The following is a 136360-nucleotide window of genomic DNA, read 5'->3' as shown; positions in this document are numbered from 1 at the left end:
CAGTCGCGGTCGCGCTAGCCCACTTGCCACGCCACCTCTCCCCGACAGCCGCCGTGCCTCCCTGTGAGGCCCCGTGGCCGTCGACGATCACCGGCGACGTGAGATCAAGCACAAGCCATCGGATTCGGCACGGGGAGGGCGGCGACCCTGACCCCGGTTCTCTATCTCAGAGTTCAAAACGGAAATGATCGCTGTCTTACACGACTCGACCGGCTCAACTTAAAGCGCTGGCCTTAGATGGACATGCAGGTCCCACTCCTCACGCTACTCACGCATTCCTAAGTACGTAATCGCGATACATAAAACGGAATACACCTTCTACGCCACCATCATCCTGACATTTGCCCCGGGTCCCACTCCTCACGCTACTCACGCATTCCTAAGTACGTAATCGCGATACATAAAATGGAATACACCTTCTACGCCACCATCATCCTGACATTTGCCCCCGTCGGAACACTTGCTTGTCCCCAAGCAAGAGCAGCTGGGAACCTGGTCTTGATCACGTAGTAGTCCTTCCAAGTAGTTGAGGCAGCTGGTACATTGGTCCACTTGATCAACACCGGAGGAACAGCACGATTACCCTTCTTAACGAGGCGATGATCCAGAATTTCCTCCGGTTGCACCTCCTCGGTGTCCAACTGAACTTGGTGGGGTAGCTCCGAGAACACCAAAGTGTGATCTGGTACAAAGGCCTTCAACCGCGAAACATGATAAGTTGGGTGAATCAACGATGAAGCTGGTAAATCGAGTTTGTAAGCAGTAGGGCCGATCCGTTCCAGCACTGTGTAGGGACCAAAGTATTTCATGGCAAGCTTCGGATATGGGCGATTGACCAAGGACGACTGAGCATACAGTTGCAGCTTCAAGAGAACTGTATCCCTCACCTGAAACACCACTTTAGATCTGTGGCGATCAGCAGCCTGTTTCATATGATTTTGCGCACGATGAAGTTGTTCTTTCAGGATGTCCAAATGAGTAGCTCTGTCTTGCATGAATTCGGACACTGATGGTTGGGTGGAAGAAGACATGGAAAGGAGGGACCCCCAAGTCAGGATCATAGCCATACAAAAGCTTTGAATTAGATGATCCCTTGGTGCAATGAGTATCCTTGCTCATCAGGGCTATGGACAGCCAGTCGAGCCAATAAATTTTGTGCTTGACTTTCAGTGGCATAGGAATTTGCCACCTCTTGCGCCCAAACCGGTTGAGCCACAGAAACTGCTTGAATGGCTACTAGATGGCCTACTCTTGAAAGAGCATCTGCAGTTATATTATCCTTGCCCTTTTTGTAAACCACTTTGAATTGCAAACCCATCAATCTGGTCATAGCCTTTCTTAAAGCTCTGAATGCAAATTCTGTTCCATCAGAAAAGACAAACTCTTGTGGTCATTCTTGATAACAAATTCAGTCATTTGCAAATATGGCCTCCACTTGTCCACAACCATAATGAGGGCTAAGAACTCTTTTTCATAAATGGAGAGATGTTTATGAGCTTCTCCCAGAGCCTTACTCAGAAAAGCTATAGGCTGTCCTTGCTGCATAAGAACAGCACCAATGCCCCACATCTGAAGCATCAGTTTCAACTTCAAATACTTCCTGAAAATTGGGCAAAGCCAGGACTGGTGTGGAAGACATAACATGCTTCAGAGTATCAAAAGCTTGCTGAACAGCTGAGGATCATACAAACTGATTTTTCTGAAGTAACCTGGTTAATGGCTTAGCAATTAATCCATAGTGCTTCACAAAACTCCTATAATATCTAGTGAGTCCCAAAAAACCTCTAAGCTCAGTAACAGAAGTTGGAGTGGGCCAATGGATCATTGCCTCAGTCTTACTAGGATCAGTTGCAACTCCTTCTTGTGAAATGATATGGCCCAAGTACTCAATCTGATGTTGGGTAAAAGAACATTCGCTGAGTTTCATGTAGAGTTGATGCTCCCTTAGTTTGGCCAATACTTGCTGTAAGTGGCTGACATGAGTCTCAAAGGAAGGACTGTAAATCAATATGTCATCCAAAAAGACCATCACAAATTTCCTCATAAACGGGGCCAGGACATCATTCATGATGCATTGAAAGGTGGTAGGGGCATTGGTCAACTCAAATGGCGTGACCTTAAAGTGATATAGCCCTTGATGTGTTTTGAAAGAAATCTTGTGTTCATCCTCAGGTGTCATTCTTATTTGATGATAACCAGATTTCATGTCCAACTTTGTAAAATATTTACTGCCAGCCAATTCCTCCAAGATCTCTTCAATGATAGGCAGAGGAAATTTGTTCTTGATGGTCAAGGCATTCAACCTCCTAAAATCCACACAAAATCGCCAGCACCATCCTTTTTCTGAATAAGCAAGACTGCAGAAGCAAAGGGACTGGTACTTGGAACAAAGAGTACACTGGCCAACATCTCTTGAACATGTCTTTAAGTTTCATCTTTGTGCTGGGGTGAATACCTTATGGTTTGGAGTTTACTGGCACAGGCCTAGGGATAAGAAGTATAGTATGCTCATAAGTCCTGGAAGGAGGGAGTGTTTTGGGGTCTGAAAAGACATCCCTGTAGGTGTCCAATAAAGTCTAAATTTCAAGTCTTGTGGAAGAAAGCTGGTCCTCTTTGTCCTTGAAAATTAGCACACAAGCCCATATGTCATTTCCTTTGTGCCATTTAAGCAATTGTGATGCAGAAAGAGACTGGACACCCTGAGTAGGTGGAGTGATCCCTTGAAGTTGGACCAACTGCTCATGATGCATAAATTCCATAGTTTTGTTATGCCAATGGCAAGTCATGGGACTGTGGCTGGCCGGCCAATCATAGCCAAGTATAGCATCAAAGGCCCCCAAATTCAAAACCCTCATATCAGTCTGGATAGTGTGCCCATCACACCACCATGTCAATTGTGGTACATATGAATCTGAAATCATAATCTCTCCATTTGCTACTCTAACTTGCTTGGGCACTGTGGGAACAGGTATAATGCCCACCCAGTCTAAAAAATCAGCACTCACAAAACTGTGACTACTACCACTATCAACCAATGTTAACATCACCTGATTCTTGACCAAGACTCTCACCTTTAAAGCTTCCCCAGAGTCAGTGCCTGAAATGGCATTGAGAGATAACTGACCAAAATCATCTGAAAATAGAGTCTTCCATGGCTAAATGAGTTAGAATCTCCTCTGATAAGGGCATGTCCAAATCATTCACCACCAATGCATTAGCCTGAGCTTTAGGTTTCTTAGTGCACACTGCAACATGAGCTGAATTGTAAGGTTCACCACATTGAAAACACAAATTATTGGCCTTTCGGTAATTCATCACTTACCGCTCCTTCCACAAAGAAGAGCCTGCAACTGAAGATTTAGCATCCCCTTTGGGCTGAAAACCAAAGCTCTTGCCAAAACCCTGCTGCTTGCTGGACTTCAGTTTACCCTTGTCAAAGTGGTGCTGCTGAATTCAAGCCAACATAATGGCTCGCTGCATGGTGTCAGACACTTGAGAAAGCACGTCAACACTAATCTCAGGCAACAATCCTTTGATAAACTGAGTGACAAAAAACATTTCTCCAAGGTGACGATTATGCATGGTCAACTGATATCATAAATCCTCAAAAGCAGAGATATACTCATCAACTATTGCAGTTTGGTCAGACATAGCACTCAAAGCGTCCCTATAATCCACAGACCCAAATTTCTGCTCAACAGTCTCTATAAAAACATTCCAGGAATCCAATCCATGCTCCTGCTTATATACTTGGACCCACTTAGCAGCATTGTCATCCATGTGTAAAGTAGCAGTAGTAGTCCAAAATGTTTCAGGGATGTTGCACAAAGTAAAGTAATCTACACATTTATCCTTCCAAATTGCAGGATTCGAGCCATCTGTTGACACCCAAAATTGGCACGATTCAGGTTTTCTGGACAATCTGGACAGACCGGTCAGACCTCTCTTCTAAACCGGTCAGACCGGTCTAGATAAGTTTGTCAAATTGCCAAATGGACTACACCATTGCGTAGATCTCGTCGAGACGATCGAAATTCATATATAGAACGTCCAATTTGGAGTCCGGATGAGGGAGTTATGCCTCCCGGAAGACCTGCACCCCGGTCTGACCGGTCAGACCGGTCCGAAACGACCAATCCGAGTTAGGAGTTGTATTTTGACACGGGATTTGATAGGGTTCCGACTTCTAACGGGTACAGACCACCCCACCCTATATATTTGAAGGGCCACGGCCAATTGAGGGTAATCCCAATCGATTCACACATTTATCCTTTACTTTTTACCTCCAAACCCTAACTTTTCCAATCTCATCTGCTATTCTTCACTCGTCTCTACGGCATTCGAGGATGTTCTGAGTGGCCTGCCAACATCAGAGCAACCCTAGATCCACGAGCTCCGACGGGGTCCCTCCCGAGCTCGAGGTTTTAGGTTTTCGCGGCGTTCTCTGTAGAACCGGTCTGACCGGTCGCCGTGACCGGTCGGCGCGGGGAGCCCGTTGGTGAAGATCGTGTCGACGATCTGCGCGTTCTAGCGCTTTCGAGTGTGTTGGCGTAAATTAGTGTCAACACACTTTTTGGCGACTCCGCTGGGGAACAGATTAATCTGGTTTTTAAGCCGATCTAATCTAGTTCTCAAAGAAGATGGGCGTCATCACCGACCTCGACGAAGGCAACATCTCCACATCTATCGAGGAACTCAGCGAGGAGGAGCGCCAAGAGTACTTGGTGGTCAGGGAGCACTTCAAAGCACAATTCTTGAAGGGATTCAAGAAAAATCAGCAAGGCCAGGTCACGAGGGTTAAGACTTTGTGATGCCCTCCTTCACGCTCAAGAATAAGCAAGTCGAGGTAATAAGCAATGTAAGCACTTCATCTTCCGACTTGTTTAGCCAATTATCATCTATTATAGATAAGAAAATTGCTGATATATATAAGCCCATGAATGATTTAAAAGATCAAATAGATATCATGAAAAAAAGCAAATCCGTAGATGATAATTGTGCTTTCCAAACTGTTAATTCATCAGCTACGCCAGGATCTGTTCAAGAACCACTATATGGCATGCCGACGAACTATTCTGCAGGGCAAACATCACCATTGCAGCTGGTATAGCCGAATGCGGCTGGACCGGTCAGACCGATGCGATGGTGGTCAGCCCAGTAACATCTACACCGAACACGTCTACTCTTTGCTCGGCAATCCTTAGCCGAACTAATGAGATGACAAATTGTGTGCAGCCTTCTCCTTCACAAGAATCTGGTTCTCCACATGAACCTATTCTTGTTAATGTACATGGAAATTCTACGGGGCATGCACCGATAAGTTCGGTTCAGATGATGGTACAAGATAATTCTATAGAACATCATCTTACTTCTGTAGCACAAGCATCCACGAGTGGTAGATGCAAAGCCGATCCCGCTAGGTTAAAAGAGGATTCGGCTAGTGCGATGAAAACTAAATTCGGGGTGGATATAGGTAATTTTACATTATACCAAAAGCCATATCCTCCTGAATTTGATTTAGTTTCTTTTCCTGCTGGTTGGTGTGTTCCTGATTTTGTGAAATTTAGTGGTGATGATAATAAAGCACCTTGGGAGCACATTGACCAATATATCTTACAACTGGGAAAAGCTGGTTTTCATGAGGCTTTGCGCATTCGCTTATTTTCATTATCTTTGACTGGAACCGCTTTTTCTTGGTTTTCTTCATTGGCCCCGAATTCTATTCAATCTTGGAATCAGTTGGAACGTAGGTTTCATGATCGTTTTTATAATGGGCACAATGAAGCTAAACTGTCAGATTTGGCATCGGTTAGGCAAGACCAAGATGAGCTTGCTTCAGATTACTTCCGAAGGTTTAAAGATATCAAAAACCGATGTTTAAATTTAACAGTTTCTGAAAAGGAATTGGCTGATTTGGCTTTTGATGGTTTGCGTTCTTATTTGAAAAAAGAACTCGAAGGCTTTGAGTACCACACTGTTAATTATTTGCACAAGAAAGTCTTGGGTTTAGAATTTAGACTCCAGAACACAAAAGATGCCCATAATACTCATCGGTCCATACATGTTGATTGTAAATCTGATTCGGACGATGAGAAAAAGGAATTTGCTCAATTCATATGGCCATCAGAAGCTAAGCCATGTTCTTGTTCATCGCTTAAGCCGATTCCGAAGAATCGGCAAGAACAAGTTCGTTTTCACATTTGATGTTTCGAAGTGTGATCGCATATTTGATGAATTGTTTAGAAGCGGAAACATCAAGTTGTCTCATGTCATACCGCCGCTTGAGGAGCTGAAGCGGCATGCATATTGCAAGTGGCATAATACTTTTTCTCATGCAATTAATGATTGCAATATCTTTCGTCGAAAAATCCAATCGGCCGTTAATGAATGACGATTGGTAATGCATGAGGTAAAAGATGACAAGGCGTCATTCCCTGTCCATACGATTGATTTGGATAATGTCAAGGTACTCATTCGGCCGGAACAAGCCGAAGGAGCAAAAGGAAAAAATGTTACCATTGGTGAGCCAAGGCCGAAAAATATCAATGACAAGATTCAGGCTAGGGAAGTGACGATGGAGAAAACTCCTGATGGAAAGGAGTCATTGAAGATCACTGTCAAAACTTCTAGACCCGGGGGGCAAGAAAGTTCCTCTCAAAAGACGAGTCGGCTTGCAACTCAGGCACGACCGGTCAGACCGGTCGCCTCAACCGGTCAGACCGGTCAGACAAAAGGCCGGCCTAGAACTTTCAAGGCTAAGCGGCCAGAAGGAGGTACTCAGAAGGTTAATGAGTCAAAGGTGCAGGGGAGTTTTACAAAGCAGAAGCTCACCTTCGCTCAACTACTGCACAAGTACACAAAGGCCATTCCAAAAGATCGGCCACTAAAAAAAGAACCAAGTTCACCTCCGCATCAAGGAAAGCGTTCTTCTCCTAGGGGAGAATCCAGCAAGCGTAGGGGTGACAGCACTACATCGTTCCCTCCTCAGAAGATGTGTACTACCACGCCATGGGCGTCGCCGGCATCGGGTTTTTCTTGTCCTACATGGGGGCATGAAGGAATTTGGATGTATTGTTATTCGATGCTATACCCACCATCTCACCACAGGGAGGAGGATCACAGAAGCCCTGTGTTCGGCAAGGTTGCATGACTAGTGCATGACCGATTGAGATCTAACCAATCAGGTCAGAGGCGGCAGCCTACACCGGTCAGACCGGTCGCCACTGACCGGTCAGACCGATCTCATCAGAGGCCGGACAAAGCTCATTCTCCGAGACAGGTTTACCGAAGAAAGAAAAGGTACAACCCACTATTGATCCAAAGAAAGCTAAAGCCGATGATGTTGTGCAAATCGGCAATATCAAAGTGGTTGTCAATGATGCGGGTACAAGGCCGATGGTTTTTGGTAAATCGGTCAATCTTTCTATCCAAAGGCCGATCATGGCTAATGATCATGAGGCCAGCAGCAGTAACTCGACATCAAAGTACTTTCAACCAAGATGGTGTCCTTCAGGGTTGACTCGTACTCAAAGAAGGAAGCTGCAATGTCTACGTGCTCAGGAGAAGAAGGAAAAAGAGTTCAAGAGGCTGAGGGACAAACAATCCAACCACTACAGACCAATGGTCCCTCAAGGCAAGGTATGGAGGGTCAAAGCAGTTGACCAGCCAGCACAACCGGTCGAACCGCCTCAGGAGACCGGTCTAACCGGTACAAGCGACCGGTCTGACTGCCCAGAGCAACCGGTCAGACCGGTTGAGGTTGCAGCAGAACAGAAAGCCGAATCGGCAATACCTGTTTCGGTTCCTTGCAATGGAGAAACACCGCTAACATTCTCGGTACGAGGCAATGAGGAGCTAGTGGATCATGAGGCTACACCAAAAGAGCAGCAATATGGAGCTCGACGACATTTAAGTGCTAGGGGGGCAAAATATTGGCAAATGATAATTTACCTCATGAAGTTTCTATGCAACAGATCAGTTTGCAAGGGGCTCTCAAGACTTTGATCATGTATTTGAGGTCTTGAGCTAGTTGAAAATTGCAACATCAACAGATAAAAGCCGAATTAGAAGTTTTTCAATTCGAGCTAGAAAATTGGCAAACTATTTGTAATAAGGCATATTGATGCTCTTACTTCTATTCTTCGGTTAAAGAATGAAACCGAATTTACTTGGGGGGGGCAGAATAGCAAGAGGTCTTTGAAAAGATCAAGGTTTATTTGTCTTCACCACCTGTGCTCAAGGCGCCTAGGAGAGGGGTTCCTTTCAGGCTTTATGTGGCTATTGAAGATAATGTCATTGGGGCTGTTTTGACTCAAGAACCGAAGACAAGGAGTATGTCATCACTTATATAAGCCGACGACTTATTGATGCGGAGACAAGGTATACTCTTACTGAGAAGTTATGTTTGTCTCTATTATGCTTATACCAAATTGAAGCATTATCTACTATCTAGTACTTGCATAGTAGTATGTCAAACCGATGTGCTCAAGCGCATGTTACAAAAGCCGATTTTAAATGATTGAATCAGCGAGTGGGCTTATGCTTTAGTTGAATATGATTTTGCTTGTGAATCCTTGGAATCTATGAGAGGCCAAATTATAGCGGATTTCATTGTTGAGCATCGGATTAATGATAAGCATGCTTTGGGAATCGGCTATGTTACTTGCACACCATGGAATTATATTTCGATAGATCGGTTTGTGATGATGGTCAAAGAATTGGTGTTGTCTTGATTTCTCCAAGTGGTGGTATTCTGAGTTCTCAAACCGATCAAAGGAGGATTGCATAAATAATCAAGTTGAGTATGAAGCCCTCTTATTTGGCTTGGAATTTTTGCAATCTACGGGCGTGAAACGTGTTGAAGCCTTTGGTGATTCATTTCTGATGGTGCAGCAAGTATTCGAGGTATGCTAATGATATAATGGATATTTAAATGCATATATTGACAAATACCTCGATATTATTTCTTCCTTCAATGAATTTGTTATAAGATATATACTAAGGGAATAGAATGGATAGGCTATTGCTATGGCTAAGCAAGCATCTGGCTAATAAATTATGAAGAAATATTTTCATATTCGAAAGCCGATGCAAGCAAAAGCCAAGTTGCAGGATCTGGACGAAACTGGTCTGACCGGTCGATGCAACCGGTCTGACCGCCTAGACCGGTCTGACCGGTCATGAGACCGGTCTGACCGTCCAGACTGCTGGGGACATCAATTCGGATATGAAAGGTGATTCATCACTAAAGCCGAAGATCAGGACTGGAGGGTTCCTGTAATATCCTATCTAAAGATCTTGGTCGCGGTGCACAAAAGGATATTTGGCGGATAACACTTAAAAATGTTTTAGTCAACGATAAGCTCTATCGTTGAATAGCCGAATATTTATTTCTTAAATGTTTGAGTTCAGATCAGGCCAAAGTTGCCATGAGGAACGTTCATGAAGATATTTGTGGTATACATCAATCGGTTCCATAGATGAAGAAGTTGTTTAAAAGAACCGATTTGTACGAGCTTGCCATGATGTCTGATTCTTTCAAGCAGTATAAGGGGTGTGAAGAATGTCAGCGGTTTGCCCACTGTGTTGATACATCCTATTATCAAATCATGGTCGTTCCGAGGTTGAGGATTTGGATTTCATTGATTAAATTAATCCTCCATCTTCAAAGAGGCATTGCTTCGTGTTAATTGCTACAGATTATTCTGCTAAATAGACCGAAGTGGTTCTTTTGAAGAACATGATTCACAGCCGAGATAATTTATACTCGGGCTTATCCTACTTGCACCAGATGACACGGTCATACACACTATCGTCATTGAAAGCAAGAGGTGATTGGTGCGTAGGTGCTTCTCATTGTTCAAGTGCGTTTTTGGGCTTTGAGAAATGTTTCTTGGCATGCAAGCTTTACCAAGAAACAGGGGGGCATATGTTGACACCCAAAATTGGCACGATTCAGGTTTTCTGGACAATCTGGACAGACCGGTCAGACCTCTCTTCTAAACCGGTCAGACCGGTCTAGATAGGTTTGTCAAATTGCCAAATGGACTACACCATTGTGTAGATCTCGTCGAGACGATCGAAATGCATATATAGAACGTCCAATTTGGAGTCCGGATGAGGGAGTTATGCCTCCCGGAAGACCTGCACCCCGGTCAGACCGGTCTAGAGCGGTCAGACTGGTCCAGAGACCGGCCAGACCGGTCCGAAACGACCAATCTGAGTTAGGAGTTGTATTTTGACACGGGATTTGATAGGGTTCCGACTTCTAACGGGTACAGACCTCCCCACCCTATATATTTGAAGGGTCACGGCCGATTGAGGGTAATCCCAATCGATTCACACATTTATCCTTCACTTTTTACCTCCAAACCCTAACTTTTCCAATCTCATCTGCTATTCTTCGCTCGTCTCTACGGCGTTCGAGGATGTTCTGAGTGGCCTGCCGACATCAGAGCAACCCTAGATCCACGAGCTCCGACGGGGTCCCTCCCGAGCTCGAGGTTTTAGGTTTTCGCGACATTCTCTGTAGAACCGGTCTGACCGGTCGCCGTAACCGGTCTGACCGGTCGGCGTGGGGAGCCCGTTGGTGAAGATCATGTCGACAATCTGCGCGTTCTAGCGCTTTCGAGTGTGTTGGCGCAAATTAGTGTCAACACCATCAAAGTGTGGAAATGACAATTTTGATAACAGCTCTAATTGGCCCCTCCCCATCATGAAAATGCCTAGCAAACCTAGCCGCATTGTGGTTCGAAGGAAAACGAGAAGTACCTGCCGCAGAACGCCAAGGGCGAGGAGAAACTGGTTCAGAAGGAGGGCTGCTTGGGCACTGACGATTCAGAGTCAAGTTGGCCACCGCTTGCACGGTAGCTTCAATCTGTTGGCTTAGCATGCGTTGATCCAGCAACAATTGTTCCACGATTTTGGTGTTGATATCAAACTGAGCGGCCATCTGTTGCTGATGGAAAGAGATATTCCTGACTTGAGCAAACAAGAGATCCAAATTTTCCATGAGATGCTCGTAACGCGCATCCTCTTGCGCTCCACGTTCATCCATCTTAGAGAGGACAAATTGAGTCTGAACAGAGGGCTTAGGGGGGCCGTGGTGATCACACCTGAAGCAGAGCAAGCACAACTCAACTTGAGATTACCTTGAGAGGTGCGAGCCGCGTCACTAAGCCGACAACTCACGCTCTGAAACCCACGAACTACAATGAATTGCTCGTTGTTGCGCCCGTAGCAGAGACTCAGAATTGGAAGATTCCGCAACGATAGAGCACGATCCCCAAACTAGACCTAAGCGGCGCGACAAAAATAGGGGCGGCGACGCTGGAGCGCTAACCGTTGAGTGGCGGTGGCCGCCACCGACTGGGAGTCGATGAGCGGGGCTGGGACGCCGAGATCGAAAGGATGATCGGCGGAGCAGGTCGAGATCGCCGGGAAAGCGGATCTGACCGGAGTGGGGATGAAGACAATAAAATGAGCAGCGGCGCCCCGAGGATAACTGAATATGATACCACTTTTGAGGCCCTATGGCCATCGGCGACCACCGGCGATGTGAGATCAAGCACAAGCCATCGGATTCGGCACGGGGAGGGCGGCGGCCCTGACCCCAATTCTCTATATCAGAGTTCAAAACGGAAATGATCGCGCTGGCCTCACACAGACACGCAGGTCTCACTCCTCACGCTACTCACGCGTTCCTCAGGACGTAATGGCGATACATAAAACGTAATACACCTTCTACACCACCATCATCCTGACACTCCCCTCCCCGACCGCACCTCCCCTCGCCGACCGCCGCCGTGCCTCCCCTCTCCGACCGCGAGTACGCGACTCCCCTCCCCAATAGCTGCCGCGCCTGCCCTTCCCTCCTCGCCCTCCTCGTGTCGGGCGAATTCATTCTGGGAAAAAAAAGGGGGAAAGGAGTCACCTGAGCTATGCGAAGGGATGGGAGTCGTGGGCTGAGCCGAAGGTCACTTTTCCCGATCCACCCCGAAGGTTTTTTCCCCTCTCTCGCCCCATCATTGTACCCAGTCCTGCTATCGTCTCAGCTCTATCTATTCATCTCTTTTTTTTACATGGATATTTTTTTCTCTCTTGTTCATAAATCTTGAAAGCGGATCAATAGAAATTTCTCAAAGGATCTATCTATAGAAAGATCTAGATCTCTATCACCATCTATCTCTATATCTAAATATGGAAGAACCCTCGAAGCCTGTCCCCGACGACGATGCCCCCTGGATGAAAGGAAAGGGGCCGCCATTCTCTTTCTTTCCTCAATCGTTCCGATCATTTCTCTCATTCCCTTTTGTTTGTTTGGGGCCCTGGGTTGGTTCGTTTCCTCCTCCTATCTACGCAATTCTCTGTCTTCATTCGTGATCATCTTAGCGAAAGGTCCCAGCTCTCGAATCAAGCTCTTCGGCGATCCTTGAAAACAGCAATTAGTCTTTCTTCCTTACTTGTGAATTCGTACATGTAATCTTCACTTCCTAGGGTAGATAGACATACTTCCTGCTAAGATGGATGGCTTTCTTTGTTGTACTTTTAGTCATCAAAAAAGCTCCTTTCCAAGGTTGGAGGCAAAGGTACATTTTGAAAAATATATTAGTTTATGTGGACAGTAAGAAATTCTTCGTTGTATAAACTTTCTAGAAAATCGAGTTTGCCCTAGAATTCCTTTTTTAGTCCCATTGGGCAGGCAAGGGTGCCAGTGAAGAAATCAAGAGAATATGCTTTGGAGTATTCATTGAAAGAAGTCTTCCTATAAGATAATCATCTTTCCTTTGTTTTGACATTCTTGATGTATTTTCCACGGACATCCTTCTATCTTTGTATCGGTAGCCTCTTCAAAGTATTGCTTTAAAGTTCCTCATGAAGACAGAGAACCAGCTGACTACTATAACTCCCCATCTCATCCTTCTGCTTAGACTGGCTTTCTCTCCCTCCTTTTCGTTGCCTTCTTCTTATCTTTATGTACCCAGGAAAAAGAGAAAATCTTCACCATTACCATCACCAGTATCACCTCCAATGGTTGGCGTCCCTTTAATTGTCATTTAGTAGTAGATAGGTTTGTTGAGGACATAATCTCCCGGCCTTATTCATGCATGATAAAGGTAACCTTTCATAGTCCAAAGCCTTTGTGTGCTTTTGTATTGAACTCTTTTCTACAACATTGAAGGATTGCCTTACGGGATTAGCAATGGCTTAATAAAAGGATTCAAAAAGGGCTTCTCTTAGGTCCCATACTAGATGACCACCCGGAACTGGATGTATTCGTACTAGAACATTTGGTGACTACCCACCGGGACTTCCTACTAAGTATTGACACTTCCATCAAGAAGAAAACTCTAAAGTACTCAATCAATGCGAATAGCGGGAATGGTACTTGCAAAAAAACATATAGGACCAGAGAAATGGGTTAGAGGGCTTCTTTCATAGTGCGTACCTCTCTTTCTCTTCTTTCTCGCTCTGTTCTGGAAACTAACTACTTCTCCGGAAGCAACGTCAACAACTTATGCACCTGGACAAAAAGACCCTATGAAGCTTTACTGTTCCCTGGGATTGGCTTTGGGCCTTTCCTGCGTAGCTTAGGTGGAAGGCGAAGAAGGCCCTCCTTGGCCACTCAAATACCTGCCAAGCATTCCCAATCTCTGTTTTTGTCACACAATAAGATCCAATTTGTTTAGACTCGTTAGGTTTGGTCACCCATTACCTTGAGTGAGGCCAAAGGTGTACACCTCTTGTCATGAAGATGTGATCATATCCACCGAAAGGTCTTGTTCTAAGCCCAATCCTCTCGTCTTAGGTTAGGATATCCATAAACCAACAATAACAGGAGCTTCTCCTTTTTGGTTGACAACCTATGTTGGTCTGACTAAGCCCACTATCCTAATGGGAGGGTCCCACCTTGTGTCGGGGTAAGGCTAGAAAAGAACCCATCCTCGGTATCAGAGCATGAAAAGGATCGTATTGAGATGTAGCCTGTTCAATTAATAGCTCGCCTAAAGCAATGAAATTCAATGCAAAGAAAAGGGGAAGGTAGGCTTTGGCCAAGAGTCGCTGCGCTGCAAACCAATTCTCTCTGAAACTCCTGGCAGTTGAGTTAGGACTATGTTAAGTACTACTTGAGGTGAGTAGGGAGCGAGTGTTTTACTTTTCTGAACCATGAGAGGAGTGAAAGTCTATAGCTCCACTGTGCTCCCCTATCGGTCTTTCTCTTTCTTTTGGAGTGAAAACAGTAATCACTTCGTGCCTACCTCTGCTTCGCGAGTGCCGATTTTCTTCATTTATTGTATTTTACGACGACTATTGCGGATAAATAGGTCTATCAAACCCAGAACCAGAGCAGGGAAGTTATAGATTTCTCCATCCATCCTCGACAGGAAGAATGTACAAGAATTCAGAACTAGCTAGGGTGAAACAAATACATTCCTAAGTAGGTGCGTGAAAGTCAGACAGGGAAGAGTCAAGGAATCCATCCTCATAACTGCCTAGTCCGTAGAAGGAAGGCTTTCTTTGAGGAAGTAGTTGGGAATTAGTCGGATCTAAGCTAAGGAACTAAACTGCTATCCTCAGCATCTCTATCACCACCACCGAACACTTCGGCACCGAAGCACCAGAGGGGGTAAAGTCAATAGTTGAGCCTTTTCTAGCCGAATTTAGTCGCAAAGGCAGGTGACCCCACTCCCTTCGATCCCTCCTAAATTCAAGATGCAGGTAGCTTTTACTTCTAGACCCAGAAAATCGGAATTTTTTTTGAAATTTTTTTCCCGATTTTATTACGACATGCTACTTTTTCCATTCATTACCTTTGAGGATGAGTCGTGGTCTTGTAGACTCTACCAAGAGTCTGGACGAATTTGTTGCTTCACCCAAATGTGTAAAAGATCATAGTCGCACTTAAAAGCCGAGTACTCTACCATTGAGTTAGCAACCCAGATAAAATATGATCTCTTAGACACGATCGAAAGATGGATAACTAGATTGGCAAGTACTTAAAAAATAAAGTAAATACTTTATTTTAGGATTCTACAACGAAATCCTTTATTTTCCAGTAATTCTCTACTACTACGAAACAAAAAAGAGCCTTCAAATTCTTTTTGAAAATGAAACTAAGTGTGCTATTCTAAATCGAACTAAAGTCAAGCTTTCTAGTGCTTATAAATTATTACGGCTTTAAAAAGTTCTTCTTCTTATCTTATCTTATCGTAAGAAGCAAATAGCATTTCCTATTGATTTGTCCCCTGGACTAGACCTATGTAGATTCGGAATTATCCGTCGCTACGCTGTTCCCAAGGACTAGTAAAATCGAAATAGCGAAATTCTTGGGTCATCTCAATGGGTTCTTTCTCTTTTGGTAGAGGAAGTCATTCCCTGTATAAATGATGATTCTTGCTTTCGTATTGTTAATGTTTTCAATTGTACACGGAAGGAGTTTGTGACCACTACCATTTTTGTAAGAGATTTATCCTCATATTGTTGGAGAAACCATTCTTTGCTAACATGGCTTATCTCTCCAGCGAATTAAATTAGCCAAAGGTGTGCCTTCATGAGCCCATGCTAAAGTCTCAATTAATTCCTGCCAATATCCACGCTAGGAAATTAAGAACATAAATCCAGTAGCCCAAACAAGATGTCCAAATAAGAACCGACTCGCCCAGGGCTCGAGGGCGAGCCATACGAGAGTGAGTCGAATTCTGTTTACGTTCTCGGTTTGGTTCGGGCCCCTCTCGATCTTTTGCGTATAAGGGAAGGGGGAAGGAGTCTAAATCTATGGACATTAATGAACCACCATTGATGGACGTTGCACATGACACGATCAATTCGACTCGACGGTCCGGTGCTAATAGAAGTCGCTTACTCTCCGTCTAGCGAAGGTGCCAGGGTAGGGCTTTTTTTAGTAATAGTGGGCGGGTCTCATGAGATTTCATCTATGCCGGCCGTCGGAATCAAACGAGGGTCGAAGGACCATTCGATTCATTAAGGGGGACGACCCCAATTGCTTCTTTTTCCCTAGCAGCGTTTTTCATTTTCTCTTAGAGAGAATGCTGTCCTTCTGAACTCGTCATGAATTGGGTTCGAACCAATATCTTACTGCGACTTCTCCATTTTGTCGATCATGACGGGGGACCCCTCACCACGGGATCCCGTCACCCCTCTGCCACCTTTAAGTGAGATATTTGCCTTCCCCCTTGCTTTCCTGGCTTGGCCACTAGCAAGAACAGCAACCGACTCTACTTAATAAACAGCTGCCACTTCCGGGGAAAAACTCTAACTCCTAACTCAAAACTAACTAAAAACATCGGCAATTTCCCCCCGCCTGCAGGCTAGAGTTATACCTTCCACCCTTGCTTCTGACTGTGAAGTAGCCGAAAACCCTCTATCACGTCTGTTTGTTTGCCGGATGAAAGAAAGTCTACAAACTGATACGTGAAAAAAAAACACTACAATCCCATCTAGAAAAAGCCTACTTTTCAAAAGCAAATCCTCCGTTTGAAGACCAACCTGCTATAATTATTCCATAAACACCTAGCGAAGATATGGCAAATAAATAAAGTAGCCCTATGTTCGGATCTGACAATACCATACCATAATCAAAAGGTACAACGGCCCAAGCGACCAGACTTAACATAAATGTAGCCACTGGAGCCATTCTAAAAAGGGAGAAATTAGCACTACTTGGTGAAATAGGTTCTTTTAGAATCAAACTGTGGACGACAATGGGTTTAGAATTAGAATAGAACGAGGACCCTATAGAACAAATAGAGGAAAGGGCGGAAAGGGGCAAAAGTAAAGTCTAAGCGACATATGGCACGAAAAGGAAATCCAATTTCGGTAAGGCTTGATCTGAATCGTAGTTCAGATCCAAGTCGGTTCAGTGAGAGCGACCGCGAAAGTCACCGAATGGGTTCGGTCCGTCTTTTCCTGATCTTTGTTTGTCCCCTCAAAAAAAGGCGTGAGAGGACGTTGCAGATGTCCGGGACGGACACGACTTCTTCTAACGCTAGAAGACCACAGGAAGAAACCCGGGACCTGCCCCGCCAGAACCATTAATACAGGGATTGATCCACTGAACACCCACACAATCTCGATTTGACACAGCAACACTTGAAACACTAGTTGTCAAGTTAAGTAGCGACCTGCATACAGACAGATAGGTTTTCTGATACCGAAAGAACATTGCATTGAAAGAGGAGAATCACATTTTCATTTTATATGTCAATTTTAGATGCATTTTGCAAGTTTGATGGGGCGCATCCGCTTTCTTGCTCGGTTAATCGAGTTTAGGATTGCCAATTTGATTGGAAATTCTCTGCCGCGGCTCAACAGAGCGGGATATGCCATAGCCGGATAAGCAACAGACGTCCGGCAACAGCCTTATCTGAAAGGCGTGCCTAACCACTCCGTTATATCGTCATTTCCAAAGGTTGTAGCTAATGGCTTTCGAGTTAAAGCGCACTAATACGATACGAACTTTCTTCCATAGGCCGATATGCTATTTTTTCATTTTCAATAACTGAGGTTAGTTTGCTGAATAAGAGAGAGCGAAAGATGGGTTTAAATCTAAGAAAAATTTTAGATAATGTTTCCTACCCCGAAATTTTCTTGTCTTTCTCGAATGCTAAGGAGAAGAAAAAGATTGAGTCAAAAGAAAAAGCTATTTTGGAGTTTTATCAACAATTTGCTTGTGTAGGTGGGGACCTGGTATTTTCGGAGTCCTTATGCGAGGAATTACAAAAGAAATTTTTTCAACAAAAATGTGAATTAGGAAGAGTTGGTCGACGAAAAGAACAACCGAGATCCAATGAGAATTCGCGCATAGTTTTTTGTCTTTGACATAAAAAAAATAAGGTTGTAATAATGAAACTGACATTTTATTTTTCCTTGCCTTGCAAGTGGAACAAGAAAGACTATATAGTGATTTTGATTCTATAAACAATCAAAGGATTTCACATGCTTTCCATGGAATGACGGAATTCCAGAATGATAATATTACTCCCCTAGGTGAAGCCTCTCTAAGCATATGTACAGATGACTGTAGAAGACGCCTAATATTGGTCAAGTTGGCATACTTCTCCAACTAATATCTTCTGAAGTGCACTGTCTTTCTCAAGCTATCAGTTTGCTCTTGTCAACCCCTATACCTTCCCTTCTGTTTTGAACAGCTTTCTTTCTTGCTTTGATATAACATCATCCTCGAGAAAGATTCGATGCATGCAGACTGTAGGGCTGATACCCTTAATATCATCTATAGAATATCGAAAGATTCGATGCATGCAGACTGTAGGGCTGATACCCTTAATATCATCTATAGAATATCCTAAGCTCGATATCGACGAAGAATTTCAAGAAGACGGTCAATCTCCATAGGAGTCAGACGAGAACTCACAATAACAGGATATGTATTATCAGATCCAAGAAACTCATATCTCAAATGTTTAGGAAGAGGTTTCAGATCTACCTTAGGAGCTGAAGATGGTATAAGATCTTACCTACTAAAATATCGTCAGTTTCTACCTAGGATCCCAACTTCACAACTCCATTTCTGTCTAAATTGCAGAGTAAATGTTTTTCTAGATGTGGTATTTCTTTAGTGATATTTTCAGCGGAGTCTTGGCTTGTCGTATCTGTCTGAATTTTATATTTTCGGATGTGAAAAGAAGTATAAATATCCTTATATAACAAACGTTCGCTAATTAGTACTGCGTCTTCTCTCGCCTCTCTCTCTCCCTCTCTCTCGGTGTCCCTCGCGCTTTCCTTCCCTCCGCCGCGCGGCTCCGGCGGGCGGTGCGGGCGGGGAGCGGGGCGCGGCGGTCTTCCGCGGCCGAGCTCCTCGTAGGGGGAGAGGCCCTGTTCCTTCCGGGGCTGTTCGCTGCATCGGGTTCTCCGAAGATCGGGGAGGATCGCGCGACGTGGGGGGGACGCGCCCGATCTGCTCCGCCGGCGAGGTGAGCTTCTGGACGATATGGGTCTGACCCGCGCCGTGTTCTTCTCTCCGGCGTGCTGAAATGTGGGTCCTGGCGCGGGGAACCGTGCGGGTAAATTCGCCTGTGGAGGTGGGAGGGGGCCGCTCCCGTTTTCCCCATTTCTTTTCTGGGTCCTTGGATGGGTTTTGGTTCGTTCGGGTGTGCTTTAGGAGGTTGAATCGCGTTTCTGTTGGGTTTTTGTCCGCCTGTGGTGTAATTTGGGCTCGGATTGCCTAGCTCGGGAGTAGGATTGGTTCAGGCGCGAAAATAGGGGAGCGGGGACGTTTGGGTTTTAGAGACGAGCTGCGGCTTCAGTTCCGGTTCCTTATCAAATGCAGCTCTGTCATGTTGTTTTCTAGGCTTTATTTCGACGAATTACTCTTTTATTCGCGCAAAAGGATGCTGGTGATGTTCATGTTTTTTATTTTGAATTGGAGTATTGAGGTGTTCGTAGCCATTGGTCAAGCAGAAGCTGTGGCACATGTTGTGGATGTCCTGAAAAGTTTGCGCTAGCTATATGGCATTCCTTAGTTTCTGAAAAGTGACCAAATGCTCGAGTTATGTGCTAATTCTAATGTGTCATTGTCCTATGATATGCTTGCTGCATGAGATGTTGTTTCTGGTTTTCCATCTCATCGAGCTTGCAATATTTTGGAGTAGGGAGCTGTAAAAATAGAAAAAAAATAAAGCTTCGTTCCAAAGCTAAATCCTCCATGCACACAGCTGACATGGTGTGGAGCGGTGGGCTTGGCTGGTTACAGCAGCTCTTGATATAAAATCCTTAATCCTGCACCAATGTTCACAACAATTGTGTGGGTGCCTATGTGTTTTAGGAATTATAAAATATATTTGGGAGAAAACAACTTATTATAAATATGTGGTTGCCTATTTTACTATTCCCTCATTAACTGTTTGAGTTAATGCAGATTGCACTGGCCCTTTGGTTATGAACAAGATCTTCACATCTTTTACCATATTGAATTGTATGTTTAGTATAGTATTGCTGTATCTTTTAAATACCAATATGCACATTTGGTTTGATGTGATAACGTTGTTCATTGTACCAAATAAAAGTTTGAAAAATGAAGGTTTCTTTCTTTTGTTCAATTCGTGTGCAACATATTTTGTTTATGTAATAAAGTAGGCTATTTATCTGACAAAATATTTACTGTCGAAATCACAGAGTTAGTCTGCTATTATTGAAAAGAATGACAGATTTGTGCTCTGACAGCTCGTAAATGTCCTGCATACTTATGAAATCAATTAAAGCTAGCCTATCTGGCTGAATGTGATAAATGGCTTCCATTCAAAACTCAAGTTACATTCACACCAAACATTTCTGATGAACAACAATCAAGATGTCCTTTTGCTTCATTTCCCTTCGACTCTCGTGGGCAAGGAATCTTTGAGGCTTTGACTGCCTGCCTTTGGCTGAGGCACACTGTGGTTTGAAGCTTAGGCAATGCCTCTCTTTTGCTTGGCTATATAGGTTCTTGACTTTTGATTTTGAGAAAAATATTCAATCCCATTTTCTAATTTGATTTTGAGTTAAGTAGTTAAGTATCATGGTTAATTTTCTGTTTGATATGTAGAATTAGATTTTGGTGGAGAAAATCTGCTTTACTTTGATATTTACCTCTGGGTTCGATAGTTTACAATTATTTCACTTGATAACCTACATGACATAAAAGCTATACTCATCTAAAAAGTAGCCCTCCACATTTTATACATTTCTTGAATAGGTCTCAAGAAACCGGTGGCAGTACCTACTGACAATTACTCAAGCACTGAGATGTTGTCAAACTGATCATGTCAACACTGGTCAGTTAGAGATTCTCAGCATGCTAATCAAACTCAAGGACATTGATATTATTTGAAGTCTCTTGCATTGATGTTTCATGTTTGTAACGAGTGCAACCGGCTCATTGTACTGTTTTCATAATATTGTAGTTAGACACTGATCTTTTGAGTATCTGTAACAGTATTGTGTCTTCATGACTTTCAGGTGAAGTCGACTGTGAGTCTTGATAGGGCTGTGGTTAATCTAACCCTGCACCTCTGGGGACGGAATGATACGACTTACCTCATGCGGATAACAATTTGACTGGTGCCATAAGTTTTGGAAATATGCAGGAGGGGCTGGAGCAAAGGGTGCATGTACCTCATGGTATCAATCTGTGTTTCTCAACTTCTCTGCCCTTTCAGATGGATTCTTCCATTGAGCTGGGCACCGGAGAGGTTACTCCCCCTGTAACATTTGAGAAGTTATCTGCTAACCCACAACTTGTTAGTGATGATGCTGGAGCGGTTGAAGTTACTGAAATGAATGGAAAATCAGTTCAAAAACCTAAGAGGAAAAAACATAGGCCAAAGGTCATTAAAGAAGGACAGTCAGCAAAGTTGCAGAAGCCTAAAACTCCAAAACCTCCCAAGGAAAAAGGGAATCAGCCTACTGGGAAGAGAAAGTATGTCCGGAGGAAGGGACTAAGTACACCAACCGAACAACCTCCATCAGGAGGTGCTGATACACATACTAGAGTTGAAACAGGAGTAGTTCAAAGATGTTTGAACTTTGATGCAGGAGACCAACATAGGCATTTGGATCTTGTACCACAAGCCCACACGGCGAACATACACACTGGTCCTGGGGACGATCAACCATCAATATCTGGAGTTGAAAGAGGTCATGTCCAGGTAGCATGCCATTGGAGTCGTACCAGCAGCACTATTTGTTCAGTTGATCCGGTGGCTGATTTGCAAGAATTACGGGTAGACAGCATGCCTAAAAGGGTTAATTTTGATCTGAACGATTCTATAGTAAATCAGATGCCAGCCGATTATTCTAATCTAATGGACAGCTCTGGTCAATTTTTTCAGTTTGGTGTAAGAGATAAAGTTCAAACAAATCAGTTACCGGATTCTCATTCTAGTCTTCCAGTTAGATGTTTCTCTCATCTCACCAGATCATTAGATCATATGCAGCGCCCATCAGCCAATTTTGATCAGTACATATGCACAACTCAAGCTTGTACAGACAAATCACCTAGAAATTATCAGATGCTTCATGGTTATAGAATGCCGGAAAGTATGACTGCAGCTTCTCAGCATACTGAAAGGGTCTCAATGAGGGGCAATTTCAATCCTGAAGCTTGTGTAGGAGAAGGTGCCATAATCAAACAAATGACCCAATGTTACAGAATCCCAGAAAGTCCACTTGTACCTCCCAAGCATAGTGAAATAAACGTGATGAATGGAGATCTGAATGAATTTCCTGTGAAGAATGATTACTTGAAGTTTGCTACCAATGATAACTACCAAACTAGGCCAGCTTTTGGTGTTCATGATGCCCCGGACTATTCAGATGTTCTCGCAATGGGTAAAAAAAGAGAACACAATGCTATCAGTGATCATCAGACTTCTTTTAAAATTGATTTCGACAACTCAAATAGAGCAAGGCAGTTCTGTAGTAATGACCCCCATTCCAGTAGCTCTCAAACATCTTATTATCCTGAAACAAACAAAAAAATGAGACCAGAAAATCACAGCAATCATCTCAATGGAGCCACAGGAAATTTTTCTTGCTCATTGACATTTTCAGATAGTCGGAATATGGATAAAATTTCATCTGTAAATCCTGGAATTTGTACCTTGGCTGACATACAAAGGTTGATGGTCCTTGAGAAATCACGAGCTTTCCAAAAAATTATTGACTTTGGGGTGTCAGGACACAACATGGTCCAGCAACAAGTTGAACCTGCTGTGCAAAATATCGTTGGTGAAGAGTTTGTTGCTTTACCTGATAAACAGTTCAGAAGCTTCAGTGCGCAGAACATACCATTATCTGGCAGTACAGTGAGCCCTCTGGGAGAAAGTAATATTCTGAGGAATGGAATGCATCAAAATCAGCCTTGGGAAATCACATCTATGCAGGATCACTGTAGCAAAATTTTTGCTTTACCAGATAAATTCTCTGGATACTTAACAGCAGGGTACACACAATTGTCTAGCAGCGTAGTGAACCCATCCATGGAGAACTATATTCAGAGTAATGCTATTCATCAGCATCAATCCTTTGAAAATGTTATGGCTAATGAGCCAATCTTGTTGTCTGAAACACACAACACATCCAGTCAAGAGGCTCATAAGTACTGCATTGCTGCTGCTACTGATGAGCATATCAGAACTGCAAGTGATGAAGTTGTGAGGGCCCTTTCTCAACCTACAAGCCAGTCAACTAGAAGTGGGAACTGCCATCTGGACCCACCTAGCTCGACTGCAGAAGAAAACTCCACTGAGAAGCCAAGAAAAAGGGGCCGCCCAAGAAAAGAAGCAAAGCCCAACGGGAAACCAAAAGAAAAAGGTACTAAAGGAAAACAAAATGTTGGTCATGCAAAAACTGCATTGTCAAAAGGTGCATGTACCGACTCCTTAAAAACTAATGGGATTACATATGCTTCTGAACTTTCCACTGGAATTACTCCTAGGATGGCAAATGTGGAGTCGAAAAGCTCTGACCATGATAAGCATAGTGGCATAACCACCAAAGCTACTTATGGAGGAATCATTCCTCAAGCTACAGCACCGACGCTTGATCCCTTAGATGGAATAATTCAAAATATTAAGCTCTTAAGCATAAACAGAACAGATGAGATTGTGGCAGACATACCCCAAAATGCTCTTATCCCTTATGGAGGTGAATTTGGTGCACTGGTTGCATTTGAGGGGAAGGCAAAGAAAAGTCGTTCTCGGGCCAAAGTGAACATCGATCCCGTCACCACTATGATGTGGAACTTATTGATGGGACCAGATATGGGTGATGGTGCTGAAGGGTTAGACAAGGATAAAGAGAAATGGCTTGATGAAGAAAGAAGAGTGTTCAAAGGACGGGTTGATTCATTCATTGCTCGTATGCATCTAGTTCAGGGTATGGAAACCATTTGAATCTTATATTTTTAGCATTATTTTTCTGTATTTAGTACTATCCACTATCTCAAGTTTTTGTTTTCATGGGGTGTGTTCAGACAGCCCTTTTCTTAGTCATTGGTCTATATTCTGTAAATATTCAGTTTGCTCCTATGAAAATCATATTATCAGGTTTACCACTAAATTGTCTGGTTATAGAAAATTGAAAATCACAATTGCATTGGTAGACCCTGAAAAGCAGAAATAATCTGTGGTTTGTGATCAATGGGATCATATGGGAGTTCACTTGAACAGTGGTTCACAATGTAACATGGGACACCGGAATAATTCATAAGACGTGAATCACAATGTGTTTTTGTTTCCACAATGAAACTTATTTTTTCTATAATCTAATTTTTTTACAGGGGACAGGCGTTTCTCTCGATGGAAAGGATCAGTCGTGGACTCAGTTGTGGGTGTATTTCTTACCCAGAATGTTTCGGATCATCTTTCTAGGTGAAATATAAACTTCTAGCCTAGTTGAAGTAAGAATACAGTGTGCAAATTAGCGTATCCATATACTAATTTATGTCTTCTTCTATTTTCAGTTCTGCTTTCATGGCAGTTGCTGCCAAATTTCCTGCAAAGACAGAAGTCCCTGAAAAACCTGTGGCTGAGATGTCTCACACCCCTGAACAGAAGGATAGTTGTTCTGGACTTTTTGGCGATTCTATCAAGTTGCAGGGGAAGTTATTCATTGAAGAGATAAGTGACATTAGATCATTAGTTACTACAGAAGATGATGAAGTAAGTAATAGTAATGACTTGATTGGAAGCTCTTCTGGATATGGAGTAAACCATACAGATACAGCTGGAGGTTGCCAGGTGTCTTATATGAAGTCCCATGAAAATGGGCCACCAGGTTCTGTTCTTGGTGCAGCCGGCTTTTCAAGTGTGGTAGAAGCTGAAGCTGGGTCATTGGAGGATGTTATTTCTTCACAAAATTCTGCCGTTTCTTCCCAAAATTCCCCAGATTACCTCTTTCACAGAACTGACCCAATAGGTTCTAGTTCATTGCAAAATTTCACAGAAGAGGGCTATATCATGAGAAATATGTCCAATGGGATTGGCGGCTCAACTGAGTATACAGGGCTTCAGCCAATGCAAGAGCCAAAAGGCATGCCCGGATCATCAGAGTATGATGGACTTAGTCTCCTTCCAGTCTCAGGTGTGGACAAGGGTTTGTTGCTTGATCTAAACAGATCATATCAGACATTACACACTTCTATGTCCTTTGTTCAGAATGGTGAGTCTGATTTCACAGGGGTGTCATGCTTCAGCCATATAGATAAATCATTCTGTGCAAGCCCTGATAGAGTGCATCCTTCCAGTGTGACGCAATCTGAGGCTAGCCTTTATCATCTTCCACCTGCTTCTGCCATGGGCAACAATAATAAAGCCAAAGTAATTGATTCCTCAAGCCATTCTTTGTACAGTGTAAATGCACCACTAAGTCAAGAGAGGAGAACTTACCTTTCTGACCCTTCACAACAAGGCAATTCATCACCAATAATTAAACAAAATTTCCATCCGCTACATAGTTCAGAGAAAGTGCCATTTCCCAAGGAGCACTCTTCCTGTGGAAACGATTTTGTGAGGGACAAAACTGATGCTCCTTTCATGGAATCGCATGTCTATACAAACCTTCAAGAAGTGTACACTAACACAATACAGCAAGTTCAATCAGGATGCAGCCAACATGATAACGGTGTTACAGTTCAGAAAACAGCATATGAGAAGCATCAATCTTCAATCTTGCATGAAAACCAGAGCTTGCATTCAGAGGTCTTGCAATTGCAAGGAGTTTCTTCAGACTCAACACAGAAGTTCAGTGATACTCAAAAGGGGCCATCAGAAATTTCTCAAGATGGATCGAAGGCTAAGAAGGTACGGGGCCGACCTAAAAAGAAAACCTATGACTGGGACAGTTTACGAAAAGAAGTGCTTTCCAATGGTGAGAATAAACAACGAAGTCATAATGCAAGGGATACTGTTGATTGGGAGGCCGTTAGACAAGCAGAAGTGCGAGAAATATCTGAAACTATCAGAGAAAGAGGAATGAACAACATGCTTGCAGAACGGATAAAGGTGAGTCTGATAGAAGGAAGCTCTACAAAAACTTCTAGTCATTCAAGCATACCCATATTTTCATTTTCCCTTGAACCATTTTAATGTTTTGACTATCTTCTGTGCAGGAATTCCTGGACCGATTGGTGACAGATCATGGAAGCATTGATCTTGAATGGTTAAGAGACGTTCAACCGGACAAAGCAAAGTAAGTCTAGTGGAATACACTGAGAAAACTATAAGAACTACTGAGTTGCTAATCTTATAAGGCACCTTGTATGCATATAGTTTAGTGATACTAATGCATTTTCACTTTGAACAAACCTGAAGAGTTTAAGTTTCTAACAAGTTTACTGAATAAAGAGTTTGGAATCATAAAAAAAGAATTTATTCAGTAAACTTCCCAAAATTTGTTGTCAATGCAATCTTTTTTGTGGTCATGTCCCAATATGAACTATAAACTGGAGAGTGAAAAACTGAAAAGTTGATGCACATCATCTTTGTAATAATCACAGTAGTTAAATATTTCATTTGAACAAGGTGTTATTGCCTTTTCATATTTCTTTTAATTCTTCCAGGGACTACCTTCTAAGCATTAGAGGGCTTGGACTCAAAAGTGTTGAGTGCGTTCGTCTACTGACTCTGCATCATATGGCTTTTCCAGTATGTTTTTAGTCCCTCAACCTCCTAAAGATTTGTTAAGTATATTCCTTATTCTGAAGCTCTGTATGCTGATTCAGGTGGACACCAATGTTGGTCGGATATGCGTGAGGCTTGGATGGGTGCCACTTCAACCCCTGCCAGAGTCTCTTCAGTTGCACCTATTGGAAATGTATTTATCTTTATTCTCTGTTGTTGATCTTTGTCTATATATGATCAGCCATCACATATAAGTCTGATCTTCTATAATGAAGGTATCCCATGCTGGAGCACATACAGAAATACCTTTGGCCTCGACTATGCAAGCTAGATCAACGGACATTGTAAGATTAGTTCAATCAATATATTTGATAATATATTTAGCTGGCCAGATTCATTGATGTCTTCCATTATGCAGGTATGAGCTTCATTACCAAATGATTACTTTTGGAAAGGTGGTGAACGTGAAACTACAAATCTACTAATCCAACATGGACTGTTTTACTGTGAACTGACTTTTTCGCTTTCCTCCACATTTAGGTTTTCTGCACAAAAAGTAAGCCAAATTGCAATTCATGTCCAATGAGAGCTGAATGCAAGCACTTTGCTAGTGCATTTGCAAGGTAATTTCTGGAAATGTAAGTTATTCAGCTAATGGACATGCTGAGTGATGTTATTTTTTATTCTACACCCACCTATATTACTAGCAAAAATAATCATCAAAATACTGAACTAAATTTACCAAGTTACTGAACAATGTTCAGTAATAACTCGCTGGTTACTAAACTACTGAAAATTTCTTCAGTAATTCTGCTCAGTTTAGCTATTAGTGTAGAATAAACTGCTACACCCAAGGTTTAGAATAGCACGAGTGTATGTATGTCTTTATATATATATATATTATTATATGGGATACTGTTCATTTTTTTTTGAAGTGAATTGATATACATAGATATCACACGATGAATCTTATGACAGAATGTACATACCGAATAATCTTTTAGCTATCAAGAAAGTTATTATATTGTTGTAGACGACTCTCAATGCACTCTGATGTAACCTCTAATCAAAGAGAGTGAACTTCCTTTTAGAGAAAGTTATTTGCTCTATTTTTGCATGTGCTATATATTCATAACATATCTAGAATGTCTTAATGTGACATTGCCACTGAGCCTTATTTTGCTCCAGTGTGAGCTCAACAAAAACTTCAGAGATATGTTGGCTTGTTGCATTTTCTGTGCTTTGAAATGTCCATTTCCACTAATTGGAGCAGTCAAAACCTTTTTTTTTCTGGTCTTGTGTCAGTTTCATGATTTTGCATGCAATCTAATACTTTGAAGAGACAATTGGTAACACTCTGTATAAATATAGTGCTAGGCTTGCTCTTCCGGCACCTGAAGAAAAGCGTTTGGCTACATCTGAAGATCCAAGTGTTGTAGAGTTTTTGCACCAAGCGTACAAAAACTCAAGGAATGTAGGCCAACTTGAGTGGAATGCAAATTATCCTAAGCATGCTGTTTCTGGTAACCATCAGCCGATCATTGAGGAACCACCAAGCCCAGAACCTGAACCTGAAAATGCAGAAACAAAGGAGGGCGTAATAGAGGATTTCTTTTGTGAAGATCCTGATGAAATTCCTACCATTAATCTTAATATTGAGGAGTTTACACAAAACTTGAAGAATTATATGGAAGCAAACAATATCGAGATTGAAGATGCTGACATGTCAAAGGCATTGGTTGCCATTACCCCTGAAGCTGCTTCCATTCCAACTCCAAAGCTCAAGAATATTAGTCGCCTGAGGACAGAACACCAAGTGTATGACAATAGCCTTGACAAAATTTAATGCCATTAAGAATAACTTAGTTCCTTCGATCATTGTACTATCTGTATCACTGATGAGATTCACACCTGTTTTTCTGACTTGTTTACTTTCATCTGCTTGCAGTTATGAACTGCCAGATTCACATCCACTTCTGGAAGGAGTAAGATCTCAGCAGATATCGACTAAACACTGCTTCTGTATTGAATATTTATTGCGAATTTAGTTTTGTTTGTATCTTTGCAGTTCGAACAGAGGGAACCAGATGATCCCTGCCCGTATCTTCTTTCTATATGGACCCCAGGTAAGACATTTACTTGAAAGCTTAGTTCGTCTACATTCTTCTAATGTTTAATTATTGAACAGGTGAAACAGCACAATCAACTGATGCACCCAAGACATTCTGCAACTCTGGGGAGACTGGTAGATTATGTGGAAGTTCAACATGCTTTAGTTGCAACAGTATACGAGAAATGCAGGCTCAGAAAGTCAGAGGAACGCTTCTGGCAAGTTTCCTTGAGTCCTATTTTTTGGGTGTTGGGTATTATTACATCGATAAAACTAGGAGTGTTCATTCTTTGATCAAATTTAAGCAGATACCATGCCGAACAGCAATGAGAGGAAGCTTCCCACTTAATGGGACATATTTTCAAGTTAATGAGGTGAATATTAGTTTCCACATGTAATTTTTTTTTTGCAATTGCAGTAGAAGAACTAACTCTTGGCCCATCAGATTTATCAGTGTATGAATGTCATTATGCAGGTATTTGCTGATCATTACTCAAGCCAAAATCCAATTGATGTTCCACGAAGTTGGATATGGGACCTCCCAAGACGAACTGTTTACTTTGGAACCTCAGTTCCTACAATATTTAGAGGTATTGCTCCTGATGATAACCAAGAGTTTGGATCTTACATAAACGTTTTATATTTTCTCGAAAATTTGTTCCTTACTGCTGGTTATGGGATTCTGTAGCATTGAACCATACAACTTAAAAATAGACAGCAATAATCAAGTTTTGTGTTCATGATTAAACCATCAACAGACCACAATCTGACAGAATACAGCAATAAGCAAGAAAATATTTGCAGTTGGATACGACTGTTTTGTGGTTTATGCATCTATCTTTGTTGGGCAAATTTTTGTTGTTTTGTGTTCACCAAGCACTAACTATATATTACACCCTTTTGCCAATAGGTTTAACGACTGAAGAGATACAACAATGCTTTTGGAGAGGTGCCCACTTGATCTCTTTGCTTTGATTATGTATGCACACAATGACGAAATCTATTGTTGACGCCTATACATTAACGTGAAGTGTACGTGGATTGGGGGCTTCTTGGCTGTGTGCTACTTTTGGTACCAGCATCATTTTCTAATGAACATGATAGTACTGTTGAATGATAAGACAGCATAATACCACTAAGGTCATTAAGTCAACTAGTCAAGTCAAGTCACCACTGGTCCAACTATTTGTCTTGGTAGACTAGTACGACTAGTCTCGACATTAGGCAGGAGGCATATTAGTATGATGGATCTCATTGCGCATAAGATCTCACTCTTGCATCCAGTTGACCACCCACGTGGCCCCATGGCCCCAACTTTGAATAACAATCACCATTGCTTTTTCAGTGTATAGACAGAAACAGAAGCTGCTGCCAGCAGGCTCTCCTTGCTGCCCTTTCCCTCACCCTCTCCCCTTCCTTCCATGTTCGCACACGTGTCTGTGCGCAAACTTAAGATATCACTAAAGGAAGCTTTGATTGTTTCATTTTTGATTCATGTTGTTTTCCTTAGTTCTTTTCAAGCATCAACCATGGCAATAATGACATCGATTGTGAACTCTTTCCTCCTTGATGCATTTCTTGCTAACAATTGCTTTATTCTTGGCATATATAAAGGTAATTAGTTTCATAGTTGACTTAATAGATCATAATAGAAGATTTGATTTTTTTTTTTCATTTGTAGACTCATGTTTTTTCCCTTGATTTTATCAAGTGTCAACCATGACACTTGTGACATCAATTGTGAACTTTATTTTCTTATTTGACTTATGTACTTATTTTCTCAATACATTTGTTTGATTTGCTGCCTAATTTTGGGAAAACTAAAAGGAGTTTTGGTCAAAAGAAATAATAATAATTGGCCAGAACAATCATCTTTTTGACCTGTGCCCATTGCTGCCTTAGTTTCTCAGGACATTGATGTCCACAAGTTGCTCAGATTGTATGACATCTCAGTAGCTAGCGGGAGAGAGGAAAAGGGTAGAGTAAGAAGAGGAGTGAATGGCTGACCGCTAAGTGAGAATATAGATTAGTTTAGCTAGCGTCAGGAGGGCGTTAGGCTGGCTGCTACTGCTGTGGGTGGCGGTCAACACTATTGTGCATGCGACCCAAGCTCACATGTCATAGGAAGGGGTAAATTTAGATAAGGTATGGTGAAGAGATTGCCTCATTGTTGCAACCATCTCATGGCAAATGGATATTACGGATAAATAAGGATAAAGTTTTGTAAAGGGAATCACTATAGAAATGAGCATTATTGAATGGAAGATCAAGGTCTAGCCCGTGTTTGGATGCAAAATCCCAAATTCCAAATTTTTTTTCCGGCATCTGCATGGAGACTTAAATCTAGACGAAATAAAAAACGCATTGCGACTGCTGTCTGTAAATGGCGAGACGAATCTAATGAACCTAATTAGGTTGTAATCAGATGCTAAATTGCTACAGTAATGCTACAGTAAATAACCTCTAATGACGAATTAATTAGGCTCATTAGATTCGTCTCGCGATTTACAGATGAGTTCTGTAATTATTTTTGTGATTAGTCTATGTTTAGTACTTCAAATGTAGAAAGATGTTTTTTCAAAATTTTTACAACGCGCAACCAAACGGGCCCCTAGGCAACAATCGGCGTGATATGAGACACTTCCAAATTTGAGAACACAAGTGCCTTTATTTTATTTTATTTTATTTTATGGCTCTCAAAGGAATACAAACAACAACAACATAGCCTTTTTTCCCAAGCAAGTTGGGGGTAGGCCTCTCAAGGGAATAACTGAATCAATTAATGTTTAACTGATCAGCCAAACTCTTCTTCCCTCATAAAATATGTCAGTTTACATTATTTTTGGTCCACTCCCAAATAAATCTGGGATGTTTATTATTTTTTGTATTTTTTAGTGCTGGTTTCTCTTTCTTGATTTAAAAGTACCAATATATAGTATGACAAAATATGCGAAAAAGAATATGATACTTTTTGGGTTCTTTTTTACCCTTCTTAGTTTAAGGAATAATATATTTTTGTAAATTGCATTCATTATTCATGTTTTATGTATATAGTGTATTTTTTGCTATATCTTTTCTGCAAAAACAACAGGTCTTGAGGAAATTGAGCAAGGTTAATGTAGCTTCTATAAACTTGCTTATGCTTAGATGCCTTCTGCCTTAAATTGTGTGCAGGATTTGTGTGTGTGAGGGGCTTTGATAGGACACTGAGGGCACCAAGGCCGCTTTATGCAAGGTTGCATTTTCCTGCCAGCAAGGTTGTTAGAGGCAAAAAACCTGGAGCAGCAAGAGAGGAAGAATAATACATTGAAGAAATATAGGGGAGCTAACCAGTATAGGGTTCTCTGTGCACATTGTACATGACCTTATCAGCCCCATTGGGCATGGCAATACAATTGAGTTGCTCATTTCTAACAAATAATACATTGAAGAAATATAAAGGAGCTAACCAGAAGATGGATATCCCATATAGATATACTGACCCAATAATGTACCCTGCGCTGTGATGCTGATGTTATGTGGTGACATGACCCGTTAAATTAGGTTCCATCTTTGGTAACAGCCTAGCTGTTCTTCTTGTCAAGCCAGATAGTGCATAGCCAGCCGTTCTAATTGTACCTGTGTAAGTGGTATCAGTTGTTGTACAACAGGATTATGAACCTTGCAGTACAATGGTCATACATGTTCTTTGATTATAGTACAAACAATGTAAGCTTCACCAGCGTTATTTGATTGTTCAAATCAATCGAAAGCCTTTTCAATTCATAATGTAAACGAACTATTTTATGTTTTACCTCTTTTCTTTGCGCTGGAAAACTATTATTTCAAGCTTTGGTGAACTGAAAGTGTGAAGAGTAGAGAATGAGGAAACACCTCACCCTAACGAGGGGGGTTGGGGTGACCATTTGTATATATATCCATTGGGTTTGGTATACATGGAAGCTAATCAAGTATACAAGGCAAGCAATTACAGCTATATCTGAAAGCAAGTATGGTTTGAGATAGTTGATTGATTACGGTGCAAAACATATGTGCAAGATATGTAGGCAAAATGCCCTAGGGTTATGGTAACAATGGCAATCAATGGAGGTCCTTCCTTTATCTAGATACTTAGGCCTTGTTCGGTAGCAAAGTCTGGAAATCAAGCTAGGAACAGTTCCAGGCAAGGAATCGGTGGATCCGGCTCTTTTCACTTATTCCCGATGTGGAATTAATTCAGTAGGAATGATTCTAGGCAAGTAATTATTATGCGTTGGGCAGTAAAGGATTGGATCCCGTCACTTTAGTCCAAAATAACTTCAGCCCTACATAAATTTCAATCTGTAAAATATGTATGATTCCAATAGCAAAAGAAAAAAACAAATAAAACAACTGAAGTTTCGCACCCAGGATTGATTTCATATCAAGAATAACACAAATAGAAATTTCTCAATTCACAAGCCTGGTACCAACCCAGACATGTAAGCATAAACCTTGGCCGCCAAAAAAAAAAAAAAAACTTGGACATTTGCATCTCAAAAAGAGCTGGCCTATCTAGTATGTTGGTAATTCGTATATCGTAACAGTGATCGGTTTCTCACTTGAACATGAGGCGAACATCAGCAGCGAAACACGCAGCATCATGTATCAGCACTCATGGCTGGTAGTGCTTCAGTTAGGCAACTTCAACCTCCAAGATCGAGGCATGACCAAAGAATTCATAGTACTAGAACACACCGCGCTTTGCGCGCCCTATCATCAACTTTCTTCATTCAAAATAAAATAAATCTATGTACCTAAGTAAATAAAGCAAGAGATAGAAATGGAAACATTAGGAATTCAACATGGCACGACACATATTACATATATGCTCTATGTAGATAATAAAATATCCAACGGTGTATAGATTGAAAAGGAGTTGAGTTTCACCGGGGCATAAATGCTAATTGAATAGTATCTGCATCCTGTAGGTTCTGTCAAACCATATGTTACATTTGTGATCAATATTAGCTACCAAGTATTTTAGTATGTAGCTCGGATATTGATCCAAATAAGAGTTGAGTACTAAAATATTAAAGAGGAGGTCAGAGATAATCGCTCTGTTCAGATAGCTTGCCAGCTAACCAGCCAGCAGTGTTTTTCTCTCATACTAAATCAGCACCAGCCACCAGCCAGTCAGCAGTACTTTTCTCTTACAACAAATCAGCACCAGTCACCAGGCACGGTCAGCCGAACAGAGTAAATACAGTTTGCAGTCATGAAGTATCAAAAGAGAGTTAAGTTATGCTAAAAGCATGAGGTAGGGTTGTACGTCAGGGAGGGTTAGTGTCTTCTCTACATATCATTTTTAAAAAAATTAAAAACTCAAAAACAACAAAAGAAAAAAAATATTTCAACCGACCGACCACCACCACAAGCCCCTGTACTACCATGGTATAATTTTTCTTTAATAAATATGCATGGTATAATTTTTCTTTAATAAATATGCATACTTACGTAAACCGAGGTTTGGAGAAGCGGGTGAGCTGAGAGGGTTAGTTTTTGGACAGCCCCTAGAAAAAAATAGAGGGCCATACAAATTATTTTTTATAGCGACGACTGCCTACCAAGCAAGCCATGACCCTATCCACCGGTCTCCTTTTTTTCATAGACACATATTCCAGAAACACCTGACTTTGGCCTGCCGTATTATACAACCTCCCTAAAAGAAATTGAGGTCCGATCAGGATTCAGGAGTGCTGGTTGCCTGGTTCTAAACAGATGAGCGGCTGAGCATCAGGTGTTGTTTAGATCCCAAAATTTTACATCTAAAAACATTACATCGAATGTTTAAACATATACATAGAGTACTAAATAAAATCTATTTGCAAAACTTTTTGCACGGATGTGTTGTAAATCGCGAGATGAATGAGCCTACTTAATTCATGATTTGCAACAGTGATGCTATAGTAATCATCTGCTATTTATGAATTAATTATAGATTAATTAGACTCATTAGATTCGTATCTCAATTTACAACCCATATGTACAAAAAGTTTTATAAATAGACTTTATTTAGTGCTATGAAATAGTAAGATTCTCTTCCAAATACGGCTTTTGCCGTGCGTTTGCTAGTGAATATTCAGGCATAAAATAGTGGATACGGCAATTGCGCTGTCCAAGTCTAATAATCAATTCTAAACGAACTAAATATATCCATTCAAGAACAGGTAAAATTCTGTCATTTTCCTGCCGCTGCTCGCTATCTCTTAACTTTCTTTTTTATGGCTACACCTTTACTTTTAGTTCCTTAAACAGAACTAAAGCGTCTTATCAATGATCTGGCATTCTGGCTTGATCAAGAAGGAACCTCGACTGTGTTTAGATCCGTAAAAAGTGGTAAAAAAGGTTCACATTAGATACTGTAGTATACTATAGTATTTTTTGTTTGTTTGTGGTAAATATTTTCCTACTATAGGCTAACTAGACTCAAAAGATTCGTCTCGCAACGTACATCAAAACTATGCAATTAGTTTTTTATTTACCTACATTTAGTAGTCCGTGCATGAGGTAAAAGATTTGGTGTGATAGGTGAATAGTGAAGTTTGGAGAGAAAGATTTTGCAACTAAGCACAGTCCTCCCAAGTTAATGTCACGTCAAATGTCAGCATGTTTACCTGCAACCTGAGAGATCTGAGCAGTACCATGAAGCAGTAGTGCTTCGAAAGGTTTCTTGCACAGGTTCTTGGCTGCTTTTTATGGAATCAGAATCAGATGGTTGCTTGACAAAGGCCGTGTTTAGTTCCAACGTAAATTTTTTTTGTGATGGAATCTTGCTAATTTAAAATATTAAATGAAGTCTATTTACAAAACCTTTTGCACAGATGGGTTGTAAATCGCGAGACGAATCTAATGATGCTAATTAATCTATGATCAATTCATAATTTGCGGATGGTTACTGTAGCATCACTGTTGCAAATCATGGATTAAATATGCTCATTAGATTCGTCTCGCGATTTACATCCCATCCATGCAAAAAGTTTTGTAAATAGACTTCATTTAGTACTCCATGCATGTGTCAAAACATTTGATGTGACGTTTTTTTGCGTTTACGGGGTTTACGAGTAAAGATCTAAACAGAGCCAAAGTCATTTCGCCAATCAGGAATAGAAACACCAAGAATTCTAATTGCAGCTGAAAGAGATCGATCAATAATTAGTGAAAATATAGACACGGTATTGAAATGTGTAGAGGTGGTAATTGGTGACTCTTAGGTGCACATTCAATCCTATTTAGTTCAAAATTTATACTACTTCTTTAAAATAAAATTTTATTTTGGAAAATTACTATAAAAAACTATGAACTAAAGAGGGTTGAAGGTGCACCTAAATGACACCAGTTAACAGCCTTAGAAATGTGAAATGACTGCCTAATCAACCATGCTACTGCCTCAAATAACGCTCAAGATAGTTCCATGGAGCAGATGGATCAATGCCGAAATTGTAACCAGTATGCAATGGCACATGAATTCTGCCTGGAAGACGAGATACAAACACTCCCCCCCCCCCCCCGCGTCGTTCTCTCGGGCGACACGGGGGGCACCCCATGCTGCCGTCCGCCTCCCCACGCCTAACCGCCTCCGGTGGTCGCCGCCGGCGACCGTCCGGGCGGCGGCGGCCCGCGGCTGAGCCGAAGTCGGCCTAGCCTGCGCCCCCTCGTCCTCTCCTCTCTCTCCTACCTCCCTCCTCCCCCCGGTCTGCATCCTCGCCGTTTCTCCGCCACCGCTGACCATCGGGGCCTGATACGCCGCCTCCTCGCCGGATCCGCCGTCAGGCCCGGGTGGGGGCGCGGCTCCGCCGCCGACTCGGTTGGAGGGGCGACCGCCCTTGCTGCGCCGCTGTCGCTCGGGGTCTGCATCCTCGCCGCTTCTCCTCCGCCACCGGGGTCGGATCCGGCCTCCTCCACTCCTGATCCGGGCCCCCTGTAGGGGCGCGGCTCCACCGCCGGCTTGGTTGGAGGGGCGCCGCCCTTGCCGCGCCGCTGCTGCTCGGGGTCTGGGGGCCCTCGGCCGCGCTGTCGCTGCCGGCTCGATGTGGCTGGGGGGCTGCTGCCGCGCCACCGCTCGCTCGGGGCGGGCCCCCTCTCCCGCCGCTGCCCCGTGGTGGCTGTGGGGCCGCGGTCGCGCCGCCGCCCTTCCTGCGGGTCTCGTTTGGTGTGGGGATGGACTGCCGGCGTCTGCCGCGGCCGGCCTCCGGCTTGGGGCGGCTGACGTCCTTTTCCCCGTCCAGTTGGTTGCCCCCGCTGCTCGGTCGGGTTGTGGTGCTGGTGTGTTCCGCTGCGCCGTGTCAACCTAGTCCTTGCGCGGCGGCGGCTGCTGTCTTCGGCTTCGGGTTGGGTTTGGGGTGAAGGCGAAAGCCTTGGTTCGCTTGCGGGCCAGTGACGGCGGCGTCTGAGGACGTCACTTACCTTGTTGAAGGCATCACTCTCTTCCCCTATACCCACATCTTTCAGTGAGATGTCCAGGTGAAAATCTAGACCATGTTGGTTGGACAATGGCGGCGCTTTTTTTTTTTGCGTCGCTCCTTTCTTGAAGGTGTCGTCTTGGAAGCTCTTACCGGTGCTGGTCGACGGCTCTTCTCGGAGACGATTCACTTCTGCGTCTGCCCTCGCTTAGCTTCCTCTGCATCGTCAAGGTCGCGTTGGTCTTCAGTTGCGGATGCTTTCTCACTGTGCTGCTCTTTAGGCGGATGCTTTGCCGCCGTCGTCATTGGTTGGAGTTCCCTTTGGGCGGATGCTTTGCCGTCGTTGTTAGTTGGTCGGTGGATGCTTTCCCACCGTGTTAGGATTGCATATCTTTACTCCTTTGGCAGTGTAGTTTTTTTTTAGCAGGTTTAGTTGTGTGGGTTTGGCTAGCTTCGCGGGTTCGGGTGTTGCTGTTCTGTGTTGCGTGGTGTTTTCTCGCTCGTGTGTGCGTTTCTTCAGTATTTCTCTGATTTTAGTCCTTTGTGCTATTGTGTTGGTCAACTTCTGTTTGGCCGCATAAGTTTGTGTTTGTAACTGTTTTCTTCTTAATGAAAAACGTGCTCAGCCACGGTCGCGAAAAAAAATTAAACCTGGAAGAATCTTTTCTAGTAAATGGTTCTCTTTATTTCAATACGAAGTACCCTTTTATATAAAAAATAGTCATTCTATTCGAAATTTATCCCACAAATTTTATCATCGTTGTCCATTTAGTATATGTTTGCAGAACTGCAGTTCATTTAGCGTAAAATAAGGCTAAAATGTAAAGAGCTCACGTGGGCCCACATGTCAGTGAGGAGAACGTCACGGTGGCGCACGTCAGAGCATGAGCATCCCGTTCCAGCCATTCTGCCCGCCACCCACACGCGCGCGAGAGAGATGAGGACAACGGCGATCAGGGTTTGAGCTTGAGCTCCTATCTCCGCGGCGGCTCCCTCTGCTATCGTCAGCCTTCTTGACCCGCACGCAATCAAAGCGGCAAACCACCGTCGCGCTGCGACCAACCTCTCCGCCACCGGATCCGCGCCGTCTTCCTGCAGGATGGCGATGATGAGCCGGACGCGAGATCTGCTGATGGAGGGGTTCGAGGGGCTGGTGCGGGAGGGGTCGTTCAAGTGGGGCCTCCCCCGCCGCGAGGACGACGACGATGAGGGCCACGACGGCTCGCTCTCCGTCAAGCGCTCCTCAATCGCTGGCCTCTCCTTCAAGGCCAACTCCGTCGTCGCTCGCTGCTCCCGGTAATGGCCAAAGCGGCGCTTGATCCGCTTCGCCCTTTATTTCAGGAAATGGAAATGCTCTAGGGGACTAGAGTGTAAATTATTTCTTTCTTAGGTTATCTCTTCAAGATAATCCCTCATTGCAAGCTTCCGTGGCTCTTCGATATGGAATTTGATCATCATTAAATTCCAACCTTTGTTCTTTTCGATTGAATTGGTTGTCGCTATTAAACCAGGCATGTTCATGGAGGTGGCAATTCTCTGAAAACCCTTACATAATAAGATCAAACCAACCTGCACACCACATATGTTGGATTAGACACTATTAGGCATTAGCTTATCAGGAACTAGTGTTATGTTGCGCGTTATGATTTGTATGTTGTAATTTAAGTGCATGTATACTGCTTAAGGAGCGAGCATAGTGATTTGCATCTGGTTTTGGCCTTTTGGGCTATGAGTTAGTGTTGGACTTCAAATGGGTTTAATTTACAATTCAGCATTAGCAATTGGCTGCAACAATGACACTCGTAATTTGGGATCTTATAAGTCATTGCACTTTGTGACTAAATGACATGTTTGAGCTGATCTGAATGCTTTTACCTTTTCTTTTATGTACTACATTGTAAAATGGCAATTTATGGCACATGTAGGTTGAAATTCCCTTAGCAGTTGAGGAAAAGTGGCATTTTGTGTATTTGAATATAGTGTACCTCAATTGATCATCTGCAGCCTGTTGTTACATATTTATTTGAAACCTGTTGATCATCTCATGCTCATGCAACCATCATGAGAGTTAGTTCTTTAGCACATTTCCTCTTTTTGTTCAGGCATAGCTATGCTCTTATGTATATTTATTTAAGCTGTTATCTTATATAGCCAGCATTTCCCTTTTTAGTACAATGTCTCCACTTCCATCAGTTGATCAATTTTGTTTTGTTCCTATTATCTTTCAGAATTCTTAATGTTTCTATCAACGATCTGCAAAAGAACTTTGATGAGCAAGCATCTGAGTCTGTAAAGAACCCAAGAAACTACGCAAGAAACTTTTTGGAGTACTGCTGCTTCATGGCACTTGCTCAGATCTCACAAGTTGCAGGGTATCTTGCTGACAAAAACTTTCGTCGCCTATCATTTGATATGATGTTAGCTTGGGATGTTCCTTCTTCTTCAAGCCAGCATAGTGTTAAGGTACTTACTTTTGTTCTGTTATAGAATTAGTTAAGACTTCTTTTTCATAACTCGCAGGTTCTATGTTATAGCAAGGATAGTGAGTCTCTTAACCATATTAAATTTCATACCCCTGCTTTGCAGGCTGAGGTGGACAGCACAGTTAGTTTAGAAGCTTTTGCAAGAATAGCACCTGCCATCCCAACCATTGCTGATGTTGTAACTTGTTCAAATCTCTTCGATGTACTTTCATGTTCAAGCGGAGGCCGTCTTCCATTTTCTGTATATGATAAGTACCTTTCAGAATTGGACAGGTTACTTTCTTTGATACTATAATGTCTTTTTGTTATTAACATACACAATAACTAGCTCAAATATTTGGCTGCTAACATGTTCAACTTTTCTTTACCTTTTGTTCTGTTGAAATACCAAAGTTTTGTCTATACCTAGCTAAGAATGCTTATTAGTTACTAACGTAAAATCTTCACGTGCTATTGAAATGCAATAAACTCTAAAACACAATGTAGTCCTAGATATTGTTATTAAACTTTAATTGAACTCATGTTTTGATTGATTTTCTGGAGTTTAAGATAGGACAAAATTCTAGTCTCCCTACACTGTCTGCATGTTGAGTACTGCAACGTCTATTTCATTAATTTGTACAGGAAAATATGCTCTTCATGGATCCTGATGTGTTGCTACATTTGTGACTGTCAATCAGTTTAAAGGAATGTAGGGATATGGTGCTGCTTAGTTTATCACAGTTGAATCCTAGTATCCTCATCATGTGCAAGGAATTTTGTATCTTGCTAGTCAGAAGGCCCATGTGTTACTATGGCAAATTTATTAACATAAGTCGTCTATTTATCGTCCAGAGAAGTTCAAAAAAAAAAAATTGTTAACAGGTTCAGGCATGTAAGCGGCAAAAGGCAACTTAGCAAGAAGTAAGAATGATTTAGAGGGAAAGAACTTCATTCAGTATGGGGCTAAATTTGAGCTAATTAGTCTATCCTTCATGCACATTGCAAGTTAGTATGCCATCTATAGTATTGGGAAATAGGTGCAAGAAGAATTTGTAATCATCATCATCATGCATCTTACGTTGTTTCTTGTTTGCTAAAGGCCACACTTGGCATATGTTTTTTTCTCTCATATAGAGCGGTGAAAAAGATGAAGACACAATCTGAGTCATCACTCCTATCAAACCTCCGGTCTCAGAGAGGAGAAAGGATACTGGAAGTTGATGGAACATTGACAACACAACCAGTACTCGAACATGTGGGTATTTCAACATGGCCAGGTATGCGTGTTTCATTGAGCTGATCAAGCTGCTGTTATGTTTATTTACTAAATATTGAAACAACATGAACTTCTCTATTCTTACATCACTTATTTTAATCTTGATGCAGGAAGATTAGTACTCACAGATCATGCTCTTTACTTTGAAGCTCTTCGAGTTGTTACTTATGATAAGCCCAAAGCTTATGAACTTGCAGAAGATGTAAAGCAGGCAGTTAAACCTGAGCTGACTGGTCCATGGGGTTCACGTCTCTTTGACAAAGCCGTTATGTACAAATCAACAACCTTGTAAGTTCTCAACACATAATAAAGCAATATCATGTAAGCTACATGTACTGTGTGTTGTTGCCATGATCTTTTCATTGCTAGTTTTAATTTACGTATCATCGCTCTATATGATCCAGAAACTTTGTCTATTAGGACATGTTGGCAATATGCTTCTGCCAGTTGGTATCCTTGTAGTTACCCTATATATTTGTTCTTCATCTTTACTTACAGCTTTGTGTATATTGCTATTGTGCATGCAGAACAGAGCCAGTTATCATTGAATTTCCAGAGTTGGCTGGCCATTCCCGTCGTGATTATTGGCTGGCCATCATATCAGAAGTTCTTTATGCCCATAGATTTGTTAGGAAGTTTGACATAAGTGGAGTTGACAAAGACGAAACAATTCTGAAGGCAGCACTTGGTATTCTACGGTTACAAGCCATTGAACAGTTAGGTTTCCCAGTGCCAAATCGATATGAATCTCTTTTGATGTTCAATCTATGTGACAAAGTTCCTGGAGGTGATTTTATACTTGAAACACTAGCCAGTGCTATATCATCAAGAACTTCGGATCGAAGTAACCAACCTGGCACGAGTAGAGGAATGCATGCTGTCTTGTCAAACTTGGGTGTGGTATCACCAGTTAATAATGGCGAGAGATTGTTTGTTGGTGAGATGGTTGTTGGGGAAATTAGTTCCTTGCAGAAGGCCGTTTTTGACTCAATGAACAACTATAAGAAGGTTGAACTGGCCCAAGCTACGGTTGATGGAGTCAAAGTTGAGGGGCTTGATACAAACTTAGCAGTAATGAAGGTAAATTCAGAACATAAACAATCCTTTTTATCTGTCAACTATTTACCTGAGATCGTGTGGCATTGCCATTTACTTTTCCCCCCCTCAAGCGGGCTCTCACTTTATTTTATTCAGTGACAATTTATACTGTTTTCGACCAGATACTTGTATCATTCTTCTGGATTAGGTACTTGTTTCAGTGACCGCTGTTTAATGTCCATTGAAAGTTGATTTTTTTGAAAGAATCCCTGTAAAATACACACATGCATCCTATGCTTATTCGTGGAAGCCTAGATGAGGGAGAAGACTTCATGCTTGCCATAATTGTCATCATCATGTTCAAAACATTTTGTTTGAGGGGGTGAATGCGGTTAGCAGATTGTCAGCAAGGGTTACGTTAAAGTCAGAGCAAGGGTTGTCTTATTCCTGTTTTTCCAGGTGATTCTTTGTCTAGCTGTCCTCAAAATTTATGTGGTGTTTAGAATTCATCAATATCCTCATTTACTAATGTCATGACACTCATGGCCTCATGGGTCAGAATCTTAGCCCATGGACCAACTGAACAGGCATGCCTGTTCACCCCATGCGAACACTCCCACACTGGGCCTGCAAAGTTACCTGCCCGTTCTGTTCCCTATCAGCATCCCATGGATCAACTCATTCGGCATGCCTGTTCACCCCATGCCAACACTCCCACACTGGGCCTGCAAAGTTACCTGCCCGCTCTGTTCCCCATCAGCATCTTGCTGCCGTGCAGTGCTTCTTCAAGGCAGACTTGCTGAGGACGACCAGGTAAAGGTCCTTCCTGTGGGAGTGGATGGAGGTATGGGCTCAAGCTTTGGGATGTTGGAGGCGGCACTGGCAGTGTAATGGTGTGAGCAGAAGCCATGCCTCTGGAAAGAAGAGGGGCAGTGGAATGTTAGGATTTGAAAAGATAGTCTGATACCATGAAATTTTGGGAATGATTAACAGAGTATCTTGATTGATTGATACATGCAAATATGTATAGCCTAGCCAGAAGGCCCTGCAGCTAATGCTAGAGCTAATCAAGGGATTACACGTTAGGAAGTTACTGTGAGCACTAACCGAGCTATTACACAGGGTTAATACCAAATATACAACAATCCCAGCAGGATAGAAATGTGATACAATTGCGAAATGAATGAGAACAATTATGTCTGAACAGATACATTTTAAGTTTTTGTTCGGTATTTCTTTTATCTAATTCCTAAATATATCCAGGAATTGTTATCCCCAGTAAGTGAGCTTTGGAGGATTTTGTTATTGCTCACATCATGGGATGAGCCTCTGAAGTCCATGGTGTTTTGCTTTCTATTCTCTTACATTATAATCAGGTATGCTACTTTCTCCATGCATATTTTTCTGCTAATTTTATGTTAGAGGTACTGGTTTGATTTGTCCATTTTATATGTAAGGGAACCAAACATTGGAATATAGTAACTAAGAGAGGATTCCCTCAAGAAAAAAAAACTAAGAGAGGAGCTCATGCAACAATGAACCTATCAATGTAAACTAGTGTGACTGGTAGCAGCTATTGTTATTTAGAGATTTAGTGGTTGGCTGTGGTTCACATAGCGCCTTTTGTTTGTACTTAGGAATTAGGATATTAATGGCACCAGCAGATTAACCAACATCAAATTAAAGCCATTATTTTATCTCTATTATGCTGCCCCTGTAATGACAAGACTCTTGGTGGTTATTGTAGATGCATTACTATCTAAAATGCAAATTAATACTTATGGTTGGTGAAAAGGAACTAGGTTGATCATTGTCCTGTGATTTTGAGGCCCTCCGAGTCACGCGAAAGAACTAACATCTAGATACGCATGTGCATCGCACACTCTTCTCAATTGTCTGTTGGGTCCTGGACTGATCTATTTCCTTGTAGATAAATTAGGGACAAATTGTGCAATAGTTGTAGTAATGTGTCCCAGAGCCAATGTATGTGAAGGATGTAGCTGCTATTACTGAGCCAGCGATAGTGCAAGGGTGTTCGAAAAAGAACTAAATCCTTAACTTTTCGAGGAATCCTTCATCAGTGGTGAATGAGTGACTTTTTCAATCCTTTCGGCTTTGGTTCCATAGGAGCAAGTCAGAAAGGTTGATAAATAGAAATTTAATCAGGACCAATACAATTTTAAAACATTTTGGCAAATTTGACGGTTCACCATTGATACTAATCGTTCTAGGTTGATGAGTTTTGGATACTACAGAAGGTTAAGATTGTCGGCTTCCTCTCCTTAATTACCAACCCTCACTCCCTTAGTCAAAGTAACTTTGTTTCAGTTTCTTTCTTAGCACTCTTTTCTTTACCCCAAAAAAATCTTTTAACAAGACATCACGACAAAGCGAGCATGGCAACAGTGCTTGACTAACAGTAACTGAACTTATCAGCTGGTGAGCACTCATACATTTCATATGAATCTGCATTTACTGTTATCAAAGGGATAGTGTAGCTTATAATAGAAATCTGAACTGTACATTTAAGTTCTCAGGTATAGTACATCGATGAATTCTTCCTAGAATTCTTCACGTTTATGATGTCTCTTTGTTTCTTTGCTGACACAGGGGGTGGGTAGTCTATTTTATGGTCATGGTGCTATTGTTTTCAGCAGTTTTTATGTTCCTCACAAGATTAACTAATCAAGGAAAGCCAATGTCTGAGGTCAAGGTGGTATCTCCACCTCCAATGAACACAATGGAGCAGCTCCTAGCTGTTCAAAATGCTATTTCTAAAATCGAGGAGCTCGTCCAGGATGCAAATATTGTTCTTCTGAAGATAAGAGCTCTATTATTGGCTTTTCCATCCCAGGTATATGTTAGTCCAGTCCTCACTATCCATCATTTCGAGGAACTATTTATATTATTTTGTTTTGATTTTCATTAAACCTGGAATTTGTAATGCTATGCAGTGAATATTTGTGACATACATTGTGTTAGTGCAAATGGAACCTGAAATCACACCATAATTGGCAGTAGATTGAGTGGGAAAATAAAAGTAATTCATGCTATGTTGTCATACGGCATACGCTATGGTTCATGGAATTATAACCCCATTACTCAAGGTTCACGAAGAGGATTTGAGAAAATAAAATAAATGGAATTTAGAAAAAAATTACTTAAACATTCCATTGTTGCAATTACTGATTGTTTTTAAATTAATTCAATTTTATGCTTTCATGTAAAATGTACTGTTCTGATGCTAAAATTATTGTGAACTGCTTTTGTCATGTGATAGCTTTATTACAATCTGTGGATTGAATATTAGGGATAGTGTTTTAGCCTCCTTGTGACAAACAAGTGGAAGGCTGACTAGAAACTCCCTTCGCCAGACTGGGCAATACGTAAGAGTTTTAAACACTGGGTACAACAACATAGCCTTTTGTCCCGAGCAAGTTGGGGGTAGGCTAGAGATGAATGATGAAACCCAAAAGAAACAAATGTCACGGTTCAGGCATGTTGATAGCTAGTCTCCAAGTGCTCCTCTCCAAAGCTACCTCTTTAGACATATCCAAAGCTCCTCGGCAATATGTAGGAGTTTTAAACACTGGGTATGCCCTTTTAATGTTTTAGCTTACCTTGAGTTGTAAGAAACTAAAGACATCAAGCAAGACTGCTTTCATTGGTAAGGATGCTCTTAAGGTTCCGGAACTTTCTTACATTTCTTAAAAACAATAACCTTTTTTTAGAATTTTAGGGATCTCTGCCCTATCCATTGAATTGCATGAGGACAGAATGCTTAGCGTTTCACAGCATCAGTCAAACAAGTCTGGCAACTCAGTTTCAGCAAACACAACTCTAAATAAATGAACTTGACATCAGAAGGACAAACACTCAGCTGTACCAAGCTTGTGCAGTTGGATGGAGTCACAATCAGGTCCTCCTCCACGGCCATCAGTCTGCTTCCTGTTTCGGCTATCAGCAGACCCCGCCCTCCATCAGGAGCCTGTCTGACAATGTCTAGCACTTTCTGTGGAAGATTAAAGGTTATGATAATGTCTGACACTTTAACTTAAAGGCCAAAAACCTAACTATTCCAATTACCAATGGGATGATCATTGCCACAACCCACATGACAGTGTCATCCTACCGCCCAATCCCCTAAGAACGAGCTTTACCTTGGTCATCTCAAGACAGTAACAAGAACCTTCACTTGGTTGATCAGCTCATGTAGAAACTCATGGACGTACACTTGGCTTATCACATCACTAAGGAACTCATGGGCCTTAAGGAGAATGTGATTGTCAATGTTAGAAATTGACATACCTAAGACCTAGTGATGGTATGCATGAGGATCTTTAAAAAAGAAAAAAAAGATTACACGTGTGGTGCACCTGCTTGTTGATCCTTGTGTGCATAGTTCTTAAGGCGTCGCCTAGGCGTCGCCTAGTCGTCGCCTAGGCGATGAGGCGCTCCAAGGCTCCAAGGCGTCCTGGACGCCTTGCCTAATTCATGTCAGGAAGGGATGGAGGGAGGGAGAAGGGAGAAAGAGGACGAAAACCGATCAGCGATAGCAAGATGATGTTGTACCTGCCGTCTCCGACAGTGCTGCGCCTGGGCAGCACCGCCTCCGCGCCGTCCGGCAGGGAGGAGCGGCGGCGCCATAGCTCCATCTGGGGGTGGCCGCGGCAGGGAGGAGCGGGGGCACTGGTGCTCCATCTGGGGGTGGCCGCGGCAGGGAGGAGGAGCGGCGGCGCTGGTGCTCCATCTAGGGGTGGCCGCGGTAGGGAGGAGAACTGGCGGCGCTGGTGCTCCGTCTGGGGTGGCCGCGAAGGGAGTGGCGGCGCACGACGAGATAGGGTAGGGGGGGAGCGGGTGGGCTGATGGGAGGAGATGAGTAGTTTATGGGCTGGTAGTGATTTGGTGGGCTGGGCCTTACATTCTTCCTGGGCCTTTTCTCTTTTTTTTCTTCTTTTCTCATTTCTTTTCCCCTTTATACTGCTAATTATACTGCTAATATTCTGCTTTTACGTTGGTGTATGGCGTCGCCTCGCCTCGCCTAGGCGTCCAGAGGAGGTAGGGCGCCACACCTCGCCTCAACGCCTTAAGAACATTGCTTGTGTGTGAGATAAGAACCAAACCTATGTTCTGAAATCCTTGCAGATCATGTGTTCATCGATTTTCCCATGATTGCCACTTTTGCAATGCGTTCACGTGAATAGCTCTCCCTGACCCTTGTGCGGCCTCCCTCCTGCTCATACTCATTGGCGTTAGTTGCTTCCGCTGCCTGTTTGGGCACCGCTTGATGCTGAGTTTGGTCCAGGATGCCAGCAAATTATACTGCTGTGTCAACGGTGACTGATAGTACTCCATGTCAGCATGCAGTGAAGTGATGGTCATAATTACTTTTTGGTTCTGTGGCAGGGTTCTTTCCCCGATTTTCAAGGGAATGGGGAGCCTTGGGTCCTGCTGTAGTAGGGGAATGCCAGCTTTTAATCAGATTTCCGTTACTTGTTCTTGTTGCAAGTTTTCTGCCTAATGTTATATCCTGTATGCAGAAGTTCTGACAAGTTAACAGATACAATTGTTTTATATATATTTCATTGTCTGCTCCTCGTATCATAGGCGACGGATAAAGCTATTGTTGCATTGGTAATGATGGCCTTGAGCCTTGCCATCGTGCCCACAAGAGTGCTTATGCTGCTGATGTTTCTGGAGGTGTGCACTAACAACTCACCACCACGAAGAGCAAGCACAGAACGGTGGACCAGAAGGTTGAGAGAGTGGTGGTTCAGCATACCTGCAGCTCCAGTAGTGGTAGAGAAGGAGACAGAAGACAAGAAAACAAGATGATATCTGTGTAATATCCAGCGTAATCTTGTGTCCTGCTTGGCTGATGCAGCCAATGCCCACTCTGTACAAAGACCACTGTATAACAGCTAGGACAAGGAGAATTACCTCCACTTATACAAGATGCCTCTAATGCTTTGTTGGAATATGTTGGATTAGAGCTGCGGCAAATTACCTTTACCACCAGTTGATTCATTTCTAATATCCGTTCTGACCTGGTTCTTGCTTGGTTATCTACGATTCTGGTTCCCAACTTGGCCCAGCTTGCTCTGAGTTTTGCTACATCTGAAGAGCTTGTTTAGTACTTTAGTCCTCCTGCAATGGTAAAAAGTAAGCGATCCATTCAAACATTGGTTAATCCTAACTAAAATTAGTAATTACCTGATGCATATTTTGGTTGCACTATTTCTCATTTTCTTTCAAACAATGGAGAATTAATTTGATTGGCAATAACATGGCAATCACTTATATGACAAACGATGTATATTTGCTAGACAGGAATAATGGATTCTAAATTTTTTTTCCCATAAATTGCAGCCAATTAGATCTCTTAAGATTATCTTCACATATCGTTCTTTTGAATTATATGTCACTTTTTCTATGCTTATTTTCGCTCAAGTACTGGGAAAAGAAACAGGACAAGTTGGGTGGGTTACTATAATTTTCTTTTAGAGAAAAACAAATAAAGACCCAGCCTATGGAAGATACAAATCAATAAAGAACTAAAAAAACAAAATATACTGCACATTTTCAGGCAGCCCATAAACGGCACAGGAAGGGGACTCTCTAGGTGCCATGATTGTTGAGTGTCAACCTGAATGCAAGACAATGTTTTGTCAAGTCCTGTTTCGCTCATGCTTTGCCCATAATCGCACGGAATACTATTGAAGCCGAAATAGAACAGAGATAAATCAAAATGCGAAAAGTGAAAAAGACCACCTATATTCTGCATTGGTCACTGGAGATCGAGACGACATTGTTGATCGATCGATCGAGCGAGAGTGATGTATCTTTTTGTCAGGTCAACAATGCGGAGCGAGGTGAGGGTGGTCGCGGTGGTGGCCGCGTTCGCGAGGGACCTGGAGGCCGGCGATGCGGCGGCGGCGCGCGGGTGGCCTGCCGGCGCGCTCTCGTCGTACGCGGTGTCCAAGGCGGCGCTGAACGCCTACTCGCGGGTGCTGGCGCGGCGGCATGTCTACGCAGGTGGTGCCTGGAGCTGTTGCTCAGCTCGCTCGTGCCGTCGTGCTCTTCCTTTTCTCGTGGGTGCCGGCCGCCGTGCTCCTGTTATGATTGGCATGGCGCCGCGGCGAGTCTGGCCTGCAATCATTGCCTGCCAATGCCCTCGTATTATTGCTCGACTTGACTGGCCGCCGGCACTAGCTAGGCCGTGGTACCGGCACCACGTACGCCTGCCGAACCGATTGGGCGGAGGCCACAACCCAGCCCACAGCAACAGCCAACCTCGGCATGACAAGACCGGCGCAGCCGGGGCCGCCGCCGAGCGGGCTGCGGGCGCGCGCTCACCACACGCCGCTGTAACACCCCCGTTGCCGCCGGCGATCACCGTGGCGTGAGCAATGCGGCAAGAGACTCAGAGACGGTGGCGGCGGTGGACAGACAACCCTGTCGCCGGATTCGATTTCTCGATTCAGAATTTAGGGGTTTGACAAACTCCCTCGTTACACGCCGCGGGCTATTAATCCCGGGCCGGACACTGCCACGCAGGGCCCACGCAACACCACTCCCGCGTTACAAAGTACGTTTTCATATAGCAAATACGCCTACATCGATACAGCCGCGACATCTTCCCCCGCTCGTTCACTTGCTTGTCCCCAAGCAAGAGCATCCGGAAAGCTTTGCTTGATCACGTAGTAATCTTCCCATGTTGCTGAAGAAGGTGGCAGAGTCTTCCATTTGATCAGCACTTGTGGAACGGCGGTTCCTCCTTTCTGGACCAAACGCCTGTCCAAAATCTGTTCTGGAATCACCTCAGCTGCATCTAACTGAATGGAAACCGGTAAGTCTGAATAAACAGGTGTATGATCAGGTAGACCTGGGCATGGGTCACCCGACCCGAACAACCCGACCCAACCCGCCCGAAAAAAACCCGACCCGACCCGACCCGAGCTACGTGGCGGGTGGGCGCGGGCCGTATTTTTTGACCCGCAACAATCAACAGGCCGGGCACGGGCCGTGATTTTTGACCCAAAACCCGACCCAACCCGAAAAACCCGACCCAAAGGCCAAAAAACCCGACCCAACCCGAAAAAAACCCGACCCGACATGCCCGCGCAGGGTGCATGGGCCAACCCGACCCGACCCGGTGATAGGTACGGGTCGGGCGCGGGCCGTCCTATGCGACCGGTGACCCGGCCTTGACCCGACCCGAACCCGACCCGACCCGACGTTTGCCCAGGTCTATGATCAGGTACGAAAGTCTTGAGTTGAGACACATGAAAGACCGGGTGGATAAGAGTGGTAGGCGGCAAATCCAACCGATAAGCACAAGCACCAATCCGCTCCAGGATAGTGTAAGGACCAAAGTACTTCATGGCCAGTTTAGGAAAGGGCCGGTTTACCAGAGATGATTGAGCATAGGGTTGAAGCTTGAGCAGGACTGAATCACCCACTTGAAAAACCACATCATGACGGTTCTTATCTGCATAAAGTTTCATGCGAGTCTGAGCCTTCAGAAGATGGTCCTTAAGCAACTGCATGTGCAGGTCACGGCTAGACATGAATTCAGACACTTGTGGAGTGGCGTCTGGTGGAGCTGGGCAAGGAATTCCCAAAGTAGGTTCATACCCATACAGAGCCTTAAATGGTGAACGCCCTAATGCTGAGTGAAAGTTCGTATTGTACCAAAACTCAGCCTGAGCCAACCAAGACTTCCACTGCTTGGGATTGTCACTGACAGCACAACGGAGATACATTTCTAGGCATTGATTCACACGTTCGGTCTGCCCATCCGTTTGTGGATGATATGTTGTACTGAAACGCAGTTGGACCCCCACTAATTTGAACAGTTCAGTCCACACCTGACTGGTGAAGACTTTATCTCGGTCAGACACCATGGTTTATGGCATACCATGCAATTTAATCACTCCATCATACAACACTTTAGCCACTGTAATAGCCGAATAAGGGTGTTTAAGAGCAAAGAAATGAGCATACTTCGTGAACCTGTCGACCACCACTAAAATGACCTCATGACCATCAGATTTGGGGAGGCCCTCGATGAAATCCAAAGAAATGTCCTGCCAGACTCCCTGAGGATGAGTGTTGAGATGTTTGGCCTGTTGACAAACCAGACATTGTTTGACAAATTCCTCTACATCTTTTTTTAACCCCTTCCAGCTAAAAAGTTTCTTAACTCTGTGGTAAGTAGCCAACTGGCCAGAGTGACCTCCCACTGCACTGGAATACAAAGCAGCAATCAGGTTTGTTTGAAGTGCTGAGTTAGAGCCAATCTAGATCTTATCCTTGAATCGAATAAGGCCAGTCTGCAGAGAATAGCCCTGAGCATCAGGACTTGAAATAGCCAAACGAGATAGTAATGCTTTGGCCTGAGCATCAGTAGCATAGGAGTTGAGAACTTCCTGAACCCAGACAGGTTGCACTGAGGAGACTGACTGAATAGCCATCAAGTGGCCCAACCTTGAAAGAGCATCAGCAGCCAGATTTTCTTTACCCTTTCTGTATACTACTTTAAACTGCAGACCCATGAGCCTGGTCATGGCCTTTCTCTGCATGTCAGAATGCAAATTCTGCTCATTGAGGAAGAACAAACTTTTGTGGTCAGTGATGATGACAAATTCTTGTCTCTGAAGATACTGTCGCCACTTTTCCATAGCCATAATCAAAGCTAAGAATTCTTTCTCATAAATGGAAAGGTGGGAATGTGTAGGACCTAATGTTTTGCTAAGGAAAGCAACTGGTTGACCTTTTTGCATCAAAACAGCACCAATTCCAATGTCTGAAGCATCAGTTTCTACTTCAAAAGGTTCATGAAAATTGGGCAAAGCCAAGACTGGGGTGTAGCCATAGCAGTTTTCAAAAGATCAAAAGCCTGTTGAGTAGTAGAGGACCAGACAAATTTGTTTTTCTGTAATAGAACAGTAAGGGGTTTAGCAATGATCCCATAGTTCTTGACAAATCTTCTATAATACCCCGTTAAGCCCAAGAAGCCTCTCAAATCTGTAACAGAAAGTGGTGTGGGCCATTCCAACATGGCACTGGTCTTACTAGGATCAGTAGAGACTCCAGCTCCTGAAATGATGTGTCCCAAATATTCCAACTGTGGTTGGGCAAAGGAGCACTTACTAGGTTTCATGTACAGTTTGTGCTCACGCAGCTTCTGAAACACTTGGTCCAAATGTGAAACATGGGCTTCTAGAGTTGGACTGTAGATTAAAATGTCATCCAGAAAGACCATGACAAACTTCCTCAGAAAAGGTTCTAGTACTTCATTCATGATGCAATGGAAAGTAGCTGGTGCATTAGTAAGGCCAAAAGGCATCACTCGAAATTGATAATGACCATGATGAGTTTTGAAGGCCGTTTTGTACTCATCAGCAGGATTCATCCTAACCTGATGATAACCAGATGTCATGTCCAGCTTGGAGAAGTATTTGCTTCCAGCCAATTCCTCCAAAATCTCTTCAATGATGGGCATGGGAAATCTATTCTTGATAGTAAGATCATTGAGCCTCCTATAATCCACACAAAAAACCCAACTCCCATCCTTCTTTTGGATGAGGAGCACAGGTGATGCAAAGGGACTGGTACTAGGAACCACCAACCCAGTAGAAAGCATTTCTTTAACTTGCCTTTCAATCTCATCTTTGTGATGTGGGGAATACCTGTAAGGCTTAGCATTAACAGGAACAGCTCCAGGAACTAGTGGAATTGTATGGTCATAAATTCTGGTTGGGGGTAATGCCTGTGGAGCATCAAACACATCTTTGTACTTGTGAAGCAAATGTTGGACAGATTCTGGTGGGCACTTGGAACTGACAGAATCATCATGAGTGACCAACACCATAGCCCAAATATCATTAGCTTGATAACTTTTGACCAAAGATTTAGTAGACATAGGAGGAATAGTCTGCTGAGCAGGGCACATCCCTTGGAGCTTAACTTTTTTACCATGCTCCTGAAATTCCAGAGTTCTTGCTTCCCAGTCACAGATCATAGGAGAATGTGGTTTGAGCCAGTCATAACCAAGTATGGCATCATAAGTTGTCATGTCCAAAACTCTCAAGTCAGTATGCAAAGTATGACCACTAGACCACCAGCAGAAATTAGGAACCATATGGTCAGACAACAGAATTTCTCCATTGGGCAGCTTTACTTGTTTGGGAGGAGCAGGGACAGGAGTAATGCCTAATCTGTTCAAGAAAGCAGAGCTAACAAAACTATGGGAACTGCCACTATCAATAAGGGTGAGCATCACCTTGTTATGGACCAATGCCTTGATTTTCACGGTGTGACCAATATCAGTACCAGCAATGGCATTAAGAGATAACTGGCCAAAATCAGCAGCAATAGAATCTTCCAATTCCAGCTGAGAGAGGATCTCCTCTGTCAAAGGCATATCCAGATCATTGACCACCATAGCATTTGCTTGAGCTTTAGGACGCTGAGTGCAGACAGCAATATGAGCAGGATCGAATTTGTCCCCACAATAATAACACAGATTATTGGCCTTCATGTAGTTGAGAGTTTGTCGTTCCTTCTTTCCACAGAGAAGATTGGTGACCAGTGGATTTCCCCTCAGATTTTTGTGTGGTAGACTGAAAACGAGGCTGAGTGGAGGACCTGGAGCCTTGCTGTTTACCTTTGTCCAACACAAACTGTTGCCGTTTTGCTAGCAAAACTGCCTGATCCACGGTTCGGGGAACATGTGCTTGAACTCCAGTACCAATATCCGTGCGTAAACCTCTGACAAACTGGGAAATAAAGAATGTATCATCAAAACCATCATTGTGCATAGAGACTTCAAACTGAAGGTTCTCAAAGGCAAGGGCATATTCTTCCATAGTAGAGGTTTGCCTGAGTTCCAACAATTCCTCCATGGCATCACGATAATCATGAACACCAAACTTCTGCTCAACTGCTGTCATAAACGAATCCCAATCCCCTAAACCATATTTCTTCTTATAGACCTGTAGCCACTTAGCTGCATTACCATCCATACTCAGAGAAGCTGCAATGGTCCAAAACGCTTCATCAATGTTACACAACGTGAAATAATCCACACACTTAGACTTCCAAATACGAGGGTTAGTACCATCAAACGTAGGACATGACATCTTAGGGCTGACATGGCGATATCCATCGGGGGACGCAGGAGGTCGCTGAGGACGAGGACCGGAGAGACGAGTACGAAGAGAATTACCACCTGGAGGAGGCCTTTGTTGACGAAACGAAGGACCCGATTGATGCGTGTTGGTCGGGATTGGAGGTTCCGCCTCAGCACCTGGAGAATGATGATGATTCAGAGTGATACGAGCCATGGCCTCACCAGTAAGCTCAAGCTGCTTGGCCAGAAGCTATTGGTCCCGGAGCATCTGCTCCATGACCTTGTTCCCCAAATCCATCTGTGCTTCCAACTTGTTTTGATTGGTACCCAGAAAATCCACCCGAGCAAACAGAAGGTCGAAATTCTCGTTCACCTGCTCCCAACGCTCATCCTCCTGATGATACCGCGCGTCCCAGCGCATGTCTTCCTGATGGAAACGTTCCTCCATCCGATTCAGCAACAGCTGAGTCTGAACTGAAGGCTTAGGGGGTGCCGTGGCGACTACACCTCAAACACGGAGACACTGCTCGATTTGATGGAACCTCAGAGCAGGAGGCCGAACAGCGTCGATTCGAGCCGAAGGAATAGAGTAATAGCTTCCGGAACCCACGAGCCACGGCAAATTGTTTGTCGCAGCGCCTGTAGACAGAATCCGCGCCAAGAGCCTGCAGAACCAAATCCCGATCTAAACCTAAGCGGCACGAACGGAATGGTCGACGGCGCCCGAAGCGCTAACCGTCGAGTGGCGGTGGACGCCGAGGTCGGAAGGATCCCCCGGCGGAGCGGACCAAGCTCGTGAGGAAACCAAGCCGGTCAGGGATGGAGACGCAGGCGATAAACATAGCAGCGAAGAGCTGAGGAAAGAGTGAATCTGATACCACTTGTAACACCCCCGTTGCCGCCGGCGATCGCCGTGGCGTGAGCAATGCGGCAAGAGACTCAGAGACGGTGGCGGCGGCGGACAGATAACCCTGTCGCCGGATTTGATTTCTCGATTCAGAATTTAGGGGTTTGACAAACTCTCTCGTTACACGCCGCGGGCTATTAATCCCGGGCTGGACACTGCCACGCAGGGCCCACGCAACACCACTCCCGCGTTACAAAGTAGGTTTTCATATAGCAAATACGCCTACATCGATACAGCCGCGACAGCCGCCTCCCGCGACGTACGTGTGACAGAACCGCCAAGTTAAACGCTTTAATTAAGCATAACTGTCATTATTTGAACACATCAGGCGCATTAGCTTAATTAGACGTAATTTGATAGTATGTTTTCAACCCACGGACCGACCGAAACACACCAGAAGTCTCGCACGACGGCGAGCGCAAACGGTACCAGCACGATACAATTTCACAAATAATAATAATAAATATTATTAATACATTTACAAAACAACTTCCAATCTAGAATTAATATAAGAAATGATAGCAGCGGAAGAGAATCTAATCCAAGAAATATTTTTAGGAAAAAGTCCATTTTTGGCCATCCAACTCTTGACTCGGTTCGATTTTGGCCATCGAACTCCAAAACTGGATATCTTTGACCATCCAACTCTTGAAACCGTTCATTTTCGACCATCGGGCGGTTTTGTTACCCGGTTTCGCTGACGTGGACGCCACGTGGTGGTGGGGTCCACTTGTCAGCCACATCTCTCCTTTTCTCTCTCTTCCACGCGCACGCCAACTTCCACGCGCATGCCGTCGCTGTAACACCTCGGTGTTAGTTTTGGCGTTAATATCATGTTTGATAGCTAATTAAGGTTAATCACAATCATTAGCGTTAACCGAGTCCGCGATTTAATCTTTGTCTTAGCCGTTTTCGATCTCATTTTTGTCCTTGATCTGAGCTCCAAATCAACTTTAGCCCAAAACGGAAGTTGTAGATCTTTTAATCCTCTACAACTTCTATTTTGGCCAAATTTCATATTCCCATATGAAATTTGGAGTCTCGACTGGTCAAACTCGGGCTAAAATCATTAAATGAGTGAACAGTGTCTCCACTGTGCTTGTCACTGTGACGCCCCGACGCCATACCGGCGACTGTGGCCGGTGGCGAGCTTCCATGCGTCGGCCATCGCGTCTGAGCGCCGCTCTTCACCTCGCGGACGACCTCGAAGCTTCCCGTCCAGCGCAGTCCTTCCCTTTTCATCGAGCTCGCACGACCCGAGCTGAGCAGAGTCGCCGCCGTCCGCCGCGCCGACCACTGCTCGCCACCCCACCTCGATTCGTCACGCCTAGGGCTGCGCAGCCTTGCCATCCACCGTCTCCACTCCACCCCGTGCCCGTTTGGGCCAAACCCCGGCCGAATCGACCTCCAGAGAGCCGGCCGCCATCGCCGTTCTTCCCGGAGTTCGCCCTCTCGCCGGCGAACTACCTCCGCCTCTTCTCGAGCCGATTGAAGGTAGCCACGAGCTTCTCCGTCCCCTACTCATCCTCTCCGACCGTCTTCCCGGGCGAATCCGCCGCCCCGTCGCCGCAACGCCGCCGCGCCACCATGGCAGCGCCGCCGCCACCGCGCGCATGCCGCGGGCCACTCTGCGCGCGCCCCGCTAGCCGCTGCCGCGCGCCCCACCGCCGCTTGGCCTCCCTGGAGCTTGCGCCGCCCGCTCCCACCGCCGCCGTGCCCCACAGCGGCCGGAACAGCCGCCGCCGTCGCGCTGCCCACTCTCGCCGCTGCTCTGCCTTGCGTGCCGCCGCCGCCCGCTCCGCCTAGGGCCCTGCACGCGGGCCCCTGTGCGCGAGCGCGACCGCTTGGCGCCAGCAGGCCGGCCGGCCGGTCCCCAGCCGCCGCACGCGCGGCCAGGCACGCCGCTGGCGTGCGCGGCTGGGTCGGCAGCGAAGCAGGGGAAGGGGGTGAGCTGGGCCGGCGCCCACTGACGGGTGGGCCCCGACGGTCATCCCCCCTTTTACCTTTTGTGTTTTCAAATTTTATTTCTTTATTTTCAGCTGAAAGTTCATAATTGTGTAATAAATCGCAGAAAAATCCTAAAAATGCAAACCCAATTTTGTTAGGTTTCTAAAATCACAAGCTTCTGAGGAAAAATACTTACGCCTATGTTTTGTCACTTTGCTCTACTGAAAATTCGGTTTGCGTTAAACCTAGTTTATTTATTACTAGTTGTTCAAGGGCTCTAAAAATTGTGGAAAATTCGCAGTGGCTTACTCATTTCATGTGTAGTCCACTATAAAATTTTCATGGCCTGTTGCTGTGTACTTTTGTGTAGATCTTTTTGTGTTGGGTTTAGCTTGCTAGGGCAAAAATAAATGCTTTCTATCATCTTTAATTGTTAGAAAAATTTTGGGTGGCATGCTTACTGCTTTCACGTTGATCTGGTTAAATTTTGTTGCTAGGTCATGTTTGTAGGTTAGGGTTTTGCTCATATTTTGCCTTAGCTATGCTCTTTTCCTGATTTTTAATGTGGTAGTTAATTTATTTCATGTATGTGTAACTTTAGCAAGGCAAGTCTCGGTTTTAATCCAAGCTGCTCTAAGCAAAATTAGTAGTTGCTTTTGGAAGGAAACACTTCAGGCTAAAATGAGTTGATCTTTGCATCGCATCGTTAGTGCTCATGCATCGCATCGTTAGTGCTCATGCATCGCACTGTGTTTTAATTGTTGCATGGCATATTTTATTCGTGTAGACGCCGCGAACGCAGCTGTACACGAGCTGGTTGTTGAGCCGGTCCAGGAGCCACAAGCAGGAGCACAGCAGGAGGACGTAGTCGAACACGCTCCCGCAGAAATCGCTAACCCTGCTGACCTGCAAGGCAAGCCCCAGAGCATAACCATAATTTAAATTATTCAAGGTTTAATTAAGTATTGTGCATTTATATTCTAGGAGTTGAATGGAACCATAGTATGCATGTTTTCCCTAGGTACCGTGGGCCTATACTAGTATGCAGGTGTCGATAGAAATGCTTTGCTAAATATGATTTCGGTAGAAGTCGAGTGATTGCTGCCACTCGCGAGTTTAGGATCTTGATCCCTTAGCTTTGGCTTGGAATTGCGTTGATGAGTAAAAAGAATTGGAGACCGGGCGGGAATGAGTTGGAATAGAAGAGAAAATGAACTCCCGCCTGTGTCGATTGAGGACCGTACCGTTGTTGGCCCTGATGACCGAGTTTGAACAGTACTAACCACATACCGGAAGTAGGAGGTAGTCGAAACCGGTAAGCTGTGTACCACGTTACAGCGGTGATTTGAATTCCGTCATGCTACGCTGGGCGTGGGAGTTGGCGGGTGTTGGATAGGATGCCGCCTCTGGGTTCTCCGGGAGTTCACTGCGAGGGGCCCATCACCTGGGTTTTAGCAGGCGTAGTTCAGATGCCGTGGTAATGTGGAAACAGTTGACGCGCATGGCCCGACGGAGCTTACATGTGTCGTGTGAGTTAGGTCCACCTTGCAAGGTTAAATCGGATCGATTCACCGTCTCTCTCGGTTAAGAGAACCTTGGTCACTGCGTCACATCGTAGTAAGAAAGTGAATTGAAGACGGAATGGAAAAAGGGTGGTTTGTGAGTTCTGAAAGATAATCTGCTCCACCATGTGTGCTCTAGATGTTTAGGCGAATTTAGTTAATACTCGCTGTACTAAATGGAACTAAAATATTGAAAGTAAGGATTCACTCCTAGCAGCATTTCAGCAAAAGAACTCCAGAGCCAAAAAGCTTTGCATGTCTAGATAATGGGCTAAGTATACCCAAAGTCGGGTAAGCCTTGCTGAGTATTAGTATACTCAGGGTTTGGTTGTAACCCTTCTGAGCAGGTTGTATTCCGGAGAACTTCGAGGAAATTAGTGCGTCCTGGAGTGGTCAGCCTCTTCCTCCAGGCTGGACGGTCGAGTGGGTTCCGTCTTCTCCGTGAAGTGAAGGCAAGTGAGCCTCACATCAGTGGCAAGATGTGAAGTTCGTCTTTTGGTCATCGACGTTAGTTATCGTATTGTATTTTGAAGCTTGTTTCAAACCTGTTTGTATTTTTCCGCTGCGTTTGAACTCTGTATTTGAAATGTAACTCTGGCTTGTAAACTTTATTGTAAATTAATTTGGAGACTTTTGTCTAACTCTGGTTGTAAGTTTGTTTGAAAACTTTTGTTGCTTGTAATCACCTGTGCTCGTCTTTTGGCGAGAGTTCCTGTGCAATCGATCCTGGTTAAAGCAGGCAGTCTGAGTGTACTGGTGAAGTGCAGTAGCGGAGGATTAAGTTAAATGGTTAATTAGTGCACTTGATCAGTATTATTTGGACTGTTCTGTGACAGTCGCGCTGCACGCCCCGCTCGGCGAGTGGCTCCTGCGGTCCTCCCGCGGCCGCTCCGGCGACAGGAAGGCCGCTGGCCCCGTCGTGGCGGTGGTCTTGGACTTCTTCTGCGGGTGGACGCAGGCGCTCGCGGCGGATGCGGGCGTGCCGCGGCTTGTGTTCGTGCCGTCCGGCGTGCTCGCCACCGCCGCTACGCACTCGCTGTTCCGCCGCATGCCGAGGCCCCCCGAAGGGGACGCGGGGCACGGGTACGCCGTCTCGCTCCCGGGCCTCCCTGGCGCGCCGGCCTTCCCGTGGCGGCAGCTCTCGCGGATGTACCGGAGCTACGCGGAGGGCGGCGGTGACGAGCACACCGAGGCGATCAAGGACAACTTCCTCTGGAACCTGGACAGCGTGGGGTTCGTCTGCAACACCTGCCACAGCCTAGACGCGCAGCCTCTCGAGGCCCGGGCGGGCGCAGCGGGGACGGGGCTGGTGCTTCACGGGTGGGAGCCGCAGGTGGCGGCGCTGCGGCACCGCGCGGTGGGGTGCTTCGTGACCCACTGCGGGTGGAACTCGGTGCTGGAGGCCTGCGCGGCCGGGGTGCCCAAGCTGGCGTGGCCCATGGCCGCCGACCAGTTCTTCAACGCGCAGCTCGCCGTGGAGGAGGCGCGGTCCCCGACGCGGACGACCTTGCGCGCGCCCTGGCCGAGGTCGTCAGGGAGGCCGGCGCCGGCGTGAGGGCCTGCGTCGCGGAGATCACCGCGAGGGTGGCGGGGGCGGTGGGACACGGTGGCAGCGTGCGACGGGAGATCGATGGGCTGGTGCAGTGGATGCGGGAGCTTGGAAGGGGGGAAGCTCGAGGCGGCGGATGGGAGGGCGGAAAGGGAGGACGGTCGCGGAGGTGCCACCACCGCCGCCGGAGCGCCCTTCTCCGCCTGTCCGCGAGCAGGGGATGGGGGCGGCGGGAGCAGGGGAGCCCGATCCGCGTCGGGGAGGCCGGAGGAGGTGCAGACCCGGGGAGAGGCGCAACTGGGTGGAGAGCGACAGGGGAGGCGCGGGCGGCCGGAGGTGTGGAGCACATCGGCGTAGGCTCGGGGGCCGGCGGTGGAGAGAGAGAGAGGAGAAGAAGGAAAGAGAGAGGAAGGGGAGAGTGTGGCAGAACCGCCCAAATTAATCCGGCTCAAGTGCGCTAACCATCACCCTAAAGGTAATCCCGGCTAACACGCACTTCAAACGGAGTAATCCGGCAGTGCTGTCGGGTAAAGTCCCGAAGAATCCACCTGAGCACCGATCGAACCCAAAGCTTACATGCAACTCACACGAAGGTGAGTACAGAGAGTACAACATTTCACAAATATATTACATTACAGAGTCTTAACTTAATTATTACAAACCAAGTTCGAAATCTCAGAAATGTAATTGAAATTCAAATTGAAAGTAGTTCAGAGTTCAACTGCAGCGGAAATAAAGCGAGTTCTAAACAACGATACAAGATGTCATGATGAAGCCCGTATATGACATCACTCGGCATTGTCATCGTTGGCCGGAGTCGTATCCCACTCCACCGACCAATCAGGAGGTAAAGTACACGGCCAAGTCAAGCTAGCTAGCTGATCTTCAAACGTATCACTTAAAAACAAAGTTGAGCCACAAGCAAGGCTGAGTATACTAATACTTAGCAAGGCTTACCCGACTATGGGTATGCTTAGCCCACTACCTAGACATGCAAGGCTTTTGGCTGGAGGGGTTTGTTTCGCCGAAAAGCAACTAAGAGTAAATCCTTAATTTCCAATTTTAGCTTCAAAATTCTAGTTCAATTGACCATTCTAAGTGAACATCTATCCAATAGCATACATGGTGGAAAACAATTATTTTTCATCATTCAACCATATTCATCATCCTCATTGTTCCACTTCTTAATCTATATGGCAAAAGGGTTAAGCAATCCCAATATCCGTGAGAGGCGGACGATTCGAATCGAATTTGTTAACCTGGCCAGGCAGATCTAAACACACGCATGGGAACCGAGTCCCCACGCAACATTTCCCCTTTCTTTCCGGCTCGTGGATCAGGGTCACCCCCTTTGACTATAAGAGCCCCACGCCACGGTCGACGCCGGGTCGTGACCATGCTTGCACCCGCATGTGGCCGCATGAGAAACAACGTTCAAAGAGGGTGAGGGAAAAGTCCACTCTCCGGTCCGATCAGGTACTTAAGCTTACCGATTACCATATTTCTCGGCATGTGGTTAGTACGTTCAAACGCTTAACCACCACTACCACACACCGCGGCCTTATCCATTTTCACTAAACAGACGGGGTATCACAAGTACAACAACCCCACCCGTAAACCTTATATTGTAGTGTGTAGTAAACATCCAGCTCCTATAATTCTCGCGAGTGACAGGAAATCACTCGACTTCTACCGAACCATTAGCATAGCCAACTAGCGACCTATACGTGCTAGTATTCAAACATAGATACTTAAGATTATGCAACTAGAGTTCCAAGCAATTCCTACAAACTTAAATGCACAAGTAGATAGGAATATAAGCAGTTGCATAAATTTAAAATAGATAGGACATGCTCCGGGGCTTGCCTTCCTGAGCGGAGCTAGCCTTGGGCTCTTCTGAACTTTGGTTCAGGTCTTCAGCAACTTCAGTTAGATTAACTTGAGCTTCACGCTGCTCACTCTCAGACTCCGGCACTAGCTTGTACGTACCGTCAGTGAGAGTAGTCGAATCTACATGAATGCATATGCGTGAGTTACTTTAGTGGTAACGATTTATTCATTTCTTCACTATAGAGTTGTAATCCAACAAAACCCAACTTTGGAAACAACCATTTTCAAAATCATCTCATAGGGCAATCATTTATCGGGTATTATCTAACATGATTTAGTTCACAGCGAACCGGGGTGGTTTTCCCAAAACACTACTCAACCGAGCAACTCAAAAATACTTTATTTACACTAGTTTCCTAGACTCCCTGGTCATGAAATTTTTACACAACAGGCAATTCATGATAAGAAATCTACCATAAAAATTTCAGTCCATTTCCTGCAGTAGAAACACCATGAAAAATCTTTTACCTAGCCTATGCTGAAAACAAGATGAATTTGTACAGGGAAAAATATGCAAGTACTGGTAATGAAACTTTTACTAAATGCTTTTTACCTAAATATGAGCATGCTATAAAATTTTCACATTTAATTAAGCATCACACAGGTCATGAAAAAAATAGAACAATGTACAACTGCAGTAAAGAAAAATAATTTCTACATGTAGTTCTATTAAGTTTTAGAGGTTAATATTTTTTCATCAATATGCAGTACACAAATAACAGATCTGGTAAAAATATAAGATTTTTCTAGGTATAGAAACTATTTTTCATGATTTAATGTATTTATCCTTACCAAAAATCATTTGCTCCAGTTGGGTTTAACTAAAAATTCTCAAACTTTTTATGTAGAATCTGGGAACGAAACTAAAGGTAATATAAAAGTTTGAACCAATTAATCATATCATAACAACTTGGATAAATAAAACTATTTATCCTAGGCATACATCAAGTCCTAAATAAAACCTATATCTAGGAGTGTTAAATGGACCTCAAATTTTTATAGAGTCCTACACTTGCAGTCTGAAACAATCTTTCCAAAAATCACCTACAGATCATGGGTAAAACTTGAGATCTAAATAAAGAAATAATAAAATTTTATTTAATCAAGAACAAAAACCATTGAGCAAATAAAAAAGTTCATGTAATGAAAGTTGTAGATCTAGTAACAAGGAACTCAGATAAATTAATTTTGGATTTTTCCGATTGTTCTACGAATTTATATCGATTTTACAAGTTTGCTGTTTTTGAAAACAAAAGAAAAAGAAAACGAAATCTTGCATCTATGCCCCTGGAATGATTTGGGGGCTTGCAAATATGCCCCTGGCCGGAGCCAGGAACAGAGGAGGCGGCGGCGGTCCGTTTCCCGGCGAGGGAGCTCGCCGGCGATGGGGGATAGGTGGGGGAAAGGCAAGAGGGAGGCGAGCTCTACCCCTGGGCGGCTCGAGTTGGTCTTGGAGTGGCCGGAGGCGGCTCGCTGGCGTGGAGCAGGGTCGGCGGCTGGTGGCGGACGGCGGCGGCGCCGCTCTGGCGGTCCGGGGCGGAGGCGAGCTGGTCTGGGAGCTTCACTACGGCGAGGTGAATCTTGCTGCGGGGTCCATTTGGGGCGAGGAAGGGCGGCGGAGGGGGCTCTGCGTGGAGCTTGAGGCGGCGGCACTAATGGCGGCGACGGTGGTCGCGGCGGCATTCCAGAATGCAGGGAGGGGAGTGGGGGCTTGGATTGGGGCGGAATAGAGAGGGGAGGAGCGGGAACGCGGGGTGGCAAAGTAAATGGGGAGGAGAGGGCAGAGGGGAGCTCCACGGCGACCTACTAGGGGGCAGCCATGGCAGACTGCGGCGAGCTCTGGCGCACGCGCAGGGGTTCTGGGCCCTTTAAAACGAGCCAAGGGAGGAGAGGGAGGAGGGTTGGGGTGTCGGTGGCGTGCGGCATTGAAGGTCGGCCGTGGGCAGCGGCGCGGGCAGGTGCGTGGCCGGGCTCGTTTGTCGCTACGGCGGCGTCGCGGCGCGCCATCGAAGCTGAGCAGGGGCGCAGCGTGGAGGAGGCACTCATGGCCGGCAGTGGCCGCAGCGACGGCACAGCGAGCGGCGGCAGTCCTAGCGCCGCTAGCGCTGCTGCTCTGCTCTGTCGTGCAAAAATAGAGAAGGAAGAGAGAGAAGAGAGGTCAACGTGTTTGACTCGTGATTTTCTCAAAATTTTCCATGGAAACTCGAAAAAGTTTGAACACGAAAGTCGTCCAAAACTCAAAATCCTACAATTTTCCTTTCAGGCCAAAATTCATTTGAGCAATGATTTGAAAGTTATTTTAAATTTTCAAAAACTATGATTCAAATTATTTGTCATTTCATGTGGAGTCATTATTATTTTGATCATGAAGTCAACTAGGCTTTTGTAGACCCTGTTAATAGGGATGTGTAGATGCATTTTACTAGCCATTTTTGAGTTGTTTAAGAAACGTTACAAAGTCACACTATACTGCCACACATACACATGTACACAGAAATACATGCACATGCATTTGTAGACATACAAGAAATACATTATTTACTCTCGATGATTAGATGATTATGCACGATGATCTGGTTAATGACCTTACTATTTATTTTTAAACACCTGAGGTTCTAATGAACCCAAAAAAACTCTAAACTAGTGGTATATAAGCCGCTCAACTTCTATTGGGCCCAAACGCTTTGCACTATGTATGAAATTAGTTGTTAGGTTGAGCAAATAATTATAAGATTAGACTCTCCAAAGCCACTATCACCCAGAAACCCAAACCAGTCCATGGTATTATCATTTCCTAGAATATTTTGTACATGGAAAAAGCTATATAACAACCTGTCGCTCTCACGCGGGAGCGCGCGGCCTGCTGCGGTCCCTCATCGGATGAAATTAGACTGTCGTGGCCCATTTATTTTTATATTGTTTGAGATTAAAAAATAAAGTTTATTAGACGACAGGTCACGCTAGTCATCGATCGCGCACCCCCGCGGCCTAGCAACCAGCTCACGGGGGCTATTTCTTTTTCTCTCTAAAAAATATTTTATCTCACTCATATAAGCTCTGTTTTGAGAACCGATTGCACCACAGTGTTCTACTCGACGAGCCGAACAAAACTAGATCCCACTTACATATGTTTCGACCACGTTTTGCAACAGTGTCAAATTACTATATGCTATAACATAAGTTATACAGTGTTATATACATAGGTTGTCATACTTCTAATATACAAGTTGCTATAAAAAATAGCATTTCATTTATATGAGTTTGTCATAAAAGTATAGGATCCACCAACAACTCATGGTTCAACTTATGTGTAGGACATCCTTCTGTATTGTGTGTCAAATTATGTGTTATATGTGTAGCAACTTATATTTACGACACCCTTCTGTGACTGTGGCAATTTATGTGTTATATGTGTAGTAACTTATGTGTAAGACACCTCTTATTTTCTGACAACTTCTATATTACAAGTGTGACAACTTAGTATAAGATTTTTTTTTTGCCAACTCGTGTGCATGACACTTTTTCTGGTCTTTGTGACAACTCTTGTACATAACAAAGTATGATTTCATGGTAAATTTCTTTTTTTTTCAGGACAACTTACACAAAAAATGCTATTTTTTGTTGCAACTCTTATTTTACAAGTGTGGCAAGTTATGTGTAGACACTTTGACAATTTATGTGATAGCATATAGTAACTTGGCATGAGTGAAAAACATCATCAAAATATATGCAAGTGGGATCTAGTTTTGTTCCCCTCGTCGCACAGAACGCAGTGGTGCAAATAGTTTCAAAAACGGAGATCGTACGGTGGAGATAAATCATTTTTTTCAATAAAAATACATAGATCCTACTTTTTTTGGACAACACACCACCGCTGCTCTCCCGACAGCGACAAGTCGCGCGCTCCCACCCAACGCGACCGCGTTATCTTCGTCCTTTGTACATATCTTGACCACTTGGGTGGTGTTCTTTTCTTTGCTTTTCGTTGAAAAGTGGTGGCGATATTTGTTAATGACTGGTTGAGAAACAGTTTACTAGGCCAGTGGCCACACTAGCTACCCGCCACCACCGAGCACGAGCACGCGGCTCTCTCGTGGTCGTGGGTCGCCGTCGTCGCGCACGGCACGCCGAACCCGCCGCGCCGTCGCGTGCCTCATCCAGCCGGAGCGGCCGCCATACATCCTCCGCCCGAGACAGTGACACGTACGCGGGCGCACCTGCGCAGGTCGCACTCGGCAGCGCTGCTCCTCCCCTGTTCCATCGATCCACCGATCCGGATACCGGAGGCTAGCGGCCGTGCACGATGCGCCCGCGCTTGCCCCTGTTTGGTTCGCGCTAATTTTTAACGTGTTAGTAAATAGTGATATTTTAACCGCTAATTACGGTGTCAAACAAATCCAGTTTGCAAAACCAACTTCAGAACCTCCGCGTTAGGGACCCTGAAGAATCTAATAAGGCCTTTGGCCGTGCGATTAGAGGATGGTTACTGTAGCATCAATGCAGCAAATCATTGATTAATTATCTTCATTAGATTCGTCGCGAAAAGTTACAATCATCCCTAAAAAAATTTTGCAAATAGATTTTATTTAGTACTTGTATGTGAAATTCTCTCTTCCAGAAAAATGCTTGCTAGTTTTGTTGTCCAACCAAACAAGGTCCTGTTCACCTTTGCGCCACTGGCGTCGTAGCATTTTGCTTCTTCCACACGACGGGTCGACGACGCGTCTCCGCCCTTTGCCTTGTTGCATGTCCTATCCGATGCAGCAGCACCCTGGTACAAAAGTGGAGTGCCTATCACGACCGTACAGCTTACAGACCACACAAAAGTGACAGAGGATGATGCCTTTCAGGCGATCTAGGTAGGCCTATATTATCCGGTTTAGTAGTTAAAGATTGATGGCTCTAAAAAAAGTCTGATTTACACTCTTGAACTATCAAAAAGTTTGATTTTTAATCTTAAACTACAAAACCGGACAAGATAGGTCATTCAACTATCGAAACCGGGCAAATTTGACCCTTAAGGTGGTTTCGAAGGTGGTTTTGTATTTTTAAGAAAAATTAAAAAATCTAATGTGTTATGTAAAATCAAAACTAATTCATTTTAAAATAGAAAAATATGAAACTAGTACCATTTTTTTTCTAAAAATGTAATCTATCTATTATTACTCTATTTGAATATTATTTATTCAAAAATAATAACCATAACTACAAGCAACCAAATACTATGATCATAAAAAATGGATTCGAATAAATGAAAGTACAGTGCCAATAGATAGGTTACATTTTTATGAAAATTTTGATACCCATTTCATATTTTTTTTAATTTAAAATGAATTACTTATAATTTTTTTAATTTAAATTCGAATATTTTAATTTTTATAAAATGGAAAACCAGCTAAAGGGCCAAATTTGTCCGGTTTCGATAATTGGATGGTGTATCTTATCTAGTTTTATAGTTTAAAATTGAAAAATAGAACTTTTCTGATAGTTCAAAAATATATACTAGACTTTTCCAGTACAAGAACGGACTAGTAAATGGAAGGGACAGGCTCCGACCGAATGCACCAACTGGTCTCTGCCATAGTTCGCTCCCTGTGTGGTATTCAGACATTGACTGGACGGTGATCCGTATAGTTGGCCAAATGGGTCAGGCTCGATGTATCGGCACTAGCACAGACCGAAAAAGCACGGTTCAAGAATGGTCAGGTCCGATCGGGCTAGTGCTGGGCCCGTGCTAGGCCCAATGCTGTGCCTGGGCCGCATTCACGCCACGCTGCCCGAGCACGAGCACGGCCCGCTTAATGGGCTGGCACGAGAGCGAACTGTGTAAGCCCAAAAATCATATAAACTCTAATCTCCACTCCCTCCTCTCTCGAGCGCCGCCGGCCGCAGCGCTGCTCCCCCGACCGCCGCCGTCACACCCGGTTGCAGCGCTGCTCCCCCGGCCGTCCCCCGCTGTCGCACCCGGCCGTCGCCTGCGCCGGTAGTCCCCGCCTCCCCAGGCACCGCCATCGCCCCAGGCCGCCACCCACGCCGGTGGCCCCCGCCTCCCGGCCATTGCTGTTGCCCCGACCGCTGCCCGCGCCGATCGTCCCGCCTCCCCGGCCACCGTTGTCGCCCCCACGCAGACCGTCGCTACCCCTCCAACCTGTCGTCGTGCCCAAGGGCACGGCACGGCACGCCACTGCCCTCGTAGGGCCGTGGCTGGGCTGATGCCTCGACACGGCGGCACAGCACGGCGGCGATGCCGTGCCACAGCGTGCCGTGCCCCACCGTGCCGGGCTAGTGTCGTGCCGTGACTGGACGGCCCGTTTGGCCAAGTATAGTGATCAGTAGTAGCATGATGCATCATGCGTCGTTTTCGAACGAAGGAGATGACGATGGTGACCATCAGTATAGTCGTCTAGTGTACGCGACGAGAGCGACGAGACGCGCCTGGACGCAGCGATTTCGTCCACAGGGAGGACGCCGATACATGGAGGTCAACTCTCGTGTGACTAGGGATGGCAACGGGGCCATCCCCGACGGGGATCGGCAGAACGTTCTTGCCCCCGAGAAAGCAAAATGTCCCCGTTCCCCTCCCCGTCACCGCTTGCGGGGAAGAAATTTCTCCCGTCCCCGTCCCCGAACGGGGATCATGTACCCGACGGGGCCTCGAAATCGACAAATCCCCAAAGAACTTGAGCATATGAGGAGGAAGAAAACTTTCACTGGGCGTCAATGGTAGATCCCGCAACCACCATCTCACCGGCGAGCGCCGACGGGCGTGGTGGCGTGAGCTCGGGCATGTAGTGTGTGGCCCGGTGGCGCGGGCCTGCGGCGCCGGCGTCTGGACTCGGGAGCGAGCTACGCGCGACGTCGGGAGGGAGCTGTGCACGGCGTCGGCGTCGACCATCGGAAGGGAGCAGTGCGCGGTGGGAGATCAGGGGGCGCGGTTGAAGAGGGACTGCGGGAGGCCAAAGGCGGCTGCTCGACTGGACGCTGAGTGAAGATGCCGGATTGGCTAGCTAGGGTTATGGATAATGGGCTTCACTACTTGGGTTTTTTTTGGCCCAAAGATATATGCAGACCATGCTTGGCTTGACGTTCTTGCGAAACTGGACGTTGGCTACGATCCCCGACGGGGAACAGGGACGGGGAGACAGAAAACGTTCCCTCCCCCGCTTCACCCGATGGGGACAGAAATAGCCCCGTTAAAATCCCGAGGGGACTAAATACATACCAAATACATCCCCTAATGATGAAATCCCCGTCGGGGATCGGGCCCGTTGCTATCCCTACGCGTGACTGGCCAGCACGCACTCTCCTACCCTATCTGAGCCGAACCGAATCATTAGATGAGGAGGAGCAAGCGAGCGCAAGTCCTCTTCGCTCGCAGTCAGCCGCAATCGTTGCAGCGCGCGCCGGCCGTCTGCTCGATCCGCCCAAAAGCGACCGGGCCTCCGCCGTGACCGAGCAGCTCTCTGCACTGCTCTGCTCTGCTCGCCGGCGACCCTGCCGCATGGTGACGCCCGCGCTGTAGCGTTTCGGCAGATGGCTGATGGCTCCGTGGGTGGCCGTGGTACCAGTCGCCTGTTATGTCCCAAGTATCAGGCACTGGTGGACCCGGCAGCCATTTGCGTGTCGCTTCGCCAGTGGGAAGAAGAGGGCCATGCCCCATCGTTGGCTGAGAATCACTCTCTCTTTCCAGCTTCGTCAAAAACTGAAGTTCCACATGCTGATCACAGTGCGCAAGATTTCAGACGCTAAAACCCATGTTCAGAATTCAGAGTTTCAGACCAAGAAGACACCGTGCCTCCACCACTGCACTGAATCTGAAGCCACCCCCATTAGGCCAGGCCCATTCGCCGCGCGCATCCAATTCATCCGCCGCACAAGTCCACAGCCGAGCTTAATTTAAACTAGTCCTCAAGAACACCGCACATCCCCACCACCACCACGGCACTCACCTATAAATACTGGGCCTCCTCTGCTCCTACACGCCGCCAACCAAGCAAGCGACCAACAAGAACGCGAGCAGCCAGCGCAGTGATCACAAGGGCCGGCAGGCAGCAGCTCAGCTCTAGTATGCCACTGCCCATGGCGGCCCCCGCGATGGCTCCAGCGGCGCCCTCCTTCCCCAGGCTGAGGATGCCGCCGCCGCCCGCGATCATCACGCTCCCGGACGCCGCGGTCCCGGTGCCGCCGCCGCCGCTCTCGGTCGTGGGCAGGCAGAGCGTCGCGGCCAAGAGCAAGGCCGTCGTGGTGCTGGGCGCCACGGGGACCGGCAAGTCGCGCCTCGCCATCGACCTCGCCCTGCGCTTCGGCGGCGAGGTCATCAACTCCGATAAAATGCAGCTGTACGCCGGCCTGGACGTGGCCACCAACAAGGTGGCGCCCCACGAGTGCGCGGGGGTGCCGCACCACCTGCTCGGCGTCGCGCTCCCGGACGCCGAGTTCACGGCCGCGGACTTCCGCCGCGAGGCCGCGCGCGCCGCGGCCGGGGTCGCCGCGCGGGGTCGCGTCCCCATCATCGCGGGAGGGTCCAACTCGTACGTCGAGGAGCTCGTGGAGGGCGACCGCCGCGCGTTCCGGGAGCGCTTCGACTGCTGCTTCCTCTGGGTGGACGCGCAGCTCCCCGTGCTGCACGACTTCGTCGCCCGCCGCGTCGACGAGATGTGCCGGCGGGGGCTCGTCGAGGAGGTGGCAGCGGCGTTCGACCCCCGCCGCACCGATTACTCCAGGGGCATCTGGCGCGCCATCGGCGTGCCGGAGCTCGACGCCTACCTCCGCTCGCGCGGCCTCGAGCACGTCGACGACGACGAGCGCGCGCGCATGCTCGCCGCGGCCGTCGACGAGATCAAGGCCAACACGTCCCGCCTCGCCTTCCGCCAGCGCGGCAAGATCCAGCGGCTCGCGCGCATGTGGCGCGTCCGCCGCGTCGACGCCACGGAGGTGTTCCTGAAGCGCGGCCACGCCGCCGACGAGGCCTGGCAGCGGCTCGTCGCCGCGCCATGCATCGACGCCGTCCGGTCCTTCCTGCTTGAAGACCAAGAATACAGTAGCATGGTCACCGCCGCCAAAGCCTCCATCTTTGCCTCCACGGCCGCCGCCGTCGCAGCCGCGGTTGCCTAACACATGGAACGCTGCCGGGCCGGAGCACACGACCATCTTGATGCCATTGGCGTCGTCGCAGATCGAGCTCATCAGCTCAGGAAAGGTAGCAAGACCGGAATGGCTGCATGCTCTGCTGCGGTCAAGTTCGCGGTGACCGGGCAGAGTAGCCGCCTGTTCATACTTCATATATAGTTGACCGACCCTGTTCCGGGGGGGGGGGGGGGGGAGTAATTGTTTTCTCCCCCATTTTCTCTGTAATTTTGTACGGCGATGATCGGTTGAGTGCGAGAGCGAGTTTTGATCATGTTCCAAGAATGTGTAGTAGACGGCGGCACTGATGGTGTAACAGGAGGCTCTTGCTGTAAAAATAGAGAGAGATCTTGGTACGTAAAAGCTTCATGAGCAGAAATGATTTCTTATGAGATGAGATGAGATGTGAATATTGGCTAGTCAATATCGTAATCTGAACTTTTCACGGTCGCCATTCAGTTGTGTTATCAAGAATCTCACTTGTTGCGCACTTTCAATAATCTAGTACTATATGTATGCTCTTGTCCATCCCTTTTGTTCTTCACTGAGACCTCAGTGTGTGTGTGTGTCACGAATCTGTGCCTCCAAATTGTATATACTTTCAATAAGTGGGCTTTAATTTTATTTTGTGTTATGAAATTGAATATACTGCATCCATCGAAAAGTATGAGTATTTCTGCAGTATATCGTACTTGAACAAGTACTTGTCCAGGTGCCTAGTCAGAAATACTTGCATTTCCCTTAAAAAAAACCTTCAAAAAAGAAATACTTGCATTTATGGACAGACGGAGCATATGTGTTTGAGAGAAAAAAAAACTGCATTTGCTTAGCGACGCTCTGTATGTGGTTTTTGTTGTATGTCCTGTGGATAGAAGTTGACATATGAATTACTTATGTTGTCTCTTTTCTTCTGATCGTTTTCCAACTCTAGTAGTACTTGATATGGAAAACATTCCCATGCATGATTGAGACTAGTCAGGAGAGGGCTTTGCATGTCAAGGTCAAACCATCACACCATCAGGGCGCTGCTCTTGCTGTATATCCACCTTGTGTTCAGAGTCAACTCCAAATTATTTGCAACCAGTCAATGCTAAGCATGATTTTCCAATGTGTTATCTTCTTGAAGATTGTCAAACGCTAGTGGACATGCTAGAGGTCGTTAAGCTAGTGATTATCTGTAGCTAGTTCCTCAGGCTCTTAGGTCAACCAAACCACACCGTACCTATACTAGAATCGTATGACCAAGAGAACGAACCAATTGAATTATTCAAAAAAAAACATAATGAACCTATTGAGCAAGCACCTTTTTTGTTTTATTTCTTCCAATAGATTATTCAGTCATCATTAGCCATGACCAACCGTTCAACGTCACTGATGAATGATAATAACCATATCATAGATAATACTTCCCTTTTCACAATAATGTGCTCTAGAGGTTCCTGATTCCCAGTTATAAGCATGATGTTAATAAAGTCAAAGCTTTCTATGAGGAGTAGGAAGAAAGTCAAACTGTTGATGCTCCAATAGAAGGTCAAATCATTAAAACATGGTGTAAAAGAAAGAAAACAGAGATTAAAGGAACCCCTGAATAGCAAGAGGGCTGTCGTTGAGCATGGAGAATGTTATAAAATTTAAAATCAGCACATGAACTTGCATAACTTTCTTTTGGGGGGAATGGTTTGTAGTGCACCACTGAGTTCTAATGAACCACAAAAAAAAAACTCTAAACTAGTGGTATATAAGCCGCTCAACTTCTATTGGGCCCAAACGCTTTGCACTATGTATGAAATTAGTTGTTAGGTTGAGCAAATAATTATAAGATTAGACTCTCCAAAGCCACTAGCACCCAGAAACCCAAACCAGTCCATGGTATTATCATTTCCTAGAATATTTTGTACATATCTTGACCACTTGGGTGGTGTTCTTTTCTTTGCTTTTCGTTGAAAAGTGGTGGCGATATTTGTTAATGACTGGTTGAGAAACAGTTTCTGTGAATTGCATACAAATTTCCTTTTTCTAGCAACTGTGAGACAATCAGCCAATCATGGGTGGATCCATTAGTTATCCATTCATATTTAAATTACTTGTACAAGTTGTTGCAAAAAGAAGACCTTTTGTTCTCTGTTTCTATAAAAAAAATCTCCTATACATGCAAGGAAATAGCTGATATCAACCCTGGGCCAGTGAGCCAGTCCACTACTAGCCACACTGGCTAGAAGAGACAATAGTTTTATTATTTTATCAATTACCCTCCTTTAGTCCCTTTCGAAAGTATTAGACATCTTGCATATGTCTTATTTTCTACGGTTGTGGTAATTGCACATGGTAGTTGTAAGTTGTTGTGCGCACAGTGCACTAAGATTGCTTTTTCAGGGGTCATGTTAACCGTGGCTGCTATATGCTTTTCGTGATGATGTTAACCATGGCTGCTATGCTTATTATGAACTTTAACCCTCCCCAAAGTCTGAACCACCCAATGGAACCCAAGGAGAACATTCAGCAAGTTACCTATTGCTAATTTATTAGGGCAGGCGGCTACAATGCCACAGCATAGCCAAAAAGATACCAAACACTAAAAAACTTTTCTTCTAGTACTGCACTAGATAGGTATTGGAAATGCTGAGGTACGGTGAGAATGACAATGTTGTATCCTCCAAACTTGAGAGCCACACACATTACCAAAAAGGAGAAATGAAAGCTATTGCATGAATGTAAGCCAAGGGCATGAAATACAAAGCCATGGCTGCCCATTACAAGCTATTCTAATTAGGATGCCCGCCACTTCCTGCATTGCAAGCCTCTAAGGATGAGTCCTGGTGCCCCCTTGTCCTGATCTAAAGCACTGGTCAAAATGAATTCCATTGTACCCTATACTGAACCCTTTTTTTCTATTGAGGGTGACACTAGCATTTGTCTCTTCCTTGTTGGTTTTTTTATAAGCATGTAATAGTTTGTGCAAACTAAACCCATTGGTGATCATTAGATAGTGTTTCTATATTGGCATCGATAGGAGGGTTGGAAGGCTTCAAGGACCTCTAACCCTTTAGGTTATAGCTAGGGTAGTTATACATGCACGCACCTGCCAATATCATAACTAATTCCATGTTGGTTTCTTGTTTAAAATGAGATGCATCATTGTGTTTGTACTTGTTCAGGACTACCCACCAGGAAAGTTTTTTTTTTGCGATTACCCACCAGGAAAGTTGGTCATGCGCCAAAACTAGCTCTTCCTTAGACCCATTTGCGATAAAACAATGTCAAACATTTGTTATCTCTCCAGCTTCATATATATAAAGAATGCAAAAATGCTTATTAATAAACTTTCAGGAACATCCACTTATAGTTTTATATTTTAATTTTGAATTGGAACCTATGGACATCGCACTAACATATATATACCTAATTTCAGAGGTGCAAATGCAACCGATCGCGGAATGTTACACTTCAACCCTTATTGCATTTGATATGTAGCATCTCTACCATCTACTTTTCAGTGACTATGCAACTTCTTCAAAAAGAACCTACAAGAAACAAATGATTGATGGCCATCTTTCACATACTACTCTAAAAAAACACAGCCATTGTGTGAACATAAGCAAGTTCTAATTTGATTTCCACCATATATGAAAATTTAACCCCAACAATTAGATGCTTGTGTGCGTAACGACAAATAGATCAATAGTTAAAAACACGCAAAGTGGAGCGTTGTTGAGCTGATCATCTGGTCTTACAGGCCACTAATGCTGGCTACTATCATTAGCCTTTATTGTCACTAGCATTATCTTAGGAGAATTCCAAATTGATATGTTTGAAAACAATGTGAGCACGCGTGCATCTTGGTGCCTAGCTAGATTTAGGTAGCTAGTGAGAGATGCCAACCTCTCGCAATTCTGATTCTATCCGCTTCACAAAGCAGGCTAGAAAAACTTGCATCAAGTGGTTACAGCTATGTCTCTAAACTTCATCTTATATATTTACTTCGGGTGGTAAATGGCCTTAAAATTTGACTTAGATAATCTAAGGGGTGGGCTCTTAAAGGATCGGGCTCTAATCTTATACAATTTTGAGCTAAATATATATAAGGGCCAAGTTGGATTGTGAAGAGATTACTAGGGCAATGATCCGTTACCACTCCGGCCTTGACCTGGAGTCAGATTATTAAGAATTTGTTTGATCATATTTCTTCATTTGCACAAACCAATAGTTATGAGCATGTTTTGTCATTTGTATTCCCTCTGTGACACTATTCTCACATGAACTATGTATGCACATTTAGTTGTTTGATTTGTTGTACCATTGCAGCGCACGGAACAGCAGATTATTCCTCAAGATCAATGATGCATCCACGCTACTCTGTAAATTAAACACTTGCACAGAACACCATGTGTAAATTTGCTGTTTCAGAATTTGTTTTTTCCTTTGCAAAGCAAGGGAGTGCAAACCATTCACATCTGTTTTGCTTGAGGATTATCTGAGCCATTTCTTTAAGTATCCTGCACTATACCGTTCATGTCATTGAATTTCTCATAAAATATGTGTAAGCTTGTCTGTGTGAAGATGACCTGAGGCATTTGATTCCACAGCTGGATCGACCTTCATGCCGAAACGATGATATATTCTCATCACGAGATTGCATATCTCTCATAGGGCAACCAAGGAATACCCTTTTTGGGCCACACTGAATTCATGGATTCTTAGTATTCACCACTTGGAATAAATTTTCCTCTCTCTAGGAAAGTAGCGTGGAAAAGGGTATGGCTGCATCGCTTACATTGGACATAAGTGAGAGTTTCCGGTTCTTCCACTGGTCACTCTAGCTCTAGAGTCTAAGATATGCTAAGCCCTGATAAAATTGAAAATTGAGCTGCAAATGATGATATAAAGTATGGATGATTCTCCTATCTTTCATATATAGTGTGCCTGGAGCATCATACTACTATGTTAATGTTTTGAAGAGAATTTTGCAGTTACCTATCATTTTCAGGTATACAAATTCTTGATGTGATTGTCACACATGCTTACCCGTAAAAGGCGAAAAAGAAAGGAAGGCTGGAAGAACAAATCGAGGCTTTTATTAAGAAAATTTTGGAAAGTTATTTGGAACCTATCTTTGCTGATGAGCATAAACTCACTTTTTAAACTCACAGGAAAAAACTTACTACTTCAATTAAATTTTTGAAACAGCTACAGGCAGTCAATTCTGGATTCTGGTATTGAAGAACGAGAATGTTGGATGAACCAAATCTATAAGTCCTTGTACACCACTAGCAATTAATTCTAGCTAGTTTATTTATTGCATAACCCTTTTTTAAGGTTAGTTAATTAGTTGCCAACTTCTTTTTGCTTTTTTTTGCAAGTTGTTGCTAACTTATTACCACATCCTGTCCATAGGACTCATCAACCATAACATCAGTAGTCAAAGTTCTGGAATTCAACAGTAAAACCAAACAATTCGTAATAGTAGGACTCGAATCATGGCTATTAGTACATAGGACTATTGGGTGGGCATTATTAATTAGTTAGTGCATATTTGATAATAATGAAACCTAATCGTCAAATTTTTCTATTTTTTTCAGTAAGCCCTAGTGGTAGGAACAAATGTTCCCTCCAAAGAACCTATTGAATTTGGATGAACTTTTTGATGTGTTTATATGCTCAAAGAATTAAGTATAATGGTCGCTTCAGGTAAAATCACAAGAGAACTTCACTTGTGTACGGAATCGAGTAGAAGTGGAACAGATTCTTCCACTGAATGCAAAAGCAACAGCACTGATGTTTTTTTAGTTAAAATGTGGGTTGATTATTACTGTGTTAGTTGAAACATATGCCCGTCCATCCACGCCATCGCTTCAGCTACAATTGTAGGCGTGAGCTTCACACACCACATTTTAAACTTCAACATCTTGCAGTATAGTATTTTCACTATCTCTGCTTCAAATGCATTCTAGGGTTCTAGCTCTTTCAGAATTAATTAGAGAGTTCTTGGAGAACTTTAATCAGAAAAACAAAGTGTGGTAGCTATCCCTCTCCTTGTTTGGGGTCCTATGCATCTGATTCTAGCTTTGACCAACACTCGGAACCATGCATATTTTTGTCTTATCTCTTCTTTCGGTGCCTGGGGATCCTATGCATGCACTACTGATGTCAAAATACACGGCATGTATCTTCTCACTAAAAATATTGCAAATCTAGCAATCTTGGACACTTAGTCAGTGAGGAGGCAATTAAGGCAGACGTTCTTTACTTAGCTTGAAGGAATATATGTGGGGAGAGGTGTGCATTTGGCTAATACTGCGGTTTGTGAATGAATTCTTAATTTGGCTTGTGAAGGTCATGTTGGTGGACGTCTCTCCTCCAAGTAGAGTAGAATAAGTTGCTACACGAAGACTTATAGATTCGGTATACTGAAAAGGTACAACTAAAAATACATCCATCAAAAAAACTCATTTTGTTTATAAGAGAACTAATAGTAAAAACAAGTATCAGATATGTATATATAAGGCACTTTTCTAGGTGTCTTTCTCAGACGGAAGAAAAAACAATGATTGGTCAAATGAGCCAGTAGTCCTCGAATTGAGATGACCCCTCGAAGTGAGATGACCTTTGTTTGTAGCTGCAATTAATTCCCGTTAGAGAAACTTACTTATGGAACTTTTTGGCCCATTTCTTTTTTTCAACAACGGCGCCAGATCCTAATCTTGTAAAAAGAAGTCCTTTATTCTCTCCGTAACGCATCTACCAGCCGCTTTCTGCATGCATGCTTACTCCCGTCTCATCAGAAAGATCAACCGTGAGAGAGATGAGAGAATTGCAGTCACTCGCGACTCGCTCGTCGTATTGCGAGATCGATGAAATGGAGTCTTGTCAAGCATGAGTAGAATTCATGCCAAACACGGAACCAGCTGGTTGCCTGCAACAGTGAAATATTGCGTCCAAAGGTTGCAGTTGCAGTCTACTACCTGATCGTATCCAAGTGACAGGATTGATAGCACAACTGATGGATCGATCGTGCATATGGATTGTAACAATTCAAACTAAAGTCAATTGGAAATTCAAAAATGTTGAAGGAGCTTACACGTGGGCCCCACATGTCTTTCTCTCTCCCTCTCTTCTCCCTGTTTCTCCCTATCGCGCACAGCGCGCGGTATGGCGCTCGGAGTTTTCCCGAACGCGTGCGTGGCCGTCGAGGAGCGTCGCCGCGTTGCTTGGAACGTCGCCAAGTCGACCACGCTGCCTTCCCGAGCTCGCCACCTGCCTCACTTCCCTCTGCGACTCGTCTTCCTCCTCTCCTCCTCCTTCGGTTCGCCATGAACAGCTCGTGAAACAGCTAGCGCTCGCCGGCCCGATTCGCGAGTCTCTCCCCATGGATTTCAAATCCATCGCACCCGTAGCTCCCTCACTTCCCTAGCTTCCTTCCCAACCCCTCCAAACCTAGCTTCAAGCCCTATCTCGCCGGGAACCGAAGCTTTTCCGGCCGCCAGCCATTAAAGCCGCCCGAGCTCCACCTCGACGTCGAACTCCCTCGTCCGGTCATCATTTTCTTCACTTGACGGCTCAAATCGTCCCTAGGTGAGCCACTGATGCTCATGCTCTCCACGTTCCTTCGCGTTCGCGAGGTTTCCGCGCTCGTTCCACACCGTGCCGCCGCCATTCCCCTGCGCCACCGCCGCTGTACGCTGCGCGCCCCGCTCGCGCCCCCCCCCCCCGCCACGCTAGCGCGAGCACCGGAGCCGCACGGTTGCACTGGTGCTCACCCCGCGCCGCACCGCCGCCGCTTGGCCCCACCGCCGCCGGCACGGGCCACGCCGCTGCTCCCCTGCCCTAGCGCCGCCGCCGTCACGCAGTCGCGCCGCCGCCACCGCCTCTGCGCCGCCACCGCGGGCCTAGGCGCGCGAGCCAGGGGCCTGCCGCCGCCCTGCTCGCCGTCGGCCGGCGCCGCCGCCGCGGCCTCTCCTCCCCTGTGCCCGTGCACCGCCGCCTTGGACAGGGCAAGTTGCCCTCCCACTGACCAGTGGGGCCCACCGGTCAGGGGGGAGTTAGGGGGTTTCTTTTATTTTGTTGATTTATTTCGGCTGTGATTTGTAAAATCCATATAAAATCAAGGAAAAATGTGAAAAATATGAAATAAATTTTGTTAGATTTGTTAGAGTAAGATCTATAGAGGAAAAATATCCATGATGGCGAAATGACCTTTTTTTCCCCTGCAAGAATTTAAATTGTGTTTAGTCTTGCTTAATTAGTTTCTATAGATCTGTTAATCTAAAAATTGTGAAATTTTTGTAGTAGCTTACTTTAAGCATGAGTGATCCACCGTAAAATTTTCATATTCATAGGACCTAGTTTAGTATAAGAATATAAATTGTAACCAAACTTAAATATGTGTATAGGAATAATAATATTTTTACATGTAAATTTTTGTACAAATTATAAGAGGCAAATAATAATGTCTTTGCTAGTCATATTTTATTTTATAATAAATCATGCTCTAATTGATAATTTGGCCTCTAATTGTTTCTAGCACTAGGGTTAAAGTTAATTATCACCATACTTGCATCCTTTTATGTAAATTGTTAATTTGTTTAATGTTTATCATCTGATGGCAAAGTCTATGTTGGCATTTACTTATTGTCTCATATGCATGACATTTACTCATTGTCTCATATGCATACATATAGAATCCGCGACCGAGAAAGTCGTGTACGAGGTGATCGCGGAGCCGCAGGAGCAGACGGAGCCAGCCCCGCAGGAGTTTCGTGACGACCCGGCCCAAGGCCCAGTGGACACTAGCTCTGAGCAGCAGCCCGCAGGCAAGCCTCGGAGCATAACCTATTATTTTAACTTATGAAATGTTATATATATTTACTTGATTATACATTAAGTTTCTAGGCGTTGGATGAAACCCTAGTTGCATGATTCCTAGGTTCCATTGGTCGGAATACTAGTATGTGTATGTCGTTATCTTTGCCATGCTAAAAATAGGATTCGATAGAAGTCAAGTAATTTCCTGTTACTCGCGAGATAAAAGATGTCGTTATGATTTGATTATGGAATATTGGAATATGGAGGAAAGGAAAGGAATTGGAGACCGGACGGGAACTGTCTAGCCCCATCTGTGTCGGTTAAGGACCGTACCGTTGTCGGCCCTGCTGATCATGTTTGAATTGTACTAACTGCATGCCGGAAGTAGGAGGTAGTCGAAACCGGTAAGCCTAGTACTGCCTCGTTTCGAAAGTACAGAACTTCATCACCACCCCTTAGGGCGAGTCGGGTAGTCGCGGAGAATTGGGATGCATATGTTTACTTTTGGTGGTCTCACGTTGAGCCCGGCTGACTATATGTAGGTGAGGCGGTTCTGTAGTTCGAGGCGGGGAGGGGAAGGGTTGGTCCGTATGGTCCGACGGGGCTAATACGTGCCGTGTTGGTTAGGTCTACCTTGCAAGGTTAAATCGGATCGATTCGCCGTCAGTCGCTCTCGGACATGAGCACCTTGATCTCCGAGTCACATCGTAGTAAGAATATGGAAGGGAATGAAATGATCAGTATAGTGATACCTAGACCTGGGCATGGGCTGCCCGACCCGACGGACCCGACCCAACCCGCCCGAAAATAGCCCGACCCGACCCGAAGAGTTTGATGGGCGGGCTCGGGTCAAAATTTTTGACCCGGTATGACTGACGGGCCGGGCACGGGCTAAAATTTTTGACCCGAAATCCGAAAAACCAGAAGGAACCCGACATTTTACATAGGCCCAGCCCGACCCGACCCGACCCGACTGGCTGTCGGGTCGGGTGCGGGCTCAATTTTACGGCCCGGCCACCGGGTCGGGTCGGGCACGGGCTGCTAGAAAAAACACCGGGTTTTTTTGGCCCGACCTGAACCCGACCCGGCCCGGAGGATGCCCAGGTCTAGTGATACCTAATCAATTGTTTTTCCACACTGATTGGTATAGAAATGCAAACCGTAGAAAATAGGTAACCATTCCTAATCTTGAGCTAAAATATTGAAAGTAAGGACTCACTCTTATCTGCTTTTCCGCAAAATAACCTACAGCCAGAAAGCCGTGCATGTCTAGATAGTGGGCTATGTATACCCATAGTCGGGTAAGTCTTGCGGAGTATTAGTATACTCAGGGTTGTGGCTCAAACTATTTCAGGTCAGAATGAGATAGACTTCTGCCCTTGTTGTGCGAAGTTCATCCAGCTTGACGCGGATGGTTGAGAGGTGGCCGGACCAGATGCTTAGTCCTAGCCAGTTACCGAATCACACACCCGTGGGCTGAGTGTGTGATTCGACTCTGCTCTTTATGTATTATAAACGTCAGGCTTCCTGTATCGAACTTTGTTTTAAACTGAAGTTGCACTTGTATATTATTTTATGTACTTAAACCAGGTTTGTAAAACTTAATGTACCCTACTCTATAATGTAGTTGTATTTATATATACTCAACATATTTGTACTGCCTGTGTTCATCTTCGTGTGAGACTACTGGTGTTTGTTTCGATCAGAAGATCCGTTCCGAAAGAGCTGTCAAATTAAACCGTTAAGCCAAATGTGTTCAAATGATGGCCATTTAACTTAATTTTGAGTTTTAATTTGGCGATTCTGTCACATGAATGCAATCATGCCCTACCTATCTGCTATCTGCTAGAGTAGCTATCAGTGCATCAATCAAAGTTGCTTCGAGCAGCTAGGATTCTTTTCTGCAACAGAATTCAACAGCACAGTTCATAGTCTTATTAGCAGCTTCATCGTCACGAGAAAGTCGTTTGGAAATTAAACGCCATCTTTCGGCGCACTTCGACGGCAAAGCAATGGAATTTTTTGCTTCTCATCAGCTCGCTTTCGCAGCTCTTTCAATTTTGGGTATAAGAGTACTAGTACCATGGAACTGGAAGAATAATCACTGTACTTTGCGGCCTAGTTCTTCGGCTGAATCTCAGGCCTGGTTGGAATGTGAGACTAAAGAGGCCCTCAAGGCATATAAAAGGACCAAAAGAAAGGAAGATATATGTGTACGCTTAAACTTTTGAATGTTGGAAAGAGATGAAATTATTCTGGGAACTGCGCCCTTGCTTGCTTAGCCTTCATATATACTTGATATATGGCAAAGCTTGTACCTACAAGCCAACAAGAGCATACCAAAAAAAAAGGTACCGAAAGCACTATCTAACACAAATTATTTCATCATCAGCTAGCAGCTAGCGTGCATGCCTTTTGACTTTCTTTGCGGATAACAAATGCATGATCTGTTCTAGAGTTGGCTAACTCAATTCCAAAAATAAGGAATAGCTTAGATGGCCAGCGGGCGTGTTTATACTCTCCACCAACTATTGGAGATAATCTAGGTTTGTTGTCATATTTATCTCATTAATTTAGATATTTCTTTTGGTGGTAGGCAATATGCCCGTCAATAGCAATACGCACTTGTGATAACATCATTTAATATCTACCGTCTGAATCTTCACTCGATGCTAAGAGATTGTGCATTTATTTATAGGTAACTATGTAAGAGTGTTTATATTAATATCTTTGGATTTTTCTTTCACCGTGAGCCTTCATGTCCCTTGATTAATTGCTTTATTAGGGAAAAGGCAGCCTTGTGATGAAATGAAAATGATATGTAAGATTTTGTCGAACAGCATAACAAAATGGGGTGGTGGCGCAGTTGGCTAACGCGTAGGTCTGATAGCTAAAAGCGAGTGATCCTGAGGTCGAGAGTTCGAGCCTCTCTCACCCCCACATAAAAGAGCAATGATTTAAATGCTTAACGTGACTGGTTGGGTCCGTCACAGCTGACTGATCTCTTGATTACATCACAGCACACATGAGAGCTCTTCTTTTCAATGGAAATTTTCCAATTTCTTCCCTGATTGAATTTCTTTTCCGATTCCCCGTGAGCTCTTTTTTAAAAGTTTCCTATTTCGACTCCCCCAGACATTTTCGCTTTTTTAATTTCTCTCTCCAAATTGATTTTGATCGGCATAGCAATTACCACCATCGTCACTCGGTATCCACCAAGATTTCTGCTACCCGGCTCATTCCCAGCCAGCCTCAGTTCAAGCAAGATATATTGCAAGGTGCACGTACTAGGCGGTGACTCCAGTCAATGGTGACCTTTTGATTTCAGTTATTATAGGCTTATATAGCAGTTAGGAATACATAGCATACGCATCTCCAGAATCAGGAGCGAGTTACAAAATGTGCACAGTGCGTCCTTGCAGCACCGCGACAGCAGCAGCTGAAACCGAGAAATAATAAGCACGAGAATCGACACTTAAAAGTTGTGAGAATTCTCGTCTTGATGAGATATACCACATCCCACTAAACTAGATAACCATCCTGACATGAGACATCAAGGGTCAATGGCCTAACCAGACACAAGAGAAGTACACTGTATTATTGCATTCTGCAAGGTTGGCGCCTAGGGACAGAGAGAACATGAACAAATTGGAGGACCCCTGATGGATTCGGCGGTTAGGCCGGGTCACAGTTAGTACCACCGCCACCTCTGCTCCACTTGTCGTGCCAGTCAGAAAAGCCTGTGAGCAGGGCCTCTTGCATCCACTGGTACCGGCACTGTGATGCAGCTTCAGGAATGGTGAGCCAGGTTCTCTGCCGGGTGCTCTGCTCAGGCCATGAGGTCAGCTCTTCCTTTACATGCAGTGCAAACACGGCAGCTCTGCACATACCCTCAGGACAGCACGCATCTTGATGTGTCTTGCTTTTAAAGTCATAAAACCCCAGAAGATGCTGATTCAGAAAGCAAATAGAACTGTTTAAGCTTGAGTATAATGGCAAGATATGTTGATTGCTAGATAGATCAAATAAGTTGTTGCAATAGGCATTTCACAAACTTGAATGACAGATAAAAGCTAGTAGCATATAAGCACATATTGTCATCATGGTCAAGCATTGGACACTGTTTCACCATGATAAAGCACTAAGCACAAGGATAAAAAAGCTAAAGTTATCTTCATTGGCACACATGCATTCATTGAGATTTGAGAACCTTCTAGAAAAGATAGCCATTTTGATTTCATGGGTCTTCCACTACGCAAACATCATACATTACATGTTACAAGCAGAAATTGTAAGAAGAGAAGAATAAATGTCACCTCATTTGTGCTATCCAACATTCAGATTATAAGGTCAATTACAACCTTAAGACTCTGGAAGTTGAAGGACACACCAGACTAAGCAACGATAAAGCAATGATGTAACTAGTTCAACATCAGTGTCATGACCCACTGAGAACACTACCACAATGTGCACCTCATGTTTCTTCCACTATGAATGTATGCCTGGCTTGCATTGCTAGATAAACTTTAATGAAAAATCTAACAAAAGTGCAGGCCAGTCAAGAAATAATTTCTTTACCACCAGCAAGTTGAAACTGTAACACATGTTGCACATCATTAAACTCAGTCAGCTACAGGGTATTAATCAATGTGAATCATGTCTCACAAAACTTGTGGGCCTTGTGAGGAAGACTGCAGCCGAAAAGCCACTAGTAAGATTATAAGAGTGCAGAACTCTTGGGTTCTTGGCTCAACATGAATCAATCAACAAGAATCCACCCCAAGGAAAAACAAACACCAACAGCAGAAATTTGATGGATTCAGAGGATAATGGACAATGTTCTTACGGCGTTAAGGCGAGTTGTGGCGAGTCACCACCGCCTAGCCGCCTAGGCGGGCTAAGGCGACGCCTAGGCGGGCTAAAACGCCTAGGCGGGCCAAAATAGGGGAGCGCCTTGTCGCCTAGGCGACGCCATAAGAACATTGATAATGGATATAAAACTATAACCCATTTCACCTTTTTAACAAGCTTCCAGTTTTCAAGGGAGTCAAACTCCCTTGTAAAGATTATAAATGTATGTTAGTAACCACAATCTGGGGAATATAACAGCAACAAATTAGGACCAAAGAAGAGAACCAAAAGCACGATTCTGAATAATAATAAATTTTCATGTTAGCTTAGCTTGCTAATTAAGCCTAGCACTAAAGGGATAATTCTAATACAGTACTATGAATACTGAGTCTCCATATCATCTAAGAATATCACTTGCATGAATAAGTCAAGACGGAAGCACAGGCAAACATGTTTCAGGACATGGCGTACATTAACTATTGAAAACAATATTAAATGACAACAGGCAAAATGAAAAGTAGTTTTTTAAAAGAAAATAGCATCTTTTATAGGCATCTTACCACTATATCACCTCGAACTCCAGCCTCTTCTATAGCTTCTCGAGCTGCTGCCTCTTCAACAGTTTCATCGTTCTCCCATCCTCCCTGCAACACGAAAACAAACATAACAAAATTTCCACATGGTAGCCCATGGTACTCAGTGCCATGTAGCTGACAAGTTCATGAAAATGACATGGATACAACATGAATAAAAGCTGATGTCATATATACCTGAAAACTAATCTGAATGATACATTCTCATCATAGATATAGATGTGTAAGTATTGGCCAACATATCAAGAAGCCAAATAAAAAAATGTGCGAGATCTAAGTTTGCAAACAAGCTAATAAACAGTCCAATACTTGGAAATTCTTAGCAAGGACATAGGAATTCAGATCGGCAACTCAAATCATCCAAGTTGCTTCATCTGGATTTCTGAGGCACGACACACCGGCACTTGGGAAGAACTAGCCGAAATATTATTATGCACTGCTCACAGGATTACAAGTCTTCCAGTGTAGTTACATGAAAACACCAAAAATATAACAGTTTTGCAATAAAGTTGCAATCAATGTAAATAACTAGCAATGGGGGGGGGGGGATAAACTTGAAACTTTCACCATTGTATTCTAATTGTTGCATGGATATTTCAGATCTAGATGTTTAAAGTACAGTACCTTTGGAAACAAAAGACCAGGTCCACTTTGGGAATTTATCATGAGAACTTCCACAAGTTTCTTATGTTCATCATTATTAACTCTATACCTAAATGGTATGCACCTGCAGAACAATGAAATTATTCAGACAATACATAAATGCAAAGGTTGTAGTACAAGATAACAAGTTTCTAAGAGTTACAGGGTACACCAAATTTCATGGGATAAAATAGACAACAGCTCTCTGAAGTGAAAATCATCTCTGGACTCCGGAGAGGAACTGGGAAATAGTAATATATATGCTGCGTAAAACGCAGAACTTGACCACACTGAGCAGTAGAACCACACACAGATAGACAGTTACCTTTCTAGTTTCTCTAAATGACCCTTCCAGATATTATTGACTAATCAAACTTGAGTTAATTTTGATCCCCTTTTTATACCAGGACGCAGGAGACCTTCTATAAGGTAATTACATGCCCATATGTAATATCCTGAGAAGCTTTACGTATTCTCTTATTGCTATTATACCTGGCAAGTCTCGTGATAGGAACTTGCTTCCTACAAGCTGAAGGTAAGTCACAAACTTGACACAAGGCTAGCTGGGGCCTGGGGGGGGGGGGGGGGGGCTATATACGACCCCAGAAGAAAACATGTGGGTAAAAATAAGGCACTAATCATGAACAAACACCTGACTATCAACACTGATTTGTGTCTTTTGCTATCAATGACGACAATAGTAGCAATGATACTGACCATTCCGAACTGTTCTATCAATCAGTACTGATTTGAGCTGCAATACAGGGCTGCATCACACATTGGGAGACAGACTATTCAGTATACACCACTATTCATTTCCATCACGCCCTAATTTTGATGCAAACAAGCAATCAAAAAAGCTTTCACATTTCACTACGTGATAGACACGTCCCACCACAATCCCTAGCATATATTATACAGTATACACCACCTAAGTGAAATAAACAAGTACCCATCTCAATACTGTCGCTATCAATATCATCAGGTGTACAAGCTAAGTACTGCGCGTTGATTAAGACCTCCCTGTTCAGTGCATACAACAATTCACAAATGACTACCTGGCGGCGCACAACAATTTTTTTTCTTGGGAACAGAAAAAAAAAAGCATATCCAAACTCCAGCAAATCCACCACAAGAAACAATCGATCCCCCTGGTGGCACACCGCAACGATCCATTTACCGGGACCAGTGGTACCGCGCCGTACGCTGGCGAAGAATACAACGCGCACCGCACCAGGCGCCGCATTTAGGTCAAGCGGGCAAGGAGCCCGAACGCACGTAGCCATCGCCGCCTCCCAATCCAACCGAATCCAATCAGCAAGGGAACTTTGAAGCACTATGAGCAATAATTGGGAAGGGAATCAATCAGTCAGTCAGTCCCGCGCGTACCCGGCCACTAGCCGACGGCCATCCTCGTACCGCTGCTGATGCCGGCCCGTGCGGGCCACCAGGTCGCACATGCCGCCCGCTCAGCCGCCACCCGCTTCTCCCGCAGCCGCGCCGCTCCTCCTCCTCTCTATCCGGCGGGGGGTCGTCGGCGGGCAATGCGGCGAGGGCGAGTAAGGGGGAGGAGAGATTTGTGCGGGGCTAGAGAGAGAAAGGAGAGACAAGGGGGGGGGGGGGGGGGGGGGGAGATAGGAGAGGTCGGAGTTCCTTGCCGTGAGGGCGCCCTGTTTTTTACTTTTCTTTTCCGCTTGGTTTTTCTGGGCCGCAGCCTGCTTCGGTTGGGTTGAGACTTGGGAGCTTTTCATCTAGAGGCTGTGATGGGCAGCGTGACGTGCCTCTCCTGCTCGGTTTTCTTTACAGAGATACAAATTTCTTTTGCAGATTTTGTATTTGGGTTACCAGGAATTGCCTCTTTCTTAGAATTATTTCAACAATTTTTCGCTTTTCTATCTAAAAGTGTATACCCTCGTGAAAGTTTTATGTTGTTTATATAGCACGTCAGACTGACAAGGCATGAACGTCGTTTGATTTTGGTTTTTTCTTAGCTTGAATATGTACCGTATGTTGATAATATTTTTTCATGATTAAACGTGTTGCTGACATAAATAAAGCTTGATACTTATCGCATCCTACTGTGTTTCTAAACGAAAGTAGGTAGATAAGTTAGTATGTGATATATAATCAACGTGGCATATATTAGTTGAGATTGTTCGAGTTCTGTTTAGGTTTGGAATTTTTCTTAGTTTGTATATACTTCATTGTGTGGAGATACTTTTCTGGATAAAGGATATAGATGAGCTGATATGTTTTCTCAACTTTAATAATGCAAACTCTCGTGAAAGTTTTATGTTGTCTATATAGCACGTCGGACTGACATGGCATGAACATCGTTTGATTTTGGTTTTTTTCTTAGCTTGAATTTCTACCGTATGTTGATAATAATTTTTTTCATGATTCTACGTGTTGCTGACATAGATAAGCTTGATACTTATCGCATCCTACCGTGTTTCTAAATGAAACTAGGAAGATAAATTAGTATGTGATATATAATCTACGTGGCATATATTAGTTGAGATTGTTCGAGTTCTGTTTAGATTTGGAATTTTTCTTAGTTTGTATATACTTCATTGCGTGGAGATACTTTTCTCGACAAAGGATATAAATGAGTTGATATGTTTCCTCGACTTTAATAGTGCATACTCTTGTGAAAGTTTTATGTCATATATATAGCACGTCGGACTGACATGGCATGGACATTATTTGAATTTGGTTTTTTCTTAGCTTGGGTATGTGCCGTATGTTGGTAATGTTTTTTTTCAATAAGATTAATTGATTCTACGTGTTGCTGATATAGATAAGCTTGAAAATTACCGCATCCTACCGTGTTTCTAAAGGAAACTAGGTAGATAAGTTAGTATGTGATGTATAATAAGATTAGGTTTGGAATTTTTCTTAGTTTGTATATGCTTCATTGCGTGGAGATACTTTTCTGAATAAAGGATATAGATGAGCTAATATGTTTCCTCAATATCAACAGTGTATGTCCATTAAAAAAAAGATAAATTGACATTTTCATAACATACTGCATTGATGGTTTTTTTTTCAAAAGAAAGGGTTTTGATAGGGTAACATGTTACGTAATTCTTTCCTCATATTCAAAAGCAGGTTTCTTATGGCCTTTTTATTGTTAGCATTTATATATATATATATATATATATATATATATATCTTCTTGTCTTAAATGTTTAAATATAATTTTTCTATAGCATTTCTCAAAAGTGTAGACCATAATGTTTTCATACGCTCAATGTGGCATGTCGGATTGATAGCGCACGAGCTCCACTTAGATTTGGGTTTTTCTTTTGTTTCATTGTTGGTTTGGATATTGTCGCTGCGGGAAATGGGCGACTATAAAACTACTCGATTGCTCGTTTGTTGTGCGCTTGATCGGATATGGTCTAGCACGCAAAGACTCGAGGATTTAGATTGGTTCAGGCCTGAAATGCCCTACGTCCAGTATGGGGGGTGGTGTTCTCGCTCTATTGCTCTCTAGCCCGGGTGCTCAAAGTTCAGAGAGGAGCTTACAAGCTGGTCAAGCAGTGTCGAACCCGTGGGAGTTCAACCCTTTCCTACGTGGGGGGCTTTCCCTTTTATAGTCCAAGGTGGGGCCCCCATTTACAGATATCTAGCACTGTGTCTTGACACCGCCGGGGTGCAATTCGTCCTTGTCAGTCGTCAGGGCCCACTCGGTCGGTCGGGAGTGGGCAGGCTTGATCCAGGCGATCTTCTGGGGCAAGGGATGATTCTGGCGATCTTCTTGGGCGGTGCGTCCCCCGGTGCTGTCCCATCCTGGCTCAGTTGGGGCGGCGCGACCATTCGGACGGTCGTTCGGGGGTCTCCTCCGGTCTTGTCAGCCGAAGCCCGTGTTCCTTACCCGCGGGGCTATCTTACGTAGTTCTGTTACCGGACGGCGCGACTGGTGAGGGATGTCTTACCGAGGCCTGCCCGGTGGTGTCCGGTCACACTCACTGGCGTAATGAGGTGGTGCACAGAGGCAACCATCATTACGACGAGGGGAGGCAGCATCTGCGGACGCCCCCCCTGTTGTGTCGCGGGGCCCTCTGTTTGCGCATGCTCTGCTTCCTCTGTTTTTGCTCTGTCTGCGGCCGGCTGCTTCTCTCGCGCCGACAGCGCGTTCAGGTCATTGACGAAAACGCCGCTGGGCGCCGGCTTGTGCTCGGCGGCCATTTTTGCGAGAGCATCCGCGTCGGGGTTTTGCTTCTGTGGGATGTGGTGGAGCTCCAGACCCCGGAATTTACCTTCTAGCGTGCGGACTTCTTGGCAGTATGCGTCCATGAGGGGGATCTCACAGTTGGAGTTCTTCATGACCTAGTCGACTACGAGCTTGGAGTCGCCGTAGACGTATAGGCGGGTTGCTCCGATGTCGATGGCTACGCTGAGGACGCTGATGAATGCTTCGTATTCTGCAACATTGTTGGATGCAGGAAAGTGGAGGCGAACTGCGTACCAGAACTTTCCTCCTTCTGGGGAGACCAGGACGTTCCCGGCCCCCGCGTCGGGTCCCATGACCGACCCGTCAAAGTAGAGGGTCCAGTACTCGTGAGAGATTTTTGGGGTCGGAGCTTGGACTTCCGTCCACTCGGCGATGAAATCGGCCAGGGCCTGGGACTTTATTGCGTGCGTGGCACGAACTTGATGTCGTAGCCCATCAGCTCAACTGCCCATTTGGAAATCCGTCCCATTGCGTCGCGGTTGCGAACGACTTCTCCGAGTGGGAACGAGGTGACGATCGACACCTCGTGCTCGGTGAAGTAGTGATGCAGCTTCTTGGCCGCCATGATGACGGCATAGAGAAGTTTTTGTGTCTGCGGGTACCGCGACTTGGTGTCGGTCAGCACTTCACTGACGAAGTAAACGGGTCGTTGGACCTTAAGGGTGTGTCCCTGTTCTTCCCATTCGACCACCAGAGCGGCGCTGACCACGTGGTTAGTGGCAGCTAAGTAGAGCAAAAAGGGTTCGCAGGGATCTGGTGCGATGAGCACCGGCGGAGAGGATAAGAGGGCCTTGAGGTGGTCGAGGGCCGCTTGTGCCTCCTCTGTCTAGACAAAGGTGTTGGATTTCTTGAGGAGTTTGTACAGCGGTAAGCCTCGCTCTCCCAGCCGGGCGATGAACCGGCTGAGCGCCGCCAGGCACCCGGTTAACCTCTGGACACCCTTAACTCCGCGGATGGGCCCTATGTTGGTGATGGCTGCGATTTTGTCGTGGTTGGCTTCGATGCTACGCTCGGACACCATGTACCCGAGAAGTTTGCCCTTGGGCACACCGAATGTGCATTTCTCGGGATTCAACTTGATATTGAATCTCTTGAGATTTGCGAACGTGGCGCTCAGGGTGGCGACCAGGTCGTCCGCGAGCGGTGTTTTGACGACGATGTCGTCAACGTAGACCACGACCGTCGCCCGAGGCTAGTCCGGTCGGTCGGGATCGATCAGCGGGTTGATCTGGTCGGAGAAGCAGGCTTGCATGCATCGCTGGTATGTTGCCCCTGCATTTTTTAGACCGAAAGGCATCAACACGTAGCAGTATGAGCCAAATGGTGTGATGAAGGATGTCGCGAGCTGGTCGGATTCCTTCATCGCTATCTGGTGATAGCCTGAGTAAGCATCTAGACAAGACAAGACTTCGTACCTGGAGGTGGAGTCGATTATCTGATCTATCCTAGGTAAAGGAAAGGGGTCTTTGGGGCAAGCCTTGTTCAGGCTGGTGTAATCGACACACATCCTCCATTGACCGTTTTTTTACAAGGACTGGGTTAGATAGCCAGTCGGAGTGGTAGACTTCTTTTATGAAGCCGGCAGCTAAAAGCTTAGCTATCTCCTCTCCTATGGCCCTGCGCCTCTCGTCGTCGAAGAGGCACAGTCGTTGCTGGACGGGCTTGGATCCCGGCAAAATGCGGAGCTCGTGCTCGGCGACCTCCCTTGGGATGCCCGGCATGTCGGGCGGCTTCCAGGCAAAAGTGTCCTTGTTGGCGCGGAGGAAGTCGACTAGCGCATGTTCCTATTTGGCCGGCAGCTAGGAGCCGATCCGCACCGTCTTGGTTGGGTCAGCGTTGTCGACCGTGTCTGACTTGGTCTCGTCGGTTGAGATGAAGGCCGGTACCTGGCTAGGCTTGCTAGGGTCAGGGCGGCACTCGGCGGTGGTGGCGCGAAGCTGGTTGAGCTCAGCCGAGTTTGCCGCGGTGGTAGCGAGGTCATAGTACTCGTGGCTGCTCACGTAGGCCTGTTCGAAGGAGCCGCTCACGGTGATGACACCGTTTGGGCCTGGCAGCTTGAGCTTGAGGTAGGTGTAGTTGGGCACCGCCATGAACTTGGCGTAGGCGGGGCGCCCAAGAATGGCATGATATACCCCCTTCCAGTCCACCACCTCGAACGTGAGGGTCTCGGTGCGGAAGTTGGATTTGCTGCCAAACGTGACCGGTAAGTCGATGTTGCCGACCGGGTATGCTTTCATGCCCGGCAGGATGCTGTAGAAGGGGAAGAGGGATTCCCGCAAGCAGGCTCGTGGGATTCCCATGGCTTCCAAAGTGTCAATGTAGAGGATGTTGAGGCTGCTACCCCCCATCCATTAGCACCTTGGACAGACGTATGTTGCTGACGACAGGGTCAACGACGAGGGGATAGCTCCCGGGTAGAGGGACGTTTGCCGGATGATCGTCCTGATCGAAAATAATGGGCGTGTGTTGACGCTCCTTAGCGCCCCAATTTATGTACCGCAAGCGCATGGATCGTGGTAGCTTTTCCCTTAGAGTACTCCCCCAAGGTTTATCAATCCGTAGATCGACAAAGAACTACCTAAGGTTTTCCATCTAATCTAACGGATCTATCCTAACATGAAGCATGAATTGCACATATAAAGTAAACCTTTGATAGATATGAGTGTTGTGTAAAGGTTGATCTCATCCATGAACATAGGCGTAACCATAGCAAAACCAAAGACATGACTAGGCCTATCGTCATCTAGTTGTAGTAAAAGCTAACGAGCAAATAAATCATGCATCTCAATCAATAGCATCCTTAAATCAAAACCTCCAATCCAACCCCTCGGGAACCCCTCTACTCAGGCCATGCCCTGTCACGATGCTCCCTTTGGACAAAAGCACCCCGAAGCACGCTAGACGTGTCGAACCCCCTTGGGTAGATCCGGTATGAACTCCTAGCCACCATAGCTACAAGAACACCCCATGCAATCTATCTCGAGAATAGATCTAGGAATAAGCGCACCCAAGGCAAGAACGAAATCAAAAAGGAGAGACATGATCGCTAATAGATTCGGAAGACATGATTATCATTACTCACATAATAGATGTGTTTGGATCATCACCGCCGTGTGCACACCATCGATGAACCCAACTAGCTCATGAACTCCACCATGGCACAACCACGCAAGGAGGCCATGGCGGCTAGGGGCGGCCTAAGCCATCTCCTAGACAACTTTGAAGACTTGCGGCGGCCGTCGTCTCCCTCCGGTCTTGGCCCTAGGTTTTCGTCAATTTCTGGTGGATGAATGCCGCGAGTTGAATAAGGTGCGAGCTATTTATGAGCCGAGGAAGCCACCGGTCGAAGGGGAGGCCGAACCGCCTCGGAAACGGGCTAGGCCGGCCGGCTCATGGGCCTAGGCCGGCCGGCCTACCCTCTTTCGGGCCCGCCTCGGTCTCATCTTTCGCGTGTAGACTCCTCGCATCTTGTAGAGTTTATGTCCTTCACGATTGCACCCCTTTGGACGTCGTTATCTTTGAGATATCTTCGAAGAAAGGATAGGATAGGGAATCCTTCCTTAAATCTTCATTTGCTTTGCTTAATCCCGAAGTATCTTGATCTCATCTTCGTGGGCTTGGTCCTTTGGGCTCTCTTGGAGGATAGATGTGCATGAATGGGCTTCGAATCAACATGGGCTTTGGTCCTTCCTTTGGGCTTTGGCCTTCGTCTTTCTCCGTGTTAGCGCTCGATCACGGGCCTCGTAATTTCATGCTCCAAAATAGGCCAAAAATCTGCAAAAACGAAGTTCCTCCAAAATATATGCGCAAATGTGAACATGACCAATAATTAGGCCGGGGTTAGGACGGTTAGTGATTTTGATATTAAATTCATGCCATTATCAAGGATAAATAAGGGATAAAATGGGTACTTAAGGAGCACCAACAGCGTGGATGCCCACTTCAACTTTCTAGGAATGGAACTTGCGGCAGCACATACCTCGCGGAGCCGTACCTTCTGCAGTCACCTAGAGCACTCGTCCTCCAAGCCGCCGATGATCACCAAGCACCGATCCACGTCCGGGAACTCTCCTTCCGCCGGCTTCCCTTTGTCCTGGTCGGCGTCGGGCCCCTTGTCGCGGCCGTCGCCGTCGGTCTTGGCTGTCCGTCGGAGGAGGCGCTTCATCATATCACAATCCTTGAACTTGTGGTCGTTTCTCCAGGAGCTGGTTGAAGTGGTCGTTTCTCGGAGGATGCTTGTCTTGGCGCTCGGTCACCGCGACCTCGCCGGCGGCGGGAGGTCGGCGGTTCTTCTTGTTCTTCCTATCCTCGCGGCTCGAGGAGGGCCTATCGCGGTCACGCCGCTTTTCTTTCGCCGCGTGCTGGTCGCGTTCAAAAATGGCCCCGACCGCCTCCTCACCGGAGGCATGGTTGGTGGCGATCTCCAGGAGCTCGTGCGTAGTGCGCGGCTTCTGGCACCCTAGTTTGTGGACCAGGGTCTTGCAGTGCGTCCCGCTGAGGAACGCACCGATGACGTCGGCGTCGACAACACCCGGCAGTGAGTTGCACTGCTTGGAGAAGCGCCGAATGTAGTCGCACATGGACTCACCGGGCTCCTGTTTGCAGTTCTTGAGGTCCCAAGAGTTGCCAGAACGTACGTACATGCCTTGAAAGTTGCCGAGAAACACTTTCCGGAGATCTGCTCAGCTACCGATGGAGTCGGCGGGCAAGAAATCCAGCCAGGCGCGGACGTTCTCTCCCAAGCATATAGGGAGGTACTGGGTGATGAAGCGGATGTTGCTTGCTCCTCCGGCCCAGCATGCAAGCCGGTAGTCTTCTAGCCACACGCCGGGGTTCGTATCCCCAGCATACTTTACGACGTTTGCCCGCGGTCGGAAGCATTGGGGAAAAGGCGCCCCCCCCCCCCAGATCGCTCTGGAGAAGGCGTTTGGCCCAGTGGGGTCCGGGCTCGGACTCCGGTCGCGATCCATGTGGCGTATGCCCGTGCATCTTCTGCTCGAGCGGCCGCGCGGTCGACGTTGGCGTGGTGCCTCGCCTGCTGCCGGCCTCGGATCACGCTGCGCGTGTCGTAGTTGGGACCGACGCGGTCGTGAATCGGTGGCCTTGGCGGGAGAGGAACGGACGCCGCCGCCGGGGCTGGTGCGCCGCTCACGTCGGCCTGCTGTGCAGGTGGGGTGCGCTGCACTTCGGATGGCTCCCGCCCACCGTGGCTCGCGCCGCCAGCGGGACACGAGGTAGCGGCCTGCTGGCGATGCAACGAGGAGCTCTCTGCCTGCTGGACGGCGGAGAGTTCCACCAGGTTCCTCACCTGGCGGTGAAGGTCCCTTTGGGCCGCTGCGATGTTCTGGCCCGCACGGAACCCTTGCGGGAGTTGCATGCGGGCGTCATTGATGATGTCATGGCTGACCCTGAGTGCGCGCCGACGCGCGGAACCCGCGGGGTTTATCCCTTTTTACCCGGAGGGGGCCCGCGTGGGCTGTTCCACGGGCGGAGGCGTCTGTTGGCGATGGAGGAGACCTTCGCCGTGGGCCTGTGCGTTGGCGAGCGCGCACTCGTGGTGGTCCGTTGGGGTGTGCGTTTGCTCGGACGGCACCACCTCCGACGGCTGGTCGCCGTCGACCATGGCGCACATGCGCGGCGACGCGGATGTTCCCTCCAGTCGGCTGTCCCCCGTGCTAGAGGAATCACTCAGGGAATCCTCGAAGCACAGGAGGTTGTGGACAGAGTCAGGGTAGCTCTCCATCATGCCCACGAACTGCGATGAGGGCTGGATCCCTTGGGTGGCCTTGCACACCTCCCGAGCGTAGACACTCGCGGCGTTGCGTAGGTCAAACGGGAGTTGTTCTGAGAACGAGCGGAGCGTCGGGAGCAGAGGCCCGCCCGCAAGTTGTCGAGAGACGTTGGCCAGAGAAAAGAGGACCAAGTTGACGTCCTCGACGGCGGGGTTGGAGGCCATCATGAGCGCGATGCGGCAGAGCACCGCGCGGGTTGGCTGTGATGGCCTGCGCTTCTTGATGCGCCAGCGAACTGATCGTCGACGCCTCAGGTCGCGAGGCTTGGTGGGAACAGAGGGCTCCTCCGTGTCCGCCAGGGCAGCTTCTTCTTCATGGAGGTGCAGTGCACCGAGCTGGTCGGTGACGAACTCCAGGCTTCCGAACTGGAAGGTCTGGGAAGGCGGGAATGGTGGAGGCGCCCACAATCCGTCGCGGGGGATCGTGGGAAAGTCCGGGGAGCCGAAACGGATCATCTCGTCACGGCTCGCCGCCGGAGCGGCGAATGGGGTGATCGATCGCCGAAGCAGTGAACGCACAAAGCGCTCCCCACGGATGGTGCCAAAACTGTTGCTGCGGGAAATGGGCGACTACAAAACTACTCGATTGCTCATTTGTTGTGCGCTTGATCGGATATGGTCTAGCAAGCAAAGACTCGAGGATTTAGACTGGTTTAGGCCTGAAATGCCCTACGTCCAGTATGGGGGTGGTGTTCTCGCTCTATTGCTCTCGAGCCCGGGTGCTCAAAGTTCAGAGGGAGCTTACAAGCTGGTCAAGCAGTGTCGAACCCGTGGGAGTTCAACCCTTTCCTACGTGGGGGGCTTTCCCTTTTATAGTCCAATGTGGGGCCCCCATTTACAGATATCTAGCGTTGTGTCTTGACACCGCCGGGGTGCAATTCGTCCTTGTCAGTCGTCGGGGCCTACTCGGTCGGTCGGGAGTGGGCAGGGTTGATCCTAGCGATCTTCTAGGGCAAGGGATGATCCTGGCGATCTTCTTGGGCGGTGCGTCCCCCGGTGTTGTCCCATCCTGGCTCAGTCGGGGCGGCGCGACCATTCGGACGGTCATTCGGGGGTCTCCTCCAGTCTTGTCCGCCGAAGCCCGTGTTCCTTACCCACGGGGCTATCTTACGTAGCTCTGTCACTGGACGCTGGTGAGGGGTGTCTTACCGAGGCCTGCCCGGTGGCGTCCGGTCACACTCGCTGGCGTAATGAGGTGGTGCACAGAGGCAACCATCATTACGGCGAGGGGAGGCAGTGTCGCGGGGCCCGCGCGAGCGGCACTGTCCCCTTCTCAGGGAGTCCTGCTGGCTTAGCCCTTGCCGCAAGATAAGGATGGCTGGCGTCTCGGGGCTTGCACGGAGCCTGTCTTGGCCGGCACGCCTGTCAGGAGGCGCAGCACCCTTGGAGCGCACGTCCCGGGTCACTGGTATGGCTCTGACCCGGGGTGCTAGGTCGGGGGGCCACCACGTGTCCCGGGAGGTCGGGCTCCCGGACCCGTTGGCTTAGTAGCGAAGGCAGCTCCCCGCGCGGGTTAGCGGGACGTCCCGTTCTTGGCCCAATAAATTTTGCTGGGCCTTCTTTTACATGAGTCGGGCCTGTTAGGGGTCCTGAGTTTGTATCCCCGTCAGATATATTCTATTGCGTTAGAGATGCTTTTGTTAAGAAATAACGTAGCTATATTATTGACTTCACAGACTTTGTGGCGTTTTTCTAAAGACACATCGCTCGCGTATGTGCTATTGGTATGGTGTTGCCGTCCTTAATGCATCAATGCATCTCTCTCTTTCTGAATCTAAAATTTGAAATAGACTATTTCCATGAACGCTGCAGTACTTCTCCGACCATTTATGGCCTATTTGGTCCCACCTCCTCTTAAAATAAAGCGACTAAATAGTCACTTTAGAGACTAGAATTCCAAATAAAGTGACCAAAAACGATTTAGTCCCATTAGTCCTCAAAGAAAAGAGTAGCTAAAAGGAGTTGAGTGGGTATGCCCCTCATTTAATCAATTTAGTCATTTTATTTAATCTCTTTTAGTTAATTGGTTGATTCAAATAATGGTGACTAAAATTTAGTTACTATTTTTAATCACTTTGCTTTAGGAGTTGCGATCAAGTGCTTCCCTCTGCTGGCTCTATTTCTGCGTGCGCCGCGCCTCCACCGGGTCACGGACTCGCGGTACGCCGGCAAAACCGGGCAACCGGCGGCGGAAGCTCACCGATCATTTGGCTACCTAGCCCATTCGAGCGGCCCAGTGACCAGCCCATTCTGGGCCAGACCCAACCGCCTCGCGGCCCAGTCGAACGGAAGAACCTAACCGAGCCGACCTCAGACCTGACGCCGAAAACTGAGGCCCGAGCTGGCATGGGCTTCTCCTGTTGGCCGCACGCTGATGCCTCCGGCCACGCACGGCCGCCATTTTCTCCTCGAGGCTCCAGGTCCAGCCGTCCAGCTTCGGTGGGTTCGATTCGGAGACGAGTTCCGAGGTCAGGAGGGTGGTTTGGGCGTTTGGTGATTCTGGGTACGTTTGGAAGGGGTTGTCCTTGTCCAGGAGCTCGTGCGTCCGGTCCGCAAACTGCACACACACACACAACTCACAAGCACGGTTCTTGCCAGCCAGCCTGAACGGTTTTTCTGGCAGACGTGTCTCCGTCGCTTCTGATTGGCAAAACAGGGGCATGATCGATTCGAAAGCAAAAGCAGAGCTAACCCTGCCGGGGCCCATGCCTCCATGCTTAAACCGTATCATTCTCAGGCCTTCTGTACTGGTGGGTTCGATACGTGGCATGGAAGCGTGCCAAAGATGATTGGGTGCGATTTACCTCTTTCTTCTCCAGTCATCCGCACCTTCGTATGGGCCCACAGTAAATAAAAAAATTACTTTTGCTTGTTTCCGAAGAACAGCTCGCACGCCTGAGTGTACATGTCACTGTATTTATATATTTGTTTAATTGGTATGCATCGAATCCTATTTGGGCTTCGGTTCCTATCAAGCATAGGGTGCGTTTGGCTCCAGTGGCGTAGGTGCGGTTGGGATTTGACACCTCATTTCCAGGGTGCGGTTTTCTCTCCCCACTGGAGAAGGGCTCAGTGAACCCCCGTACCACGCTGCTCGCTCCGCGTCAGTTCAGTCCGAGTCATTTTGCCGATCACGTCAAACAGCTGGAGCACGTTGAACTTTTCTTTTAATAATCTACGGAGAAATTGGTGAATGGTGATCATGCGGTGTCGTGTAGGAGCAAGGAAGAAACTTGTAGTGAACTCTCTCCTCGGCTCCTATGTTTTTATTATTAACGCCGTCTTATCCGTTAGTCAAAGATGGGTTAAGTGCTACATTAGTACTCTTGGCAATCGCTGCGCAAGTAAAAAAAATATACCCAATAAAAATGCTTTTTATCCTGATAAAAATGCTCATGTAGTAAATAGGCGGTGATCTTCGTTTCCTTCATTTAATTCCGTCCCATCCAGGACCAACCAACAGAGCAGCTGCCGTGACGTGCTGCCCAGGAGCATCCGATCTTTCTCCAGACCATCCTCGCCGAACTCGTGAGCTCCCTCCCGGTTCACAGCTATCTTGTTGGTCTATGCACGGAACGGAAGGTGTTCGCCACTTCTCCCCGATCGGTTGCCTTGCCCCGCCTCCCGGTCCCGGGCCAAGTAAACAAGCCAAGCGGCGCTGCCGGAGGTGGCTGCTGAGCTGAGCGCTGGAGACCGGGAGAAGTAGGTAGGTTTGGCGTTTCAGCGGGCGGGCTGCGGGCAGGAGGATGTCAATGCCATGGGCGATGGCCGTGTCCGTCGTCGACACGGTGTGGGCGCTGCTCGCGGCGTGGGTGTCGACCTGCCTCTCCGTCGCCCGCGCCGCCCGGACCGGCGAGATCGGCGCCCTGCACATCGCCTGATGGATGGACGCACCCTCTAGTAAACATCGAGACGCAGGCAGGCAGGCACCCAGCGCGAGTACTAAGAGAGGAAAAAATTATAGCAGTAGCAATATTTAGCTGAGCTAATTTAGCCAGAACAGATTATCTGATACAGCATTTTATGGAGCCAGACGAAGTCATGAATCTGAAACCCCAATAGGCCGCACAATTTATAGCTGATGACATGTCTGTACAAAACGTTGGTTCCTGACTGGATAAAAGCCCAAGCAGCGAAGCTCAACAAGCATGGATCCAGCTGTTGGTGCCAAGTTGAGGTGTGAGAAGCACTTAACTTCGCCACTGTCCAGGAGGGCTTCAAGAGGATGAGTTCTTCCGAGCTGCATAAACCCTGTAAGCAGCTATTCCAACAACTGCAACAGCAGCCCCAACTGCAAATAATTAGCAGCATGAGTTAGAACTAATAAAGCTTGGTAGATTTCTAATTGTGGCACCTGTACCCTTTACAATTTTATGCTTTGTTAATGTTAATTCAACTGTAGACAAGAAAAGTGTGCGACTCACCAGAGACAACCATGAGGGAACGGTTCAGAAGTTGACGATATTGCCTGCGTGTTTTGCCAGCTTCAGTCTCTGGAATGCTCAAATGGGGCTGCTGCGCTACATGAACTATTCTGCAGAAAATGTTGTTCAAATCTCTCAACTTCACGCTGATTGGAATTGGTGTTTCAATCCCCATGTCTTGGCTCACCTGAAAAGTAGATATTTTTATAGTTACTTCTTTTTGGCAAATAAATAAGGTGATTTATATTATCTAGGAGACAGCAGTCTTTACTGTCAGCTTTTAGCACACATAATCCACCATCACCTAGAGACAACTTCAACAGGTACAACAGATAAGTGTGGACAACATCAAAATGACACATTTAAAATCGATCCGCGGATAAAACAAGGAGCGCGTTGAGAGGAATAGAACCAATTTCAGATATAAAAGCGGTTTGGGGATAGTTGCTGTTACTAGAGGTACTCCTAACTGTTGGGGAAAAAAAAAGTTCTGCAAGGTCTTTGTTTGCTGGATAAATGTGGCACTAGCACAGTGCCATCATCTGTGTTACCCGGACACCCGTGTCTTAATTTTTTTGCCGAGTCGGATACCCCGCACCCGTGTCGGATTCCGACACCCGTGTCGGATTCCTAGTGTTATTTGCCGTGTCCCCAAAAATTCTAACGAATCGGACACCCGCACCTGAGTCGGACACCGACACCCGCACCCGTATCCATGTAACACTGGCCATCATTCTAATGCTCATTTTTCTATTGTTCATATGTTTTTTTGGTAAACCGAAAACCTAGGAGAACATTAAGGTGGTACAGCAACTTACAGTAATGTATGTATAAATATGAGTATATGACAGCAAAACGATCCCAATATGGGTTCAATTGGCTAATGATGCCTACAGAATTAAATGCTAAAATACTTACTCTAGTTGACTCTTGTAGAGCTTGCGCACATTGGTCAAGATCATCTTTCGCAGCGACTATCAGGCAAGGAACTTCGTAGCCAGTATTTTCTCCATGTGTAGCCACCTGCACAAGCAAGTCTCTTGCTCTTTGCCAAGAATATTCATCACAGCTGCCAATACAACAGGTTCCCAGTCAGACTATTGAGCAATACGCACAGTATGTAAATTTATCTAATTGACGTTAAAGGCTTGAAAAGAAGATATAGCAGTATAAACACAATTACTTGTCGAACTCCTTAACGAATGTGTTTCATTCTACAATCAGATTTCAAGAGTGATAATAATTACTGTCACAAGATTTTCGATGCTAAATTGTTAATTTTCGATGCTAAATTGTTAATTGTGATCTCAATTACCAACTGTCTGAAGTAGGGCTCACATAATAACGTGTGATTGATAGCCAAGCCAAACCAAAAGAATAGTTTAGTGAAGAGTGTGTACCTATCATAAAAAAACACTGCTACATCACAGGGCGCCAATGATTCCCTGTCAGAAAGTAACGATCTCACATCACCTTCAGGAATTTCTCTCAGTATTAGTGTCTTTCTAGTTCCCTTCAACAAATTAGAACATTGAATCAGACTAAAATAAACAAGAGGTACCAAAAAGAAGAAACCTCAACTGTACGTGCAGACATGATGATAACATTAGATATAGTTTACATCGATAAGGATAAATAATCCTTTAAGATGATATAAACCCTAGCCATGCTTAACAATTGTAATCTGGATGCAGTAATAATACTACATTGTGAAGACATGCTGCTGGTTAGCTGTGTGAATGTAGATGGTGATGTCTCCAATGATATGTTCACAAGTACACAGGGAATCAAATGTTGAAATCAGACTTGAAAATATATCAGTGTCAGCGAAACACATACATCAGGCAGTTCAACAGAATTTGTTGCAAAACGTTCACTGTTAGATGGCAGAGCATCAGAAGGTTGCCTGTTACAAGGACCACTAAGTGAATCAAAGACCAAATGAAAAAATATGACAAGAATTTCTGTGCGATAAAATAGGAAATGCAGTGCACACCTTCCAATGAATGATTGTAGCAATGACGTCTTTCCAGAACCTCTGGCACCAAAAACGTAACACTGGAATACATTTCTTAGAGTCTGTTGCTTCTTACGATCCACTCGTCTTTTCCTCGTGACCGTAAATGCTGAACTAAACTCGCCTGGATAGCCAACATATACAAGGTTGGCATAACTATTTGCCGGATCTCTAAGTGTCATAAGAGCCCACTGCATTGCAAAATTCTCATTCAGTAACACCAACATATATAGCAATTTACCGTGGTATAATAAGCAACAAAAATTATTGCCATGCTGCAGCATTCTGTAACACATACTTTTTTCGTACAATGCACTTCAAGAAAAAGCACTATTACCAGAGCACAGCACTTGGACTAAAAATTTGACTGCTCATGCTTCAGCTTGCCTACTTTCCACACACTTACAGCAAAAAGCATTTGATTACTTTCAATAACGTGCAGTCATATACATAAAACATAACACCTGTTTGGGCCTTCTCAAAGCAATAAGGGCAGCTGACTCAATGGTACACAAGAATGCACCAAAATAAACAGTACAACAACAACAGCAGCAGCAGCATAGCCTTTTGTCCCAAGCGAGTTGGGGTAGGCTAGAGATAAAACCCAAAAGACACAAAGGTCACGGTTCAGGCACATGGATAGCTAGTCTCCAAGCGCTCCTATCCAAAGCTACCTCCTCAGAGATATCTCAATCTTTAAGGTCTCTCTTAACTGACTCGTCCCAAGTCAGTTTAGGTCTACCTCTACCCCTCTTTACCTTATTGACACGCTTTAGCACCCCACTACGCACCGGCGCCTCCGGAGGCCTCCGTTGGACATGTCCAAACTATCTCAACCGATGTTGGGTAAGTTTCTCCTCAATTGGTGCCACCCCTACCATTTCCCGAATAACTTCGTTCCGGACTCTATCCCTCCTTGTGTACCCGCAAAACCACCGCAACATCCGCATCTCTGCTACACTTAGTTGCTGGACATGTCGCCTTTTTGTAGGCCAACATTCAGCACCGTATAACATCGCCGGGCGAATCGTTGTCCTATAGAACTTACCTTTTAGCTTTTGTGGCACCCTACTGTCACAGAGGACACCAAAATAAACAGTAAACACAATAAAATTTATGAATAGAGAAAGTAGGCCAGATTTCTTATGTTGGGTCCACACAAAGAATATGTAATTTCACAAATATGATCTATCGTTAACCCATTGGGTTACAAATTGTGCATATCATAACATTATGCTAAGGCGAGATAAATACCTTAGAAAGAAACCCTTCAAGTGACAGACCACCCAAGACATTCTTTTCAGCAGAGTCTTTATACGGATCAGAAGACCATGGGCTGAAATTAGCCACAAAAGAAGGTGACACAAAGGAAAATGACAGTAGAGAAGAATAATATAGGTCTGTCTAATAAGAAACAAAACATTCTACCAATGCATTAGAAGAAATAATACAGGATTTTTTTCAACACCTTTCCATATATATACAGACAAACTACAAATGTTCTAGAAGTATGGTTTCAACCAATAGGAAGAATGGTTGACATCTATTAACGACTTACTTTTCAGGTGCTGTTGAGAAAAGTTCCTCCAGCTCAGAAGGTAGTAGAGCACCATCCTGGATGTATATGTATACAGAATTTAATGATCAACCAAATCAGATATATTTTAAAATAAATAAATTAGAATTAAAATGCATATACTAGTGAGTCCTTGAATGCCAACTGCATACCCTGACTATTATAAAAAGAGAATGTGCGCATTCAGCTTACATTATCGATGTCAAACATGTTGAATATCCCTCTCAAGAAATCAACCACTTCACTTGTCAGTTCCAATGTCTGCAGAAAAAGCTGAGTTTATCACTTTACCATCAACTAAGAAATATTCCTGCATGAAGCCAATAATGGAAGTTCCCAAAACACAACCAAAGCAATAATAAAAGTATTGATGCTCGTAACAGAAGTATCCAAGTATGTGAACTACATACACAAATAATAGCACTACAGCAAATCAGCTCAAAATAGAATGCTTTAACATTCAACAACAGTACATCAATTGAGGTCATAAACACATATACACTATATCGGCGTTGCCAATCCCTTGGTTCAAGGGAAGTGCAAGATGATGGATATATCAAGGATAACGACACAGATAAATTAAGGTATATTGACATTGATAGATAATGATATAGATCATAAAGCATATGAAACATTACTTGATCAGGAGCCCTTTTAATTGGCATCGCAATGAGATCATCCCTAAGCTTGATGTCATTGTCATAACCAAATTTCCTCAATACAGTCCATGTAGTTTCAAGACGACCTTTTTCAATAAATAAGGCATGCAGAAAAAGGAACCCAGTCAAGGTAAGTCCGTTGTCATTTACGCCTTCAGGCAACTTCTCCTGAACAACTCTCTTTACGCCTGAAATTTCAGTATGCTGGAGAGGAGCACTGAAACATCGAACCTGTAAAGCAGCAACATCACCATACATTAAAAAAAACACATATAATCAAATAAACATGCAGCCTGCTGCTAAACATAGAAAGTAGAGTAGCCTTCATGAATAAAGACCTGGAAATCATTGAGCTCCACATCACTGAGAGCACCATCCTTGTCGTTATCACATAAAATGAATATCCGCTTTAACGCTCTCACACAGCGAGGCTTCAGTGATTGGGCCTCTTGATCAAAGAGAGGAGCAGTTGGGTGAAGCACTGCCTTCTGGGCATAGTAGAAGACCTCAGGCACCTGAATGAAAAACAGCATATGTGATTCTAATTAGTACTGACAAATGCTAAAAACTCGCAATTACCAACAAAACAATAGAAATATTTTACAATGAAATTATAGTATGAAATATTTGGAGCACTGCGAGTGAGCCTTAATCCAATTTGTCTTGCAATTGACAAGCATTTGGTCTCCATCCCCCACCCTCCCGAAGTACAGATATCATGCCCAGCATGCGTTAAATATTGGAAGCTAGAAATACGCAATCACTTAGTTAGACGAGGGGTAACCTGGATCTGCCGAAGAGCGGAGCACTCAATGCAGGTCTCAATCTCGCGGAATGACTGCATGATGGGCGCCATAACCTGCTCAAGGCTAACCTGCTGCTCGTCCCTTAAGTCCAGTTTGCACCCCACCACAATCACTGGAGTCTTCAACTGCATCATACAAATTAAAGAATCTAAATTAAAAAATACAAATCACAATGTGCAACCCGACAAATAGTCAATCGCACGGCATCTAAATTCTAAACCTACACCACGAACCCCCCGCTCTAATGTGCAGGGCGGCATTACCTGGAGTCGCCGGAGCTCGGGGAGCCAGAACGAACTGAGCCGTTCCAGCGTGGCGGGCCGGTCGCAGGCGTACGTGAGCACCACCGCATCGGCTGCCTGGCACTCCGCGATCAACTTCGGCTTCTGCTCCGGGCTGCAACCACAAGGGTACACAGAAAAACGACGAATTCACCATAAGCACAAAACGCGAATCCCGTTATTCCGCGAAGATCTGATGAATCCGAGATGCGGGTGATGGGGGCACCTGGACGATGTGTCGATGATGGTGATGGGGACGCGGTCGGGGAAGTAGTCGGCGGGGAGGCGAGTGGGGGGCATGACCCGGGGCACGTTCTCGGGGAATTGCTCGGTGGCGAGCGCGACGACGAGGCTGGACTTGCCGGTGCCGGGGTCGCCGATCACGACGACGCGGACGCCGGACTTGCCCGCCAGATTCGCGGAGGCCGCCGGGGACGTCGCACCCGCCATGCCGCGCGCCTCCCTCTCTCCCCCTCTCCCTCTCTCTCGGCCCCTCGGCTTAGGGTTTTGGGAGATTTGGGCGCTGGTGCGGCGGCGTCTGTCAGCGGGTGGGGTCCGGAGGGTGGGCTGGTCCTGTTCTTATTGGGGGACGCAGCGGTTGCTTCGGCTTGGAGGGGACGAAAAGGAAAACGGGAGAAAAATGAAAAGGCAACGGATGGTTGGGTTGGTTGCTATGGCTTCTTCCGGTTGCAAAGGAGGTGTCTGTATGGGCTCCTCTTTTATGGAGGATGGGTTGGGCTGTACAGCCGAATCCAGCCCAGGACGGATCCAGCAGTGAGCGGGCATAGCCCAAGAGAGCTATGTGCGGTATTTTCTTATTTTTCCAGCCTTGTATCCAGATCTGAGGATTAAAAAAATAAATATATTTTTTCTTATTTTTCCAGCCTTGTATCCAGATCTGAGGATTAAAAAAATAAATATATTGTTTGATTTGACTTGTTGAGTTGTTGAGTAGTATGGTTTTGCGCCTTGTGCAAGCAGAACTTAAAACACTTCATATTATAAACTCGTAAACAAAAATTAAAAAAATACATGGCAAGCATTTAACTAGGATTTGTTAATACTGCGCTTTTCGAATCGTCGGGAATTATTAAACAAGGCACAAAAATAATTAGGAAAACACGTTCAGTGTGGTTTCCGACTGGTTCACAACATCAAAGTCCAAGACCCTGTTGTTTCCCGCAGTTTTTTTAGCCCCTGTCATATCAAAAGAATCTTACCATTTTTGAGTATTAAATAAAATTTGTTTACAATTTTTTTTTACAGATGGGTGCTAATTCGCGAGACGAATTTAATGAGACTAATTAATCCATGATTTGCTACAGTGATGCTACAGTAATCATCCGCTAACTATAGCTTAATATACCTCATTAAATTTGTCTCGCAATTTAGCCCCAGAATTCTGCAATTAATTTTATAATTAGACTTTATTTAATAATACTTCTAAATACTAAGATTCTTTTTTATGTGATATGTTCTAAAATTTAGCCCTAAAACCAAACAACCCCAAATAATTTCTCAAAATGCATGCTGCCTTGTACTTTGTAAATCGAAACTAAAATCCAGAGGACCTTTTTTCCGTACCGTGCCTTGAGTTTTTTTCTTTGCTGCTGCATGCGCAGGTAACGGATGGTTGACTGGCCCAAACTTATGAGCCCTGGAAATTCATCCGAAAAAACTAAAAGGTGCTTGGGTGTTTTTATTAGCAACTACCACCTGAAATCCTTCTGTATGTGTTTGTGGAAGGGAGGAAACATCAGTTTCGTTAGCTACCCCGTCATTATTCGAATTCTTCAGGTAATCGGGATTCGATATATACTCGTGGCAGTCACGGCAGCGCTGTTAGACCGTCCACAGTGGAAGGAGCAAATACACTGTTTGACACTGTAGATACAATGTTTGCCACTGTAGATAGAGAGGGCGTGGGAAACGAGGAGGGAGCAAATTTGCTCTTGCTCCCTCCGCTGTGGTCAGCCTTAGTCTTAGTCAAGCGCACGTGCACGAGACTCCTACAACCGGCCAAGGCGGTCCTCGAGGTCGGTCGTCGCGGTCGAAACAGAAACACCCGGAGTGCGCGAGCTCCAGCGAGATATTCCGACTTGCGACTCCTCCCCCACACTCGCCTCAGCATCTCCACCAATAGTTTCTAAATCATACTCTCTAAATATTAAATGGAGGCTTCTTCTATTTTTTAAAGGTTTCTAAATTTATTTCAACTCTAACAATAGCCCTAAATTCTAATATATAATAGAGGGCTCCCTAGAAACCTCCTAGGAATGGAGGAGGGATTTTGGAGGCCTCCCCAAAATAGAGGGTAAAGTAGAGGGTCTGCTGGAGTGTATTTTTTTGATTTAGCCCAACTTGGAATATGGGGTTGTTTAGAGGGTCTGGGTCTGCTGGAGTTGCTCTCAGGGGCGGATCTACTGGGAGGCTAGGGGGATTAAGCCCCTTACCTTCCGACCCATGGATACCCCTCTAATCCCCCCCCCTAAATTTTGAGATGAAACAATGAAGAAGAATTGATGAGGAAGAAGAAGAGAAGGGAAGAAAGAAGAAGAAGATGGATATGAGCCCCCTCTACATTTTTGAGATAGATTCGTCACTGCTCATCTTGTACATGGTCCAGTTTCAAACAAGGCAACCCGTGTAACCAGCCCATATTAAATCGCTCCTAGAGATTATGTACGGGTTGGTTTGAGTCCGGCTTGAACTGCGTAACCCGTACCTTGTCCACGACTTGCATTTGCGCCCATCCACGCATGACGCACCTGCTCAGCGAAGAATCCATTCCCCATTCATCCTCTCGTGTGAGGTCTCAATGGCAGCCCGTGGAGGACATGAGTGGCAGCAGGTACATAACCGACCAAGGACATCGGCGTACACTACGGAAACGAGCGCCTTCAAGAGCATCTTTCCATGACGGGCCACCAACCGGCCATAGAGATGATGCTTGTTCTAGTTAAGCTTCCAGAAGAGCATGTGATTAAGAGGGATGCTGGACATGAGCAGGAACAACGAGAACGATGCGAGCTCGAGCTAGCCCCATGGCCGCGTGTAGCATAACCGGACGGAGGGGATGACGCGAATCCGGTAACTGTCCTTTCGCCCTAATTCGGTGCAAACCCCAAATTCACTTTTAGCCTCAAGAAAATATATTAACAATATTAGCCAGCATCTTTTACCCTCTTTCCTTCCGATCGAAGCTCAGGTTGGAAGGGAAGGTCGCCCTCGTCACAAGTGGTGCCATCGGTATATCGGTGAAGCCATCGTTCGCCACTTCAGGGAGCATGGCGCTAAGGTCTGCATCGCGGACATCCAGGACGAGGCCGGCCAGCAGCTGAGCGACGCCCTGGTGGGCGGCGGCGACGTGGCTATGTTCGTCCACTGCGACGTCACGGTCGAGGAGGTCGTGAGCGTCGACGCGGCGGCCGAGCGGTTCGGCGCGCTGGGCGTCATGGTGAACAACGCCGGCATCACGGGCATGCAACAAGGTCAACAACATCGGCAACGTGGACTTCGCCAAGGTGCGCAAGGTGTTCGACATCAACGTGCACGGCGTGTTCCTCGATCGGGATGAAGCACGCGGCGCGCGCCAATGCGCCATGATACCCCCGAAGCGGAGCTCCATCGTGTCGCTGGCGAGCGTGGCCAGCGTCGGCGGCGGGATGGGCCCGCACGCGTACACGGCGTCCAAGCACGCCGTGGCCGGGCTCACCAAGAGCGTCGCCGCGGAGCTCGGGCGCCACGGGGTGCGCGTCAACTGCGTCTCGCCATACACCGTGCCCACGGCTCTGTCCATGCCGCACCTGCCAAAGGGCGCGCGCGCTGACGACGCGCTCAAGGATTTCCTGGCCTTCGTCGGCGGCGAGGCCAACCTCAAGGGTGTCGACCTGATGCCCAGGATGTCGCCGAGGCGGTGCTCTACCTGGCCAGCGGCCAGCGACGCCAGCGCGCTCAACCTCTTGGTGGATGGTGGCTTCACATCCGTGAACAATGCTATGAAGCAGTTCGAGGAATAGCTCCCACTCCAAGCAGAATTATGCCAATTCTGGGGGGTATTGTCACTGACTCGCTGCTGTCTGCTGTGATTCTATGATACGACATGAGCTTTGGCCCTGTTTGTGTGGGCCCCCAGGCATACAAATACCCGGGTTCTCGTTGTGCATTACTATACTTGTCACATAATCAGTTCGCAAGTACGCACAACAGCACCGGTATCACAACTGCACTCAAAAACATGTTAGTAATATTATAGTTTAATCAGAGCCAATAATTTGCAGCAGGATCAACAGAAATATAGGACTTCCATCCTACAGTAGTGTGCCTCACCATTTCCACAGGCAACTGACTAGGAGTTAGTCCTAGAAAGAACCAACGTCGAAAACCCGCATCCTTCGGCAAGGAACTGAACTGAGACGGCTCTTCTTCGAACTCTGAATTTTAAAATTTTAGCAACAAGGGTGAGTACAATGTACTCACAAGACTTTGGGTGTATATCAAAAATCCTATAATACATGCATGGTTAAACAAGGAAGGCTGACAGGTTCACTAGCACTAGACTGCATTTTATTTGGGTATGTCTTTATACGCATAATTTTAAAAATATTTTATTTTATTTTATATAAAATAAACCGACATCACCAACCATGACTCCCCATTTCCCATTTCGTAGTCCTTTGATCCTCTTAATTGGTCCATCATCCTTTGAACCGGTACAAGTGTGGTCAAACAATTCTCATACCAAGTTTTTCAAACCAAAACTTCTAAAACCGGCGACTAGCTCAAGCGCTTTTGACTGCGAGCACGGCTATTCGAATAGTTTTACACTCTGCAGAGGTTGTACACTTTACCCATACGACATGTTTCGCTTTGATGCCAGCGCGTGATCAGCCCACATACACACAATTCCTTAGATGTGTCGGCAAACTAACGTGACAGAGCCGTTACATTAGCCGGACCCAAAATATGCTACAGGACAGTCTGCTTGAGTATCGCGGCTCCGTACATCTGACCGGGTTAGCTACCCCGACACCGACGAGCTCCTCGAGCACTCGGGCGGTAGCATCCTCTTAGGCCGATTGACTTAATAAGCTAAGGCCGTACCCATTTAGGCATGTATGGTTGCACTGTAATACTTGACTAGAATAATGCCAATTACCGGTCCTTAATTTGACACGGGTGATAAATCCCTAAAATGCGCCGGAAGCGCATACAGAACCAAGCCATATCCATCATCCATTTTCCATATATTTTATCATCCATATTCTTTTCCTTCATTCTCACACCATCAAAACCGCTAGACCATATATTCACCCGCGTCTACCATAAAATTTTTATCATTTAAAAGTAACCATATAAATATATATTTTCTTTAAAAGACACCAACCCATGTGATGCTAATTAACTACTGCATAAAATACTAAGCCAACTACGCATGTGACTCTGAACTACGTGAATAACCCATAACCTTAAGGTAACAAGGTATAAAAAAGGTACAAAATAACAAGGAAGGTAAATGCATTAAGATATGACGTGTCTACCCGACATAAAATGACATTTGGACTCATAAAATCATCATCGCATGCATATATTTGTAGGCTTAGGAATTTAAATAGGAGCAAAAATGATCAAGGGGGTGCTTGCCTTGCTGATCGTTCATATTTTCGAGTATTAGTTCAGCGTCTCGCTCGGCGTCTGGCGCAGTCACGAACGTCTCCTCATCTACGCGAATCGGACGAACGACAACACATACAAAATAACCAAATAAACAGCAATGAACAACCAAATAAACACCATGAGATGATAGAGCATGATTTTAGAAAAGTTTGTAAAAAAAGTATTTAATTTGAAGTTTATTTGAGCAAGGTACGCATGTTTGACGCTTAAAACAGATTAAAAGGTGTGTGCATTTTCCTTTTTGTTTTTGTGAAGGAAAACGGCAAGAGTGTGTAAAGCACGTGTTGATGTGAGCTCTTAAGGTTAAGTGTATTCCAAACGTATTCTCTCTTTTATTTTTGTAAAGAAAAACGGACACTTTGCGTCTATGATTAGAGCTCTTTGCTTAGGGTGTATTTCAGCTTTTATTTGTGTAAAGAAAAACGGCCGCTTTGCTTGATTAGCAGACCGAGAAGCACCATGGGTACTTAGTGCTCACCAAAAGGCTCGTCGAAGGTCCAGGCGAGGCAAGGAACAAAGCGGGGCGTGGTGAGGTGACGCAGGCTTGCGGTGCAGCGGCCACGATGTGCTTGCTGTTCGGCTTCGGCGTTGTTTCCCCAGCTCGCGGCGTTGGCGTCGGCGTCGATCTCCGGCTCGGCTCTCTTGGTCGTCGACGTCGTCGTTGCTCCCGGCAGCGGCTTCAGCTCGGCGTCGTCGGTAGTGAGCAAGGCCGGCGCGACGGAGGCTTGCGGTACGACGAAGCTCAGCTGCTGCGGCGTCGACATGGCTGCAGTGTCTCGTCGGGCAGGTCGTAGGCTTCCAAGGTAGCAGCTCCGGGTCAGTGTTGTTCACGTAGTCTGCAGCTTGTCGATGTCGTGTGTTGTTTATTCTTGCGGTAGGAAAAACAGAGGGAGATGGATGGAAGAGAGGAGAGCCGAGTGATGCCGCTGTGCCTGCTGATTGCTGATGCGTGTGTGCAGGAAGTGAGTGAGAGTGCATATGTGCATGCATGTGTGCTTGGCGTGGAGTGAGTGTGTGTGCATGCATGTAGGGAGTGCGTGCATCTGTGCATGCATTGGTGCATGCTGCGGTGGAGAGCAGAGCCAGAGATAGAGATAGAAGTCCTAAAGATAGAAGTCCTAAAGATAGAATAAGATCAATTACGATCTGTAACTAATTAGGACTCAGTGATCCCTGTATCGTGAAGCCTCTATATAATGAAGCAAGGGCAGCCGCTGTTGTCCAGGCAGGCACGCATACTCATCCATACGTTTTACATGGTATAGAGCCAACTCCTCTACACATCCAATCCCGCCGAGCACCTCCTCCAGCGACGAACTGCTATTCGCCATGGGTTCCACCATCGTGCCATCAACCTCATCGACCACCGCCATCCCCTCCATCCTCGCCGTCCCGATCAGCGAGAAACTCACGAAATCCAATTACCCCCTATGGAGTGCTCAGGTAATGCCGCCCCTTCGAGCAGCACAGCTTGAAGATCTCGTCACCGGCGCTGAAAAGCCGCCGGAGAAGACTATTGATGTCGTCGTCGACGGTAAAACCGTCAAACAACCAAACCCGGCGTACACGAATTGGGTTATCCAGGACCAAGCTGTCCTCGGGTATCTCCTTGCGTCTCTGACCAGAGAGACCATGCTGCATGTCGCTCGGTGCCCGACTTCGGCGGAAGTCTGGAGTCTCCTCAGCGACCTCTACGCTTCGCAATCGCGGGCACGATCTGTGAACACGCGAATTGCACTGGCTACAACAAAGAAGAATCACCTGTCGGTGTCTGACTACTACGCCAAGATGTGCACCTACGCCGATGAGCTTGCGGCGTCTGGTGCACCGCTTCGTGACGATGAACTCGTCGCGTATATTCTCGCCGGCCTCAATGAAGACTTCAATCCAGTATTCACTGCGGTGGTTGCCCGGGTGGATCCCATCAAACCAAGTGAGCTTTATAGCCAACTTCTCAGTTTTGAGCATCACACTAATCTTCAGGCAAATTCATCTACTGGCGGCCCATCCTCGGCCATGTCTGCTTCCCGCGGTCGTGGTCCTGGTGCTGGCCGTGCCCCTGCTGGTTATGATCGCGGTCGTGGTCGTGGCCGGGCTCGCGGTCGTGGCCGTGGCGGTTCATCTAACCGGGGTGGTGGCTCTGGTAACTCATCCAGACCAGAATGTCAGATTTGTGGTAAGCTTGGGCATCGTGCCAAGACTTGCTGGTACCAGTACGATGAAGATGATGCCCCTGAACAGCGCACTGCGGCTGTAGCAACCACCGGTGACAACAATTGGTACACCGACTCTGGTGCTACCGATCACATAACTGGCGATCTCGACAGGCTCACCATGCATGAGCCTTACACCGGCAACGATCAAGTTCATGCAGCAAACGGGTCAGGTATGGACATTAATCGCATTGGTAAAACTATTATTCCCACTTCCGATCGTGATCTTGTTCTTAATCATGTCCTTCATGTCCCATCCACACACAAAAATCTGATTTCCGTTCATCGCTTTACTCTTGATAATGACACCTTTATTGAGTTTCACCCCTACTTCTTTTTGATTAAGGATCGAAAAACGAAGAAGGTGCTGCTGCACGGACCATGTAGGGGTGGCCTCTACCCACTACCGCCCTCCACATCCAAGTTTCGGAAGCTCGTGTTCAGTGCCATCAAAATTTCCAGTCATCGATGGCACAGTCGTTTAGGTCACCCCTCCCGTGATATTGTTCGACGGGTAGTCTCCAAAAATAATTTGCCGTGTGCCTCTTTTGATAGTACTAATGAGTCTGTTTGTGATGCATGTGCCTGTGCCAAGGCCCATCAGCTACCATATAGTGTCTCCACTAGTCGGTCGTCCGCTCCTTTAGAGCTTATCTTTACAGATGTCTGGGGTCCGGCACTAGATTCCTTTGGTCGAAAAAAATATTATGTTAGCTTTATTGATGATTACAGCAAGTTTACCTGGATTTATTTGTTGCGTCATAAATCTGAGGTTTCTAAATATTTTCTTGAGTTCCAACAACTCGTTGAACGCCAACTTAATCGAAAAATTCTTGCTGTGCAGTCTGATTGGGGAGGTGAATATGAAAAACTTAATTCCTTTTTTCGCTCAATCGGCATCTCTCATCAAGTTTCATGTCCTCATACCCATCAACAAAATGGAGTTGCCGAACGCAAGCATCGTCACATTGTTGAGATGGGCCTCGCCCTACTTGCTCATGCTTCCATGCCTCTCAAATATTGGGATGAAGCTTTTCTTACCGCCACCTATCTCATTAATCGCACTCCCACCAAGCTTCTTGCCTATGAAACTCCACTACAGAAACTTCTTGGCGCCACACCTGACTACTCCAGCTTCCGTGTCTTCGGTTGCGCCTGTTGGCCTAACCTTCGTCCCTACACTCAGCACAAACTTGAACTCCGATCCACACGTTGTGTTTTTCTGGGCTATAGTAACATGCATAAGGGGTTCAAGTGCCTTGATGTATCTAAGGGCAGAGTCTATATTTCGAGGGATGTCATTTTTGATGAAACCGTTTTCCCATTTGCTTCCCTTCATCCTAGTGCCGGCACCCGTTATACCTCAGACATCCTTCTTCTTCCTTCCACAGATTCAGGGGATACTAATTTTACTAATTCGACTAATGATCCTGCTATATCTGTTTTGCCTGCTGACCTTGTTGTGCAGCCGCAGCTCCCAGGGACCAGTTCTGCTACAGGACCACGCCAGGAACAGAACCATGTCGATGGTCCATCGTGTCCATCAGCACAGTTTCCCTGCATGCCGACAGTGCCTCTGATTGGCGCAGCTCCATCTGTTTGCATGCCGACAGCGCCTCCGATTGGCGTGGATCCGTCAGCTGCGCCTGCGCCTACAGCTGGCGCATCAATCTCGAGCGGTGCTCCCGCATTGTCTCCGACAGCAGTCAGGGTACCTACTTCAAGATCGTCACCTGACCCGGCGTCCGGCGCAGCACATGCAGCTGCTGGCAGGTCCATGCCATCTACCTCGACTCCGCTGCCCGGCTCTTCTACATCAGCACCGGATCCCATCCCGGGGCCACCTCCTGTTGCTGCACCAAGAACACGCCTACAGGACGGGATTCGCAAGCCGAAGGTTTATACTGATGGTACGATCCGCTATGCGTGTCTTACCACCTCTGCTGAACCATATAATCTGCAGGAAGCATTGTCCTCTCCCGAGTGGAAGGCTGCTATGCAAGCTGAGTATGATGCATTAATGCGCAACAAGACTTGGCATCTGGTTCCTCCTCAAGCAGGTCGTAACCTAATTGACTGTAAGTGGGTTTATAAAGTGAAATATAAAGCAGATGGTTCCATTGATCGTCACAAAGCTCGGCTTGTTGCTAAAGGATTCAAGCAGCGTCTTGGCATTGACTATGATGACACGTTCAGTCCAGTTGTTAAGCCTGCTACTATTCGGTTGATTCTATCTCTTGCAGTGTCTCACGGATGGGTACTTCGCCAATTAGATGTGCAGAATGCGTTCCTTCATGGCATTCTAGAGGAGGAAGTATACATGAAGCAACCACCTGGGTTTATTGATCCTGTGTTTCCATCATATCATTGCAAGTTGGATAAGGCTTTATATGGATTGAAACAAGCGCCTCGTGCGTGGTACTCTCGATTAAATGATAAATTGCAGTCTCTTGGTTTTCTTCCGTCCAAGGCAGATATATCATTATTCTATTTTTGCAAGGGCTCGGTAACAATATTTCTTCTTGTCTATGTCGATGACATTATAGTGGCAGGGTCTTCTCAGTATGCTGTTGATGCTCTGCTTCGTGCTCTCAAAGATGACTTTGCACTGAAAGATATGGGTTCTCTGCACTATTTCTTGGGCATCGAGGTCAATTATGGTTCTTCTGGTATAATTCTTACACAGACAAAGTACACTAATGATCTCTTGCATCGTGCGGCTATGGTTTCGTGTAAACCAGTTCCGACGCCATTATCTGCCAGCAGGAAACTCTCGGCACATGAAGGTCAGCCCTTGTCACCTGAAGATGCTACCAAGTACAGGAGTCTTGTTGGTGCTTTACAATACCTCACACTTACCCGTCCAGATATTGCGTTCTCAGTCAACAAGGTTTGTCAATACCTTCATTCACCAACAACTGATCATTGGACTGCAGTCAAGCGTATACTTCGATTTCTTAAGCACACCATAGGCGTTGGCCTTCACATTCGGCGGTCTCCTTCTATCATGGTCAGTGCCTTCTCTGACGCCGATTGGGCGGGGTGTACTGAGGACCGGAAATCTACAGGTGGTTTTGCGGTTTTTCTTGGTCCTAACTTGATCTCGTGGTGTGCTAAGAAACAGAAAACAGTCTCTCGATCCAGTACCGAGGCTGAATACAAAGCAATGGCAGATGCTACTGCTGAGATCATGTGGGTGCAATCGGTATTAGCCGAGTTGAATATTTCATCTCCAAAAAGTGCAAGGCTTTGGTGTGACAATATGGGGGCCAAGTATCTAGCATCGAACCCTATCTTTCACGGGCGGATGAAACATGTTGAAATAGATTATCACTTTGTTCGAGACCGAGTTGGTAAGAAGCTGCTTGATGTCAGATTTATATCTACGGAAGATCAATTAGCTGATGGCTTCACTAAGGCGCTACCTCAAAGAAGATTCTTAGAATTTCAACACAATCTCAACTTAATCAAGTTGTGATTGAGGGGGGATGTTAGAATAGATAGTAGCGCATGAGTTGTAATAAAAAATACACCGAGTCCTACTAGAGATAGAAGTCCTAAAGATAGAAGTCCTAAAGATAGAATAAGATCAATTACGATCTGTAACTAATTAGGACTCAGTGATCCCTGTATCGTGAAGCCTCTATATAATGAAGCAAGGGCAGCCGCTGTTGTCCAGGCAGGCACGCATACTCATCCATACGTTTTACAGTGTGTTGCTTATTCTTGCGGTAGGAAAAACAGAGGGAGATGGATGGAAGAGAGGAGAGCCGAGTGATGCCGCTGTGCCTGCTGATTGCTGATGCGTGTGTGCAGGAAGTGAGTGAGAGTGCATATGTGCATGCATGTGTGCTTGGCGTGGAGTGAGTGTGTGTGCATGCATGTAGGGAGTGCGTGCATCTGTGCATGCATTGGTGCATGCTGCGGTGGAGAGCAGAGCCAGAGAGGCTGGTGGTGCTTGGCTCGTGGTGCTGCTCAGGTTTGCTTGCTCTGCTCCATTTGGAGAAGGGGGCCAAAGGAAAGAGAGAGCAGGGAAGGGATGCTCTGATATTTTCGTCCACCGACAGAGAGGGAGAGGATGAGGGAGGAGAGTTAATGATGTGCTTTGTGCTTGCTCTGATGTAGTAAAGAACAGAGAGAGGGAGTACGAGAATTAATGCTGCTGCTGTTTGCTTGCTCCGATATTTCTGTCCATCGAGAGAGAGAGCAGGAGGGAGACGTGGACGGTCGTGGGCAGCGCCTTGAGGACGGTGAGTAGGGAAGCGAGGGCTGCGGCGGTGTGCTCCGCGTGCGCGCGTTGTAGCTCCCCTGGATTTGAATGCGCTTACGTCCAGCGCATGTCCTTGCTCCGAGCGGCGCGGGTGGACGGCGCGGCGCTGGCCGGCCTCCATCGCCGCACAGGGAGAAAGGGAGAATCGAGGCGGCGCACAGGAACGGCGAAGGCACAGTGCGGCACAGTGCGCGTGGTGACGAGGCGGAGTGGAGCAGTGCGGAGCTGTGCGGCGAGCAGCGGCGGCGCGGGCGCGGCGACGCGCGGCGGGAGGAGGAAGACGACGGACTGACTGGCGGGCCTGTCACGGCAGTGACACGGGGAGGGAGAGGGGGCGCGCGCGGTTGGGCCGCGCGGCCGACCGCCGGCCCAGGCGGGAAAGGAAGAAAAGGAAGGGAGAGGGAGTGGGAGTGGGCCGGCTGGGCTGGGTTTCGGCCCAGGCCGAGCTGTGCTCTGGTTTCTCTCTCTTTTTTTTCTTTTGAATTCAAACCAAGAGTTCAAACTCAAATAAAATTTTGTTCAAAAACATTGAGAAGCTCACCAAGATTTATCTAGTGTTTTAGGATTTGTAAGTAAAAGTTTGAGAATTTATTTTATTACTCATCTTTTAGCAACATTTTTAAACATGCTCAAGGAGGGTTATTAATGCATAAAGTATGAGAAGAGCCAAATAAAAACCAAATCAAACATTGGTTGATTTATTTATATTTAAAATTTGGGCTTTTACAGATCCATCCCCCTTAAAAGAATCTCGTCCTCGAGATTCGGACGGACTTAATCTTCACGAACCATGAGAAGCACCATTCATCACTTCACTTGAAATAACTCTGATGTACACGTTGCTTTTCATGGCCTGGAGCAATTCTTCCTTTGTTAATCTCGAGCATTGGGTAGATGCTTTAGGAACGTCTGTTGTTCTAGTGCTATTGTTAACCAATAGTTGACAACGATGACTTGAGCAGCTTGATTCTTGTACTTCATTTCTCTTTCAAGTCACTTCGTCTATACTCATTGTCTTGATCGTCAAATTCTATCAGCGACACTCAATTTCCACCAAGAGAACAGAAAAGAACACTCAAAGCAGAAGAAAGCAACTGGAACAATCAAACACTCATTTCTAACACACAACAACAAGATTTTTTTTTCTAGTTTTCCTAATAGCCTAACCACGAGGAGGTCAAGAATATGAGTTGGAAAACAAGAATTTCCAGAAAATACCTTTCGGTTAAACATGACCGGGGAAAGGTTGCGAACCATGCAAGAGAAAATAGTGGTCACTCGTTATCAAGAGGGGAGTGACTTCCTCAGATTAACTTATCATTTGCGTCAAGGATGCCAATGACAAGAGGAAAGAAAAAAAACAAGGGAGTTAAATAAATGAGTCTGAATCACAAGGTAGGTGAACAATGGAAATATGGTATTCAAGAAACCCACATAATCATGGATATTACATGGAAAGGGCTCAAGATTATACTACACTGAGGATAGATAGCTACATCAAGTGTAACAACATTAGGATGTGCTGATGAGGATTTGAGGCAATAACAGAGGATCAAATATGTTACAAATACTAGTCCAAACAGGCTAGTACACACATTTATTCATTAGAGTTCATGTGGAAAAGATCGATCGAAAAGAGGCAAATATTGGAATAGAACATACACAAGGACAGCGATCCAAAAAAGGTAGATGATCCTGATTTGGTTCAATTATAGATAAAGGAGCTCAAGCCGATTAATATTAGAAGTAATGTTGGGAATGGGTTTTGAATTCAGATATACTTTTTTTATCGACACAAGGATGGAGTGTGAAAAATTGAGCATTACTTAAAATTGCAAGGATAAATAGGATGAATAGAATATTTAAGAAAATATCTCAATAGAGATACAAAAGGACGAGGAGCATCGTTGAATATCAAGGACAATTGGGTTCTCATCCTTCCAAATGAAGATGAGGCCCTTAAGGTATATGATGCCTTTAGAATGAAATCACGAATAAGGGATTTTGCGGTCGTAGTATTTCAATTTGGAGAATGTCAAGGTATGAAAAAAATTTAATAGATTAGAGCACAAGCCATAGGATTGTTTTGAAGAGATTATTGTGCAAAGACACATGATCGAGGAATTTGGGTATCAAAAGGTAAGATTCTAAGGTTGAAAAGAGTTAGTAAATACACAGAGAACAGAAATTGAGGAGAGAGATAGAATATCAAGGAGGAGATAAATAGAATAATAAAATTTTCTCAAAAACCATCTTTTTTTATCTTAGACTGTTGTAAGTCCTTTCTAAATCTAACCTACAGTCACTACAGCTCTAATACCAATCATGTGGGCCCCCAGGCATACAAATACCCGGGTTCCCGTTATGCCTTACTGTACTTGTCCCATGATCAGTTCGCAAGTACGCACAACAGCACCGGTATCACAACTGCACTCAAAAACATGTTAGTAATATTATAGTTTAATCAGAGCCAATAATTTGCAGCAGAATCAACAGAAATATAGGACTTCCATCCAGTAGTGTGCCTCACCATTTCCACAGGCAACTGACTGGGAGTTAGTCCTAGAAAGAACCTAACACCGAAAACCCGCATCCTTCGGCAAGGAACTGAACTGAGATGGCTCTTCTTCGAACTCTGAATTTTAAAATTCTAGCAACAAGGGTGAGTACTAATTACAGAACTCATCTGTAAACTAGGAGACAAATTTATTAAGATAATTAATCTATCATCAGCACATGTGTACTATAGCAATTACTGTAGCAATTTAGTATCTAATTATAACCTAATTAGCCTCATTAGGTGCGTATCGCAATTTACAAGCAAACTATGCAATTCATTTTTTATTTCATCTAAATTTAATACTCCATGTATGTAAGATTTTTTTTTTGATATGATAGTTTAAGAATTTTGAATTTTGCAGCTAAACAAGATCCAAATGAAACTACAAATAAATTTGGCAACACAACCTGCCAAAGCAGGTCAGCAAAGCGGAGGATTTGTATATTCCGTTGATCCAACTGGGCCAGCGGTGGCGCCGAGAGTGGCGCTGGTAACATGGGCGGCTGTGACTGAGCAGCACGGATACGATTACGATACGTGTATCGGCATTGGAAGGATACGGATACGCAAATATATTATTTTTTCAAAAAAAACCCGATACGCGGATACGTTTCACCTAAAAAAATTAAATAAATAGATAATGATGCATATTAAATAGCCACCCTCAGATACAAGGAACAACAGTTAAAACACATAAAACAGAGTGGGCATTTTACTTTAATGTGAAGTAAATAACCACATAAGCAGACAAAGGGCTCTAGGGATTAAATTGTAGGGAAATAGAAGCTCTAGGGACTAAAAATATAATTATCAAAAAAGAAAAGGGACAAAACAGAAAAACCTCAAACCTTATCTAATATCTCCATCAAGTCACCACTCCTGTCCGGCCGCATCTCTCCCCATCTGTCTCCAGCTCTCTCACCATATCTCTCGGTCTTCTCTCCCTCCCTGATGGTGATGCTGAGAGGAGCCCCTCCCCGGCCGGTCCCTCCGCCTCCAGCCAGCCCGACCCTCTCCGCTACTCCTGCTTGCGCCGTTGTTCTCTCTCTCCCAACCTCCCTCTCCCTCTCCCGGCGGATCAAGTGCGGGCGGCGACAGATCGAGCGCGGGCCGGGAGGAGCTCGCCGAGGACCCAGCGGCTCGCCGCGCCGCGCCGCCCCCATCCTCCCTCGGTCTCGCACAGAGGGCGCCGCGACATCGTCGTCCCCGCCCCCCCTCCGGCAGCCTCCCCTCCGCGCGCCATCTCCCGGCCCCTCCATGGAGTTGGGCTACTGGGCCGTATCACACACAGATACGTATCCAGCCGATACGGCTTGGATGTGTATCCCCGACGTATCTGTGGCATATACGTATCCGATACATATCGGATACGGGATACGGCGGCACCCCTACTTATCCGTGTTTCATATGCTGTGACTTGCCGACACGGAAAAAAAATAACAGGAAGGCCTTCTACTTGACTTCACTGGCACTCGCGAGTGCGACATCACTCTGACTTCCACTCCCCATCTTTTTTGCTCTCGCCACCACGACGCGCACCCGCACCGGATTCGGCGACGCCGGCGGCAGGCTCCGATCTAGAGACAATGTCAGCCGCGGGCTCCTCGCCGTCCGCCGCCTCCTCCAGCAAGCGGTGCGTGCCCTGCTCTCCCCTTCCCCGCATCCATGGCCTCACTGCTGCGCACAACCCGGGTTCGCCGTCGCCGACGGCCCGGGGTTCGCGCAGTTCATGCGGGCCGTCGTCAGCTGCGGCGACGCCGACTCCCTCCCGGAGCTGCCACCGCTCGTCGCGTGCAGGCCGGCCGCGAGCGGCGCGTGCTGGCCCGGCCGCCTAGCCCGGGCCGCTTGCGGCCCGTGCAGGCAGGTCGCTCGGCCCCAACCACGGGCGGTGCGTGCTGGCTGGCCGCCTGGCAGCTATGGCCATGGGGAGGGCCTCCTCTCGGCTCTGCAGTGACCGAAGCCCACCATCACACGAATTCCCCAACCCATCTTCCCCTTCCCAAACAATCTGCATCGACTGATTTCGATTGCTTCCATCTCGAACCTTCCAATCGCTCGTATTCATCTGCGGGAAGAGTGGAAGCATGCCGTGGACTGGTGCTTGATTTGGGGAAGAAACGAGTAGAAATATTTGTTAGAAATCTAGGCAATTTTCGGTATATTTTAATTCCAAAATTAAATTTATAAACAATCCAAAAATCTGATTGCCCGCCTATCCCGTGCAGGATCTCAATGCGAGCAAGGTTTCGGAGGCCTGCTCACGCTAATTCTGTGCGCGCAGAAATTAGCGTTGGGGAACTCAGTTGTTGCAACTGAAGAGGGAGAAGAGAGGAGCCGAGTTGCCTCAGTGCTCTGGTGCAGGATGGATGAGGGGAGTGGCACTCCTTATATAGTGACTCAGGTGCTCAGGTTCGTTGAACCTGGACACCATCAGAGTCATTTAGGTGATGCGGTTATGGCCATTAATTACAGATTTAATTGCACGTTTAATCGCACGATTAATTGCTGTCAACGGCAAAATAGCCATCACATCACACCGCGCGGGCAATTTTCGATATATTTTAATTCCAAAATTAAATTTATAAACTAGCAATATTTCTATGACTTTAAGGAGTAAAATAAAACATGTGAACATGTTTATACTTATCACACATATAAGCATAAACAATATAAATAACCAAAGTTTCAGGGAGTACCCTAAAGCGGGGCCGTTGCCGGAGGCATTGGCTGCGCTGTTACCAACTGGAGCAGACATCTACTCGGTTGGCCTCAGTCGAAGTAGTCGAACTAAATCGGTGCAGGAAGAAGTTCGCAGTGCAGTCCCACGAACGGTCACAAAGATGTAGTCGACGTAGTCGTTCGGCCACCAGAATGTAGTCGACGTAGTCGTTCGGCTCGTCCACCAGGAAGTAGTCGTACAATCGGGCAAAGTCTTAGTATTTTTGAGCAGTCACGCTAAAGCGTTACCCAAAAACCTGATTATGTTAATAGGCTTTCGGTATCTAGCTTTGCTGCATCAATCAAACCATCACCTTTTGATGGTTCAAATTACAAACGTTGGCAAGAGCGGCTTATACTGTGGTTAACATTATCGAGAGTGATCCATGTGAAAGAGGATAAGCCTGAACAATTCTCTCCAGAGGAAGGGAGTGCGTTCGATGAGGCTGATATCCTCTTTCGAGGCTTGATCATTAGTGTTCTCGGTGATAACCTGGTGGATTCTTATATCCGGCTGCCAACTGGCAAAGCTTTGTGGGATGCTCTTGAGGCTCAATATGGAGTATCTGACGCCGGGAGTGAGTTGTATATCATGGAGCAGTTCCTTAAGTACAGGATGGTCGAAGACCGTTCTGTAGTGGAACAGGCTCATGAAATACATACTCTGGCAAAAGATCTCAAAAATTGCAGCAAAGAGTCCCCATGTGTGTTACCCAATAAGTTTGTGGCTGGAGGTATAATCTCTAAGCTGCCACCTTCTTGGAGGGACTTTGCTACTTCTCTAAAACATAAGAGACAGGAGTTCACAATAGATGGACTCATAGGGACTCTTGATGTTGAGGAGAAGGCGAGAGCAAAGGACATACGTGGGAAAGGAGTTGTTGGTGCTTCAAGTGCCAATCTTGTTCAGAAGAACAACTCCAACAAGAACAAGAAAAAGCCACCGCAGAACCAACCAAAGACTAAGAAGACAACCACTTTTAAGAAGAAGAAGAAGACGGGAGCTTGCTATGTGTGCGCTAGTACGGATCACTTTGCTGCAAAGTGTCCGAACCGCAAAGGCAACAACTCCGCCAACATGGTTATTAGCGAGCCTGGAGGAACTTCGGGGTACGGTAATTTATTACCTACTGTTCTTTCAGTCTTTGGTTCACCCGAGTGGTGGGTTGATACTGGTGCTAATATTCATGTTTGTGCTGATGCTTCTTTGTTCTCTTCTTACCAGACCGGCGGGACTTCCTCCTTGCTGATGGGGAACGGATCACATGCGCGTGTTCTTGGTGTTGGTACGGTAAATCTGAATTTTACTTCGGGGAAGACCGTGCAGCTGAAGAACGTGCAGCATGTCCCCACCATCAAGAAGAATTTAGTCAGCGGCTCTCTACTGTGTAGAGATGGTTTCAAATTAGTCTTTGAGTCCAATAAATGTATCTTGTCTAAGTTTGGTACTTTTGTTGGAAAAGGTTATGAAAGCGGAGGTTTGTTCCGTCTTTCTTTGTCAGATGTTTGTAATAAAATTGCATACAATGTTATTAACGTTGATGAAACAAATGTTTGGCATTCGAGGCTTTGTCACGTTAATTTTGGTTGTATGATGCGCTTAGCTAATTTGAGCTTAATTCCAAAGTTCACTTTTGTCAAAAATTCTAAGTGTCATGTATGTGTTGAATCAAAACAAACTCGTAAGCCTCATAAGATCGCGGAGGCAAGGAGCTTGGCACCCTTAGAATTAATTCATTCCGATTTGTGCGAAATGAATGGAGTGTTGACAAAAGGTGGTAAAAAATATTTCATGACTTTGATTGATGATAGTACTAGATTTTGTTACATCTATTTGTTGAAGTCAAAAGATGAAGCTTTACACTACTTTAAAATCTATAAAGCTGAAGTAGAAAACCAACTTAAGAGAAAGATCAAAAGAGTTAGGTCAGATCGTGGTGGCGAGTATTTCTCAAACTTATTTACTTTATTCTGCGAGGAACATGGTATTATTCATGAGAGGACGCCTCCCTATTCACCTCAGTCAAATGGGGTTGCCGAAAGAAAGAACCGCACTCTAACGGATTTGGTTAACGCCATGTTAGATACAGCGGGACTTTCCAAGGAATGGTGGGGTGAGGCTATATTGACTGCATGTCATGTCCTAAACCGTGTTCCTACAAAGAATAAAGAGATAACTCCTTTCGAGGAATGGGAGAAGAAAAGACCAACACTGTCATACTTACGTACATGGGGTTGTTTGGCAAAAGTGAGTGTGCCAATAACCAAGAAACGTAAGCTTGGACCTAAAACTGTGGATTGTATCTTTCTAGGTTATGCTATTCACAGCGTTGGATATAGATTTTTAATAGTGAAATCTGGAGTACCTGACATGCATGTTGGTACTATAATGGAGTCCAGAGATGCTACATTTTTTGAAAACATTTTTCCCATGAGAGATGAAACAAGTTCATCTAGGCAAGAGTTCATCAAGGATGATGGCTCTGCTGAGCCGATAGAACACAATGAACATACACTTGTAGAAAATTCTGAGGAGGATAACAATGATGCTCCGAGAAAGAGCAAGAGACAAAGGACTGTAAAGTCTTTTGGTGATGATTTCATTGTATACCTCATAGATGATACACCCAGAACCATTGAAGAGGCATATTCATCTCCTGATGCTGACTATTGGAAGGAAGCAGTAAGGAGTGAGATGGATTCTATTATGTCTAATGGAACCTGGGAGGTCGTTGAACGTCCTTATGGATGTAAACCGGTTGGATGCAAGTGGGTGTTCAAGAAAAAGCTTAGGCCAGATGGTACTATTGAAAAGTACAAGGCTAGGCTTGTGGCCAAGGGTTATACACAAAAAGAAGGAGAAGATTTCTTTGACACTTATTCACCAGTTGCCCGATTGACCACAATTCGAGTGTTACTTTCCTTGGCAGCCTCTTATGGTCTTCTCGTTCATCAGATGGACGTTAAGACGGCTTTCCTCAATGGAGAGTTAGAAGAGGAGATCTATATGGATCAGCCGGATGGGTTTGTATCAAAGGGTCAAGAAGGAATGGTTTGTAAGTTGTTAAAATCTTTATATGGTTTCAAGCAAGCGCCTAAGCAGTGGCATGAAAAGTTTGATAGAACTTTGACCTCTGCCGGCTTTGTTGTGAACGAAGCTGACAGATGTGTGTACTATCGCTATGGTGGGGCTGAAGGAGTGATTTTGTGCTTGTATGTGGATGACATACTGATCTTTGGCACTAGCCTTAATGTGATTAAGGAAGTCAAAGAGTTTTTATCTCAAAATTTTGAGATGAAGGATCTGGGAGAAGCTGATGTTATCCTTAATATAAAGCTGGTAAAAGAGATCAATGGTGGGGTGATTCTTACACAGTCTCACTATGTGGAGAAGGTGTTAAGTCGCTTTGGTTATAGTGACTATAAACCTGTCTCAACACCATATGATGCCAGTTTAATTCTTAAAAAGAACAAAAGGATAATGCGAGATCAGCTGAGATATTCTCAGATCATTGGTTCATTAATGTATTTAGCGAGCGCTACAAGACCTGATATCTCGTTTGCTGTAAGCAAACTGAGCCGGTTTGTTTCAAACCCGGGAGATGATCATTGGAAGGGTCTTAAAAGAGTAATGCGCTATCTGAAGGGGACAATAAACTATGGAATTCACTACACCGGGTACCCAAGGGTACTAGAAGGGTATAGTGATTCAAATTGGATTTCTGATGCTGATGAGATAAAGGCCACAAGTGGATATGTGTTTACACTTGGTGGTGGAGCTGTTTCCTGGAAGTCTTGCAAGCAGACCATCTTAACGAGGTCAACTATGGAAGCAGAACTCACAGCATTAGATACCGCCACTGTTGAGGCTGAGTGGCTTCGTGAGCTCCTTATGGACTTGCCGATAGTTGAAAAACCGTTACCGGCAATCCTAATGAACTGTGACAATCAAACGGTAATTGTCAAGGTGAATAGTTCAAAGGATAACATGAAGTCATCTAGACATGTGAAAAGGCGGTTGAAATCTGTCAGAAAATTGAGAAACTCCGGAGTTATAGCCCTGGACTATGTTCAGACGGCTAAAAATCTGGCAGATCAGTTTACAAAGGGTCTTTCATGAAATGTGATAGACAATGCATCTATGGAATTGGGCTTGAGACCCACGTGAGTCATTCTATAGTGGAAACCTGTCCTATGTGATCGGAGATCCCGTGAATTAGGATGGTGAAACAAACTAAAGTCTGACTGTGAGAAGAGAACCTTTGTGAAAGGGGCTCATTCCGTGTATAAGGTGCATTTCTCTTCTAATCTGTATGGCAGGTTGGTCTATACCTTAATGTGTGCCAGGTGGTTTCTTTTAAACAAATGAGTTGTTTTCTTGAAACAAAGATGTTGTCCTACAGAACATCTGAAAGGAACACACCTATATGAGTTTGACCACTGGTCATGGTCTATGAGAATTGGGTATTCTCTAGAAACTCATGAAGGGCCTGGAGTATGACTTATAAGCTCCAAACCGCGGGGATGCTTTTGCAGCCTAGTACCAGTGTAGGGCTCTGGTCAAACTTGTTTGCACAAAACTGGCAATTCAAGGCATAGTCCATTGCACAGTTGTGAATAAGTGTAGCCTTTGTCCTAGATGGAAGTTCAACTTAACAGTCTCTGTCGAATACTGGTATATCAATGAGAGAATGAGGGTATTTCTAGTGTGGCTTAAATTTCTTGGTGGGGATTGTTGGAGTAATGGGCTTGGCCCATTTATTCTAAAGCATTAAAAGAATTTAAAGCCCACTATTAATGCTAGGGAATCAATGTTTAATTCCGTACCGGGAATTGAGGAGGATCTCAACCGACTTAAAAGGTGGACTTCTTGTACACCACTTGTGAAGCCGGTAAGAGGAGGACGGTGAACCACACGCGCGCGCGCGCTCGCTCGCCTCGCCGGGCCGGGCCGGGCCGTGGCCGTGGCCGTGGCCGTGGCCGAGGCCGAGGCGAGGCGAGGCGAGGCGCGGCTCGGCGCGGCGCGGCGCGGTGTGATGTGATGGCTATTTTGCCGTTGACAGCAATTAATCGTGCGATTAAACGTGCAATTAAATCTGTAATTAATGGCCATAACCGCATCACCTAAATGACTCTGATGGTGTCCAGGTTCAACGAACCTGAGCACCTGAGTCACTATATAAGGAGTGCCATTCCCCTCATCCATCCTGCACCAGAGCACTGAGGCAACTCGGCTCCTCTCTTCTCCCTCTTCAGTTGCAACAACTGAGTTCCCCAACGCTAATTTCTGCGCGCACAGAATTAGCGTGAGCAGGCCTCCGAAACCTTGCTCGCCTTGAGATCCTGCACGGGATAGGCGGGCAATCAGGTTTTTGGATTGTTTATAAATTTAATTTTGGAATTAAAATATACCGAAAATTGCCTAGATTTCTAACAATATTACGGGAGGACGAGCTGCTTCTATGCGTGCGTGAAGAGGGGAAACATGTCGTGGAAGATATGAACAGCGCCCTAGTGCAGACAAGCTGCGATTCTTGGTCGATCCGGCCAGCGCGAGCATGAGCAGCAGAAACAGCGACCGCGACGGCGGCATCGCGGGCGCCCGGGGGGAATGGACTGGGAGAGAGAAGAGCCGCCCCCTTCTCTCGCGGTCTTGTCAACTTCGGCGGCCGCGGCGGCGTCTAGGTTCTCATGGATAGGACGGGGAGTGCGGACGGGGTGAGACGTGAGAGCGAGAGAGGCTTTCGCACTTGCAGGGCGGAAGAGGAGGGAGATAAGAGACGCGGGGAAAAGGCAAATGGCGAGGAAGATGACGGAGGTGGAAGAAGATGTGTGGGGCCCACTGGCCATAGAGATAGAAGGAGGGAGAGCACCGTATTATTACTTGTGTTAAAACCCAGCCGACTAGCCGATTTGATTCTGCTAAGTCTTGAGCAAGTTTCCATCCTATCGCTGCAAATCTGTATCAATAGACGGCCCAGCAAAAGTGCCGGTGCTCCTCTGTTGGAGTCTGATGTGAGGAATGAGAAGCTGTGATTGTCTTTTAGTCTACATTTTTTCTGTGTGTCTGTGTGGAGGAAATTCTGCGCCAAGTGATTCTACTGTAGTACTGTTCTACTTCTAGACTTGCTGCATACATCAGCATAACGAAGACATCAGCAATATGGTCGATCTGGGAACTGGGATGCTGTAAATGTGCTGGCCACCAGGATTAGAAATTAGAAATCTTTGATGAATCTGACACTAAATCCAAATATAAGTAGTTTTTAAAAAAAATCCAAATATAAGTTCATAGTACAGAGATGCAGGTCCAGAAGATGATAGCTAATTCTGGTATTTAATCCGTAACTGTGCTTTGTCCTCCAAATTTGATCGTGATTTCCTTCTGAATATAGGTTGGAAGGGAAGGCCGCCCTCGTCACCGGCGGTGCCACCGGTATCGGTGAAGCCATCGTTCGTCTCTTCAGAGAGCATGGTGCCAAGGTCTGCATCGCGGACATCCAGGACGACGCCGGCCAGCGGCTGCGCGACGCCCTCGGAGACCAGGACGTCATGTTCGTCCATTGCGACGTCACGGTCGAGGAGGACGTGAGCGCCACCGTCGACGCGGCGGCCAAGCGGTTCGGCGCGCTGGACGTCATGGTGAACAACGCCGGCATCACGGGCGACAAGGTCACCGACATCCGCAACGTGGACTTCACCGAGGTGCGCAAGGTGTTCGACATCAACGTGCACGGCGTGTTCCTCGGGATGAAGCACGCGGCGCGCGTCATGATCCCTCAGAAACGGGGCTCCATCGTCTCGCTGGCCAGCGTGGCCAGCGTCATCGGCGGGATGGGCCCGCACGCGTACACTGGATCCAAGCACGCCGTGGTTGGGCTCACCAAGAGCGTCGCCGGGGAGCTCGGGCGCCATGGGGTGCGCGTCAACTGCGTGTCGCCCTACGCCGTGCCCACAGCGCTGTCCATGCCGCACCTGCCCCAGGGCGCGCGTGCCGACGACGCGCTCAAGGACTTCCTGGCCTTCGTCGGCGGCGAGGCCAACCTCAAAGGCGTCGACGTGATGCCCAGGGACGTGGCCGAGGCGGTGCTCTACCTGGCAAGCGACGAGGCGAGGTACGTCAGCGCGCTCAACCTCATGGTGGACGGCGGCTTCACAGCCGTGAACCATAACCTGAAACCGTTCGAGGATTAGCTCAAGCTGTTGGCAGCATTGTGCCAGCTCTGGGAGTGTTGTCAGTGCTGTTCTGTTGCAATTCAGAGATGTGGCATGTGCTAATATATGTAGCAGATTCAACTATTCTCTATTCAAGTGTCTGTAAGACTAATGTGCCAGTATATGAATGTATCGCAACTGATTGGATACTCATTGGGAATGTGCGGGAAGAATGTATTTGCAGTAGTGATCAGATAAACTTTCTCCATGCACTACTTAAGAAATGTAAAACCTTTTTTTTCTCAAACACACCGGAAGAGCTGCTCTTCCAATACTTGGGCATATGGGATATCCTGCCAGGATAGCATCATACTTGCAACAAACAATAATCTCAGAATAGATGCAAATACTAACATTAACATAACATATATGCTATCCGTGCTCTTTAAATAGAGCCACAACAATTTTCTTGTACAGCGTTGCTGTAGTGAACTATATCACGACCTTTCAAAATCAAGAATCTATTCATCAACTGAAGATTGATGTTAAGTTATAAGATCAGCATTATCAAGTGAGGGATTACTTGAGTCCGCTGCATCCTTGTTATCTTCAGCAGATTCGGCCCCTGAGATGGTGTCACAAGGTTCCACATATGCTTCAGTCAAGGAGCTCTCGGCCAATTCGGTTGCATTGTTATGATGAGCATGCAGAGCATCTCCCTTCACAATTTTAAGTAGAATACTATTTGTAGTATTATCAGGCTGTAGCAACTCTCCTTCAGAAACTGCGATGTTTGTGGGAGTAGAAGCTTGACTAGCTCTGGTGTTGACAGTGTGGCATGACTCGGTCTCAGAAACTTCTGTGCATCTATCTGGCGTAGCAACTCTACAGCTATTGTTTGGGCATGGATCGTCTGGAAAGGTAGATTCCGACAAAATGCCTGTAGTATCACCTTCTACAGTACAGGGCCTACTGAATTCAGTGTCAATCTCAAGATTGTGGATGAAACTGATGAACTTGTCAGCAGATGCTGTCCTCATTAGAGGCCCACCACTCCTGGTCCAGGAATTAAGGTCAATGGTTTCTGATTCGCTCTCACTTCCATCATAAGAAGTGTGTCGGTCGTGGTGAGAAATATGTGGTGTGCCAACAGCAAGAACAGCACCTTGCTGCGTGGATGAAGTAGCAACTGCAGAAATTTCTTCGGAGAGAGATTCTGAAGAATTCTCTCGACTGATGCAGCTCCATGATGGTACCCTCCTTGGTGTTTTGAATCGAACATAGTTAGAATGTCCCTGGGAAGCTACCGCGGTCCTTTCAATGCTTCTTTTTAGTCGCCGTTTGTGGTTTAAAACTGCTATAGATTCATCCAATGCAAGTTCAATGGCACAGTTTGCTCTGATTGCAGAGAGCTTCTCCCAAGTGCACCTGCGGCCTTGGTTGGCAGCCAACTGGAGTTCTGCATATGTTGGATTCTGTATAATCTTCAGATACTGAAAATCGGAGAGATGTGAGGGAAAATTCTTGAACCCAAAGTGCTTGTATTTCACCTAAATAACCCACTCAGAACTCAGAATAATACCTGAGCTACTGTTGCTGGCATAACCATGGTGACATCACCCTCCCAGTCCTGAGCAAACAACTTTGCAAGTCCTCCCATTGGAAGACCCATCTCTAGAATTTGGTTACATCGATACTTAACTTCCATCTCAGCAAGACGAGCAAGCTACACAGATAGATCAAAATTATGCCTGGTAAAAACACATATAGCAAATGAATTTGAAAAAGATCACTATAACACAGTGTTCAGGGAAGATATAAAAACCACACTGTTAGACAAAATGCACGCACAAGTGTTTGTAACAGAAGTACAGATCATTGGTTGGATATCCATGAATTAATTTCACCAGTCCTATCATAGCACTGAATAAACTCTTCAACCACACCACCATAAAAAACAAACTCTTCAATCACACCAGATACTGCATATATGAGGAGATGATACCCATGTATAGTCTAGCAGCATGTGGAGAAATGTTGAAGCTGAACTACAATTCAAGAGAATAAAAGAGCTATCTTCAACATGAAGAGGCCTACATCCTAAGATAAATCACATCATAAGCTACAAGATTAACACAAGGTCACAAACATACCTTTCCAGCAAAGCGGCCTCCATAAGCTCTAACATGCTCTTTCATTCGGAGGAGTGGAGAAATGTGAGGATTAGTTTGGCTCACAATGAAATGATTTACATTAAACAGTTCCTTGAGTCTCATCATGGGCAAATCCATCTCCAAGCTCCCATCTCTCCACCGGCGCTTTGATGCTCCAGGACCTAGTTCAGGGTCTGTCGAAAAGGGTGCATGGAAGGGAACTATGTTGCCTAATCTATCCTTTGCCATCAGTTCCTGAGCTTCAAAGAGCCCAGGAAATGCACAAGAGGCAGTTACAGCACTCCAAATAACAACGTGAGGTGAGGTCAGATAGTTGAGGCAGCGGGGTGGCTCATTTTTTCTAGGAGAGCAAACAGTGATCCCAAGGACACGGCCAGTCATGTCGTAAGCCTCTTGAAATGTTAAGTTACTTGTGAGATCCCTCAGAAGCCTTTGCATCTGGCTAATGTCATGTAGTGCACCATAGGTGGTGACACGCCTCATCACCGCGAAAATTCCACCTATCCTATCAAAGAATTGCAAGGTCTGTAATGAGTCTGTGAAGAAGCTCTCAATCTCAGGCCATGTTCGGGTAGCAACTATTGAACATATAATGGAACCAACGCTTGATCCTGCTATAATACGAGGCAGAAGCTTATGCTCAACCAATGTTTTCACTACACCTACATGGAAAGACCCCAGTGAGGCGCCCCCACTTAAGAGTAGTGCAGTCCTCCCAAAGGCATGCCTGGTCTCTTGAACAAAGGCAAGCTTTTCTTCCAATAGCAACTCGTCAGTGTCAGATTCACACACCATTTTCAATTGAGTAGAAACCTCATCAATATAGTCCTTTATAAGCTTAGGAACCTGCATTGCGACAGATCAACCATGTTAGTAGAATGACGGTGACATATAATTCAATGTTTCAGAAAAGCTCAGTAACGCTGAATTTCTTGTCGGAAGCAAGAGATGGTTTAGCATCTTCAGGACTATCATCATTTACACAACAAATAATATTACTAGGAATCAGCGGAACAAATTAAAAGCAGTTACTTTGTCAATTACCTCAAGCCTGCCCTTGTGAAGCTCAGGGTTGCACATGTTCCCCAAGTTCCTCAAGAGATCGCCGCGCATACAGAACACCACATCCCGGAGCGACCCATCCTCCCTCCGTCTCCGGAGCTCCTCAAGCCTACTCCTGATCAGCTCCTCGTCGTAGAAATCCGCCTCGTGGACCTGCTCGGACATCTTGTCGAGCACCTTGGCGGCGCGCGCCCACTCCTCGTACGTCGCGGCATGACGCATGACCTTCTCGCACAGCCTACGCCGGCGCGCCAGCGCCGCCCGCGACCGAGCGCCGGAGAGCTTCCTTAAGAAGAGGGCAAAGAGGACGACCATCAGGAGGACGCCGTGAGTGTTCCTGAGGTGCAGCCAGGAAGCCACCACCGGCACCGTCGCGCTGCGCACGCGCGAGATGGCGGCGTACGCACGCGCCCGCAGGCGCCACAGCGAGCTGAAGAGGAGCACGCGGAGCGCGACCCCGCGGCCGAGCAGCGTAGACGGCCCGATCCTGAAGGCGCCGACGCTTGCTTCGCCGGACTCGTCCATGGGCAGGAACCAGAACCCCGAACTGGTTTAATATCGACCTGAGCTCTTCGGAGCCCCCAGAAAATTGGAGCTCCTTCGATTCCAAATCAAGAACATCTAAATGGTAAGAATCCCCAATTCGCACCAGTAGTGGATATAGTTACACAAGCTAGCAGAAGAAACAGGAGAACCCAATCAAGTGCAGCTACTCAAATGCGAACTAAAAAATCGGAATTGAGCAGGGCAGGATGCTAGATCAAAAAATCGCAAGAGCCTCCGATCCCAGCCGCGACTCAGCACGCATAAAAAAGATGCAAGCGTGGGGGAGGGAATAAATAAACCCCAAAAATGAGGGGGAAAAAAAGGGGAAGAGGTAGTAAATAAGCACAAGCTTCCGACAGTCTTGGCCGGATCAATCAATCAGACTAGAGTATTGTAAAAAGGAAATCCTTTGCGTGGAAGTAATGGGGGGATGGGCGGGCGAGGAAGTGGAGCAGGCGTGGACGCAATGATAGATTAATGGCGCGACGGCCGACGAGGATATGGCGGCGTCAGATTGGGCGGGGAATTCTAGTGGCGCGAGAGGAACGGATGGATGAACGAAACGGATCACTTGGCTGCTTCTATCTCCTCGCCTTTTCCAGAGGAGGAAGAAGGGAACGGGGCGGTTTGTTGCTTGCTTCCTTGCTTTTGCGGGAAGGAGTCGTCGGGTCGGAAAGGGCGAGAGGTGTGGGGAGCCATCTGCACGGACTCATCAAGTCAGAGCATCTACTGCCTAGTCATCGAGGTTCCTCCGGTTGATTTTTTTTAAATCTTCTTTCATCTTTTTCCTTCTTTTTTTCTCCAGCTGAACTTACCGAACGAACAGTTGAATCGACGGTTGATCTACGCTGTAACGCATCCAATGTTTTTTTTTTTGAAAATCTTAACGCATCCAATGGTGCTCGCCTCTGCGCAAACCTACCCGTAACCGAATACTCTCTCTCTCCCCGCTGTGCTTCCGTAATAAAAAATAGCGTCGCTTTCTCGATGAAGCAGGTGTTACACGAGGAAAAGTCGCAGCTTCATCTAGGACGAGCTAGTGAAGGTTTTGTGTGAAAAAGGGTGCACGAACGAAGGCACAGATCGGACGCACATGTCAAACCAGCGCTGCTTTCAATAGAACCAATTCGACACCATCCACTAGCATGTCTCGTAAGCAGCAGTGCACCATGCTTATCGAATTATCCGTCGTTGACCATTCACATGATACTAGAATGTGCAAATCAATTTTTCCGCACAAAACATGCAAACTCTAATTTATACCACCGGATCAACATCCAAGGGGCACAGAGAGAGAATTTGCAAAAGTGAGATTATCAGATTCAAGGGCGGGCAGTTAATTATAAAATTACTCAATCCTCACATGCCCTTTGGATGGTGATCCGGTGGCTCAGATTGGAATTTGCACGGTTTGCATGGAGAGGTTGGTTTGCATCTGATATGTTCCCTACTAGAATATTGTTCCCTACTAGAATATTTGTAATTGTAAATGTTTCAGAAAGCCACGTATTAATTGTAAAGTGACACTCAGAAGCACAAGCATAAAGACCAAAACCTTCGGTGTCATGAAGTATATCACCTTCGGGCGGCCGAAGGTGACAAATGGTCACTCAGAAGTACAAGCTCGAAGACCAAGACCTTCGGTGAATGAATGATCTCATCTTCGGGCGGCCGAAGGTGACGAATGGTTGCTCAGAAGCACAAGCTCGAAGACCAGGATCTTCAGGTAAGGGGATTGCCTTCGGGAATGAAGGTGACGGTCAATCGCTCGGTGAAGGAAACGAAGACCTTCGTTTGATGCAAACGTGCGTGTAAAACGTGAATATGTGAGAAGGTCGGGTTTGTACACCTGAATACGTGAGAAGGTCGGATTTGTACACATTTAACCTTGTAATTTTACCCAAAAACCGATTGTAAGTGAGCTGTAAATGAGTTGGAAGGGGGCAATTTAAGAAAACCTGGCCGATGGCTAGATGTATAAATAGCCCCGTCTCTCCACAGTATAAAGGGTTGAATTTTCTGGTTATTGCTGGAGAATTAAGTGCCTACCTTCAATGACCATGCTCCCTGTTTGGATATCTAAGAAGCTGAGATCCCAACAGCGGCGCCCACCGTTCCAGCTCGAAAAACAACCTTCGATGGCCCCAGCGAAGAAGAAAGCCTCCGCCGGCACCACAAGTGAAGCGTCTCCTCAAGAGAGAAGACTTAAATGTGATACAAAACACCAGTCCCAGGAGGCTGATGC

The 136360-nt window shown here is 45.8% G+C and overlaps 11 protein-coding genes, 1 non-coding gene and 1 pseudogene across 20 annotated transcripts; 8 read left to right on the top strand and 5 right to left on the bottom strand.

Moving 5' to 3' along the window:
• The first annotated feature begins 18696 nt into the window (after window positions 1-18696).
• On the top strand, window positions 18697-32514 carry LOC120690219 (protein ROS1A-like). 4 transcript variants are annotated; one of them, XR_005681654.1, is made up of 18 exons: window positions 18697-18950; window positions 20974-23892; window positions 24296-24386; window positions 24479-26018; window positions 26126-26205; window positions 26576-26660; window positions 26738-26829; window positions 26912-26980; window positions 27055-27091; window positions 27177-27274; window positions 28008-28454; window positions 28585-28621; window positions 28705-28762; window positions 28825-28964; window positions 29055-29120; window positions 29222-29336; window positions 29657-29695; window positions 31921-32507. XR_005681654.1 is itself a non-coding variant. In XM_039972802.1 (18 exons), the coding sequence occupies exons 2-18, from the start codon at window positions 21096-21098 to the stop codon at window positions 32046-32048; spliced, it is 5904 nt and encodes a 1967-aa protein (XP_039828736.1). In that variant the 5' UTR covers window positions 18697-18950; window positions 20974-21095; the 3' UTR covers window positions 32049-32514. The 4 variants fall into 4 exon arrangements, 3 of the variants coding, with proteins under 3 accessions (XP_039828736.1, XP_039828735.1, XP_039828737.1); XM_039972802.1 differs by having other exon boundaries at window positions 27177-27259; window positions 31921-32514; XM_039972801.1 differs by having other exon boundaries at window positions 18778-18950; window positions 27177-27259; window positions 29192-29336.
• A 5555-nt stretch (window positions 32515-38069) lies between these two features.
• On the top strand, window positions 38070-47981 carry LOC120688341. Of its 2 annotated transcripts, none has more exons than XM_039970623.1 (9): window positions 38070-38462; window positions 39395-39629; window positions 39753-39922; window positions 40766-40908; window positions 41018-41195; window positions 41435-41987; window positions 43209-43321; window positions 44556-44799; window positions 47553-47981. In XM_039970623.1, the coding sequence occupies exons 1-9, from the start codon at window positions 38266-38268 to the stop codon at window positions 47778-47780; spliced, it is 2061 nt and encodes a 686-aa protein (XP_039826557.1). In that variant the 5' UTR covers window positions 38070-38265; the 3' UTR covers window positions 47781-47981. The 2 variants fall into 2 exon arrangements, with proteins under 2 accessions (XP_039826557.1, XP_039826558.1); XM_039970624.1 differs by lacking the exon at window positions 47553-47981 and adding an exon at window positions 44900-45013 and having other exon boundaries at window positions 38083-38462.
• Window positions 42450-47553, bottom strand: LOC120688342. Of its 3 annotated transcripts, none has more exons than XM_039970625.1 (3): window positions 46518-47553; window positions 45832-45957; window positions 42450-42859 (listed from the first exon to the last, which is right to left on the bottom strand). In XM_039970625.1, exons 1-3 carry the CDS (start codon window positions 46644-46646, stop codon window positions 42731-42733), a joined length of 384 nt encoding a protein of 127 aa, XP_039826559.1. In that variant the 5' UTR covers window positions 46647-47553; the 3' UTR covers window positions 42450-42730. The 3 variants fall into 3 exon arrangements, 1 of the variants encoding a protein (XP_039826559.1); XR_005681065.1 differs by lacking the exon at window positions 42450-42859 and adding an exon at window positions 46106-46212 and having other exon boundaries at window positions 45690-45957; window positions 46322-47553; XR_005681064.1 differs by lacking the exon at window positions 42450-42859 and having other exon boundaries at window positions 45690-45957; window positions 46106-47553.
• Window positions 47982-48805: 824 nt separating the features above from the next.
• On the top strand, window positions 48806-49316 carry LOC120687493. Its single transcript, XM_039969509.1, has 2 exons — window positions 48806-48980; window positions 49162-49316. Exons 1-2 carry the CDS (start codon window positions 48806-48808, stop codon window positions 49314-49316), a joined length of 330 nt encoding a protein of 109 aa, XP_039825443.1.
• Window positions 49317-54103: 4787 nt separating this feature from the next.
• Window positions 54104-60052, top strand: LOC120687490 (UDP-glycosyltransferase 89B2-like). The gene is made up of 2 exons (XM_039969505.1): window positions 54104-54161; window positions 59334-60052. Exons 1-2 carry the CDS (start codon window positions 54104-54106, stop codon window positions 60050-60052), a joined length of 777 nt encoding a protein of 258 aa, XP_039825439.1.
• Window positions 60053-69576: 9524 nt separating this feature from the next.
• On the top strand, window positions 69577-71472 carry LOC120693420 (adenylate isopentenyltransferase 5, chloroplastic-like). The gene has a single exon (XM_039976843.1). The coding sequence runs from the start codon at window positions 70004-70006 to the stop codon at window positions 71048-71050; it is 1047 nt and encodes a 348-aa protein (XP_039832777.1). The 5' UTR covers window positions 69577-70003; the 3' UTR covers window positions 71051-71472.
• Window positions 71473-82712: 11240 nt separating this feature from the next.
• Window positions 82713-82800, top strand: TRNAI-GAU. The gene is given in 2 exon segments: window positions 82713-82750; window positions 82765-82800. It is a non-coding gene; the product is annotated as a tRNA-Ile (tRNA).
• Window positions 82801-83156: 356 nt separating this feature from the next.
• Window positions 83157-87594, bottom strand: LOC120692356 (nudix hydrolase 16, mitochondrial-like). The gene is made up of 4 exons (XM_039975629.1): window positions 87337-87594; window positions 85930-86032; window positions 85273-85356; window positions 83157-83812 (listed from the first exon to the last, which is right to left on the bottom strand). The coding sequence occupies exons 1-4, from the start codon at window positions 87405-87407 to the stop codon at window positions 83537-83539; spliced, it is 534 nt and encodes a 177-aa protein (XP_039831563.1). The 5' UTR covers window positions 87408-87594; the 3' UTR covers window positions 83157-83536.
• Window positions 87595-99928: 12334 nt separating this feature from the next.
• Window positions 99929-106316, bottom strand: LOC120692354 (mitochondrial Rho GTPase 1-like). 2 transcript variants are annotated; one of them, XM_039975625.1, is made up of 14 exons: window positions 105968-106316; window positions 105724-105856; window positions 105439-105585; window positions 104993-105169; window positions 104634-104885; window positions 104188-104256; window positions 103978-104033; window positions 103674-103755; window positions 102399-102610; window positions 102242-102308; window positions 101803-101915; window positions 101321-101471; window positions 100403-100589; window positions 99929-100269 (listed from the first exon to the last, which is right to left on the bottom strand). In XM_039975625.1, the coding sequence occupies exons 1-14, from the start codon at window positions 106189-106191 to the stop codon at window positions 100196-100198; spliced, it is 1944 nt and encodes a 647-aa protein (XP_039831559.1). In that variant the 5' UTR covers window positions 106192-106316; the 3' UTR covers window positions 99929-100195. The 2 variants fall into 2 exon arrangements, with proteins under 2 accessions (XP_039831559.1, XP_039831560.1); XM_039975626.1 differs by having other exon boundaries at window positions 105439-105579; window positions 105968-106301.
• A 2184-nt stretch (window positions 106317-108500) lies between these two features.
• On the top strand, window positions 108501-109760 carry LOC120687340 (annotated as a pseudogene).
• LOC120692355 lies at window positions 109537-112413 on the bottom strand. 2 transcript variants are annotated; one of them, XM_039975628.1, is made up of 4 exons: window positions 111896-112413; window positions 111385-111462; window positions 110071-110174; window positions 109537-109964 (listed from the first exon to the last, which is right to left on the bottom strand). In XM_039975628.1, the coding sequence occupies exons 1-4, from the start codon at window positions 112179-112181 to the stop codon at window positions 109959-109961; spliced, it is 474 nt and encodes a 157-aa protein (XP_039831562.1). In that variant the 5' UTR covers window positions 112182-112413; the 3' UTR covers window positions 109537-109958. The 2 variants fall into 2 exon arrangements, with proteins under 2 accessions (XP_039831562.1, XP_039831561.1); XM_039975627.1 differs by lacking the exon at window positions 109537-109964 and having other exon boundaries at window positions 109971-110174.
• Window positions 112414-121888: 9475 nt separating this feature from the next.
• Window positions 121889-130608, top strand: LOC120687980 (zerumbone synthase-like). Its single transcript, XM_039970097.1, has 2 exons — window positions 121889-122093; window positions 129574-130608. Exons 1-2 carry the CDS (start codon window positions 122047-122049, stop codon window positions 130370-130372), a joined length of 846 nt encoding a protein of 281 aa, XP_039826031.1. The 5' UTR covers window positions 121889-122046; the 3' UTR covers window positions 130373-130608.
• Window positions 130609-130719: 111 nt separating this feature from the next.
• LOC120687979 (triacylglycerol lipase SDP1-like) lies at window positions 130720-134852 on the bottom strand. Its single transcript, XM_039970096.1, has 4 exons — window positions 133552-134852; window positions 132487-133353; window positions 131916-132059; window positions 130720-131826 (listed from the first exon to the last, which is right to left on the bottom strand). Exons 1-4 carry the CDS (start codon window positions 134092-134094, stop codon window positions 130879-130881), a joined length of 2502 nt encoding a protein of 833 aa, XP_039826030.1. The 5' UTR covers window positions 134095-134852; the 3' UTR covers window positions 130720-130878.
• Between the last annotated feature and the right edge of the window lie 1508 nt (window positions 134853-136360).

This window comes from Panicum virgatum, chromosome 9N (genome assembly GCF_016808335.1).
Source record: "Panicum virgatum strain AP13 chromosome 9N, P.virgatum_v5, whole genome shotgun sequence".
NCBI classification, from domain to species: Eukaryota; Viridiplantae; Streptophyta; class Magnoliopsida; order Poales; family Poaceae; genus Panicum; species Panicum virgatum.
This window is presented reverse-complemented; position numbering and strand designations above follow the sequence as displayed.

Bases quoted from the DNA above. Each gene is read 5' to 3' on its own strand.
- LOC120690219 (XM_039972801.1), top strand. From the start codon at position 21,096: ATGCAGGAGGGGCTGGAGCAAAGGGTGCATGTACCTCATGGTATCAAT. The intron at 27,092-27,176 runs GTGGTGAACGTG...CTCCACATTTAG, and splicing joins AAATGATTACTTTTGGAAAG to GTTTTCTGCACAAAAAGTAA. The intron at 27,260-28,007 runs GTAATTTCTGGA...GTATAAATATAG, and splicing joins TTTGCTAGTGCATTTGCAAG to TGCTAGGCTTGCTCTTCCGG.
- LOC120688341 (XM_039970623.1), top strand. From the start codon at position 38,266: ATGGCGATGATGAGCCGGACGCGAGATCTGCTGATGGAGGGGTTCGAG. The intron at 43,322-44,555 runs GTATGCTACTTT...TTGCTGACACAG, and splicing joins TTCTCTTACATTATAATCAG to GGGGTGGGTAGTCTATTTTA. The intron at 44,800-47,552 runs GTATATGTTAGT...CTCGTATCATAG, and splicing joins TATTGGCTTTTCCATCCCAG to GCGACGGATAAAGCTATTGT.
- LOC120688342 (XM_039970625.1), bottom strand. From the start codon at position 46,646: ATGGAGCACCAGTGCCCCCGCTCCTCCCTGCCGCGGCCACCCCCAGAT. The intron at 45,958-46,517 runs GTACAACATCAT...AATCTTCCACAG, and splicing joins AGCACTGTCGGAGACGGCAG to AAAGTGCTAGACATTGTCAG. The intron at 42,860-45,831 runs GTACAGCTGAGT...TCTTCTTTCCAG, and splicing joins CATCCAACTGCACAAGCTTG to AGGCATGGCTTCTGCTCACA.
- LOC120687493 (XM_039969509.1), top strand. From the start codon at position 48,806: ATGCGGAGCGAGGTGAGGGTGGTCGCGGTGGTGGCCGCGTTCGCGAGG. The intron at 48,981-49,161 runs GTGGTGCCTGGA...GGCACTAGCTAG, and splicing joins GCGGCGGCATGTCTACGCAG to GCCGTGGTACCGGCACCACG.
- LOC120687490 (XM_039969505.1), top strand. From the start codon at position 54,104: ATGGCGATATCCATCGGGGGACGCAGGAGGTCGCTGAGGACGAGGACC. The intron at 54,162-59,333 runs GTACGAAGAGAA...GTTCTGTGACAG, and splicing joins GACGAGGACCGGAGAGACGA to TCGCGCTGCACGCCCCGCTC.
- LOC120693420 (XM_039976843.1), top strand. From the start codon at position 70,004: ATGCCACTGCCCATGGCGGCCCCCGCGATGGCTCCAGCGGCGCCCTCC.
- LOC120692356 (XM_039975629.1), bottom strand. From the start codon at position 87,407: ATGTGCGACCTGGTGGCCCGCACGGGCCGGCATCAGCAGCGGTACGAG. The intron at 85,357-85,929 runs GTACTGTACTTT...TTCGTGTTGCAG, and splicing joins CTGGTCTTTTGTTTCCAAAG to GGAGGATGGGAGAACGATGA. The intron at 83,813-85,272 runs GTAAGATGCCTA...TTTCTGAATCAG, and splicing joins GAGTTCGAGGTGATATAGTG to CATCTTCTGGGGTTTTATGA.
- LOC120692354 (XM_039975625.1), bottom strand. From the start codon at position 106,191: ATGGCGGGTGCGACGTCCCCGGCGGCCTCCGCGAATCTGGCGGGCAAG. The intron at 105,586-105,723 runs GTAATGCCGCCC...TGTATGATGCAG, and splicing joins CCGAGCTCCGGCGACTCCAG to TTGAAGACTCCAGTGATTGT. The intron at 105,170-105,438 runs GTTACCCCTCGT...TTTTTCATTCAG, and splicing joins CCGCTCTTCGGCAGATCCAG to GTGCCTGAGGTCTTCTACTA.
- LOC120692355 (XM_039975627.1), bottom strand. From the start codon at position 112,181: ATGTCGACGCCGCAGCAGCTGAGCTTCGTCGTACCGCAAGCCTCCGTC. The intron at 111,463-111,895 runs GTGAGCACTAAG...CGATTCGCGTAG, and splicing joins GACCTTCGACGAGCCTTTTG to ATGAGGAGACGTTCGTGACT. The intron at 110,175-111,384 runs GCAAGCACCCCC...TTTAAAATTCAG, and splicing joins AAATATGAACGATCAGCAAG to AGTTCGAAGAAGAGCCGTCT.
- LOC120687980 (XM_039970097.1), top strand. From the start codon at position 122,047: ATGTCAGCCGCGGGCTCCTCGCCGTCCGCCGCCTCCTCCAGCAAGCG. The intron at 122,094-129,573 runs GTGCGTGCCCTG...TTCTGAATATAG, and splicing joins GCCGCCTCCTCCAGCAAGCG to GTTGGAAGGGAAGGCCGCCC.
- LOC120687979 (XM_039970096.1), bottom strand. From the start codon at position 134,094: ATGGACGAGTCCGGCGAAGCAAGCGTCGGCGCCTTCAGGATCGGGCCG. The intron at 133,354-133,551 runs GTAATTGACAAA...GTCGCAATGCAG, and splicing joins TTCACAAGGGCAGGCTTGAG to GTTCCTAAGCTTATAAAGGA. The intron at 132,060-132,486 runs GTATGTTTGTGA...CTATCTGTGTAG, and splicing joins GAGGCCGCTTTGCTGGAAAG to CTTGCTCGTCTTGCTGAGAT.